This window comes from Physella acuta, unplaced genomic scaffold, assembly GCF_028476545.2.
Source record: "Physella acuta isolate Inbredline_101_S28 unplaced genomic scaffold, ASM2847654v3 ptg001299l, whole genome shotgun sequence".
In the NCBI taxonomy this organism is placed as follows: domain Eukaryota; kingdom Metazoa; phylum Mollusca; class Gastropoda; family Physidae; genus Physella; species Physella acuta.
Genome location: NW_026732814.1, coordinates 116,276 through 232,899, shown reverse-complemented (window position 1 = coordinate 232,899; position 116,624 = coordinate 116,276). Strand labels below are relative to the sequence as shown.

The following is a 116,624-nucleotide window of genomic DNA, read 5'->3' as shown; positions in this document are numbered from 1 at the left end:
AAAATGTAGCTTTGGGTGTAAATACCAGCAGAGGCGTAGCGACCCTTCCCGGCGCCCGGGGACAAACTTTTCGATTTGCACCCCTCCCCCCCCCTCGAGATTTCGATTTGCACCCCCCTCAAACTTTCGATTTGCACCCCCCCCCCTCGAGATTTCGATTTGCACCCCCCCCCCCTCAAACTTTCGATTTGCACCCCCCTCAACCTTTCAATTTATTTTTCCAACCCATTTTGGCGCCCCCTAAGGTCGGCGCCCGGGGACGTATGTCCCCCCCCCCCCCCGCCCCCCCCCCCTCGCTACGCTACTGAATACCATTGCCCGCCGTGTTGCAGACATTGGTGAAAACATCGTGACTCAAATAGCGAAATATGCCATTTTTCATTTGCAATGAATGAGTCGCTTGACAGTTTCACCTCATCTTCTTGTGTTCATTAGAGTGGGTATAGAAATTGGCCTCTGCTGCAGACATAACTAGTCATTTAAATTTTCTGAACCTAAAACGGCAAAAGAGGGAAATCTAGTTTCTTATCTATACACCCACCTAAAGGCCTTCAGATTCAAACTTGTCATGTTTTTGGAACAAGTACAGGCCAACAACTTTCAGCAGTGCAAGTTCTTTACGGCTGAAGCAACCAATGAATTTCCCACGTCATTTACATATGATCACCAAAAACTTCCATCTGCAGTTTCAGTAGGTTCTCCGATTTGGATTCAAAGGCAGATGAAGTGAGACTGCTTCAAAGCCCATTTGAAGCAAATGTGGCCAGTTGCAAAGATGAACTGCAGTTGGAGGTCATTGAATTGCAAGAAAATGACTTCCTTAGAGAACGTTCAAAGAAGGGCAGATTAATTTTCATAAGTTTTTGCACAAGGAAGACTTTCCTAATATTAAAAGTTCTGCATCAAAGTACCTTTCAAATTTCAAAACAACATACCTTTGTGAACAAACATTTTCAAGAATGAATTACGTGAAGAACAATTTGAGAGCAAACTTGGACCTCGAGTGTGTTATCGACCCCCGAAAGCGTTTCTTCCAGACTTTTTTCTCCGTGGGGGTGGGGTGGGGGGTGGACACTTGAAATTTGTAAATATTTCTATATAAATTATATTTCGTGTGGGGGGGGGGGGGGGGGCGGTAGACGTTCTTCTGGTGGGGGGGGGGGGGCGCCTTAAGGAAGCTCTGGCCCCCGAACTGATATTTCATAGTTAATGCGGCCCTCGGACTGAAAAGTTTGGAGACCCCTGATATAGGGGATATATATATATATATATATATATAAATATCATACATATAGGGGATATATATATATATATATATATATATATATATATATATATATATATATATATATATATATATATATATATATATATATATATACAATTATATAAATACATATATATATATATGCATATATATACACAATTATATAAATACATATATATAAATATATATAAATATATATAAATACATATATATATATATGCATATATATACACAATTATATACGTGTATATATATATATATATATATATATATATATATATATATATATATATATATATATATATATATATATATATATATATATATATATATATATATATAGTTGTATGTATCTGTATATAGTATATAGCTATCTTTTAACCACCTCTATATTAGAGTATTGTAAACCTTTGTTCCAGCGTAACTGAACAGAATAGTGTCTGGAAGACATACAAGAAAGGTAAACAGAGAAAAAAAAACATTTAGCTTTCTACTCTATCTCGACAAGAGAAAAAAAAGAAGAAAGCCCTTTGAGCAGTAAAGTGGCTGAGTGCCCCCTCTTGTAGAGTTAAGAGAGGGGCTGAGATAAAGGGACGTTAATCCGTCGTTGATAGGAGTTTGAGAGGTGTTCTAAGTGGGAGGAAGGCATACGTCGGCTCGTTTACAGGATGTGTAATTTAGTTATCGGATGTTTTCTTTAAACAAGAAACAAAAAACCGGCTTTTTTCTGATTAGTTTTATGCGAGACGCATGAAACTTAAATTTTACTTGCTTGTTTTTGGTTTTTAAATTGGTTGTTGTCGGTTTGGAATATTTTGAGTTATTTCCCTGTATTAAAACAATCCTCTATTCAATAGTTTTGATAACCATGATAATAATTATTTTTAAACAAAACGTACAGATTCATCCACCGAGGAAGGGCGGAAGGTGTAAGACATTTGGTGAACGTAAAAAAGTCACAGAAAAAAAACAACAGAAAAAAGTCACAGAAAAAAATGCAAAACTGAATTACAATTAAAACTTACAAACTTTATACTAAAAATCTTTAATTACACGAATATATTTCTAAGATGTTTACATTACATTTAATTAATCGTAAGTCGATTTCCATAATACATAAAAGTATTAACAAAGTCCATGCACATACACATTTTTGACTTATTTTCCTGTGACTTTTTTCCCTGTGACTATTTTTCATGTGACTTTTTTTTTGTTTTTTTTTCCTGTGACTTTTTTTTCCTACGATAAAGACATTTTACATTTTCTGTGCAATGTAAGGAAACTTCTGTTAAAATTAGTTGATTGACCTCCATGTATTTGTTTATTCCATTCATGTAGGTGTACTGTCCCTAATAACATGTATTACACTGTATTTGTATATTTCCATTATGTACTGACCAAAACTCCATTGTATTGGTATAATTCCATAACGTAGGGACCATAATCCAACTGTTTTTGCATATTTCCCTAATACACATGTTCTGACCATAATTCCACTGAATTGGTATAATTCCATTGTGTACTGTCCATAATTCCACTTTTTTGTATATTTCCGTCACGTATTGCGCATAATTCCACTTTTATGATCACGTATTGAGCATAAATTCCACTTGACTTATCCGCTGCACTGTCCGCTTATCTCCCTACAACCTGTACGCCCCCCCCCCCCCCAATCTTTCCTTTCCCCCCCCCCCCATGTTGTAAGCACGACGCCATGACGCTATCGTGTATGAAAGATGGTACTCAGGGCTAAATTAATCTTACACGGCCCGGGGACAGAACCGCGTCACTTACGTCACGTGGTACACATGCTTGCCACACGTCACCGGGTTGGCTAGCAACGCGTGACAGCTTGACGACGTCATGGCGCCTAGCAGCGCCGTGACCTGTCACTGCCAACTGTCCAACGTAGGAAACAAATGGGATATTTACTGCCACATGCGGTTGCCATTTTTAGAGTCATTAAATTAACTTTTTTTTTTAATTATTGAGGCAGATGTTTTATTTCAACACGGCACGGTGTTGATTAAATTATGATAATTTAGTCGATGAGTGCTATATCACGTAAGGTTATAGCCTAAATGTACTCACGAGTCTTGTAAGAAGACAGACAAAAAAAGTCTGCTTGCATTTAATACGCTAAGAAAATTGATTTTAGAGTTAATAAGCACAAATGTGAAAGAGAAATAGTTATTTCAGTAGATACATTTTTGAAAAAAAAAAGATTATTTTAAAAGTTCATTGAAAATACAAGTCCTGTTTTACAATGACAGGCCAAATATAAATCAAAATATTACACCTATTTCTTGCCCGATATTGTAACGTTGGACGGGAGTTCCTCAACACAATTCAGCGCCGTATAGGCCGTATAGGCTGTTGACTCTGATTTCAACCTTTGTCCATCCAAGACCAAACTACCAGGCAGAAGTTGTAGCTAATTACATCACAAAGTTTGTAGCTAATTACATCACAAAGTTTGTAGCTAATGACATCACAAAGTTTGTAGCTACTTACATCACAAAGTTTGTAGCTAATTACATCACAAAGTTTGTAGCTAATTTCATTACAAACTTTGTAGCTAATTACATCACAAACTTTGTAGCTAATTACATCACGAAGTTTTTAGCTAATTACATCACAAAGTTTGTAGCTAATTACAGCACAACGTTTGTAGCTTATTACATCACAAAGTTTGTAGCTAATTACATCACAAAGTTTGTAGCTACTTACATCACAAAGTTTGTAGCTAATTACATCACAAAGTTTGTAGCTACTTACACCACAAAGTTTGTAGCTAATTACATCACAAAGTTTGTAGCTACTTACACCACAACGTTTGTAGCTAATTACATCACAACGTTTGTAGCTAATTACATCACAAAGTTTGTAGCTAATTACATCACAACGTTTTTAGCTAATTGCATCACAAAGTTTGTATCTAATTTCATTACAAACTTTGTAGCTAATTACATCACAAAGTTTGTAGCTAATTACACCACAAACTTTGTAGCTAATTACATCACAAAGTTTGTAGCTAATTACATCACAAAGTTTGTAGCTAATTACATCACAAAGTTTGTAGCTAATTACATCACAACGTTTGTAGCTAATTACATCACAACGTTTTTAGCTAATTGCATCACAAACTTTGTAGCTAATTACATCACGAAGTTTTTAGCTAATTACATCACAACGTTTGTAGCTAATTACATCACAAAGTTTGTAGCTAATTACATCACAACGTTTTTATCTAATTGCATCACAAAGTTTGTAGCTAATTTCATTACAAACTTTGTAGCTAATTACATCACAACGTTTATAGCTTATTACATCACAAAGTTTGTAGCTAATTACATCACAAAGTTTGTAGCTAATTACATCACAACGTTTTTAGCTAATTGCATCACAAAGTTTGTAGCTAATTTCATTACAAACTTTGTAGCTAATTACATCACAACGTTTGTAGCTAATTACATCACAAAGTTTGCAGCTAATTACATCACAAAGTTTGTAGCTAATTACATCACAAAGTTTGTAGCTAATTTCATTACAAACTTTGTAGCTAATTACATCACAAAGTTTGTAGCTAATTACATCACGACGTTTTTAGCTAATTGCATCACAAACTTTGTAGCTAATTACATCACAAACTTTGTAGCTAATTACATCACAAAGGTTGTAGCTAATTACATCACAAAGTTTGTAGATAATTACATCACAAAGTTTGTAGCTAATTTCATTACAAACTTTGTAGCTAATTACATCACAAAGTTCGTAGCTAATTACATCACAACGTTTTTAGCTAATTGCATCACAAAGTTTGTAGCTAATTACATCACAAACTTTGTAGCTAATTACATCACAAAGGTTGTAGCTAATTACATCACAAAGTTTGTAGCTAATTACATCACAAAGTTTGTAGCTAATTACATCACACCGTTTGTAGCTAATTACATCACAACGTTTGTAGCTAATTACATCACAAAGTTTGTAGCTAATTTCATTACAAACTTTGTAGCTAATTACATCACAACGTTTGTAGCTAATTACATCACAACGTTTGTAGCTAATTACATCACAAAGTTTGTAGCTAATTACATCAAGGAGCGTGTAAGCTTGACAACAAGTCCATTCTTTACAAAGGCTGGTATCGACGCTACTAAATGTTAGCAATTCCAAATGTTTTGTGAATGTTCAGAATGTGAACGTTCATCTTGTGAATGTTTAAGATGTGAATGTTAAAGATGTGAATATCCATCATTTGTATATTCACAATGTGAATATTAAGGATGCGATTGTTAAATTGTGAACGTTCGTGTTGTGCATTTTCAGGATGTGATAATTCACGTTCATGTTTGAAATGTGAATATTAAGGATACAAATGTTCAAGTTGTGAATATTTGGGTGTGAATAATTGAAGTGTGAATGTTCAGGATGTGAATGTTTAGAATATGAATATAAAGGATGTGAATGTTAAGGAAGTAAACGTTCATGTTGTGAATGTTCAGGATATGAATTTTAAGGATGTAAATTTTAGGCATGTGAATATATAGTATGTAAGCATTCATGTTGTGAATGTTCAGTATTAGAATGTTCAGAATGTGTATTTTAAGGATGTGAATATTTAGGATGTGAATGTTCAGAATGTGTATTTTAAGGATGTGAATATCTAGGATGGGAATGTTCAGAATGTGTTTTTTAAGGATGTGAATATCTAGGATGGGTATGTTCAGTATATGTATTTTAAGGATTTGAATATCTAGGATGGGAATTTCCCATGGGTTTATCCCGCTGTACGACACATAAACCCCATAATTGATTGACAAGGACTCATCAAGATAATTAGCAATTTAATCCTCGCATCACTTAATTATTCCCATTCGACTCCCGTTCAACAATGCCAAATTTAGACGAAACAGCTTGGCTCCCATTGCGGCATTACGAACCTGGCTATTACCTTAAAAATAAAATAATGACTTGGAATTCCAGAATTTTCTAAATGACATGGCTCGGGTTGTAATCACCGTGGCTGGGGTATGTTGACAGCAAACCCAGCATTACCACTGGCTGCTGACGACAACAACGCTGTTTCCTGTGACGTAGACGGCAGATGTTTACATTAATGACAAGGGTTGATACGGCGACACAGCGAGGCCCATGTAATTAGAACAACAAAGTTAGCTGTACAGCACGAATTGTATGGTGTGTTCGCCCTCTCTTCTCATTGGCTATTATCCCTCCCCCTTCCTTCCACAGGCATAAACATAACATTAGGCAAATAATAAATGTAAGAAGAAGCGTCTTACAAAACAAATAATGTGTATAAGAAGTAGCAACTGACAAAATAAAAAATTAATGTATGATGTAGCGTCTGACAAAGTAAATAAAGAAGTAGCGAGTGGCAGTATGCTACCGCCTTGTCTGATCCACACGACGCGGTAAGTCGGCGTCTGATGAAGACGTGGGGCTATGACCGTCTGATGAAGACGTGGGGCTATGACCGTCTGATGAAGACGTGGGGCTATGACCGTCTGATGAAGACGTGGGGCTATGACCGTCTGATGAAGACGTGGGGCTATGACCGTCTGATGAAGACGTGGGGCTATGACATCAGCGTCTGATGAAGACGTGGGGCTATGACCGTCTGATGAAGACGTGGGGCTATGACATCGGCGTCTGATGAAGAAGTGGGGCTATGACCGTCTGATGAAGACGTGGGGCTATGACCGTCTGATGAAGACGTGGGGCTATGACATCGGCGTCTGATGAAGACGTGGGGCTATGACATCGGCGTCTGATGAAGACGTGGGGCTATGACCGTATGATGAAGACGTGGGGCTATGACCGTCTGATGAAGACGTGGGGCTAGGACCGTCTGATGAAGACGTGGGGCTGTGACCGTCTGATGAAGACGTGGGGCTATGACCGTCTGATGAAGACGTGGGGCTAGGACCGTCTGATGAAGACGTAGGGCTATGACCGTCTGATGAAGACGTGGGGCTATGACCGTCTGATGAAGACGTGGGGCTATGACCGTCTGATGAAGACGTGGGGCTATGACCGTCTGATGAAGACGTGGGGCTATGACCGTCTGATGAAGACGTGGGGCTATGACCGTCTGATGAAGACGTGGGGCTATGACCGTCTGATGAAGACGTGGGGCTATGACCGTCTGATGAAGACGTGGGGCTATGACCGTCTGATGAAGACGTAGGGCTAGGACCGTCTGATGAAGACGTGGGGCTATGACCGTCTGATGAAGACGTAGGGCTATGACCGTCTGATGAAGACGTGGGGCTATGACCGTCTGATGAAGACGTGGGGCTATGACCGTCTGATGAAGACGTGGGGCTATGACATCGGCGTTTGATGAAGACGTGGGGCTATGACATCGGCGTCTGATGAAGACGTGGGACTATGACCGTCTGATGAAGACGTGGGGCTATGACCGTCTGATGAAGACGTGGGACTATGACATCGACGTCTGATGAAGACGTGGGACTATGACCGTCTGATGAAGACGTGGGGCTATGACCGTCTGATGAAGACGTGGGGCTATGACCGTCTGATGAAGACGTGGGGCTATGACCGTCTGATGAAGACGTGGGGCTATGACCGTCTGATGAAGACGTGGGGCTATGACCGTCTGATGAAGACGTGGGGCTATGACATCCGCGTCTGATGAAGACGTGGGGCTATGACCGTCTGATGAAGACGTGGGGCTATGACATCCGCGTCTGATGAAGACGTGGGGCTATGACCGTCTGATGAAGACGTGGGGCTATGACCGTCTGATGAAGACGTGGGGCTATGACCGTCTGATGAAGACGTGGGGCTATGACCGTCTGATGAAGACGTGGGGCTATGACCGTCTAATGAAGACGTGGGGCTATGACCGTCTGATGAAGACGTGGGGCTATGACATCCGCGTCTGATGAAGACGTGGGGCTATGACCGTCTGATGAAGACGTGGGGCTATGACACAGACAGTAAGAGAACGATACTTGTAGTAGTCGACTATCATAACGGATTACACATAGAAATACTTACCTTCACCGGTGTAATCGATTACATAAACTGAGGCTTACATGATTGACAATTAATATCCCTAATTACAGAAAAGAATAATTTGTGTAAATCGACAAGACAGTGAATAAAACTCAGATATACACGTCGGTGAATAAAACTCAGATATACACGTCGGTGATACATTGGAATTTCGTAACTTAAATTGATATCATTTCCTTCAGTAATGTACATTGATTTACAGAAGACTATGTTCCCCCAAATATTTGTGACAATCAAATTTTACTCTGGTTGCAGGAGAAAGTGTCTTGCATTTTATAATTATCGTCTACAGGTCTAACCTTATAATATTCCCTTCACTCAGTTGATGAAATTGTGAAGTAATTCTCAATACCAATCAAACCATTAGTTTTTCCAAAAGTTTTTCTAAGCAGACGTCATCTAGACAAACACGCCATAGGCCGAGTGTTTGGTTGAAATGGGATCACAGGCAGTTCTGGTGGGAGATGAAGTTATACTGAATTGTCTTTGTAAATCATCTATTTGTCTGCAGAGGCGTAGCGAGAGGGTGGGGGCGGGGTGCGGACCGCACCGGGTGACACCATTTAGGGGGGGGGGGTGACACCAAGGCAAAAAATAGCAATATATAGTGAGAAAAATTTGAGGGGGGGGGGTGCAAATCGAAAATTGAAAGTTTGTCCCCGGGAAGGGTCGCTACGCCTCTGGAGGGGGATGACACCATTAAGTGCCGCACCGGGTGACACCCGACCTCGCTACGTTTGTGTGTGTCAGGTTTGTATGTCTCTCTCTAGGATTGGTATCAACAAGGATGCTGATTCATGCCCTATATATATAGTACCACATCATCATGATGACAAAAATATAAGCATTCTAATAGTAGACTCTATATCAATAATTAGAGTGCTTCTATGAGATTGAATAAAGGGCATCAAATTTTAGTAAACACGAAATAAACGGAAACTTTATCCTGTAGAGTTTCCTTAAATAATCAACCATCTCACTCTAGTTTTCCTTTGTTGTTGCTGTTGCTTTATGTTTAGTGATGTGTACTTTTAAAAATACGTATATATACACACACACACAAACATGTATAAGCCTATATAGTCTATTTATAGCAGCATCCATTACTAGCCGGGGGTAACAGGCTATGAACACTTCGTTACTCATCCTTGTGGCTGTCTGTTCGTGCGTGGACAATTTAGCAAGCCGAGGATTATCCTAATCCGTGTTTATAGCCCGCGAATCTCCGAGTGGCTGGCGTGTCTAGATGGTAGACAAAACTGATTCGCGAGCGGCTTTCAGCGGGGCCGTCCGTCGCCATCTTGAGCCGGTATCATAACTCAGGCCATGTCACAGCGGCCCTCAGGCGGCCGGGCTTTGAATGCTAAGTAATGACTGGCAGCCTGGGGAATTAGACGGTCTATGGGGGCTGATTTATATATATATATATATATATATATATATATATATATATATATATATATATATATATATATATATATATTCTATGCACTAAGAATGTATGTGTTATGGTTTCGGATACCACTTGTTACACTTAGGGTACCACTTTAAGTACAACTTCGGGTACTGCATCTTGACAATTAGGTACAATTTATTCAAGTTTAGCCACCGCTTGTTAATGTTTGGGTACCACTGTAACCGTTACTCATGCAGGATGGATTTCCTAAACAGCCTTTTTTTTTTAAAAAAATAACTTTTTGAATGCGCCTTTATGTCTTGTTTAAGAAATTATATTTTTATTCAATGCTTTTGTAAACAAACAAAAAAAATTATCTGTAGGTTCAAACATTTATTCTAGCGTTTGTTCTGACATTTATTCTAACGCTTGTTCTGACATTTATTCTAACGTTTGTTCTGACATTGAAAATTGACATCTACAATCATCTCTTCCAACGGCTGTCAGTTCAATTGGCAGTCATGTCAGAATGGCGTCCTGTGTAGCAATCAAAACGTCCATACATATGTGCATCAAGCTGCTCCAAGATAAACATCCACCCTCTTCAATTCACGCTCATTAATATATATATATATATATATATATATATATATATATATATATATATATATATATATATATATATATATATATATATATATATATATATATATATATATATATATATATACAGCGAATCAATGAAATCAAGACGTGCTTTCTCTCAAGCATTAAATAGCTGTATCAAACTCCGTGGGTTTACATCAAGCTTCAAACTTCGTAAGATTTATCACATAATGGGATATTGTTGAGTGTATGAATGTTGATATTCATAAAGTCGATAGATATCTGTGAGTAACATTGCTAGCTTGTTAATCCCAAATTATATGTTGATTAAATAAGGTCTTGTAAATAAACTGACTAGATTAAAAAAAAAACATTTAAGTTAAAAAAAATATTTTTTAGCGGAGAGAAGTTACAGTCGAGGGTAGAAAGAACTGGACGTTGGCGGGTGGGTCTACGCTAATCCCGGGCTTTGAACATCAAAGAGAAAAACCTTTTAGATCAATGTGACAAAGCTGGTCAATGAGAATTATCTTCAATCACAGAGGGAAAAAAATCTTTCACCCTCCCCCTCCCCATCACCCCCCTCCCACCACCCCACGCACACCACCCCAACGTCTCCGACTCCCTAATCTGATTGGATCCCGATTTGATCCGTTCATTAACAATCTTTTGTGTGTGTGGCTGTGTGGCTGATTGTATGTGTGTGTGTGAATGTGTTCGCATGAAGTGGGGCAGGTGAAGTAGAGTTCACTGCCAGATATTTCACTCATAATATACAACCTGCAGTAAGTTGTAATACATTTAGTTGTCTTACACAGGAGGTGGTGGTGGTGTCTAACACAGATGGTGGTGTCTGACACAGAAGGTGGTGTCTGAGACAGATGGTGGTGGTGTCTGACACAGATGGTGGTGTCTGACACAGGAGGTGGTGGTGGTGTCTGACACAGGAGGTGGTGGTGGTGTCTGACACAGATGGTGGTGGTGTCTGACACAGATGGTGGTGGTGGTGTCTGACACAGATGGTGGTGGTGTCTGACACAGATGGTGGTGTCTGACACAGGAGGTGGTGGTGGTGTCTGACACAGATGGTGGTGGTGTCTGACACAGATGGTGGTGGTGGTGTCTGACACAGATGGTGGTGGTGTCTGACACAGAGGGTGGTGTCTGACACAGGAAGAGGTGTCTGACACAGATGGTGGTGGTGTCTGACACAGGAAGTGGTGTCTGACACAGGAGGTGGTGTCTGACACAGATGGTGGTGTCTGACATAGATGGTGGTGTCTGACACAGGAAGTGGTGTCTGACACAGGAGGTGGTGTCTGACACAGGAAGTGGTGTCTGACACAGGAGGTGGTGTCTGACACAGGAGGTGGTGTCTGACACACATGGTGGTGGTGTCTGACACAGACGGTGGTGTCTGACACAGATGGTGGTGGTGGTGGTGTCTGACACAGATGGTGGTGTCTGACACAGATGGTGGTGTCTGACACAGGTGGTGGTGTCTGACACAGGAGGTGGTGGTGTCTGACATCTCAGTTGTAATTAACGCTGATGAAGGCTCGTGTTGCTATTTATCTTCATTAAGATTTTTACCTGTCCTCAACAACCGTTCCCAAAATGTTCTGAGTGACCCTCGGCTTACACGGAGAAAGGTCAAATGTGACATCTCGCCTACTTCACCCCCCCCCCCCTCCATAAACCCCCATACTTCACTTAAAATTTAACAAGTTATTTTGTAATCAATAGCCATTTAATTTATTTTAATGCTATTTAAATTAATAGTTTATATTGTATTTAAGTTCAATATAGTATTCGTAAAGAAATAACTTATTTATACAAATATTTCATACAAATTTTACTATCAAATTAGAACGATGGGTTATCGTAGGTGTAACTTTCATTCAAACTTAGCGATATATATATATATATATATATATATATATATATATATATATATATATATATATATATATATATCTGTCTATCATATCCAACCATCAATCCACCTGAATCTACCAAACAGACAACGTTTCAAAAAGTTAAAGGCCAGTTTATTAGTTGAAGCCCCACTGCCCTACCATCGTGTACACTTGTGTTACATATACACTATATACACAACTTGTGTTACATATACACTATATACACAACTTGTGTTACATATACACTATATACACAACTTGTGTTACATATACACTATATACACAACTTGTATTACATATACACTATATACACAATTTGCGTTACATATACACTATATACACAACTTGTGTGACATATACACTATATACACAACTTGTGTTACATATACACTATATACACAACTTGTGTTACATATACACAACATCCAGGAAACGGCGGACGTGTGTTCCCCAGGGAAAGACTTTGCCGTGATTACAGTACACTGTTGTAATGAGCGGGGGCGGCTGATTGTAATGGTGGTTTGATGTAGGGGAGGGAATTTGGGGATCTGTGCATGGCGCTGCTGGTGAGGGCGTAGTCAAATGTGAAAAGGAAGGGGGCGGGATGGGGTTGGGGGGCGTAAGGCCAGTGAAGATAGGTTCAACCAACTCCAACAAAAGAAAGATGAATCACCCCCCCCTCCCCTCCTCCCCCCATAGCAGGTGAGGCGGCCGCCAGTGTAATGCTAGCCCGCAGTGAATACTTTAATAAGCGCCGGCGAGCGGCGGAGATTCGAACCCTCGCGTCGGAGGCTTCCCCTAGCAGTATAATTATCTCTCGCGGGACCGGAACTCGCCTTCCTTTGTGAGCTCTCGTGATGAAACGTGGTGACACGAGATTGATGGATGCCCTGGTGACGGGATCACCAGCTGACAACTATGGGGGGCGTGGCCTGGCGTCGGCTCTTTGTTTCCAACGAGAACGACAACGGATACAGTTACGACCGTCACAGATGTTGCAAGTCTCATACATAATTCCGCTCGCTGTAACAATATTGTTTATTCTAATCAGGCAGAAGTAGATTTATATCCCAAATTAATGCATTGTTCTAATCAGGCAGATGTAGATTTGTATCCCAAATTAATGCATTGTCTCCCGTAGTAGAGACTTTTATGACGATTGGATTGATTGAAAGATCCCCAAATATACGTACACGTTACATATGTATGCAACTTGTATCAGTTATCATTCGCAACATGAATGGTTTGTTCGTGGTAAATTGTAGCCGATTGTTTATCTCTGAAAACTTTATCCTATCGGTTTTCACTAAAACTTACATCTTTTTCTGTGAAGTTTATAATATCGTATATCCCTAAAACTTACATTTTTTTCCCTTTCAAATTTAACATATCGTGTATACCCAAAACTTAATTTTTGTCCAGATTTAACATATCGTTTATCCCTAAAAATTATAATTTTTTTCTTTCAAATTTAACATATCTTTTATTCTTTAAACATACAATTGTACCAGTAAGCGTGCACCCTTCTGAAATCAAATTTTGTGGTATCTTAACTTAATTTGGTTTTCTTTTTGAGGAAAATACTTAATTTATACAAAAAAATCAGCATCCAAACTTTTGGTGCACGATTAGAATTCAATCTAGAATATTCAGTCTACAAACTTTAGTATGACCCGACCTAAACCATTCCCGCTACAGCATAAAAAAGTTGAACCTTGTGTCTATACTAGCTAGGTTAAGGTCACGACTGAAGAAAGATTATCTCTATCCCAATGCTACTATACATAGATTTATCTACGTTTGTATTTCAAAGAAGTAATTAAAGTGAACTCTTTGACCTTTCACCTCTACTTAATTGACCAGATGTGATTGATAAGTAACTGCCCCTCCCTGCCCCTCCCTGCACCCGTCGTTTGATCAGCCGCCGCCCCGTCTACTGGGGTCAGCCACGACCAAGCAGCCCGTCCATTTCTTTTCATTAAGCTCGGAGCCAGCGGCCCATAGAGATTGGCCCGCCCTGGCTGAGCTGCCCAAAGAGATTTGCTTAAAGGTCTATTCGATTTCACTCAGAGAAAACCCTCCCGCTAGGAGACAATAGATTGGGATTTATTCGGCGGTTCTGTCGGCGTACATGTTGCCATTTGCCCGAGTACACTTCATGTACATTGCCAGGAAAGTGTACACTGGAGATGGTGGATGACAGAAATGTGTAGCTTACAGTTAAACTTGTAGCTGCAAAAAATGCGTACATTAATGTTGAGCATTGCGAGAAATGTGTACACTAAAGCTGCGAGAAATGCGTACATTAATGTTGAAGGATTGCGAGAAATGCGTACATTAATGTTGAAGGATTGCGAGAAATGCGTACATTAATGTCGAGGAATGCGAGAAATGATTACACTAAAGCTGCGAGAAATGCGTACATTAATGTTGGAGGATTGCGAGAAATATGTACACTAAAGTTGCGAGAAATGCGTACATTAATGTTGAGGATTGCGAGAAATGTGTACACTAAAGCTGCGAGAAATGCGTACATTAATGTTGAGTATAGCGAGAAATATGTACACCAAAAGTCCGTGGCTGACTAAAATGTGTACGTCTAAATTGATTTTACAGTTCTAGAAATAGAAATAATGATCTACCCGATATGTCGTTTAAAAGTTCTGACTGCTTTCAATGGCGATATAATGACTTGTAACAGAGAGACTAATATCATCTCACACAATATGTCCATGTACTCACCATACATTGTACATGCTTATTATACAGTGAGCTTGTATATGAAAAACTATACTGTACACATAATATTTATATTCATCTACATTTTTCATAATTGTTTTTAAATATGAATTAGTGAGTATCATTTCTTTGCGTCGTGGAGAGTGGGACTAGAAAGCAAATATTGCATGTAGTTTTCAAAAAAGTTCTGATCGCGTCTTGCTCAACAATGGCTAGGATAGAACCACATAACGTTAGCACCACAATGGCTGGGATAGAACAACATCAGCACCACAATGGCTGGGATAGAACCACATAACGTTAGCACCACAATGGCTGGGATAGAACCACATAACGTTAGCACCACAATGACTAGAATAGAACCACATAATTTAGCACCACAATGACTAGAATAGAACCACATAACGTTAGCACCATATTGACTGGGATAGAACCACATAACGTCAGCACCACAATGACTGGGATAGAACCACATAACGTTAGCACCACAATGGCTGGGATAGAACCACATAACGTCAGCACCACAATGGATGGGATAGAACCACATAACGTTAGCACCACAATGACTGGGATAGAACAACGTCAGCACCACAATGACTGGGATAGAACAACGTCAACACCACAATGGCTGGGATAGAACCACATAACGTCAGCACCACAATGACTGGGATAGAACAACGTCAACACCACAATGACTGGGATAGAACAACGTCAGCACCACAATGACTGGGATAGAACAACATAACGTCATCACCACAATGGCTGGGATAGAACAACGTCATCACCACAATGGCTGGGGTAGAACAACGTCAACACCACAATGACTGGGATAGAACAACGTCAACACCACAATGACTGGGATAGAACCACATAACGTCAGCACCACAATGACTGGGATAGAACAACGTCAGCACCACAATGACTGGGATAGAACAACGTCAACACCACAATGGCTGGGATAGAACCACATAACGTCAGCACCACAATGACTGGGATAGAACAACGTCAACACCACAATGACTGGGATAGAACAACGTCAACACCACAATGACTGGGATAGAACAACGTCAGCACCACAATGACTGGGATAGAACCACATAACGTCATCACCACAATGACTGGGATAGAACAACATAACGTCATCACCACAATGGCTGGGATAGAACAACGTTAGCACCACAATGACTGGGATAGAACAACTTCAGCACCACAATGACTGTGTACTATTATCTTTCATTAACTCATTCCATTCAAGCCACACAATGTATGTTTCCCCTTTACAACTCCAATTAATCAATTAACTAACTAGCCATCTCGTCACCCGATCATTATCAACCGATTCCATCTGATAACCCCCTACCCCCACCCCCTACCCCCACCCCCATTCTGCCCTAGCATGTGGCGATCGGATGAAATAAAATTAGCGGGAATCACGTGTGGGGTGGACCCAGTCACATACCCCGGCCCACAATAGCCGGTTAATTAGACCCTCGGGGAACCCTTCCATCAAAGGTGGGGTCCGCCGCTGGACATAAAGGGACCCCCAATCTCCGGCTTAACCTCGCCGATGCCATCTATGATAACGGACGGACCAATGGCGGCGCAGCGGTGGCTTCAAAAGCTTCCGACATAGTTTCATTCCATGCGCGTCAACGGCCATTTACTCAACAATGATTGGATTTTTTTTTCTCATTCTGTGATTGAGGCAGGTACGCTACATGTTGGGACTTAGTGACAGATTTCACGATACGAGGCAGTGGCAGATTTCACGATTAGGTATCTGTGATGCAAGAATATAAGTACAAGACACACCCAATGCAAGAATACAGGGATGATTCAAACACAAGAATCTAAGTGCAAGACAACCAATGCAAGAATACAGGGATGGTTAAAACACAATAATGTAAGTGGAAGACACCCACATGCAAGAAAACAGGGATGATTAAAACACAATAATGTAAGTGATAGAAACCCACATGCAAGAATACAGGGATGATTCAAACACAAGAATCTAAGTGCAAGACAACCAATGCAAGAATACAGGGATGATTCAAACTCTTGCCATTAATGAACACACAGGACCTGATATTAAACCTCTTGCTTTTCATGGTTTTATCGCTGTAGTTTGATCATAAAGGATATGTAGGCAACCAAATAATATGCAATCATTGTATGACAAGAGCAAAATACTATGTCATTGTGTGTTGTTTTGTGTATTTTGTTTCATGTTTTTAAGGTTCACAAGTGCTACTGATGACCTGGAACAGTTGTGACAATACTCACCAGACAAGATGTGACAATAGCCACCAGACAAGATGTGACAATAGTCGCCAGACAAGATGTGACAATAGCCACCAGACAAGATGTGACAATAGCCACCAGACAAGATGTGACAATAGTCGCCAGACAAGATGTGACAATAGTCGCCAGACAAGATGTGACAATACTCGCCAGACAAGATGTGACAATAGCCACCAGACAAGATGTGACAATAGCCACCAGAAAAGATGTGACAATAGTCGCCAGACAAGATGTGACAATAGTCACCAGACAGATGACTGGTCAAAACGACCACATCTACCCACCGTGCCACATTAGTGACATATGTTTTTCATACATTTTTAAATCTGTTGAAGATTTTTTTAAAATAAAAAAATATATTTTTCACATTTTAAAAATTTCTATAAGATTTTCTAAAAATTACGAATTACCAAATATAATAAACTTAGTAATTATGACAATTTTTTATGTTTTAAAATTAATCTATTTTAAAACTGTAAGTGTGTACTTCTAACCAGCATTTTGTTTTGCTTGTGCGGACCTTTTCATAACACAGCCGGGCTGAATGAATCCTGGTTTGGTCGTCAGTCGGGTTTTACAACAAGAATATAAGACAGGCAAAGAAGATGTACCAGCTTAAAATACAGCAGTCTTAAATGAATTTTTTTTGGTAGACAAAATTCGCCTTTTAAATATAAGCAACAGTTAAGAAGGGCCTGTGAGTTTATTTTCTACTTAAAAAACACATCTCCTCGTCAGAGAAACAGGGGCGTTAACTCTAAAAAAGACGTCAGCTTCAGCTTTAATATAATCACTCTTCTGTGGTAAAGGGGAGCAAATCTTTATGAGTTGATGTTTAGACAAAGAGTTACTTACCCTGGCGCCCGCAGGCGGAATCGTAATGGCAGCAAGATGTCAATAGCTATGATAATTCTGCTTTATCTGAGACCTCAGGAGACGGCGTGTCCATTTACTCTGGCATTGGGCTGGAGCCAGACTGCGGGCGAGCTGTTGGATTTGATTACTTCACTTTGTGTTGCTTCTCAGCTTGGTTATTTCCCCTGGTCGTTTTTTTTTTCTTTTTCTGGTGATTGGTCAGTGAGTCATTGTGGTGGGTTGGGCAGGGGCGTCACTCGGCGGATGTGATTAGAAGTATAGATTTAACATTCCCGGCTAGAGGTTGTTACGTTTTTAGAGAGGTCAATGGCGGCTTTACCCGGGGGAAGATTTATGTGGTAGGGGGGGGGGGGTCAATGATATTGTGATGTTAGGATGATTTTGTAAGATTAATGGCACCATGTGGGAGATGTTTAAGTATATTTTTTATTTTTATTTAAATGAGATTTTAACGGAGGTCAAATATTTGAGAGAGATAAGAAAAGCGTTGGGAGACTGTAGGCGTAACCTCACACCCAGTTGGGAATTGTAGGTGTACCCTCACATCCAGTGGGAAATTGTAGGCGTACCCTCACATCCAGTGGGAGACTGTAGGCGTACCCTCACATCCAGTGGGAAATTGTAGGCGTACCCTCACACCCATTGGAAGACTGTAGGCGTAACCTCACATCCAGTGGGAATTGTAGGCGTACCCTCACATCCAGTGGGAGACTGTGGGCGTACCCTCTCATTCATTGGGAGACTGTAGGCGTACCCTCACATCCAGTGGGAGACTGTGGGCGTACCCTCTCATTCATTGGGAGACTGTAGGCGTACCCTCACATCAGACTGTAGGCGTACCCTCACATCCAGTGGGAAATTGTAGGCGTACCCTCACATCCAGTGGGAGACTGTGGGCGTACCCTCTCATTCATTGGGAGACTGTAGGCGTACCCTCACATCCAGTGGGAGACTGTGGGCGTACCCTCTCATTCATTGGGAGACTGTAGGCGTACCCTCACATCAGACTGTAGGCGTACCCTCACATCCAGTGGGAAATTGTAGGCATACCCTCACATCCATTTAGACTGAAGGCGTACCCTCACATCTGTTTCATCGGGGCTGATTGACGTCACTGTAGCTGACAGCTAGTCTAGTAGTTCTGCTCACAGATCGTGTTTTAAATGCTGGTAGATCACGTGACCAAAACTGTTGGGGTCTTTAATTAGAAGTGTTGCTGGTTAAACTTTTTAAATAACAGGTAGCTAATTAACTTCTTTTTAAAATATTACCAAATACCACGAAAGTTAGAACTCTTATGGTTATTTTCTTATTATAGAGTATTTGTTTGATCACAAAAGAACAGTAGTCCTATATTTATTTATTCCTGGCTAACCGTTTTTGTGTTTACAACTTGGGACTAGAAAATAATTTTACCATATATGCCTGCCTTAAACCAAAAAGAATTTGCATTAAAAAAAAAACCTTTAAAAAAAATCACAGTCTTTCATATATCAGGTCTTTTAAATCAACACATTTGAATCAACACCTTTTGTATCAACAGATAAGTGTAGTTCATGTGGAAGATCAACTGTATCACCAATTGAGTTGTTTCATTAAACTGTATCACCAATTGAGTTGTTTCATTAAACTGTATCACCAATTGAGTTGTTTCATTAAACTGTATCACCAATTGAGTTGTTTCATTAAACTGTATCACCAATTGAGTTGTTTCATTAAACTGTATCACCAATTGAGCTGTTTCATTAAACTGTATCACCAATTGAGCTGTTTCATTAAACGGTGTCTCGGCCCAGCTGTTTCGCCTGTACTCACCTGCAGAGTTGAGCGAACGTAAAAACAATGAATGGACAACCACCCCCCCCCTCCCCCCCCCCCCCCCAAAAAAAAAAACTTGCATGAACAACTATCACCCTTGTAATGTATTGCCCTGTGGTGGGGTGGTGGGGGGGGGGAGGGTGGATGATGGAGCCAGCGTTAACAGAAGAGGGGGGGGGGGGTGTGATGTAGGAAAAAAATACTCCTAGAGACGGCGCGTGCAGCTAGGAAGAAAAAAAACCTCAGAAGAATTGAACTACGTTTACCTTCGTTTTATTTCGCTGTTGTAGTTTTAATACCGCCATTAATAATAAATGTGGGGGTTAGAAAAAAGGCGAGGGGGGGGGGGGGGGGGGTAGAAAAATTTCTAGTAGTAAACTTGTAGGAGTGGGATTGGCGGAGGGGGGGGGGGTGGTGGTAGCAAAATTTCTAGTTGTAGGAGTGGGATTGGTGTGGGTGTGGATTGATGTAAACTTGGATGAAGCGAATGGTTACGAGAAAAGATTAGGCTGTAACCTAAACTTCTCAAAGCTCACATATGTATGTACAGATAAACATTATGACATCATTGGGCTGTATCCTAAACTTCTCAAAGCTCACATATGTATGTACAGATAAACATTATGACATCAGAACAACTCGTCCAACTACTTCATCATCGTGTAATGTTGTTTTTCCGTGTCTGAATGAAAAATAAAATACCAACCAAGAACGCCAGACAAAAAAAAAAAAAAAAAAAAAAAAACACTCCCCCCCCCCCCCCCCCCCCCGAAAACCAGCTCATTACACAGCGTGAGTAGATAATCCAGAGACAAGACGATTGGAGATGATAAAGGCAATAATTACGTCAGCTTCCATAACTCTAATAATGGCGACATCTGTGAATCGCTGCGCCGTCTGAGAGAGGAAATTGAAGAGTTCTGATATTGTACCTGACAATGGGGAAGATGGGATGGAAATAGCTACAACCAGCACAAGATGAGCTGGCCGAGAACTTTAAAAAAAAATAATTTACACAAACGGTTCTTTTGTTGTAGTAAAAAACATGGGAGTGAGGTTGGGTGCGTGACGCAGGACTTGGCGTCAGTCTGTCGTGCACGATGGTACAAAGTTTGCTGGATGTAAAAGGCAGGTCTGTCCTGCTAGATGATAAAAATGTGTAGGATGTAAAGGCAGGTCTGTCGTGCACGATGGTACAAAGTTTGCTGGATGTAAAGGCAGGTCTGTCCTGCTAGATGATAAAAATTTGTAGGATGTAAAAGCAGGTCTGTCCTGCTAGTTGATAAAAATGTGTAGGGTGTAAATGCAGGTCTATCAAGCACGATGATACAAAGTTCGCTAAATACAAATGACAAACTTGTCCTGTTATAGTCCAGGGGTCTCCAAACTTTTCTGCCCGAGGGCCGCATTAACTATCAAATTTCAGTTCGGGGGCCAGTTAGTTCCAGGCATGTCCTTGATTTTTCTGGGCAAACTTCCTCAGCCATCAGCAACAAACTATTTTTTCCGTGGACAAAAAGATCTCCGCGGGCCGGATGAGAGGACCTCGAGGGCCCCGCGGGCCGTAGTTTGGAGACCCCTGTGTTAATGTGTTATACTATAAGGTTTAAAAGCAGGAGGTATGAAAAATTGTCCAGAAATATATTTTGTGATAAATAGTTTAAAAATCAAGAAATTAAAGTAAGTAATTGACCATAATATAACATTAATTTAAAGATTTTTCACTCTATTTTAGAAATCATTTTACTTACATGTTTAAATAGATGCAGTTATTAATTTTTTTAAAATTTTTACTTTTAAAAGTTCATCTCACAGATAAGTGCATTCAATAAGAAATGTATGAAACAACTTTTCTGGGACGTTTTAAAAACAAACTAGAAAACAATGCAGCAATACTACATGTTGCTATTACAATTAGGTTTTTCAATTCATTGTCCACGCTTTTTCTAGAAACTAGAGTTGAATTATTATACTAATTATAATATTAATGATATAAATTACTCTAATACTGTCTGATGTTACTTAAAAACATCATTAGACCCAGTGGAATGTAAGTCAAGTGGAACAGGTCAAGTGTGACATAAGTCAAGTAGAAGTCAAGTACTGCAGATTTCAAGTGTACAATAGTATTGGCAGTATTGTAAGATGGAGATATTCCAGACCCCAGTTTTATACGGACAAAGAAAATACTCGACAGTTAATTCCCAAACATTTTTAGATATTCTCTGGGGGTTTTTTTCTTCGATTAAAATAGACTCAATGTGAGACATACCGGGGTGTACGCCCCTGCTCTATGTTTAGCAAATCTCAACAGCCTTATCATAGTGATTCATTTTTATAGAAGGAAAAACTAGAATCTTGTACAGGGGCAAATGTATTTTTCTCGGAGGGAGTTTATCGCGACGGTAATGCCATTACCTGTGGTGCCGCCCCTGTTGTGTGGGGAGATGGGCTGAGGTGGGGCGGAACACATGAGGGGGACGGAGATAACGGGCTATGAAAAATTGATTCTTTCAGCCCTTCCCTCCCCCTCGCCAGGCGATAACACGCGAGGGTGGTTGGAGGGTTGTCATGTGATGTTTTTCTACCCAGCATGCCAGATTCATCATGGCGACGCCACGGTTTCCTGTCAAAGAAGTGTTTGGTTGCTGTATGTTTTTTAATGGAAAACTTTTAACAGAAATGGATGAACTGTTTAAAACCATTTAATTTTGACTTAATAATTAATTACTAGATCGAAGATATTACACCCCCCCCCCCCCCAACACTTCATCAAAATTCCTCAACAAAAAATACTTTTAGCGCAATGATTAATTACATTAGATTAGGTAAACTCTTAGTAAATAAGCAATTTATCCCTAACTAATTCTGAAGCTTAACTAATAAAAATTACTTACTATCGATTTTGTCACCTCAGTATTACATTGTTGAGACAGCGGAATCCGGTTACATCGCTCCTGTTTTTAAACCAATTTTATTGTATTCATCATCTTTTCCCGATCGTGCCCGAGGCATATGGGGGTCTTGGCATATGTGGGGATTGTGATGTCGGCACTATGCCCAGCCGCCTTTATTGTGGACTCAGGTACATTCTACTGACAACCCGGATTTGAGCTCGAGACTACTGGGATAGTGGTCTAGCTCTCTACCGCTAGGCCACTCCGTTCCTTTTATGAGCAATGTTTTCTCTAAGGGAAAAAAGTTTGTGTGCCACGTGTATTTGTGTGCGCGGTGTTCTGAAAGTCTTATACAAGGATATAAGTATTTTACAAAATCACTGCGCGGTAGCTCAAAACTACTGCGCGGCAGCGCAACCGCGCAGCTTAGAAGTAACTCTGTCTATGAGGCGACAAAATATATTTTAAAGTTTAGTTTTTCTATGCATTTCATTTTCTCACCCTAAGATCATGGTGTTTCCATATTTTTCCCCATTCAAGTCTCACCACTGTTCTAGCTTATCAGTGACATGACTAAACTGAAAATGTGGTTTTGATTTTGTTCCGTTGTCTTTCTAAATGTCAGGCTAATCAAAGCTGTTGTGTTATGCAAGCCACTGTAAACGTTTTTCAAGCTCAGCTAGTGCGTGATCATGTTACAATGTACGTCACAGCTTCATGAGACCACGTCACAGCTGCTCACGTGACCTCAGCACAGCTGGTCCACTGATAATATCACATCTCCCCCGTTACCATGTCTATGTTAGGCCTAGCAGTGGTTGGATTTTAGATGGTTCACATTGACCGTCATCCACTGGGATGAATAAGAATGTTCGCTGATCTACCAATCCTGTGCCTGTAAAACACAACTGTAGGATTCATAAGACGGCCACATTTGTTTGTAGAGACGGGGAGATACGGGTTTAAAGGACATACAGTAGTCCACACCATCCTCCTACATACCACAGTCTACACCATCCTCCTACATACCACAGTCTACACCATCCTCCTACATACCACAGTCTACACCATCCTCCTACATACCACAGTCTACACCATCATCCTACATACCAGTCTACACCATCCTCCTACAAACCACAGTCTACACCATCCTCCTACATACCACAGTCTACACCATCCTCCTACATACCACAGTCTACACCATCCTCCTACATACCACAGTCTACACCATCCTCCTACATACCACAGTCTACACCATCCTCCTACATACCAGTCTACACCATCCTCCTACATACCAGTCTACACCATCCTCCTACATACCACAGTCTACACCATCCTCCTACATACCACAGTCTACACCATCCTCCTACATACCAGTCTACACCATCCTCCTACATACCAGTCTACACCATCCTCCTACATACCACAGTCTACACCATCCTCCTACATACCACAGTAGTCTACACCATCCTCCTACATACCACAGTCTACACCATCCTCCTACATACCAGTCTACACCATCCTCCTACATACCACAGTCTACACCATCCTCCTACATACCACAGTAGTCTACACCATCCTCCTACATACCACAGTAGTCTACAACATCTTCCTACATACCACAGTCTACACCATCCTCCTACATACCAGTCTACACCATCCTCCTACATACCACAGCAGTCTACACCATCCTCCTACATACCACAGTAGTCTACACCATCCTCCTACATACCACAGTCTACACCATCCTCCTACATACTTCAGTAGTCAACACCATCCTCCTACATACCACAGCAGTCTACACCATCCTCCTACATACCACAGTAGTCTACACCATCCTCTTACATACCACAGTAGTCTACACCATCCTCCTACATACCACAGTAGTCTACACCATCCTCCTACATACAACAGTAGTCTACACCATCCTCCTACATACCACAGTCTACACCATCCTCCTACATACCAGTCTACACCATCCTCCTACATACCAGTCTACACCATCCTCCTACATACCACAGTCTACACCATCCTCCTACATACCACAGTAGTCTACACCATCCTCCTACATACCACAGTAGTCTACAACATCTTCCTACATACCACAGTCTACACCATCCTCCTACATACCAGTCTACACCATCCTCCTACATACCACAGCAGTCTACACCATCCTCCTACATACCACAGTAGTCTACACCATCCTCCTACATACCACAGTCTACACCATCCTCCTACATACTTCAGTAGTCAACACCATCCTCCTACATACCACAGCAGTCTACACCATCCTCCTACATACCACAGTAGTCTACACCATCCTCTTACATACCACAGTAGTCTACACCATCCTCCTACATACCACAGTAGTCTACACCATCCTCCTACATACAACAGTAGTCTACACCATCCTCCTACATACCACAGTAGTCTACACCATCCTCCTACATACCAGTCTACACCATCCTCCTACATACCACAGTCTACACCATCCTCCTACAAACCACAGTAGTCTACACCATCCTCTTACATACCACAGTAGTCTACACCATCCTCCCACATACGTCATAAATCACCGCCATCTTGCTACATACAACTGAAGTAAGGATCTCATACTACCGTGGCGTGGTCAAGCAGTTCCAAATCTGTTTTTTTTATACCACCAGTCATTTTTAAAAACTTTTTTTTTTAAGTGAATTAAATTCCACTGTTGTATCACATTTTACGTGAATGAAAACATACATTCCCTACAACATGTAATTACATACACACATGTAAACAATCCCCTGGCTAAGTGATTCGCCTTTTTAAAAAAATTATGTTTTGGCAACAACCTTACAACGAAAAATAAAACAAAATTCAACAATTTTTTAAATTATTAAAATGTGTTTATTTTTTTAGATAGTTTTTGAAAGCTTTGATATTTGAATTACTCTCCATGTTGAATTCGTCAATAAATTAATAACATGTACAATAACAAATTCGAAGATAACAAGGAAGTGAACAATAATGATGATATAACATTATCAAAACAACATTGCCTTTCAGCCCTGGAGGTCGGGGGGGGGGGGGGGGGGTGATACTGTATTTTTTAAAAGTATATGAGTTCTGAATAAAATGCAATGATAACCTCAGCCAAATATAGTCTAACAGTTTTAGTAATGTGTATTAAAATGGCATTTGTAATATTACAGTAGTATAACTCATGTCATTTGTAATATTACAGTGGTGTGTGTCCATTGTAATATTACAGTGACATTATCCATGCCATTTGTAACATTACTCATAATATAATGTCATTTATAGTGTTACTTTTAATAAAATTAGCCTATTTCATAAAGTAAAATCAAATGTCACGTGTGATCTAACCTGTTAAGTCAGATATGATGTCATTATGCTGTCATTTGTCATGTAACAGAGATGGTTTGCTGTAGGATCTAGAAAAATCTAATGGGGTAGGGAACGCTGAAAGGTTGGGGGGGAGGGGAGGAAAGGGAGGTGAAAATGGACCGGCAGTATTTTGCAAGTCATTTCTGGTTGTAAAAACAAAACAAAAAAGCGACCAAATCTCTAGCAGAAAATTAATAATTCGACACTAATGAAAAAGAACTAGGCGAAACATAAAAATGTGGAGAAATCGATTATTTTCAACAACCCGGTGTTTAAAAACGAATTAATTTTAAATCCAGAAACAAGACCCTGTTTCAATTAATAATTTGCTCTTTGTTTCGTTAATAAACCTGTCAACGTTATGTTGTTTTTTTTTATTTTTATACTACGCACAAATGTCTATTAAGCTCTTGAATTTAACTCTTACAGTTAATCAAACCAGAGGTTTGTAAGTATTTTTAATCTCTAAAAGTATCCTAACGACACCCGAAATGGGTAAACTTATTTTTTTAAAAGTTAAGCGAAGTCACCTCATTTGATAAAAGTAAAGAAACAATCACTAAATATTTTCTTAAAGAAGCCTTAGCAAGACTACATCTCTAAACTAATCGGTCATAAAATGATATGCAGAGATCAACTCAAAACAAATAAACGGTAAAAATTCATCACGATTAAAAAAAAAGTATTTCTATTTACAATCACAAGTTGATAAGGATATAATTACATACAATTAATTATAATTAGACGATAGTTTGTAAAACTTCATTAGCCCATTTGTTTTTGGCATTTAGAGAAGGCGTGAAGGCTGTGCTCACTCATTAAGATCTCATTAATAAATAAAACCTATCAACGGTCGCTTATATTATGTGTACTAAATTTGCTATGATTTGTTTTTAAAAAGTGTATATGTATTTTTTAAACAAGGCATCGAATATCTGAGTTCTCTGAGCCGTTAGATTCCTAGCCGTCAATGGCAGCAGACTGGAAGAGTAGCTCCCCCTTCTCTCTCGCCATCTTAAGTGCCCTCTTCAGCGCCGAGAAAAAAGAAAACTTCCATTTTCGTTAGCACTTGTCTCCTTTTGATGAGAGTTAGATCTAACAGCTGACAACATGCGGCCGTTTGTCGATTCTTACAAGTTAAAAAATTTAATGAAAGTGTCTGAAATTATGGGAATTCGAACAAAGTTTTTTTTTTCCTGTTGTGGTTTAATGTCAGCTGTGTGTTATTATTCTGAGCTTTTCTTTGTGGTTTCTTTCAGACACAGATTTATTTTTGAAAACACGTGCGTTCGTGTTTTGTCATTAAGACGTGGTTGTCTAACTGTTCTAACTGGACAGCGCTCGAACTTTGACTCATAAACTTACAATTAGATATTTGTGATATAAATAAAATTATAAATACCAAACTGAATAGAAAGCGAAAAGACTTATTTAAAAAATTAACCCATGCCATATAGTCATTAGTTCGGTGAAATTACTTGTCTAGCTTTGTATTTCAATGAATTCAGTCGTTCAGCTTTGTATTTTTATGAAGTCAGGAGTTCAGCTTTGTATTTTTATGAAGTCAGGCGTTCAGCTTTGTATTTCAAAGAATTCAGTTTTGTATTTCAATCTATAATCCGGCTCACAGAGCCAATAGGGAGGTGCTATCAAGCGAACACAAGCAACTGGTACTGTACCGTTATGTAGAGTTGCTTGTATCAAGCTAACACAAGCAACTGGTATTGTACCGTTATGTAGAGTTGGTTGTATCAAGCTAACACAAGCAACTGGTACTGTACCGTTATGTGGAGTTGCTTGTATCAAGCGAACACAAGCAACTGGTATTGTACCGTTATGTGGAGTTGCTTGTATCAAGCTAACACAAGCAACTGGTACTGTACCGTTATGTGGAGTTGCTTGTATCAAGCGAACACAAGCAACTGGTATTGTACCGTTATGTAGAGTTGCTTGTATCACGTGTTGCATGTGGACTGTCTGTTCGGCTGGCCCCTGGGTTAGTGTCTTGTGGCTTAGACTAGCGATTACCCCTGGGGTTAGATCCATGCTTAAGTTTGCTGACCGTTCAAATCTTGCTGGTCAGTGTATCACACAACGGATGCCGGCCCCTGCTCACACACTTTATTCCACGTCACCACCGACGAGTGGGCGTGTCCAGGGTTGGACACCGGACTGGAAATTTCCGATTTGGTGAACCGTGGCACCATATGAGGGAACCTGTCTATTTTAACGGTCACGTCCCGCCTCAAGCAGGGGGCTTTAGACACGGGGTCAGTCAGTGAATAGAAAGAACACGGTTTGATGGTGCTGTGACTAAGTTGACAGTGCACACAGTTCTCCGCCTTGGTTGAGCAAGAATGGCTGGACGCGTCACTGTAGCAACCGGAAGAGCTGCACGGCAACGAGCTGTTGCTATGGTGACAGATGGCGCTGCTGCCGGCTCGGTCGACACCGTGAAGGGCGGCGGAAGAGTCCGTGGGCACGTCGCTGCCCTCGCCGTGCACGGCGTAGCTGCAGTGGTTGCTGTAGATGTCGCCGTAGCGCAGCGTCGGACACACGTTGCCGCAGCGGCTGTCCGGCCCGGCGATGTCGGCGTAGAAGGTCGGGCAGTGTTTGCTCGGCTTCTCCGTGAACAGCGAGCACGGCTGCTTGCCGGTCTTGCCGACGAAGTGCTCGGCAATGTACATGTGTGCCTTGGTCAGGCTCCGCTCTCGACGGTTGAACCGCCGTTGGTACCGTGAGTCCGTCCTGAGCATGCGCACTGCCAGCAACACCAGGAGCACGAGGATGAATCCCCCGGCGATTGGCACAGCGATGACCGCGGCCTTGAACCAGAGGTCACGGTCGTCGTCCCGATTCCCGTGGTTGTTTTTGGAATACGTTGGGTTATCTTCCCCTGTTGGTGCCGTACCTGAAAAAAAGTAAAGAATAAAATCATTATAAAATGGAAACACGGCAACATAAGAACTTTTAGTTAAATAAATCTAGTTTCAGCAGTTTAAAACTTAACATGATTTAGTTTATACAACCACGATTCTAAATATAAGAACATATACTGAGAGGCGTTTTTAAAAAAAACAGGGCTGATAGCATATTTTCGATTCGGCCCTAGTACGATTTGCTAGCAAAACACATAACTTTTGTGGACAAATCACATAACTTTCATGTATCAAAAACACATAACAATTTTGTGGACAAATCACATAACTTTCATGTAGCAAAAACACATAACTTTTGCTGGCATAACACATTCGACACGATCTGCTTCTTGCAGCAGTATAAAAGGTTTTTGAGAGTTGTGGATGACAATTGTAAGGTGATGTTTATCCTTCAATACCTCCTCCCCCCCCTCCACACATCACCTCTCTCCACCATTTGTCCCAAGTAACATGTATCAACGCTGCAGAATTGAACAAGGGGCGACTACAAGTGGGGTAATGAGGCGTGGCGAGAGTTATCCGCAACTTTTGTTGTACGCGGCTATTGACTTGTCGTGCTGAAGGCGCCCAGGTGGTCTTTTAGGCTGGGCAGCGGACTCAGCACGTCTTGCGTACCCAGCATAAGTCAAGGAGAGGCTCGCCGGATTAACCTCCAGATACAACGGGCATCAGCAGAAGGGGGGTCTTTGTATCAGGGGTCGATGGACGGCGGGGGTTCTTTGTATCAGGGGTCGATGGACGGCGGGGGTCTTTGTATCAGGGGTCGATGGACGGCGGGGGTTCTTTGTATCAGGGGTCGATGGACGGCGGGGGTTCTTTGTATCAGGGGTCGGGGACGACGGGGGTTCTTTGTATCAGGGGTCGGGGGACAACGGGGGTTCTTTGTATCAGGGATCGGGGATGACGGGGGTTCTTTGTATCAGGGGTCGGGGGACGACGGGGGTTCTTTGTTTCAGGGGTCGGGGACGACGGGGGTTCGTGAGGCCAGCCGTTTTTATCTCTGGCCTTTCCACGAGACACATCGGATAAAACACTTGAGGAATCAAGGACATTTTAGAGAGCATTTATACAATCACAGACATATTAGAGAACACAGTTATACACATGTATACAATCACAGACATATTAGAGAACACATTCATACACATTTATACAATCACAGACATATTAGAGAACACAGTTATACACATGTATACAATCACAGACATATTAGAGAACACATTTATACAATCACAGACATATTAGAGAACACAGTTATATACATTTATACAATTACAGAAATATGAGAGAAAACAACTATAAAAAAATTATAAAAATCAAGGAAATTTTTAAAAAAGAAAGTATTTGACAAGTAACCCATTGTTTTAGAGTATGTTGAAGACACGAAAAACAAATGTACACATTTGGACGAAGCGAGCAACTGAACGAGGTCATAACACAGCTAGACTAGAACACACACAAAGGACAGGAAAACATATTTTTGTTTGTTCTAATTTAGAGGATTATTCTAATTAAACGAGCCTTAAGTAATTATTCCTTACTAATGAGACTTGTAAGTATTCATAATTAATGAGAATGTAGACCCACACTGACTAGAGACATGGCCATTATAACATTGTGAGGTGCGTGCGGGTGGGGCGGGGAGGGGAATAAACGGAGCATTAAAATACGGGTAAACCCAGAGTTATTTTTAGCTCTCGTTGTGGAAAACCTGGTTCAGCAGGAAAACAGTCGGCTCTGATTTATGGTCCACGGTTACTGTCACGGTAAGGTCTAGTGACTCTACTTTAAAGCTAAGCATCAGCAAATATTCCATTTTTAAAGTTATGCATCAACATATCTCAAATATTCCATCTTTAAAGTTTAGCACCAGCACATCTTAAACAAAGCTAGGCACAAGTTGACAACTGGTGTAGGCTAGTAAAAAAATGAGTATTGAGATCTTATATTTGACAGACGTACTAGCTCAGGTATTTCACTATTAGATGTTGATTACCAGATTAAAAACGTGATTATCAGATTAAAAACGAGATTATCAGGGAGAGATAGAAACCCGAAGACCGTACCCAACGTGTGCAAAATAAAATCCAGTTACTTTTTATTAACAAAATTACAACATATCAAATTAAATTATTTCAATTAAAAAAGAATAATTCAATGCTACTTTATAGCGATTACGCCATACCTATCTGATTATTCGCCTGCAAAACATGAGTAATGCCAACATGCATGTTACAACATGTAACATAAGGATTAGCATTTATTTATTTCTCCTCTACCTGAAAGCGTTTGATTTAGTTAATCAGAACAGACATCAGGGCGTCACCCGTCACATAGAGTTTTTACATACAGACCATAGTCCTTTTATGTAACACATCACATAGATTTTTTTACATACAGACCATAGTCCTTTCATGTAACACATCACATAGAGTTTTTACATACAGACCATAGTACTTTCATGTAACACATCACATAGAGTTTTTACATACAGACCATAGTCCTTTCATGCGTCACTGGCAAACGACGCCAGACCTGACCAGTGGTGCCAGGCTACGTAACCAGTGCCGCCTTGACCTGTCCATCATATTAAAATGCCGACCACGTGACTTTATCTTGGCTCTTAACCCCGCGAGGTCGCTAATCTCAACCGTGTCTGACCCTGTATGTGGGTGAGCAGTAAACATGCACGCTCGTGGTGCTCGGCGCCTGGTACAGGCAGACCCCCCGCTACTGCTGGAATAGACAACCCGACTCGTATGGCACTTATCGGTGGAGTGGAAACGGTCAGATGAGAGAAGGGTGGTGTGGGGGGGGGGGGAGAGAAGAGGAAGGGGGGGGATTTATAATCAAGGTCTTTGTGGTGTAGGAAAATAAAATATCTCCTTATAGAATATAACGGCTGCCTGGATAATCCTCTAGCCAAATACTAATCCGCTGGACTGTGGAAGTACAGACTTACCAATACATCGCTAGCCGGCACTCAAGTAAAACTAAATGCCTTCTCACACCGTGTAGTCTCCGGCTAGTCTGTTTGGCCGTGGCTAGCCGGCACTCAAGTAAAACTAAACGCCTTCTCACACCGTGTAGTTTCTGGCTAGTCTGTTTGGCCGTGGCACCAACCGTATTGATAGTTCCCCAACTAGAGCCTTTCATCCCCTGCTGCGGCCCCCCACCCGCCACCAGACGTCTGACGTCATCACGGGGCGCCACTTGGTCAAACGAACGTAATGGGCCCGTTAATCTAGAACCCGCGGTCCCGCGCAGTTCCAGATAGACGTCGTGTTTAGTCTCCTCCCTCGGGGGGATTAAGATTAGCCGCGGAGTCCTAAACCTCCCCAGCGGGGCGCTGTTGCAGATGGGCAACAGAGCCGGGCGGTCATTAACCAGCGCTTACAGGGAACCTTTTGTTGGGAGCCGGCCGGGCTGTGGAGACAATGTGCCGAGCGATGCCCAACATTTACAACAGACATCTTGCTTTATACCCCCATGTTATCGATGGCATTTAAGATAAGGAAAATTAGACCTGGGGAGCTGGGATCCGTGCCATCAAAACACTATCTTTTGATTAGTAAAAGAGCCGCCATGTTTTCAGCTCTGTTCCTTACTCAGACAAGGCCAACACTTTATTATAGAAAAAAGAAAGAATCCGTTATTGAAGTTTTCCTATTATTTTTAATGGATCAGCCCTATAAAACGCGAAGTCGGTTCTGCATGTTATACATATATATATATATATATATATATATATATATATATATATATATATATATATATATATATATATATATATATATATATATATATATGAGAGAGATTAAAATTATTTCTTTATGTCATGAACCCCATTTTTATACCGAGTGAGAACGCTTGCAGATTACAGCTAGGCGCCGATCTCTACAAGGACTGAATTAACCCTTACGTAAAACAGCTGATAAGGTAACAATGCTAGACCACTTAGAGCCGCGCTTAAAGCAATCAGCACTGATAACGCCAAGAAGAGATGCGCTATAATCATGCGATGGAAAACGCATGACAATAGAACCATTTGGTCATCAGTGGTAGTGACATATTTTTGTCTCCTAGAGCGCACCATTCTCACGAGTAGTAAAGTAAAGTAACCCTTAAAGACCTAAAGATCCATAGTTTCTTGACCAAGGTATATGAAGGAATAGCGAGGTCAGCTTTATTTACCCGCCTTTACTTTCTCTAACGTGAGTCAGGTACCCAAGCAGCTGGTTGGACTAGGGAGGAGTCCGGACCGAGATTTGAACTCGAGACCTTCGGGCAAGCAGTCGAGCGCTTCACCACTCAACCACGCGTAGAGCCAACACATATTTTTCGACTCTTAGAGCACACTGCTTTAACATCTCTATCTACGGACCCAACATACTTTTCTACTTAAAACACACTCGCACATCTTACACACAACTTTCATTTCCTCGACCCAGCCCCTCACACATCTTCCCACACATCCCTCCCCCACATCCTCCCCCACACGCTACTACTAATCCCCCTCCGCCAGTTCCCAGGTCGAGCTAATGTGCCAGCAGTACTGGTGTCGTGACCAGCGATAAGACGCTAATTTAAACACCCACCAACTCGGGGACGACTCTGGCACTCGCTGAACCTCGTTACCCCAATCACTCGTGTTGGTGCCATCACGTGGGCCCGGCCGGGTTGAACCAGATCATCTCTTAATTCACGGGAGAAAAAAAAATCGGCCTCTTAATTTATTTTAGCAAACTAATTTGATTTGAAATGCTATTCGCTGGGCAGATCAGCATTGAAGAGCTGATATAATATTGAAATTTTCCTTGGCTCGGGGGTGGTTGAGTGAGTGGATTCCCTCCGTTGCAGGGTGTGCATCTAGTTTCAATACGTTATTCTAGTTTCTGTTTAATCATTGTATTCTGATGTGGATATAGTAGAATACGATGTTTACACAATAACATCAGACGCATAAACAATAACAAGACATGCATCTAAGATCAGCATCAACACAAGTACCAGATCAATCAATGTAGTAACATAAACATCAGATGAACATCAAAATTGTATGTGCTACTAATAACATGAGATCTATGTACTATCTACATCTTCCAACTCTCGCTATAAAGCATCAGAATACATTCCCCCATCCCTCCCTCCTAATAAAGTACTGGCTGCATTAGTCCTTCTCTAAGTACCACAATTCGCCCTCCCACCTCATAAAGTACTGGCTGCATTAGTCCTTCTCTAAGTACCACATTTCCCCAGCCCGCCTTGTATCAACCCTCTAGCCCCCCCCCCCCTCCCCACTTGACCAACATTAACGACTAATCCCTCCGACCCGAGCAGCGAGACCCCCCAAAACCCGGAGATTATTTGGAATGATGAAACTCATCGTCTGCTGTCTTGTCGGGCCATCAAATCAGCTGACAGCTTCGATTCCTCTCACAGAATAATGGGCGCCAGGGGCGGCACCGTCGATATTATTTTTTGATGTGGCACCATCTCACATTTTTTGATGTGGCACCATCTCACATTTTTTGATGTGGCACCATCTCACATTTTTTGATGTGGCACCATCTCACATTTTTTGATGTGGCACCATCTCACATTTTTTTATGCGGCACCACCTCATTTTTTTATGTGGCACTACCTCACATATTGTGGATGTGGCACCGCCTCACTTTTTTATGCGTTACCACCACACATTTTGTGATGCAGCATCACCAAAACGGAATGCAATTCATTTGATCGGACCGGTGCTCATGATATACTCATATACAATACGCGTGTTACAGAAATTGGCTTGTGTGTGTATTGGTATCGGGGGGGGGGGGGCGGATTAAGATTATTAATAAATATCATAAAACACCTGCTGAAGAAATAACAGGAAATATAAAGAACATATGGTGTTTAGACTAATCAAAAATAGTTTGAAACATCATTTAACGACACTGTTGAAACATCGTATATTCTCCCTACTCATTTTAAAACACCATTTAATGAATAACTCTAAAAACCAAATCCTGCTCTTGCATTCTACATTGAATCTCACAAGACTTATGGTTTTATGCACATTTTCTACTCTATACATCTTCTATTTTACTCATTGATCACAAAAAGTATTTGTCCATATTTAACTACATCACATGTCTTTATTTCGATAACAGTTCAGCAAACTCTACAATATTTGCCCCGCCCCGCTCCCACTTTCTGATCAACCTCTCAGAACACTCACGCCACTGAACTTCCGCTTTCCTCCCCCGTCCACCTTCGTCGGTGGCACCCTGTCTGGAACTAACGGCCAGACTTAAATATGAGAGACGCGCCAAGCTTGACGGAGGCACCCCCGGGATGGGGCGGCTCTGGGCTGAGATAATCAAAGTCATAAATCAGATCTCCGTTCTATGATCGCCAGTCAATGTTTATCAGGGTCTGTGGTCGGGAGATGGAGATTTGATGCATCAATTCGTTCCCATCGCGGTCTCAGGGGCCAGGGATTTTTTGGTTTTATGTTTTGGGCGGCTTTAAGTGACTGGATACTTCAGGTCCCTTTACGTAGTGGTGTATGTGGTCTTATTGTTGGTCCCTTTACGTAGTGGTGTATGTGGTCCCATTGTTGGTCCCTTTACGTAGTCGGTGTATGTGGTCCCTTTGTTGGTCACTTTACGCAGTCGGTGTATGTGGTCCCATTGTTGGTCCCTCTACGCAATCGGTACATGTGGCCCCTTTGTGGGTCCCTTTACGTAGTGGTGTATGTGGTCCCATTGTTGGTCCCTTTACGTAGTGGTGTATGTGGTCCCATTGTTGGTCCCTTTACGTAGTGGTGTATGTGGTCCCATTGTTAGTCCCTTTACGCAGTCGGTACATGTTGTCCCTTTGTGGGTCCCTTTACACGTTGTGGGTCCCTTTACGTTGTTTGTATTTGTAGTCCAATAGTTGGCTTGGTACCATGTTAAAGAATAAGGAAATGTTTGCTGATTCCATGGCCACGACAAAAAGTGATGTTAAGCTATGGATGGCTAGCGGATTCTTTATTATAAATGAATTAAGAAAACTATCTTTTATATTTAAGAATGAATTATATTAGATTATTAGACTTGAGGCGATACATTTCAAACTCCCTAACATTCACCCCCCCCCCCCAGCCCCACCCTAAGGTGAGCCAATTTTACCCGCGAGTGAGTCAGGACTTAAGAAGTCTCGGGTGGCTGTCGCGGGTCGATGGAATGGTGTCGTTGTCCTGGTCGGCGCCAGAGTGCCGGCATCTCACAGACAGTTCCATCTTTTAGTGTGGTCGTCTGCGTGGCTCCTGCCGACTAGTGGCCTCATTAAGACAGAGGTATCGATTTCTACCAGACTTGCCGAGTATCGATTTCTAATAAAAGCCGGGGGGGGGGGGAGGGGAGGCGAGTACTGAGTAAATTAAGGAAGGTGAACCAAACGGAATTACCAGACAAGGCAAAGTTATGTAGTTAAGGTATAAGGTATAATACAGCGCTAGGCATCGACAATACAGGATTTAATCAGACTAAACGCTAAGCCTGACATCCAGTATAGACCAGTAAAGTGAAGCGAGTGATATACAAACTGGCAAATACCTTCGCACATATTCTCGGATTATCACGGGTTAATTATTTTCTTTTCTAGTTCACTGTACACATTTTCACACAACCGAAGATGGGAAATAACTAGGGTAGGCTAAATCACAATCATTACAACTCAACAACTGAATATGTGAAATAACTAGGGTAGGCTAAATCACAATCATCACGACAACTCAACGACTGAAGATGGGAAATAAGTGGGACAATCATGACGACAACTCCAACAAATAAAGACAAAGGGAAAACATATAAAATGAATTAGGCTCCTCTGATTGCCAGCGTAAAATGAATTAGGCTCCTCTGATTGCTAGTGTTGCCTGTTAACTGTTGATAATAGCGGCACGAGACAAAGCTTCAGGGGCTTACCAGCAAGCACAGGCGCCCATCAAATAACAAAGACCGGCTAGCAGAAATTATTATGCTAGCTTTAACCGTGGCGTATTTTCTCCGTGTTTCTTTCTGTAGTGTATGGGGTAAAAAACACGACGAGAGATGGCGCTGTGTTAAGTCAACAATATCGAGGCTGTGTCTTAGACTTGTGGATTACCATGACAACGCGGAAGTGTTTCATGTGGGGCGTCCAAGACCGATCGTTGCCATGGCGACAAGGGCACAGAGATGACAACCACTTCAGCCAGTCGACTGAGGCCACGGGAGGGTGATGTTTGGTGTGGACGGGCAAAGAATTAATTAGGGTCTGCACGCTGGTATAGTTCCAGCCAGAGGCGGACTTCTACAGAGGCGTATCGATTGGTTGCATCTGTTGTACACACACCCTCATTTTCTTCTAACACGGCCAAGTCATTCACCTTAAAGACTAGAACTTCAGGGGCGAGTGCCGTTCATAAATGGCATCACTTTTGATCAATAAATTTTTCCCCCTTCCGGTTAAAATGACGTCAAAATGTTCCACCAGCACGTATGATAACAATAAATGGAACCAGAGTTATCGTCATTTTCATCATTTCAATTTTCTCCCCAATTCTGTCAAACGTTTAATTTAAATTCAATTCCCATGACAACACAAGTATAAATATAGATACGGTATAAAGCAAACGTTTTTCAAACCATGAAGTATTTAAAACAACATCTGTAAACGCTATGCTCCCAATGATAGATAGGGCTACATAATTTCTCCTTTAAAATAGTAGGCCTATACAGTTTACAAATTTAAAAAAAAAAATTTACCCTCCTAATAGTTGATTATTTACTTTTCCCTGATAAGCTTCGTTATATAAAAATTTTCGTTGCATTCGTAAAGCTAAAAAATTCAATCATTGAATTTTTAAAAAAAAATGAAGTGTTTTGTTGTTGTTGTTTTTTTTTTTTTTTTTTTGTGTGGTGGAATTCAATTTAGATACATGCACACAGAACATAGCGAGATTGTTTGTTGGGAAAAAAATGAAAATATACATGTATGTGTGTATTTGAAAAGAGTATACGTACGTGTAGAAAACATAGGTGTCGTGTATACAGTTAAAAAGTTTTTAAAAAATTCTATTTTGAAACTAAAATGTTACGTGAAAACAAGGGGAAAGGGGGGAGGGGGAGGCATTTCAATTCCAAGCAAAAGAAACAAGCAATAAAAACCGTGTTGAGGAAAAAATGTGAATTTATTTTATCCGACTTCATCTCGTTGGTTATCGGGCAGGGGAATCAGTTTTCTCCCCTCCCCTCTCCCCCCTCATGTCACACCCAGGTCTGGCTCCTATAGACCCAGGCAGGGTGTTATCTACTGATTGCGCCCCGACGCCCCCCTATGTAGGCGTGAATGAGAAGCAGGGGCTAGAACTCGTGTGCTACCGTCAGGGACTGATTTGAAAAAAAAAATGTGAACAAAAGAATAGTAGCTATTGTTGGATGGGAAACAAGCAACATTGAAGTTATGTCCCCTGGGGGGGGGGGGATGGGTGAGGGGAGGGGGCGGAACTGAGAGGCACCGCTGGAAGACGTGACCTTGTCATCCAGCCGTCACCAGCAGCTCCTCCTAGGGTCACGTGATTACCAGTTGAGACAAAGCATGTCAGCTTCCGGCACTAGAGGGGAGGTCAAAGAGCAGACACACACGTCAAAGGATTGACTCGTTTGGGGGCGGTTTATTTGCTCGATTACACCGGAAGTAAAGAACCGTTTCAGAAATTGTTTTTAGAGATTAGCGTTTTGCGTAGCCGATCTACTTTAAACAAAATCATTTTCCATTTTCTCTTTAAATTTATTATTTTGAATTGATATCGTGAGCAAATATAGATTAGTTTGAACTCTAATTTATATATGCCTGTCGTTTCATCGTGTCATTATTTTTTACCATTTTTTTCAAACGTATCGAAGATAATTTAAGGCACGGAGCATCAGCATAGATAGTTAAACCATAAATTGAGTTACGGATAAATACATGACACGAGACATAGAACTATTTTGTGAGATGCGACATCAAATATTCCTCTCGGCATCAGATCTTCATCTAAATACAAGGAAGAATAGTCATTAGAACACTAGGACAGCTTAAAGTTGCGTGTTGTCGCTAAATATGAAGGCAGCTTCAAGCAGTGTTTCTACGGGGGGGGGGGGGGCGGTAGACTTTCCTCGGGTGGGCGGACACTGTTAAAAGTATATATTTTCTATATATATTATATTAATTTCATTTCGTTCGGGGGGGGGGGGGGGGCGGTAGAATTTTTTTCGAAGAGATACCTGGAAGAAACTCTGGCTTCAAGTCACCCTTAAAATGAGGACAGCTGTAAGTCACCCAAAAAATGAAGATAGCATACGGTCACCAAAACACTATAACAACTTTAAGTCATCCCAAAAATGAGAACAACTTTAAGTCAACTCAACATTGATGACAACTTTAAGTCACCCCAACATTGAGGACAACTTTAAGTCACCCCAACATTTAGGACAACTTTAAGTCACCCCAAAACACTAGGACAACTTTAAGTCACCCCATAACACCAGGACAACTTTAAGTCACCCCAAAACACCAGGACAACTTTAAGTCACCCCAACATTTAGGACAACTTTAAGTCACCCCAACATTTAGGACAACTTTAAGTCACCCCAACATTTAGGACAACTTTAAGTCACACCAAAACACTAGGACAACTTTAAGTCACCCCAACATTTAGGACAACTTTAAGTCACCCCAAAACACTAGGACAACTTTAAGTCACCCCAACATTGAGGACAACTTTAAGTCACCCCACCATTGAGGACAACTTTAAGTCACCCCAACATTTAGGACAACTTTAAGTCACCACAAAAAATGAGGACAACTTTAAGTCACCCCAACATTTAGGACAACTTTAAGTCACCCCAACATTTAGGACAACTTTAAGTCACCCCAAAATGAGGACAACTTTAAGTCACCCCAAAATGAGGACAACTTTAAGTCACCCCAACATTGAGGACAACTTTAAGTCACCCCAAAATGAGGACAACTTTAAGTCACCCCAAAATGAGGACAACTTTAAGTCACCCCAAAATGAGGACAACTTTAAGTCACCCCAACATTGAGGACAACTTTAAGTCACCCCAACATTGAGGACAACTTTAAGTCACCCCAACATTGAGGACAACTTTAAGTCACCCCAAAATGAGGACAACTTTAAGTCACCCCAACATTGAGGACAACTTTAAGTCACCCCAACATTGAGGACAATGTCACACAAAAAATCTTGAGCTGACCTCCACCTGTAGAAACCACAGACACGACAGAGCTACCATTACAATATGCCATCAATAGAGGGGCGGTCGGGCGGGCGGTGGGGGTCTACCCAGGGACCCGCCACATCCACCAAACCCACAAATCTTCCCTTCCTCCACCCTCAACACTGTGTTTAAAAGCTTTGCCGCTGCTCGGGTTAAAATAAGCCCACCTAGGCATGATGACTATCATCACGTTTATGCTTATATATTCACGGCAATAATCCAGTGGATTAACTCCCCGGGTTCATTTACATTCCATCCAGCGGAGATCAGAGAGTCGGAGTCAGTGCGTCACAAATCGTGAACATTAGACGGTTAGTGTGGGCTATTTGTGTTGTTTTTTGTCGTCTTTTTTGTCATTGACACACGGAGCATGGGGGACCCGTAAATGGGTTTAAGGAATGGGTTATCTGCCCTTGTGTTAACATGGGTTATGTGCCCTGGTGTTATCATGGGTTATCTGCCCTTGTGTTAACATGGGTTATTTGCCCTTGTGTTAACATTGGTTATGTGCCCTGGTGTTAACATGGGTTATCTGCCCTCGTGTTAACATGGGTTATCTGCCTTTGTGTTAACATGGGTTATGTGCCCTGGTGTTAACATGGGTTATGTGCCCTGGTGTTAACATGGGTTGTCTGCCCTGGTGTTATCATGGGTTATGTGCCCTTTTGCTAACATGGGTTATGTGCCCTTGTGTTAACGTGGGTTATGTGCCCTGGTGTTAACATAAGTTATGTGCCCTGGTGTTAACATGGGTTATGTGCCCTTGTGTTAGCATGGGTTATGTGCCGTAATGTTGACATGGGTTATGTGCCATTGGTGTTAACATCGATTGTGTCTTATGTTTACATGGGTGTGTCCTAATATTTACATGGGCGTGTCCAGAAGTTAAGATTCCAATGACACAAGCGGAAAGAGATGTCATGCTCACGTCAAGGGTTAGAAGACATGTCATTTCAATGACACTAGCAAATGAGTCCGGCAGATGTCAGGCTTTTGTTGGGCGAAATGTCATCCCCGTGACACAAGCAAGACGTCACGCAGATTGAGAAAACAGCATGACTAAGGACGGAAGCGTTGGGAAGAATGGGGACAAAACTCAGCAGGGCTGGGGTAGGGACCGGGAGGGGGGTAGGGACGAGGAGGGGGGGTAGGGACCGGGAGGGGGTAGGGACGAGGGTGGGTAGGGGAGAACGTAGTGAGAAAGACACGGAAGATTGAGTATCAAGTCCCAGTGTAGAGTGTTAACTACCTGTGCGCATCTGACGGTAAAACTTTTTGATCTAAATTACTTCTGACAGGAGAACGATCCCTCCCTCCTAAGGGAAGCTACTCTAAGTTAAAGCTAGCACAGCGTTAGACATTTGGTAGAGGGAGACAGAAATACGTTTTATTTACATACAGTTTTACAGCGAAATCAAATAATACCATTTTTTAAAATACAATTACCATAAACGTTAATATAAAGATAGACTAGCTAATGTAAATTAGTCATAACTAGTAATTAATTTTATCTTTATATTCTATTTATGGGTTTTCAGCCTCAGTTATATAGCAGCTATTTAATATGAAGAACTGGGTGGACATATGCATGAGGCACGAAGTATGGACTAGGCCGAAAGTATGATGTACGCTTCAGAAAGTTTCCTTAGACTAACACGCTCGAAGAAAAAGTTCCAGACTTTAGCGAGGATTGCAGTTTACGTGCTGGTCATAAATCGCGTAGTACAAAATTATTGTGACGTGGAAATGTACGACTACCGAAGGAAAAAAAATCCGCTCTAAGAATTGTTTACCGCTATGGTCGGACTAGTCAGGTCGGACATTTTATTTCTACCACGGACAAAAAAAATGTTTTATTTGTTTCAAGAAAAAAACAAAATCTCGTTGTCTGCTTTTCCAATTAACGTTGTAAAACTCAAAACTTTTGAAACTGTAGCAAGTCGGTTGTAAACGGATAGGTGTGTAGACTTGCACCAGTGCGCAATGTAACGCGCACGGTAAGTTATGTGGTGCGCGCCACTAGAAAAACGAGCCCCTATATTCTAGCGAGGGCTCAGCGCCGATGACACTCTGTATTAAAGAGGGATCTCCGGACCAGCTAGAAGTAAAAAAAATAAAGTATTAAAATGTCAGGGACTTGAAAACGAATGGAGTTAAATTGCAAGGCAAGTCTAAAGCTGACGTATAATTTACACGCCAAGACTGGTGGGGGAGGGGGGGGGGATGTCGCGCACAAGGAATATTACGTTGGCTGGCGTGTGTGTCGGTGTGTAAATGTGTGTGTGTGTCTGTATACACGTATGTGTGTGTCTATATACACGTAAGTGTGCACGACTGTGTGTATGTGTGCGTACCGTTGAGCAACACATCACATAATTTATGTACGGGTGTGCGTTAAGTTCTAACAAAGACTTAAGGCTACTAGTCGCGTATAGTGCTTCAGGTGTGCATGTTGTTTATCTTTAAAGTAACGGGAAGTGACGTGTGCCTTACCTCTGTGGAATGTGCCGTTGTACTTTGGCGTCAGGATGATGCTGACGTCGAAGTCGTCCCGGATGTAGTTGCACATGTGGTCGGTGCAGCAGAGCAGCAGCGGCAGGGTGACCGGCCCTTTCCCCGAGGCGCTGATGACGTCAACGCTCTCCCGGCACGAGGCCTGCTGCTCCTCGGGGAGGTGGTCCAGGCACCCGTGGGTCTGGTGGGTCACCTCGCCCCGGACCTCGACCGCCGTGTAGCACTGGCCGGCGCTGGACTTGCACATGTAGGAGGTGGACACGCAGCCCGACTCATTACAGTAGCAGCGAAGCTCACCTGCAAGAGATGACAACAAAAGGTCACGTGGGAGATGGCGAACAGTTTGTAGACAGTTACATATAACGTATGGCATGCACGATATGCTAGACAATGGGAATGGGAAAAAAAATGATGGGGTATATCTCTAGTTCTACATCTCACTACACGGTACGTGACAGTATGTTAATATCACGTGATATTTATCTACTCAACAATAACCTTGCCAGAGTCGTGTGGCCAAGTTCCATATACAACAGTTCAATGCCAATATGGCAATCTAGGTCAGAGATTCACATACATACAGACATACATACATACATACACGCGTGCTAAACAAATACATTGAGACGTCAGATATTATATGTTCATTTCCTTCACTTGAGTTTTGTTTTTTTAAATAACTGACATCTGCCAGACGTATTAACATGCGTCATTGAAGTGACGTCTTCTAGCTTCTAGCACCTGCATGACGTCTCTTTCGCATTGCGCCACCTGCAACTGTTGCTCAACAAAGCCACAACCGCACTCTACACACACACACAAATCGATATAACTCTCCCTTACCAAAAAAAAATCAATTACTTCCCAAACAAAGCGATTACTTCCCCTACAACAAATCGAAAATTGTTTCTCCTGCAAATATGTCAAGACCAGTGAGTAAGGCATGAAAATAACGTCACAAAAAAAAAAAATAATAAAAATTTTTTTTTTTTTAAAAATTAAAAAAAAAAAAAAAAAAAAAAAAAAAAAAAAAAAAAAAACTGAGTACTCGATGTCTCTCATAGAAAATCTCCCTTCAACCATGTAGTACAGTAAAGAGTGCCTAACATGGAAACAAAACGTGGTCGTCTTTATCCCCCCACCCCATTTCTCTCTCCCCCCCCCCCCCCCCCCACCTCAATCTTCTTGTCGCCATCCCCGGTGTCGATCTGTCTAGTGCATGCACAGTGTGAGGACATCACGCATTCAAGCCTAGACTCCACATTAGATTAATTAGGTGCAGACCCAGAATTTTTTGTTATTTAATTTATTAATGCCATTTGGTGAGAGAGCTAGAAATTGGATGGGGAGAAAAAAAGAAATCTCATTTCATTGTGAGAAAATTGGGGGCAGGTTATGTAAAAACACTTTGTGAATAGCAACACGCTGTGTAAATAGCAACAGGTCGCGCAAATAGCAACACGCTGTGTAAATAGCAACAGGTCGCGTAAATAGCAACACGCTGTGTAAATAGCAATAGGTCGCGTAAATAGCAATAAGCTTTGTACATAGCAAAATTCTGTATGAAAAGCAGTACGTCGTGTAAATAGCAACATGCTGTGTGAATAGCAACATGTGGTGTGAATAGCAACATTATATGCGCTTAGCAAAAAGCTGGGATATTAGCAACATGATGTGTTAATAGCAATATGACGGTCATTGCCTCTCAAAGCTCGGTAATTAGCAATGCCTGCAATTCTTTCCTTTAGACTAATCTTCTTGTCATCCCACTTATCAATGGCCGCTATTCTGATTGAAGATACGTTTTACTGGGAAGTCCAACAGTATCCTCAGCCTTTTACACCACTCAAACCAAACGTTAACGGCTCTATTGTAGTAACAGTGTACGATCCACGACTCAGGAGGGATGTTTTCCAACCCAATCATGGCCAGAGAACATCACACTGACTAGAAAACATCACACTGGCTAGAGAACATCACAATAGCCAGAGAACATCAGCATGTGACATAGAACATCAGCATGCGACAGAGAACATCAGGATGTGATAGAGAACATCACCATATGACAGAAAACATCAGCATTGACAGAGAACATCAGTATGGCCACAGAACATCACAATGGCCCAAAAATATCACCATTGACAGAAACCATGAGAAGACCAGACGCTCATGTGTACTTGTGTTGAGCATGTCAATGCTATGTTTTGACTTCTCTATTCCCATATCCCACGTGTGTATTAACTCTACACCGGCAGCACAGATTTTGGTGTCTCCCTATAAAAAACGCACCGAGCGCATTAGAATGCTAAGCCCCGCACCAGCCAGCCAAGCTCTTCTCTACCTGTAGCTTTGATTTTATTTATTATCACCCTACGTGCCCATGTCACCAGTCGCTCAGAGCTTTTAAAACTATTTAATGCTTGCGCTACAAATAATTTGCCAGAGACAGGAGAAGGGGGGGGGGAGCTAAAAAATGCAGACATAGACTCTAGGTGTCTTAGAGGACCCGACACACTTAGAGCTCCACCAAACTTCTCGCCGCTCGCCAGACTTCCTAATGGCGGCGCTTCATTGTCAACAATCACGTGATGAAGTCTCGCGAGATAATAGAACACGTGATGAGGCCTCGCGAGAGAATAGAGCAGTAATAAATGCACTCGTTTGGTTTGGGCCTCGGCGCCGTCGTAAAGATAACTCCAGGGTCACTGGGTGCGATTTGACGAGCATTGTTTTTTTTTTCTGTTGTGTAAATCTGTCTGTCTGTTGTTTAGATCTGTTTTTATTGTGTGGGTTCTGTCTGTCTTGTGTTTAAATGATTCATCTCTATAATCACTTTCTTCTCTCTCTCTCTCTCTCTCTCTCTCTCTCTCTCTCTCTCTCTCTCTCTCTGCATATATATATATATATATATATATATATATATATATATATATATATATATATATATATATATATATATATATATATATATATATATATATATATATATATATATATATATACGCAGTGTGTTTGAGAAAAAAAAACAGAGTGATTTGATTAAATTGTATTCTCACAACGTTTGATAGCCTGAATTAAAAAATATCGGAGTCCTTGAAAACTAGAAACAAACATTTTATTATCCTAAATGTTGGATTGAACTCAATTATCTTAATAAATTTTATGCTAGTGAGTCCACAAAATCCCAGTCTGAACATCAAAAGGCTGTGTGTAGACTCTCACAACCAAATTGAACGAACAGAGAGCACAACCTGAAAGCCCAAACAGCCCAGAAAACCAACAGCTCAGACACCCAACAGCTCAGACACCCAACAGCCCAGACACCCAACATCCCAGACACCCAACAACCCAACAGCCCAGACACCCAACAACCCAACAGCCCAGACACCCGACAGCCCAGACACCCAACAGCCCAGACACCCAACAACCCAGACACCCAACAGCCCAGACACCCAACATCCCAGACACCCAACAACCCAGACACCCAACAACCCAGACACCCAACATCCCAGACACCCAACAACCCAACAGCCCAGACACCCAACAGCCCAGACACCCAACAACCCAACAACCCAACAACCCAGACACCCAACAACCCAACAGCCCAGACACCCAACAACCCAGACACCCAACAGTCAAGACACCCAACAGCCCAGACACCCAACAACCCAGACACCCAACAACCCAACAACCCAGACACCCAACAGTCCAGACACCCAACAGTCCAGACACCCAACAACCCAGACACCCAACAACCCAACAGCCCAGACACCAAACAACCCAGGCACCCAACAACCCAGACACCCAACAGCCCAGACACCCAACAACCCAGACACCCAACAACCCAACAACCCAGACACCCAACAACCCAACAACCCAGACACCCAACAACCCAACAACCCAGACACCCAACAACCCAGACACCCAACAACCCAGACACCCAACAGCCCAGACACCCTACAACCCAGACACCCAACAACCCAACAACCCAGACACCCAACAACCCAGACACCCAACAACCCAACAACCCAGACACCCAACAACCCAGACACCCAACAACCCAACAATCCAGACACCCATCCCCTGCTGAACGAACGTCCGTCCCTTCATCTATTTAAATCTAGCTGGAGCCGCTCTTAAGAGGCTGAAGCATTTGAAAACCAAACACATTAATGGCGGACAGTTAGGCTTCATAAACATCAAAAGCTTGAGTGGCGGGCACCGGAAGTGACGTCCTAGGTCAAATTTACATAACACAAGTGGTTATTTTCTACATAAATCACAAACCCACTAGACAGGTATATTCACAGGAAACGAAAATTGAAAGTAAACACAGAAGTTTAGGCCTGAAAAAATAAGAAGAAAAGTTTTGAGGGTGACTTCAATTGTCCAGGGACTAGTCAATGCACATTGACCCATCAAAGCAGGGCACAACGCTAAAACAGTTTGTGTATTGTTAACGCTAAAACAGTTTGTGTATTGTCAACGCTAAAACAGTTTGTGGATTGCCAAGACCACTGGGCTGCTAATCGTAATGGGTTGTTTTTTTTCTGACACGTAACTTTCGAGTTGAGTATCGAAGAAAAAAAAACTTAACACGGCGAAGTTGCGCGACGAGGTGGCAGGCTGCAGTCACAGAGAGGATTATCGTTTAATTATTGCCACTGACCACTGCACGTGAAAATATAAGATTAAAGATCAGGTACACTTTAAACCATCAACACAATGGGCAAGTTTAAACAGACATGAGACTTCTACTGGGAGTCAAGACTATGTGCATCTGACCAGGTTTGTGTGTGTGTGTGTTGTGTTGTGTCTGTATAATCTATATTTGAGTGGAACTGATGAATAATGTATTTTACATGTATACGCTGTGTACAAATAAATGTATGTCTTACTCTGAGTAAAGATTGTCTTGGTAAGTTGTTATAAGGCTATCCTGTTCTTGGACACATCATATATATGTGCGTATGAGAGTGTGTGCGCGTTGGTGTGTGAGAGTGTGTGCGTGTGTGTGTTTATGTGTGTATATGTGCGTGTGCGTGTATGTGTGTAAAAACGTTTATTGCAATGAAACAGTACTTGTCGTATTTATCACATTTTACGTGAAAAATAAAAAAATAACGGACTGTTTCCTAAACTCTGTTGCTTATATTTACACGTGAAAATTTTAAAATGTACGCATTTTTAGCCCATCTCTGCATAAAGTAAAAAAAAAATTCTCTTTAGAGAGTCCCATAAAACATTTCTAAGAAACAACTAGACAAGTTTATTGCCGGCAAGATGGGAATTGTTTCAAAAGTTTACGGCAATAGAAATTGCCGCTACCTTTGTAGACGATAGTAAAGGTGATTTTTTTTATTCCTGCTCAATTTTTAAAACTTTTTTTTAAAGAGTGAAAACCTTATGAGTTCACAATTGTGAAGGGAACTGACAGATAAAGGGAGTCTATTATTATCTTCAATTTCCTCCGGGTTTTCTGAAGCACGCCACAGTCTAAATTATTTAGGTGTTAAGATTTTTTGAAAGAACGTTAATAAGAAATAGCTGGGGCGTATTTTTAGTTTGATGCTTGCATTTATCATGGACATAGAGCGCGAGTTGTCCGGTCTAGCAGCCACATTGAATGAAAGAGATAAGATAGGAGTTCTCTTTTCCTGGATGTGTTGTTCTGTAGGGGTTGGTTTTAATGATTTTTACAACACGTATAGATGCGGGTTGAGACGGAGTGGTCTGGACTACTAACCCGTAAATCTTGAGTTCGAATCCGAGTTCAAGTCAGTAGACCGTCCCTGAGTCAACCCAACTCTGATGGGTAACTTACTCACGTTAGGGAAAGTAAAGGCGGCTGGGCATAGTGCTGACCACACTACCTCTTCATATGCCGAGGTCACAGAAACAAGTGAACTCTACTTCACTTGCCCCATAGACCGTTAGGTTTGAAAGGGAATTTTTTCTTTTACTTTACTTTATAGATGCGGGTATTGTTGGTGTATTGGGACCAACCTGTCTGGTAAGGTTTTGGGGTTACTCGTAGAGCTGGGTTAACGGTTGGAATATAATTAGAGAAGGGTTCACGAAATTCGAATCTAGACGTGTTGAATTGAGTCGAGAGCTGTTGACTTGAAAACATCATTCTTCTACCATCCTCACCCCCCTTCTCATCCTCACCTCACATCCTCACCCCCCACCCCCTCCCACGACCGTTAAATGTGGATTCAGATAGTTGAAAACATAAAATACCGGCATGTAAAAACACCCGATTAAAATGTGGATTTTTTTTAAGCTCACGAGATAAATTTGTAGCATGTACAGTTTTATTTATTGTTCTAATATGTAGGGTAACCAAAACATACAGGATGAAGGGGGGGGGGTAATCTAGTGTGTGTGTGGGGATAAACATCCCTTTATGGGGCGAACTTATGACATCCCTGAAACTAAGTTTGGTAAACATCCGACAGCCATTAAATAAAATTTGGTACACATTCAGCAAAATAGCGCTCCTGTTCGCAAGAAGGCCGATATTTTTAAAAACAAATTAGTTGAATGGGCTAAGTGTTCCCCCTAATTGTGTTGACAATATGAAACATCAGCAAAATATAACTGTAACAGACTGTACTTCACAATAACACCGTATTGTCTCATCAACAAATACGCGTTGTTACAATAACAAATACAACAGAACAGAATAAAACTGTTGTAGAGTTGTGTATAGAACTTGTATTTTTTGGGCACAAGAAATCAGATTTATAGACAGGTGGGTTAACAGCGTATCACGTGTATCTATGAAATATATACTCCCATCTCCGTCTGTGTGTGTGTCTTGGGGGAGGGGGGGGAGTACTGTAAGTCACGAAACATTTGCATAACGTGCGTTCGTGTACGTACGTTTCTCTCAGTTAATCCGAGCTTAAACTTTGAACCCGCCGGCTACAAGTTAATCCGGGAAGATAGGTCTCAGCGGCAGGACTGATTAATGACTCGCGTTGGGAGTGGGAGGCAGTGTTGGGGGGGGGGGGGGGGGGGGTGAGGGGAGGGGGTCTTTGAGAGCGGAGGGGGTCTTTAAGAGGGGTGGGCTACGGAGTAGACTAATAATAAAAGAAAGCGCATCCAAGAAACGGTACAACGTAGTGGAGTGTTTGTTTTAAAATGCAGTAGGTAATTTCAACAAGGGTTGGAGTGGGCGCCATGTTTAATGGGGTGTGTCAGTTAGTGGATCTCACAACATTGTCGGATCTCCCGTACAACTGGTTTTAACAAGCATGAATAGGATAAAAATAATATTAAACTTTTTTTGTAATATAATTTTTTTTTAAATTATTATCTTTGAACTGGAGGTTTCAATATTTATCTGGCAACCAAAAGCAAGTAAGACAGTCATTTAGCCTATTAAAATTACAGTTGTTGTTTACATGAGCGTAAAACATTGGGAGTTTTCGTGGAAATGGGCGAACCTCAGCCACGATAGAAAGGTAATGACAATCTTACACACATAAAGAATCCCACTAACCCGATGATAAATTCCCACTAACCCGCTGCTTCGATAGAATCCCACTAACCGGATGCCTAGGTAGAATCCCACTAACCCGATGATAGAATCCCACTAACCGGATGCCGTGATAGAACCCCACTAACCCGATGATATAATCCCACTAACCCGATGATAGAATCCCACTAACCCGATGATAGAATCCCACTAACCCGATGATAGAATCCCACTAACCCGATGAGAGAATCCCACTAACCCGACGATAGAATCCCACTAACCCGATGATAGAATCCCACTAACCGGATGATAGAATCCCACTAACCCGATGATAGAATCCCACTAGCCCGATGATAGAATCCCACTAACCGGATGATAGAATCCCACTAACCGGAATATAGAATCCCACTAACCGGATGATAGAATCCCACTAACCCGATGATAGAATCCCACTAACCCGATGATAGAATCCCACTAACCCGATGATAGAATCCCACTAACCCGATGATAGAATCCCACTAACCCGATGATAGAATCCCACTAACCGGATGCCGTGATAGAATCCCACAAAACCCGCTGCCGAGTAAAACCCCACCATAACTACTAAAGCCCGCGGTAATCCTCTCTTATCAACCATCTTAGTTTATTCTACTTGAGCTCTTAGCCTCCCCCTTTTTCTTTCTGTCTCTGATGAAAAAGAAAAACTAACCTACCAGCACAGAGGGGAATGTCTGTCTTCCACTCTGTGATTCCTATCTTCAAGCAATGTCTCCTGTCTGTCTTTTGAAATAAAACTCGCGAGTTCAAGTTAATCTAGAGCAACGTTTCTTTTTATAGAGACGTGTAAACAAGGTGCGTACTGTGTACTCACTGTTTACACACAGCGTACTGTGTACTCACTGTTTACACACAGCGTACTGTGTACACTCACTGTTTACACACAACGTACTGTGTACACTCATTGTTTACACACATCGTACTGTGTACACTCACTGTTTACACACAGTTGTGTACTCACTGTTTACACACAGCGTACTGTGTACACTCATTGTTTACACACAGCGTACTGTGTACTCACTGTTTACACACATCGTACTGTGTACTCACTGTTTATACACAGCGTACTGTGTACGCACTGTTTATACACAGCGTACTGTGTACACTCACCATTTACACACAGTGAACTGTGTGCACACACTGTTTACACACAGCGTACTGTGTACTCACTGTTTACACAAGGCGTACTGTGTACTCACTGTTTACACAAGGCGTACTGTGTACTCACTGTTGACACACAGCGTACTGTGTACTCACTGTTTACACACAGCGTACTGTGTGTACTCACTGCTTACACACAGCGTACTGTGTACTCACTGTTTACACACAGCGTACTGTGTACACTCACTGTTTACACACAGCGAACTGTGTACTCACTGTTTACACACAGCGTACTGTGTACACTCACTGTTTACACACAGCGAACTGTGTACTCACTGTTTACACACTGCCTAACGTGTACACTCACTGTTTACACACAGCGTACTGTGTACTCACTGTTTACACACAGCGTACTGTGTACACTCACTGTTAACACACAGCATACTGTGTACACTCACTGTTTACACACAGCGTACTGTGTACTCACTGTTTACACACAGCGTACCGTGTACTCACTGTTTACACACAGCGTACTCTCTGTACTCGTTTCTACTCATTGTGTACCCATTGTAATGTAATTGTGTACTCGCAATGTACACCTCGTTTATGTTTAGCCTAAGTTTGAAGACATCCAGTTACAGGACTGCTTAGCACAATCATGTTTTTATACATGTTTTAATACATGTTTTAATACATGTTTTATCCAAGACAAGATTTTCATATTCCTAGCGAGAATGAAAGTTAGGAATTATAGGGGGAGAAGGACTGCAAGGTCAGACTTTTGTGACGAGGGTGGGGAATATTATGGGCACTCTTGTTAACAGTTAACATACGACAGTTATAGGTTAACATAGGGCCGTTATACAGTTAATTTAGAGACGTTATACAGTTAACTATGGAGCTGTTATACAGTTAACATACGGCTGTTTAGGTCAACTTAGGGTCGTTATGCAGTTAGTATAGAGCCATTATACAGTTAACATATAGCCGTATACAGTTCATATTTCCTTTGTACAGTTAATATATAGCCGTTATACAGTTAATATTGCCGTTATACAGTTAATATATAGAAGTCATACATTTAATATTGCCGTTATACAGTTAATATATTGCCGTTATACAGTTAATATTGCCGTTATACAGTAAATATTGCCGTTATACAGTTAATATATAGCCGTTATACAGTTAATATTGCCGTTATACAGCTAATATATTGCCGTTATACAGTTAATATTTCTTTTATACAGTTAATATATGGCCGTTATACAGTTAATGTTGCCGTTATACAGTTAATTTTGCCGTTATATAGTTAAAATTGCCGCTAAACAGTTAATATATAGCCGTTATGCAGTTAATATTGCCGTCATACAGTTAACATAGCCAACTTAGATCAGTGAACACACCAACAGTTATTGCAACGCTTCATTAAACCTCCACTTAATTACCCCGTGGATCCGTCTCACATGGATTAGTCCCCCCGACTCCCTACACAGCTCCACATGACGTGTAATTAGAAAACATCGACCTGAACGTGTTTCTAGATTTGCACCTTTGTGTGTTTATATACTCCAAATAATGGGCCAGCCGGCAACACAAAGGAAGGCATTCTTGTATAAACCTACAGATACGGCAGTGATTACAATCTCCAGTTTAAGGTTACAATAAATAACAGGGCAAGCCATTTTAAAAGAACAATGTAAGACGGGAGAGGGAAGGCATGGTAATATCATGTACACGGTTTTTTTTTCTATTGCTGTGGGGGTTAGAACTATTATACATGCAACAACTATTAGCATTAGGGGTACCACAGTTCTTTATTCAAATCCTTGTTTGAAAGTTATCATTGGATGAACTATTCTTAACTGTGACAGTAGCAATGAACGATACAACAACACAAGTGTTTTTATTACAACGTGGCTGATATAGAGGGGGAGTCAGGCGGTAGAGTGTTTGACTGATGCCCCGAAGGTCTCGAGTTCGGATCTCGGTTTGAACTCTTGACTGAGTCCAGCCAGCTCTGATGGGTACCTGGCTCATGTTAGGGAAGCAAAGGTGACTGGTCATAGTGTTGACCAGACTATCTTTCATATGCTGAGGTCTTTGAAACAGATGGACTCTACCTCATCTGCCCATTGTGTCTTGGGCAAGAATGGGAAATGATATTGATGATAGAGGAAATATATACTTTAATAAAAATCATCCTAGTTATATTTGTTTTAAGTGCTTAACATATATGGCTAAATTTTTAAAAATAATTTAATACTATAATGAGCTTTAGAAAATACCAAAAATAAATTTCTCTAATTTTACGAAGGAAGTAAAATGCAATACAACAGAGGTTACAATAGCACACGGAATTGTGATTTGATAACAGAGGCCAGGGACTGACGACACTCTAATGCAACTATGTAATACAACCCCCCCCCTCCACACAGAGACACACACACACACACCAGCGACTGACGACACTCTAATGCAACTATGTAATACAACCCCCTCCACACATACACACACACAGACACACACAACCGGCTACCACTCAACTTTGCAATATAGAAAGTTTGAAGTATTGATAGCCTTATAAGGCTTTCAGCGCCGTTACTGGCATAGCAGGGCTGTCAAGGAAAGACAACTGTCTAATGCGTCTGTCTGGTTAGCCAAGAGTTACGGTTAGTTTGTCTGGGTGAATGGGAAAGTGATGGGAAATACATATCTGAGGATCTACTGATGGTAGACTGATGGTAGACATCAAACGATTGCCAGATGACCAGTGATGGTACATAGTCATCAGGAAACAGTGATGGTATATAACCATCAGGAAACAGTGATGGTACATAGCCATCAGGAAACAGCGATGGTACATAGCCATCGGGAAACAGTGATGGTATATAGCCATCGGGAAACAGTGATGGTACATAGCCATCAGGAAACAGTGATGGTACATAGCCATCGGGAAACAGTGATGGTATATAACCATCAGGAAACAGTGATGGTACATAGCCATCAGGAAACAGTGATGGTACATAGCCATCAGGAAACAGTGATGGTACATAGCCATCAGTAAACAGTGATGGTACATAGCCTTAAGGAAGATTATGGTTTATAGCCACAGTATCGCTTTAAAACACATATTTTGACAAATGAAATAGTTCAATAGTTGAGAAGAGATTGAAACAACAACAGATAATAGTGTCGCAACACATTGTAGGTGTTGTTACCTGTGCTGGGAAGGAGGATAAATGAATATAGAACATAAATAATCTTTGTGTTTAAATCATTCAATGAATTGTTTGCACTGGTGTACATCACGTGGCTTAGCAACAGCAACAAAGCTATAGTCACGTGAACTGACGACAGCAATAAAGCTATAGTCACGTGAACTGACGACAGCAACAAAGATATAGTCACGTGAACTGACTACAGAAACAAAGATATAGTCACGTGAACTGACTACAGCAACAAAGCTGAAGTCACGTGAACTGACGACAGCAACAAAGCTATAGTCACGTGAACTGACGACAGCAACAAAGCTGAAGTCACGTGAACTGACTACAGCAACAAAGCTCAAGTCACGTGAACTGACGACAGCAACAAAGCTGAAGTCACGTGAACTGACAACAGCAACAAAGCTCAAGTCACGTGAACTGACTACAGCAACAAAGCTAAAGTCACGTGAACTGACAACAGCAACAAAGCTCAAGTCACGTGAACTGACGACAGCAACAAAGCTATAGTCACGTGAACTGACTACAGCAACAAAGCTGAAGTCACGTGAACTGACAACAGCAACAAAGCTCAAGTCACGTGAACTGACGACAGCAACAAAGCTCAAGTCACGTGAACTGACGACAGCAACAAAGCTATAGTCACGTGAACTGACTACAGCAACAAAGCTAAAGTCACGTGAACTGATTACAGCAAAACACCTAAAGTCACGTGAACTGACTACAGCAACAAAGCTAACGTCACGTGAACTGACTACAGCAACAAAGCTCAAGTCACGTGAACTGACGACAGCAACAAAGCTCAAGTCACGTGAACTGACGACAGCAACAAAGCTATAGTCACGTGAACTGACGACAGCAACAAAGCTCGAGTCACGGTACGCCGTTACCGCCCCCTCAAACGATGACCAAGTTACTCAGCAGCCGGAAGTCAGTGGCGCAAACAGAAACAAGTCGTCCACTTCCTGATATGGAAAGAAATGTCAACACATTGACCGGCGCGGTGTAGTCGCGACGTCGCCACCACACAAACGGTGGCGCCAGGTTAATGATATAATCAATAATCAATACAAACATGCTCAGACGTCAACTGAACAAAATTTAACAAAAACCCACGCCATTCTTTTTTTTCCAGTCAGGTTTTTTATTTTTATTTCGATTAACTAACAGATGCAGCGGTGCGGTAAACGTAGTTTATAAAGAGGCGAGGAGTATTGTGTAGGTATAACGGTGGTGCACAGAGCGTTTAAAGCAATAACAAACAATAAAAACGCTATAAGAATAATCTTTATCATCAAACAACAAAAAAACTATAAAAATAATCTTTGTCATCAAACAACAAAAAACGCAATGAGAATCATCTTTATCTAAAAACAAGTTAATTAAAAAGTCTAGTGACATTTAAGCGCAATTTCCTTATGTTATCTAAAAATAGCTCTGTCGTAGCGTAAATCAAGAGCAGGGTTAGTAAAACCATTGGTTAGTTATTAAAACGTTTTTTATTAATTTTTTTTCAGTATTTTACATGTTTTATTTACAATAGAGTTGCATGACTAAAAACCATTGCGCGCCTACTGAACGTGATGACGCAGCCATTGAACGTGATGGCGCAGCTATTGAACGTGATGACGCGTGTGGTGTGGTTGGATAAATATGCTTACTAATTCGGTCCAAATTTTAATTAATTCAAAAAAAACTTTGTGACCAAACGAAAGGATATTTTTGAAAACTTTCTTCAGCAATATTGTTGTAAATTATGGCAGGAATCGATTGGTACATGTTTCAAGTCGCTAAGTGGTCTGGTTGCCGAGATATGGGCAAAAAACTGCTTTTTTCGAGGTTTTTTGGCTTTTCCGGGAAATCCATGAAAGAAACCCGTAATTTTTATGGCCTATGCTCATCCTCGTAACTTGCTTAACATAATTGCTTTTGGAACTAGTCATCGATATTGCTTCGTTGAGGAGGAGATACGACTTAAAGCTGCGGACACACATCCATCCATTCATTCATACATTCATACATCCAGAAATGACGGGTTAATAAACGCAATTCTCCAGAATGGAAATTGCGCTAAAAACGCAATGCGAATCATCTTTATCATCTAACAAAAAAAAACGCAATGCGAATCATCTTTATCATCTAACAAAAAAAAACGCAATGCGAATCATCTTTATCACCAAGCAAGGACCAGACGGAAGTATCTGTTAAGTAAATGTCTGTCAACTGTAGCGGGCGAGGTATCAAACAAATGCCGGCACTCGACCAACTGTGTAGTGTCCTCAACGGACACTTACACGAGCTGTGTCAATACGGGGAGGGTCCCGGCGACACATCTAAGATGGGGGGAGGGGATGACAGTGGTGTGTCGAGTGCTGTTGATGTACATCTGTGAGGGACTGACCCTGGCCGTGGGACACTTGAGTGGGGTTACTGTTGATGTGAGGGACACTTGAGTGGGGTTACTGATACACGCGAGGGCGGTGTATCCATACAACATACCAACTCAACAAGACAAATAGACGTGATATTTATTGCCGTGAGAAACAACATTGTGGGCTGCACATATTTAGCAGAGTGGTATGAAAGAAAACGATAGAATGTTAAGAACTCTTGTAAGGGATAAGTTTGATTTCCATTCGTTCATTGGTTTTAAACTAAAACTTGATCGAGCGTATTTTTAATTTGTATGAATTATAATTTGCGGATGGGCATAATACTGACCACATAATAACTTCAAATGCTGAGGTCACAGAAATAGGTGAACTCTGTTTCACCTGCCCCGTAGGCCACCAGGTCCGAAAAGGAACTTAAGTTATGAATTATTTAATACAATCTTAACCTTTATCAGTGTATCAGGAGCACGGTATAAGAAGATCTAAAGTCAAATTTAAATTCTAATTTCTACATTATTTCCTGGGTAAAAAGCGACGCCATTCTGATTTTCAGGTCAAGGTATGATAAATCTGACGGCACGACGCTCGCATAAATAACATTCATAAAAAACTAATGTTCGTCTACAAAATATGACATTCAAGCCGTAGCACGGTCCCGCTATCGTGTTCCTCCGCGCAAAGATATCATTCAAACAATTTGAAAACCCTGTCTACGCCGCCTGTTGACCGAGCCGTAAACATGCATTGTGGGGGGAAAGTTATCCCTGAATGGTGTATATAGACACTAGAAAAACTTGGTTATCATCCCGACCTCATGAGGGTACACATTAGGGCAAGGCTTCTATTCTATAGCAACGGAGAAGTACACAATCGCCGAGGGAAGTTTGAGGGAATGTATGACCAAAGACGCGGGTGTAGCTAGCAGGTTTTAGGGATGATAATAATTACAAGGGAAAACTTGATGGATCAAACCTTTGATAAACATTGAACGGGCTCGAACATCATCTGATAGACAAACGGGGGTGGGGGCGGGGAGGGGGGGGGGGGTGTGTGGGCGGAGGGGAGGTGGTTCAATGTTTGTATGGTTACAGACAGCGTACAAGCAAGAAATGGATAAACATGATAGACTGGCCATTGGCAGAGAATAAACAGAGACCTGATCGCGAATGTTGACAAACTGTGCAAACTGTGGTGTTTATTTGTATTTTAAAATGTTCTTTATCTTTTGGTTCCGACTTTCGCAGGTACAACAGGTCCTGTTTGGGAGCTTTGGTCTGCAACACCGACTATATGTGCTGACTTAGTCAGGATATGTGCTGAAGACAGTCAGGATATGCCCAAATATGTTTATAAGTAAACCATGTAATGGCGAGTTTCTACAAATATCCAATCAATGATGCCACGAGATCTAATCTTTATGCAGGAAACTATTCCAGAGTTTAAATGCTACACAAATAAACATCAATGTTCTGAAGTTGTTTGGGCAGTTTAAAATGTATTTACATACGTGAACCAATAAGTTTACTTGACCAGAGTTAGTCGCCTATGAGCCCACTCGGCTGTATTGAAGCCCAACATATTTTTCTTGATATTCTACTCACTTTAAGCTCATAAAAAACTGATTTAAACCTGTGCGCGTCAACTAAATCTTAGATGTACAAATACATATTTTAAATTATAAATCCTGTCCAACTTTTTTATTTCCCATCCACCCCCAGCCCTCATCACGTAGGGGCGGGGCGTGTTAGCCAACAAAACGCCCCCCGACTAGGTAGACCGATAACTTACAGTATCATGATAAGTAGCCACGGCTTCGGTAGCGAGGAACCCACAAGACCGTCCCTGTGTCAATATTGAACCAGGTAAACAGTCGAGCAGGCCACAAATACAAGAATTTCCCGACTATCAGGAGGGGGATAATTTTAGGGGCGTATGTCAGCTCGTAGACACACTGGAACTTATTTTAAAGACTCGTGGACACACTGGTACAGGAGGTTTTAAAGACTCGCAGACACTTGGAACAGGAGGTTTGAAAGACACAAGATCTCGTGGACACACTAGTACGAAAGATTTAAAAACTATCGTAGACGCCCATGAATTGGAGATTCTATAAAATACAACGACTCGTAGACACATATGAATAGACGAATATAAAGATCCAGACACAGTCAATCGAGTTTCCAAAGTCTCTGATAGGTGATGCTAAATATTAGAACATCAACTTGAGTATACAACATCTCTTTAGTAGAACTATGGGAAGGAGGGGGGGGGGTGCAAGGTTGTATTTAAAATGTGATTTCTACAACGTATTTTATTTCATCGATAAGATAGTGAGAGCATTGCGCAGATCATTGACCTACACATTGACTGAGCACATCAAACAACACGGATCATTGACCTATACATTTACATATTGATTGAACATTATTTTTGCTATTGAATAGCAAGTAATAAAAACTACCTCAGTTGTCCTACGAATACAACAAATAAAAGCTTATAGCAACAAAAAAAAACTTTGTTATAGAGAATGCGACATTTCTGGACGAAGGTCGTCGATCAAACAGCAATACAGCGAAGGTAACATTGCTGTGACGTCACCGTGGCGGATGGGCGACACTATGCAAACGAGGTCACAAAACGATTTTTGTCAAGGTGCCGATTTGGTTCGACATGGAGGCGGCCAGTCGCCAGAGCTTAGATTGGGAAACTTGACATTTCAGAGCTTAGATTGGGAAACTTGACATTTGACACGCAATAGAAAACTTTTACCTCAAATAGTTTTTTTTTTAATTGTTGAAATGCACCACAGCCACTAGAGCGCAGTAATCTCTCAAAACAAACGGGAGACAACTTTCAATTCTGACAAAGCCACCTAGTAGCGGTAGACCCGAACAGAAGGGGGGAGAACTTTCAATATTTTAAAGTTTGGAGACTTAAATCAACAAAACAAAATACTCTAATGCACTACCCGGGCTACAGTCGAAAGCCTCGATTTGAAACCTATGGCAGCTGACAGCCATGAATTGTTCACTCGTTCGTTTCATTCTCGCTAGCCTTCCTATCTGTAGGAAATTGTTCAGGGCGATTTCCGTTCTGGTAACGCCTCAGTAGCGTGACACACACACAAGTGTACACCCACATCACGACACCCACACTTATACACCCACCACCCCACAACACCCACACCCCTACACCTACCACCCCACACCCCTACACCCACCCTCCTACACACCCACCAAACCTCACAACACCCACACACCTACACCAACCAAACCTCACAACACCCACACCTCTATACCCACCACCTCATAACACCCACACCCCTACACCCACCACCTCACAACACCCACCACCTCACAACACCCACACCTCTATACCCACCACCTCATAACACCCACACCCCTACACCCACCACCTCACAACACCCACACCCCTACACCCACCACCCCACAACACCCACACACCTACACCCACCACCTCACAAAACCCACACACCTACACCCACCACCTCACAAAACCCACACACCTACACCCACCACCTCACAAAACCCACACACCTACACCCACCACCTCACAACACCCACACACCTACACCCACCACCTCACAACACCCACCACCTCACAACACCCACACCCCTACACCCACCACCCCACAACACCCACACCCCTACACCCACCACCCCACAACACCCACACCTCTATACCCACCACCTCACAACACCCACACCCCTACACCCACCACCTCACAACACCCACACCCCTACACCCACCACCTCACAACACCCACACCCCTACACCCACCACTCCACAACAACCACACCCCTACACCCACCACCCCACAACACCCACACCTCTATACCCACCACCTCATAACACCCACACCGCTACACCCACCACCTCACAACACCCACACCCCCATACCCACCAACCTCTCTGAACTGCTCCAGATTACGAACGCCCCGATCTTCAAACACTAGCAAAGACATGCGTGGCCACGCCCAGTGTTATTACATATCTTTATTTCTAATTAGCAAAGTTGGGGGAAATGCGAATCGGCACAACGGGACAAAAAACGTCATGTCAGTTGTTAATGTCAGGCATTGGTTGCTATGGAATGAGTGACGTGTTTGTTTCATCTGCATCAATCTGTGATGTTTATTTTGTGGGTTCCATTCATGCAAACTCATCGGGATAAGTACACAGACTTTAGAAGGATAAGTACAGATGAGAATATGGGATAAGTACACAGACTTTAGAAGGATAAGTACAGATGAGAATATGGGATAAGTACACAGACTTTAGAAGGATAAGTACAGATGAGAATATGGGATAAGTACACAGGCTTTAGAAGGATAAGTACAGATGAGAATATGGGATAAGTGCAAACACGTCAGTAGGATAAGTCATGAATCTGTTTGTGGGATAAGTACACACCTAAGTGGGATAAGTACACACATCAGTGGGATAAGTACACACCTCAGTGGGATAAGTACACACATCAGTGGGATAAGTACACACCTCAGTGGGATAAGTACACACATCAGTTGGATAAGTACACACATCAGTGGGATAAGTACACACCTCAGTGGGATAAGTACACACCTCGTTAGGATAAGTACACACATCAGTGGGATAAGTGCACACCTCAGTGGGATAAGTACACACCTCAGTGGGATAAGTACACACATCAGTGGGATAAGTACACACCTTAGTGGGATAAGTACACACCTCAGTGGGATAAGTACACACCTCAGTGGGATAAGTACACACCTCAGTGGGATAAGTACAAACCTCAGTGGGATAAGTACACACCTCAGTGGGATAAGTACACACCTCAGTGGGATAAGTACAAACCTCAGTGGGATAAGTACGCACACGTTTATGGGATATGTAAGCATCTATCAGAGGGATAACTACACGAGTCAGAAGTTTATGGAATCTCTTCGTACAACTTGTGGGAAAGTTACCGAGAAGGTCGTATATGTGCTTTTGTTCCTGCAGTAGTTCTCTCTGACTGAGGCGAATAGGTGAACACAGGGACAGAACATCATGGAGGCAGTGGGAATGGCAGTAGGTGAACACAGGGGCAGAACATCATGGAGGCAGTGGGAATGGCAGTAGGTGAACACAGGGGCAGAACATCATGGAGGCAGTGGGAATGGCAGTAGGTGAACACAGGGGCAGAACATCATGGAGGCAGTGGGAATGGCAGTAGGTGAACACAGGGGCAGAACATCATGGAGCCAGTGGGAATGGCAGTAGGTGAACACATGGGCAGAACATCATGGAGGCAGTGGGAATGGCAGTAGGTGAACACAGGGGCAGAACATCATGGAGGCAGTAGGTGAACACAGGGGCAGAACATCATGGAGGCAGTGGGAATGGCAGTAGGTGAACACAGGGGCAGAACATCATGGAGGCAGTGGGAATGGCAGTAGGTGAACACAGGGGCAGAACATCATGGAGGCAGTGGGAATGGCAGTAGGTGAACACAGGGGCAGAACATCATGGAGGCAGTGGGAATGGCAGTAGGTGAACACATGGGCAGAACATCATGGAGGCAGAGGGAATGGCAGTAGGTGAACACAGGGGCAGAACATCATGGAGGCAGTGGGGGTGGCAGTAGGTGAACATAGGGACAGAACATCATGGAGGCAGTGGGAATGGCAGTAGGTGAACACAGGGGCAGAACATCATGGAGGCAGTAGGTGAACACAGGGGCAGAACATCATGGAAGCAGTAGGTGAACACAGGGGCAGAACATCATGGAAGCAGTAGGTGAACACAGGGGCAGAACATCATGGAGCCAGTGGGAATGCCAGAGACAGTTAAAGGAACCTCCACATTTGTAACAATAAGGGCCCGGAACTAGCGCCGAGTTTATCCTGCAAGGATTAGAAAGCCGGAAGGGAAAGAAAACAAGGGCCGACCACCCACGATTTTGTGCCGCGAAAAAAAAAAGCCGATTTAAGAGTGAGTGCTGTCCCCGTCTTCTGTGGGGGGAGGGAGGGGGGGGGGAGGGGGGAGACAGTCGGTTTACGAGACAGTAATTTTATATTCGGCTCCAAGTAATCCACTGGCTCACAGAAGATGAGTTCGTCAAATGTGCACGTGAATGCTAAAAAGGGAGGAGGAGGGGGGATGAGAATGATGCATTCGCAGGTCAACAGTGCACGACCTTGACCTCTGTGGTTGACGAGCAAATAGAATAAATTGAAGATCGTTGAGCTAGAGTAATGTGGTTGGGGGGGGGGGTTGGATGTAATAAGATTGTGGCAAGAAAAAAATCGAATTTACTCTGATGCTGAATACAGTATGCAAGTGGGTGAGTGGGGACTGTATTAGGCGGGTGACTTCACTGTATGAAGGCTACACAACCAACGGGTAGGTACATTGCTATAAATATAAACAACGTCTGTTAGAAGTATGGCCCGCCTTAAGTACAGGTAATGCCCATCATCTAATTGGACATAGACGTCAGTGCTCACGAATTGACAAATTCTGTTGGCAGTAGTGACAGTTGACACTGACGATATTCTGCTGACCGCCGAGAGCTGACATTGACAAAAATTCAGTTGAGCATACGGAAATTGAGCGAGCAGTCTGAGGAATCAAACTGTTCGTGAACCGGGTGGACGAAAGTTTTGACATTGATCTGGGTGGGTATACAATATTGGTGATGTAGAGATTTAGCTGGGTAGGTATACAATACTGGTAATGTAGAGATTTAGTTGGGTGGGTATACAATATTGGTGATGTAGAGATTTAGTTGGGTGGGTATACAATATTGGTGATGTAGAGATTTAGTTGGGTGGGTATACAATATTGGTGATGTAGAGATTTAGTTGGGTGGGTATACAATATTGGTGATGTAGAGATTCAGTTGGGTGGGTATACAATATTGGTGATGTAGAGATTTAGTTGGGTGGGTATACAATATTGGTGATGTAGAGATTTAGTTGGGTGGGTATACATTATAGTATACAATACTGGTGATGTAGAGATTTAGTTGGGTGGGTATACAATATTGGTGACGTAGATATTTCGTATTGGAGAAATTGGTTTCCTACAACACAATGAAAGGAGAAATTGATGGAATGAAACAGAAAGAGAGAGAGAGAAAGAGAGAAAGAGAGAGAGAGACAGAGAAAAGATGGGATGATGGCGAGAGAACGCGCTAGGGTGAATGTGCGATGAAAGACGGAGGGGCGATCGGATAGCGTGATAAGATATAAATACTGACAGTGATGGGGGGGGGGAGTGGAGAGAAAACGCTGGACCATAGGGGTACAGGTAAAATGTAGTGGGGGTGTAAGAATGTTGCTCTTTTTATAAAGAGCTATTGATTATAAGATGGATTTGAGTGATGATATACGGAAAGGAAAAGAAATAGTGTGAGAGAGGGAGGGAGAGGGAGGGAGGGAGAGAGGAGATAGATGGGGGGGGGGTGAAGCGCAGAGAACTAAATGGGAATGTATCGAGGAGTATCGGCCATTACCGAGCTGTGTTTGGTCCTGTTGTACAGCCATTAAGGAATGTACCTGACCAGGGGCGAATGAAACAGATACGGGAGGGGAGGGGGTGGCGAGAGGTATGTTGGGAGGGGGGGTATGGTAGATTAGATCAGCTGAGAGTGTGTAGTTTCTATGATCTGTGATCTGTATGGTAATGTAGAAGGTAGCCTGTGGTGGTGTATGGCCTGGTGTGATTCACGTAGTTGTGTGTGTGTGTGTGTTTCTTAGTGGTGTGTGGAGTGTATGTGTGTCATGTTGTGTGTCGGTGGATCAGGTGTGTGTATGTTGTTTATCCAGCTTGGTGCTGTGTGTGTGCAAGAAACGTGTGATGTAACATGTGTTTTAACGTGTGATGTCGCATCACCCCAAACCCTTGCTTACAGACATAACAAGGAGAGGATCGCCTAGAAAAATAAAAACAGATACGTTAATTTAAAAAAAAATACCAGTTAGTCAAAACAGAAGTTAGCCTGGAACAGTAAAGACACAGGAAATAAAGCAATTTATTTTAAAAATCTCATCGATTTTCAACGGTCCGATTTTTTTTAGTGACAATTGCCAAATGTAGCATGTTAGTAGTCTACATGTTGTTGTGGTGTTTTAATTAATGTATTTTGATCTGACTTCTATTTTCCCAATAAATTACACATTTATTTAAAGAGCAACCTCATATTTTGTTGAATATTTATTTAAATATCAAAATTATTTGTTTGAACTTAGCAAAAGAATTAACACAAATAAATTTCTTTTCTAAAATTATATTTTCCATGTTCTATTTCCGTGGACCTTTCAGAGGTCGGTATGTCAGTCTTACACTACATAGTGTATTGTTGATGTTTTATATGAATGTCAGCCTTTAGCAGATTTTGTTGTAGACATCTCTTGGGGCGGGGGGTTACTTTTTGCCTTTTTGTGTTTTGTTCCAGACTTCTATATTCCTATATCCCGATTGCACTGGAGGTGCCACCCTCTCCCCTTAATTGCTATATAAAAATAAACGGGAAAGTTTAGGGGGAGATCATTCCAGCTTTATTTTTCGTGTGACCTATTTCTGTGACTTTTATTCCTGTACATTTTTACAGTGACTGTTTTTATGCGACTTATTTTCCTAAAACCACGAACACACTATTTTCTGTCGGCCTCGATGTCTTTTGGGCTCTCTCATTTCCCGCGACACACCTCAACAACACAGACTGACAGACGACGAAAACGGCCGTTTTGTTTTTTCCTCCCCTGAATAAAACCGCCCATTGTGTAATCATCGTGTTTTCGCCAAGGCGCCATGATGATTTTTTGTTCTCTCTCTCCTGTGAGTCAACATCACCACCACGGGACAGGAGACAACATCTTGCAGTGGGCTGTCACATCACTAAGTAGCCCCAGCCGTCGGCGGAGATTACAAAACCACAGCGGGCGACCGTTCAACAGGCAGTCTGGCAATTAACAGCAAGGCTGGATGTTTTTTTTAAAAGAAAACTGGCTTTAAGCTTCCACAGACCTCATACGGAGAGGAATCAAAAGCCAACAGGCAAAGACTCGAGTGGGTCATCTCCCATGTAGATGTGGGGGAGAGTTCTTTGTCTTCGTCTCTGTCGAGAGCTAACGATGTGCCTGATGGTGATTGTCTGACTAAGTGACTCGTCCCTGTGTAGAGCTAACGATGTGCCTGATGGTGATTGTCTGACTAAGTGACAGAGCTGACCTCTGACGGACATGCTGCAAGGGTGCCATCACTCTACGAAACCACAAGACTTCTACAGTGTTCAATCATTCAAACCCCAAGTCTTCAAATGTTCAATCCTTCAAACCCCAAGTCTTCAAGTGTTCAATCATTCAAACCCCAAGTCTTCTAGTGTTCAATCATTCAAACCCCTTGCCATCTAGTGTTCAATAATTCAAACCCCTTGTCTTCTAGTGTTCAATAATTCATACCCCAAGCCTTCTGCAGTGTTCAATCATTCAAACCCCTCGTCTTCTACAGTGTTCAATCATTCAAACCCCTTGTCTTCTACAGTGTTCAATCATTCAAACCCCTCGTCTTCTACAGTGTTCAATCATTCAAACCCCTCGTCTTCTACAGTGTTCAATAATTCAAACCCCTCGTCTTTTACAGTGTTCAATCATTCAAACCCCCAAGCCTTCTACAGTGTTCAATCATTCATGCCCCAAGTCTTCTGCGGGATTTCATCACAAAACAAAACAACATATAGCCTTACAGCATAAAGGGTATATCACCCAAATGAACCCTAAGCCTTTCTATAGGTTGCCATCCCTTAGCCAAACCCTATAACAGACATCTCTGGCCCACACACTAGATATGAAAATTACATATGAAACTATTTTCTACAATCATTGTGGTCTAACCGCAGTTTGATTTGAACACCGTCACAAAAAAAAAATGTAAAACTTCAAAAATGTGAAATCAAACACTATGACAGTGTAAACTACCCCCCCCCCCCCCAACCTCTACCTACCCCCTCCCTCCTTAATAGCCCTCCCCTGGAGCGGTTTCCCTTACCAGAGCGGCTGAAATACATCCACGCTCAAATGAACACACAAATAAGCGACGTCTTCTATGTTGTTTTCCCGTCATTTGATCTACACCTCCCCGCCCTCCCCGCCCCGTAAGCCTCCCCCCTAGCCCGACATTACGGATTTATCATGCCGATAAACTGGTAATAGGGGCGCGGGGAATTGCCAGTCGGGAGCGTTAGATTCGGGGAATTGGATGTTAAAACGAACCAGATTCTTTTTTAAGCTCGTCAAGTTAAACTCATTTCCACGGGTGTTGGGGGGTGGGTACGACAGGAGGGGGGTGGGGAGGAGGCTGTTTCCAGGGTAGTTCACTAAGGGAAATAAAAACGTAAAATCTTTTTTTCTCAATATAATCGTCAATGTAATACTGTAGAGTTCTGTGCGCATTTGTATATCTTTTAGCACACAATAATACTCGTGGTTGCATTTTTTTTTAAAAAAAAAACAGCGTACACGAATTCGCCATGTTCTCCGTTTTTCCCCCCTCCCCAGTCTACGTTAAGAAGAGCTCCCACTCCGCCCTGTGTTTACCTTCATAAGAGTTATGCCCCGTGTTCGCAACAATTTCTACTTACCGCCCATGAAGCAAGCGTTTAAAATAATGCCTCCGTTTGTAGTGCTCAGGAAATAGGTCGATCTAGAGGTTAGAATTTTTCTGGCAACTTTATCACCTCAAACAGGTTCAAAACCTTGTCCGGTTTATTTTTGCATGCTTTAATTATCCGCATTGAACATGCCCGTAAACTTATTCCATCGATTGAACGGTACTCAAGGATGCTAAAACTAAATGTATGATATACACAAAAACACACTTCCACACCTTAACACTTCGAGTATATATATATATATATATATATATATATATATATATATATATATATATATATATATATATATATATATATATATATATATATATATATATATATATATATATATATATATATATATGTATATATACATATATATAGGACATAAATATAGGACATATATATAGGACATATATATATATATATATATATATATATATAGGATATATATATATATATATATATATATATATATATATATATATATAATATAATATATATATATATATACATATATATATAACGCTAATATGCATTCTATTTATTCTGGTAAGGTATCGTAAGCCGTCTGCCAGGAAAAAAATTAATGATAAAGTGAAACAGGATACCCAGTCTGCTGCCGATGGAGATACAAGCCGCTGATATCAGCCTTACACGTCAGGGGTATCTGAGCCCCACGTCACCAAAATATGATGTCCCGAAGACTAGTGGATAAAGTAACGCCAGCCCGCCCCGCCCCGTGAATAGAGTTTCGTCTCCCGTTACCTGACGCTAGAATCGCGTTACACAGGGCTGACCATCTAGGCAATGCTGGGTTTGTTCTGTCTTGCCGTCCATATAATGTAATTTGTTCCAGCCGTCCAAAGTTAAGTTATTGGTTTATAACTAGGTAGAAATGTTAAAGATTCGGCAAGTTAACACACGTTTTGTATTATAAGGTAAAGAACAATGCATTTCCGACTAGCACTTGTGAGAGTTTGTATTCTCCTACTATTCACCTTCCCGTTATCCCACCTATTAGGTCATGTATACTGTCTTATATCCACCATCCACACATCTATCCTATAACTACCATCCCTACACCCGCCCCGTTATCCCCAAGGATCCATTTTTTAACGATCGTATCCTTGCAACTCTCGCACATTTTATTTCACCTTTTATTGATGTCGCCATTGGTGAGAAATTGCTAAGGTATATGAACCCGGTGTCGTCACCTTGTTGCGAGTTGACTGAACCCTGTGTCGTCAATTTGTGATGAGTTGACTGAACCCGGTGTCGTCACCTTGTGGCGAGTTGACTGAACCCGGTGACGTCACCTTGTGTCGAGTTGACTGAACCCGGTGTCGTCACCTTGTGGCGAGTTGACTGAACCCTGTGTCGTCACCTTGTTGCGAGTTGACTGAACCCGGTGTCGTCACCTTATGGCGAGTTGACTGAACCCGTGCGTCACCTTATGGCGAGTTGACTGACGTTTTAGTTCCTGCCCTTTGACCCCTAGAGTTCACCGGTTACGTTGAGACCTGGGTTTGCGCTCATGTCCGATATAAATCACAGAATATAAGAACTCATTATGGCGTCATTAACATCACGTGATACTTTCCAAGTGAGGTGTGGGGACATCCATTGTATGACACCAAATGTAGCAACGATGGAGATGTGTATCACATTTTTGACAATCGCCTTGTGACAGTATGGAAGCAAGTGTTGACCGAGGAAGAAGTAGAGGCGAGAATGAGAAGACATTAACAAAATCATCGGTATATGACTACATCATTTCTCTAGTACCCACAAGCTTGGAGAACAAAGTACGTGGATTTTTTTTTACCATAATATGGAACTGTGTGGTGTGGATGAGAGGGGAGGGGTGGTAAGGTCATATCTACTGTCGAACGAAATTGATCTGTTCGCCCCCACCCCTGGAGCCTTCTTGGGTTTCCGTCTGCTTGTCTAGCTCCACTCAGGGCCCAGCCAACCCTTCTCGCCATGACGGTCGGGGAGCTTTTGTTACGGCCAGGAGGTTACGACAGTTTGCCGGGGGGGGGGGGGGGGGGGCGCTAGGCAGGGGTGGGAAAAAATTAGCGTGTGCGTGCAAGCGAGTGTATGTGTGTTTTACAAACCGAAAAAAGTTTAATCTTCCGCCTTTATGTTTTTACAACTAAAAGTTAGGAGCATGAATATCTACGTGTATCAGTGGGCATTGGTATGGAACTTTACGGTCATGTTGTACTGGGGGACGCGCGGACAGGGAGGGGGGGGGGCATGGCGTCAAGGGTTAAACCTACGCTAAAAGCGTTGACTTCATTCTGACTCGACGTATTACGGGATCTTTTAATGGTGTCACTAACGGAGCATGGCGCTAAAATTGTACACCCGAGGCGAGCGGTCCATTCATCTGTTGTAACGAGGCAGTAGAGTTTACCTGTGTCAGGTGGTGCCGCGACTGTCCAGGTACTGTGGTCATAGATGTTTTCTGTTGCAGACCGACAGACTCGCCTCCGTCTTGGATGGGTTCAGAATCAAAGCAATCAATTGTCCAAATTATATCGTGATAGATCTTATTTAAAAGATTGTCTTCGATGATTGAGGTAGATCTTATTTAGTAGATGGTTTCAAATGATCTGATAAAGTGAGGAAATGGTCCCAATGATCGAGATAGATCTATTATTTTTTCTAACACCTCTGACGTTATCGATGAAAAAATCGCGACACCGGACGAAATTGGAACAGATGTTATCATCTGGCATAATTTAAAAAAAACTACCGGCTTTTTAAAGTAGGCAAACAAGTGTATCTATTTTGTAAAATATGTGTCCGTTGTTGTTATACACTATCTGAGTGGCTGACATCATAACGGGATGTTCCTGATGTTACATGATGGGCTGTGTCTGATGTTACATGATGGGATGTTCCTGATGTTACATGATGGGATGTGTCTGATGTTATATGATGGGATGTGTCTGATGTTACATGATGGGATGTGTCTGATGTTATATGATGGGATGTGTCTGATGTTACATGATGGGATGTGTCTGATGTTACATGATGGGATGTGTCTGATGTTACATGATGGGATGTGTCTGATGTTACATGATGGGATGTGTCTGATGTTACATGATGGGATGTGTCTGATGTTACATGATGGGATGTGTCTGATGTTACATGATGGGATGTTCCTGATGTTACATGATGGGATGTGTCTGATGTTACATGATGGGATGTTCCTGATGTTACATGATGGGATGTGTCTGATGTTACATGATGGGATGTGTCTGATGTTACATGATGGGATGTTCCTGATGTTACATGATGGGATGTGTCTGATGTTATATGATGGGATGTTCCTGATGTTACATGATGGGATGTGTCTGATGTTACATGATGGGATGTGTCTGATGTTACATGATGGGATGTGTCTGATGTTACATGATGGGATGTTCCTGATGTTACATGATGGGATGTTCCTGATGTTACATGATGGGATGTGTCTGATGTTACATGATGGGATGTGTCTGATGTTACATGATGGGATGTTCCTGATGTTACATGATGGGATGTGTCTGATGTTACATGATGGGATGTGTCTGATGTTACATGATGGGATGTGTCTGATGTTACATGATGGGATGTGTCTGATGTTACATGATGGGATGTTCCTGATGTTACATGATGGGATGTGTCTGATGTTACATGATGGGATGTGTCTGATGTTACATGATGGGATGTTCCTGATGTTACATGATGGGATGTTCCTGATGTTACATGATGGGATGTTCCTGATGTTACATGATGGGATGTGTCTGATGTTATATGATGGGATGTTCCTGATGTTACATGATGGGATGTGTCTGATGTTACATGATGGGATGTGTCTGATGTTACATGATGGGATGTGTCTGATGTTACATGATGGGATGTTCCTGATGTTACATGATGGGATGTGTCTGATGTTACATGATGGGATGTTCCTGATGTTACATGATGGGATGTTCCTGATGTTACATGATGGGATGTGTCTGATGTTACATGATGGAATGTGTCTGATGTTACATGATGGGATGTGTCTGATGTTACACGATGGGATGTTCCTGATGTTACATGATGGGATGTTCCTGATGTTACATGATGGGATGTGTCTGATGTTACATGATGGGATGTGTCTGATGTTATATGATGGGATGTTCCTGATGTTACATGATGGGATGTGTCTGATGTTACATGATGGGATGTTCCTGATGTTACATGATGGGATGTTCCTGATGTTACATGATGGGATGTGTCTGATGTTACATGATGGGATGTTCCTGATGTTACATGATGGGATGTTCCTGATGTTACATGATGGGATGTGTCTGATGTTATATGATGGGATGTGTCTGATGTTACATGATGGGATGTGTCTGATGTTACATGATGGGATGTGTCTGATGTTACATGATGGGATGTTCCTGATGTTACATGATGGGATGTTCCTGATGTTACATGATGGGATGTTCCTGATGTTACATGATGGGATGTTCCTGATGTTACATGATGGGATGTTCCTGATGTTACATGATGGGATGTGTCTGATGTTACATGATGGGATGTGTCTGATGTTACATGATGGGATGTTCCTGATGTTACATGATGGGATGTTCCTGATGTTACATGATGGGATGTTCCTGATGTTACATGATGGGATGTGTCTGATGTTACATGATGGGATGTGTCTGATGTTACATGATGGGATGTGTCTGATGTTACATGATGGGATGTTCCTGATGTTACATGATGGGATGTGTCTGATGTTACATGATGGGATGTTCCTGATGTTACATGATGGGATGTTCCTGATGTTACATGATGGGATGTGTCTGATGTTACATGATGGGATGTTCCTGATGTTACATGATGGGATGTTCCTGATGTTACATGATGGGATGTGTCTGATGTTATATGATGGGATGTTCCTGATGTTACATGATGGGATGTGTCTGATGTTACATGATGGGATGTTCCTGATGTTACATGATGGGATGTTCCTGATGTTACATGATGGGATGTGTCTGATGTTACATGATGGGATGTTCCTGATGTTACATGATGGGATGTTCCTGATGTTACATGGTGGGATGTGTCTGATGTTACATGATGGGATGTTCCTGATGTTACATGATGGGATGTGTCTGATGTTACATGATGGGATGTGTCTGATGTTACATGATGGGATGTTCCTGATGTTACATGATGGGATGTGTCTGATGTTACATGATGGGATGTGTCTGATGTTACATGATGGGATGTGTCTGATGTTACATGATGGGATGTGTCTGATGTTACATGATGGGATGTTCCTGATGTTACATGATGGGATGTGTCTGATGTTACATGATGGGATGTTCCTGATGTTACATGATGGGATGTGTCTGATGTTACATGGTGGGATGTGTCTGATGTTACATGATGGGATGTTCCTGATGTTACATGATGGGATGTGTCTGATGTTACATGGTGGGATGTGTCTGATGTTACATGATGGGATGTGTCTGATGTTACATGATGGGATGTGTCTGATGTTACATGATGGGATGTTCCTGATGTTACATGATGGGATGTTCCTGATGTTACATGATGGGATGTGTCTGATGTTACATGATGGAATGTGTCTGATGTTACATGATGGGATGTGTCTGATGTTACATGATGGGATGTTCCTGATGTTACATGATGGGATGTTCCTGATGTTACATGATGGGATGTGTCTGATGTTACATGATGGGATGTGTCTGATGTTATATGATGGGATGTTCCTGATGTTACATGATGGGATGTGTCTGATGTTACATGATGGGATGTTCCTGATGTTACATGATGGGATGTTCCTGATGTTACATGATGGGATGTGTCTGATGTTACATGATGGGATGTTCCTGATGTTACATGATGGGATGTTCCTGATGTTACATGATGGGATGTGTCTGATGTTACATGATGGGATGTGTCTGATGTTACATGATGGGATGTGTCTGATGTTACATGATGGGATGTGTCTGATGTTACATGATGGGATGTTCCTGATGTTACATGATGGGATGTTCCTGATGTTACATGATGGGATGTTCCTGATGTTACATGATGGGATGTTCCTGATGTTACATGATGGGATGTTCCTGATGTTACATGATGGGATGTGTCTGATGTTACATGATGGGATGTGTCTGATGTTACATGATGGGATGTTCCTGATGTTACATGATGGGATGTTCCTGATGTTACATGATGGGATGTGTCTGATGTTACATGATGGGATGTGTCTGATGTTACATGATGGGATGTGTCTGATGTTACATGATGGGATGTGTCTGATGTTACATGATGGGATGTTCCTGATGTTACATGATGGGATGTGTCTGATGTTACATGATGGGATGTTCCTGATGTTACATGATGGGATGTTCCTGATGTTACATGATGGGATGTGTCTGATGTTACATGATGGGATGTTCCTGATGTTACATGATGGGATGTTCCTGATGTTACATGATGGGATGTTCCTGATGTTACATGATGGGATGTGTCTGATGTTACATGATGGGATGTGTCTGATGTTACATGATGGGATGTTCCTGATGTTACATGATGGGATGTGTCTGATGTTACATGATGGGATGTGTCTGATGTTACATGATGGGATGTGTCTGATGTTACATGATGGGATGTGTCTGATGTTACATGATGGAATGTGTCTGATGTTACATGATGGGATGTTCCTGATGTTACATGATGGAATGTGTCTGATGTTACATGATGGGATGTTCCTGATGTTACATGATGGGATGTTCCTGATGTTACATGATGGGATGTGTCTGATGTTACATGATGGGATGTGTCTGATGTTACATGATGGACTGTGTCTGATGTTACATGATGGGATGTGTCTGATGTTACATGATGGGATGTTCCTGATGTTACATGATGGGATGTTCCTGATGTTACATGATGGGATGTGTCTGATGTTACATGATGGGATGTGTCTGATGTTATATGATGGGATGTTCCTGATGTTACATGATGGGATGTGTCTGATGCTACATGATGGGATGTGTCTGATGTTACATGATGGGATGTTCCTGATGTTACATGATGGGATGTGTCTGATGTTACATGATGGGATGTTCCTGATGTTACATGATGGGATGTTCCTGATGTTACATGATGGGATGTGTCTGATGTTACATGATGGGATGTTCCTGATGTTACATGATGGGATGTTCCTGATGTTACATGATGGGATGTGTCTGATGTTACATGATGGGATGTGTCTGATGTTACATGATGGGATGTGTCTGATGTTACATGATGGGATGTGTCTGATGTTACATGATGGGATGTGTCTGATGTTACATGATGGGATGTGTCTGATGTTACATGATGGAATGTGTCTGATGTTACATGATGGGATGTGTCTGATGTTACATGATGGGATGTTCCTGATGTTACATGATGGGATGTTCCTGATGTTACATGATGGGATGTGTCTGATGTTACATGATGGGATGTGTCTGATGTTACATGATGGGATGTTCCTGATGTTACATGATGGGATGTGTCTGATGTTACATGATGGGATGTGTCTGATGCTACATGATGGGATGTGTCTGATGTTACATGATGGGATGTTCCTGATGTTACATGATGGGATGTGTCTGATGTTACATGATGGGATGTTCCTGATGTTACATGATGGGATGTTCCTGATGTTACATGATGGGATGTGTCTGATGTTACATGATGGGATGTTCCTGATGTTACATGATGGGATGTGTCTGATGTTACATGATGGGATGTGTCTGATGTTACATGGTGGGATGTGTCTGATGTTACATGATGGGATGTTCCTGATGTTACATGATGGGATGTTCCTGATGTTACATGATGGGATGTGTCTGATGTTACATGATGGGATGTTCCTGATGTTACATGGTGGGATGTGTCTGATGTTACATGATGGGATGTTCCTGATGTTACATGATGGGATGTTCCTGATGTTACATGATGGGATGTGTCTGATGTTACATGATGGGATGTTCCTGATGTTACATGATGGGATGTGTCTGATGTTACATGATGGGATGTTCCTGATGTTACATGATGGGATGTGTCTGATGTTACATGATGGGATGTTCCTGATGTTACATGATGGGATGTGTCTGATGTTACATGGTGGGATGTGTCTGATGTTACATGATGGGATGTGTCTGATGTTACATGATGGGATGTGTCTGATGTTACATGATGGGATGTGTCTGATGTTACATGATGGGATGTGTCTGATGTTACATGGTGGGATGTGTCTGATGTTACATGATGGGATGTTCCTGATGTTACATGATGGGATGTTCCTGATGTTACATGATGGGATGTGTCTGATGTTACATGATGGGATGTTCCTGATGTTACATGATGGGATGTTCCTGATGTTACATGATGGGATGTGTCTGATGTTACATGATGGGATGTTCCTGATGTTACATGATGGGATGTGTCTGATGTTACATGATGGGATGTGTCTGATGTTACATGGTGGGATGTGTCTGATGTTACATGATGGGATGTTCCTGATGTTACATGATGGGATGTTCCTGATGTTACATGATGGGATGTGTCTGATGTTACATGATGGGATGTTCCTGATGTTACATGGTGGGATGTGTCTGATGTTACATGATGGGATGTTCCTGATGTTACATGATGGGATGTTCCTGATGTTACATGATGGGATGTGTCTGATGTTACATGATGGGATGTTCCTGATGTTACATGATGGGATGTGTCTGATGTTACATGATGGGATGTTCCTGATGTTACATGATGGAATGTGTCTGATGTTACATGATGGGATGTGTCTGATGTTACATGATGGGATGTTCATGATGTTACATGATGGGATGTTCCTGATTTAAAAACATGAGACGATGTTCCCATTGAAGGAACATAGAGCGACGTTCCTCATGATATCAGATAAAACAACCCCCTACAAACAAGCCTAACTTCAACTAATGAGAAGAAAAGATGTGTTTTTAAAAGACGGACAAATCTTGTCTTTACAACGGCCGCTACGGAATGGGAAGAAAAAAACAAAATGCGTTTTTTTTTTTCTTTTACTTCCATACCCTCCATTCTACTAGTTCAATTTGACAAAATTAGACTTCAAACACTGACGTTATCAACAAAGAACACGCCCTGCCCCCCCCCCCCCCCTCCCCCAAACACGCTGTTAGGACATACCATATCGCCGTGAAAGGCTTTTAAGTAACGGAGGAAACGTACACCAGGCCCAGTGTTTGCACGAGTTCACGACCCGGTGACGTCAGGGCTAAACGTCGAGCCCGAGCATTTGTGATCTTGATCATAATTCCTATAAAACCCTATACTAAATATATAGGCTAGACCTCAAGTGGGGGCCGTCAAAGGGGAGGTGGGAAACCCGGGCCCTTAGAAGCCGGTAACGGACCTGCACTTAATGGTTCAAACATCGGTACTTGCACTCATTCTATGACATCTATACATGCATATATATATATGTATATATATATATATATATATATATATATATATATATATATATATATATATATATATATATATATATATATATATATATATATATATATATGTATGTACGATTCTAAGTAGCGTCCCCACTAGTAAGTCTGTACCACAAAAACCTAAGGGTCCCTCCTCCCCCCCCCCCCTGCCCCTCCTAACTGTGGAGCCGATCAAGTCTTTTCGAGGATGTTGGCTAACAGGAGGAGGGGGGATGTTTGATTAACAAAAACATGAGAAAACACCCAGGGCCAACCTTTACAAGGCCCCGTGTTTGCCGAATACTTAAAATCGCAAAGTGTCCATTTCAGCCGTGGAAGACAAGAACCGATTATTTCCCTTGCGTGTAAACATAGAGAAAAACTGCTATTTTCTCAGCAGTTTTTCTCTCTCGTGGCGTACTAGATGAAGCGGCGAATGGAGGATTAGTGCACACCAGCAATATGAAGTGAGGGAGTCAAGTCGAATTTTTAAAAGTTTGTGTTATGGACATGAAGGTATTCCTGTGTTATTGTCAGAATCTGAACTTTTTTTTTAATTAAGGAAAAATTAGAAAAACAGTTTTGAATTTTCTAAATTCTGTAACAACCGATTAAATCAAACATGTTAGGATTAAAAATAAAAGAATTATGTAATTAAAATAAAATCAACGCAATAAAACAACGACTCCCGTTAGTGATGAGTTGAATACATCAGTATGTCTGTAGCCACTAAATGGTGTGTGGTGAGAAGGGTGGGGAGGGGCACGTCAACCAATGGTTGGGCTTTTTACTGGTGGCCGTAGACTGGTCCATTGGAACTATGTAGCCATTGGTGGCCCTAGAATGGTCAACTGGAAGTTGGCATAGTTACCTCAGGTAAAAATTACATTCAATTACGTATAATTAAATTGTTTGTGTTCGATTTTTACCGGCACAAATAAATATTGATCGTCGTGATTTCTGGCATTTCTAGTGACCTAGGCAACCAGTGCCATGACCTTTGACCCAGACAGGCATTGCTACATCAACTTGTTGGTCTCTAGAACATAATGTCAATTACAACAGTGGTAACGATGGAGACCAGTGGTAACGACTTGTAATTAAACAGTGGTAACGACTTGTAATTAAACAGTGGTAACGACTGGTAACTCAACAGTGGTAACGACTGGTAATTCAACAGTGGTAACGACTGGTAATTCAACAGTAGTAACGACTGGTAATTCAACAGTGGTAACGACTGGTAATTCAACAGTGGTAACGACTGGTAATTCAACAGTGGTAACGACTGGTAATTCAACAGTGGTAACGACGGAGACCAGTGGTAACGACTGGTAACTCACCAGTGGTAACGACTGGTAATTCAACAGTGGTAATTCACCAGTGGTAACGACGGCCCGTGATGACGCCGTGTGTTTGCGAGATCTGCGACTGACTGGCGTCTCCCACAGGTCTGGTTATGTTTACACGTAACACAGAATACGTGCGCAGTGGGGGGGGGGGAATGGCCCGTGTCCCTAGTATTTACTCACTAGCATGGGGGGGGAGTGGAGAGTTAAGGGATGGAGGGGTCTTGGTCCTTGTACCTAATGTTAACTCACTGCTGGCGAGTTAAGATGGGGGGGGGGGGAGGGACCGTGTCCCTAGTATTTACTCACTAGCATGGGGGGGGGGAGTGGAGAGTTAAGGGATGGAGGGGTCTTGGTCCTTGTACCTAATGTTAACTCACTGCTGGCGAGTTAAGAGATGGGTGGGGGGGGGGGGGGGTTGGTCGTTATACGTAGTAGTAGTATGGACAGCCATGCTAAGATCCGGGGGAAAATATCAACAAAACTTAAATCATTTTGTGTTGCTGAGGCAGTTTGGTGTGTCAAATGGTGGATTGTGAGGTAAAATTGTGGGTAAAATTGTGGTATAATGTGAGGTAAAAGTGTGAGGGGAAGTGTCGTATAATGTGAGGTAAAGTTGTGAGGGTAATAAGGAATGAACGTGGATGTTGTATGGGGATGTAAATTAAACTATGATGCAAACGGTTCTATTATTAGAATATCTATTATTAGAATGTCTATAATTAGAATATCTATTATTAGAATGTCTATTATTAGAATGTCTATTTCCGATGGTTTAAAGACAGCCACTAAAACTAGTTGTACAGATTTGAACCAACAGTGAACGGGAAGTCAAATTGTATGAGTCTAGAACTCTATTTCTTTGGCTAATATTGTCCCAGTAACGTAATGTATTGATGGATGAATTGGTGCGCATGACAAACATTGGATATAAAAATGACTAGCAATGGTTTAAAATGTTGTGTTAATAAACTAATTACTATCAACTGTTACTAATTATTTTTAAACTTTGAACCAACTACTATCAACAGTCAGTAACTAGAGTCTATGTCTAGGTTAATGTTACACATAAACAACGTTTCCTCTATGGAAAAATGTAGTGAGCAACGTGTATTTTGTGTGAGCGATGTTCTAAAAGTCTTAAATAAGGATATGTGTATTTTTAAAATCAATGCACGGCATGTTAAAATCTACTGCGCGGCTGCGCAACCTGAAAAAATTAGAGGGGACTTAGCTCATTACCCAACAGTAACCGAATCAACAAGATCAAGTCCCTAACGATGGGACACATGGGAGTTTAATTCTAATGTTCAAGTCTGCCGTTTGTTTAGTGCAATCTATCTCTCGACTAATGATATCATAGAGAGAATGGCTAACTTAAACTCTGTCTTAACACAGTGATATCAAGCTGTCTGAACACAGTGATAACAAGCTGTCTTAACACAGTGATATCAAGCTGTCTGAACACAGTGATAACAAGCTGTCTTAACACAGTGATAACAAACTGTCTTAACACAGTGATAACTAACTGTCTTAACACAGTGATATCAAACTGTCTTAACACAGTGATATCAAACTGTCTTAACACAGTGATAACAAACTGTCTTAACACAGTGATATCAAACTGTCTTAACACAGTGATAACAAACTGTCTTAACACAGTGATAACAAACTGTCTTAACACAGTGATATCAAAATGTCTTAACACAGTGATATCAAACTGTCTTAACACAGTGATAACAAACTGTCTTAACACAGTGATAACAAACTGTCTTAACACAGTGATAACAAACTGTCTTAACACATTGATAACAAACTGTCTTAACACAGTGATAACAAACTGTCTTAACACAGTGATAACAAACTGTCTTAACACAGTGATAACAAACTGTCTTAACACATTGATAACAAACTGTCTTAACACAGTGATAACAAACTGTCTTAACACAGTGATAACAAACTGTCTTAACACATTGATAACAAACTGTCTTAACACAGTGATATCAAACTGTCTTAACACAGTGATAACAAACTGTCTTAACATAGCTCGATGTCGCTGAGCTGTGGAGGGTAGGTGCATGACATATAATGTCACAGGGTAGGTGCATGACATATAATGTCACAAGTATAAATGTCATTACCGATGATCGTTTACATTTCGCCCTCACCAGTTGGTCACGCGTAAATCGGGAACCCGACAATATTGTAACTTGCGCCATTGTTGGGCGCCCCTTCAAATGATAAAACCCCTTCACCTCCCAGCCTCCGCCCATTCACGCAACGGCCTTTAATCCAGCGTTTATCCTACATCGCCGCTTCCGTATGTGGATTCGTTTGACAGCCACGGCGGAATCTCACAGTCGTCAGTTTTCAAGTGCCGGCCATCTTGATTTTTGTGAATCTCGTCTTTTGTCACCCAGCCCTCAGCGACGTGTAGTCAATGGCACTACATTTCTGAAGGCACAATGGCCTCCGCCGGGCCGCGGACTAATCTGTCGGCCGGGATTTGTCGTGTTTCCAGTACACCGAGAAGTCAGCGTCCGGAATTTTGGTTTCTTCAACAGTTGGACCAGAAATTGTTTCAAGATTTCGTGTGTTGTTTTTTTTTAAAGTAAATTATTGTAAAAGTTGAAAGATAAACGATGAAGCTTTATAAAATATACAAGTTATTCAATTCTAAATGTTAATCGTAAAAATAAATCATATTCTTTTTTCAACTCAGACGGACACGCGAATCAATCAACAATGTATTGAATTACTTACACACCTTTATAAACCTATTTACCTCGTTATAACCCCATGAACAATTAATATGTAAATCATACAGATTTCACAGCACACCCATTAGACAATTTCATGGTCAAATATCCCATAACCCTCGTTCCCCATCCATCCCATTTCACAAATCACAAGCGTGATTAACCCGCTATTTCATCCCCCCATTTACCATTATAGACTTAGCGTCAAGTCCTCCCCATTATACCCCCGTGCCCCGCTCTGAGGCCGGGTCCCCCCCCCCCCCCGTGTCTCTGTCAACCCGGCAGCCCATCTGTTTCCGCTTGACTGACGGCTCTGAGGACCGGCCCTAGCGGAGATGAATGGCCTGCCCCAGCGGCCCGACTGTTCTTTTAGCTCCTCACATTCGGGCTGATGGTTGCTACACGCTGCAGGGTGGACCCCGTGTGTGTATGTGTGTGTGTCTGTCTGTCTGTGTGTATGTGTCTGTGTGTATGTCTGTCTCTGCCTGTGTATGTGTCTGTGTGTATGTCTGTCTGTCTGTGTGTATGTGTGTGTCTGTGTGTAGGTCTGTCTGTGTGTATGTCTGTCTGTGTGTGCTATAATAGGCCGGTTTTAATCTGGCCTATTAAAAACATTTTTATATACGCTTTGAGAATAAGGAGAAAGATAGATCAAGTTTTGGGAATACGGAAAAACTTAGATAAAGTTTTGGAATACGGAAAAATTTAGATCAAGTTTTGGGATTACGGAAAAATTTAGATCAAGTTTGTAAATTCAAAATCAGCGGTGTTTAACTGGCATGATCTGCATAGAACAAAGGCATTAGCGCCACTAGGTGTAACACACCACTGACCAACCGTCCAGTGAAGTAACACAACAGTGACTAACCGTCCAGTCATGTAACACAACAGTGACCACCCGTCCAGTCATGTAACACAACAGTGACCACCCGTCCAGTCATGTAACACAACAGTGACTAACCGTCCAGTCATGTAACACAACAGTGACCACCCGTCCAGTCATGTAACACAACAGTGACTAACCGTCCAGTCATGTAACACAACAGTGACTAACCGTCCAGTCATGTAACACAACAGTGACCACCCGTCCAGTCATGTAACACAACAGTGACTAACCGTCCAGTCATGTAACACAACAGTGACTAACCGTCCAGTCATGTAACACAACAGTGACCACCCGTCCAGTCATGTAACACAACAGTGACTAACCGTCCAGTCATGTAACACAACAGTGACTAACCGTCCAGTCATGTAACACAACAGTGACCACCCGTCCAGTCATGTAACACAACAGTGACTAACCGTCCAGTCATGTAACACAACAGTGACCACCCGTCCAGTCATGTAACACAACAGTGACCACCCGTCCAGTCATGTAACACAACAGTGACCACCCGTCCAGTCATGTAACACAACAGTGACTAACCGTCCAGTCATGTAACACAACAGTGACCACCCGTCCAGTCATGTGACACAACAGTGACCAACCGTCCAGTCACTTAACACAACAGTGACCAACCGTCCAGTCATGTGACACAACAGTGACCCGAAATCCTAACTTAACACCCCAAATAAAACCAGAAAAGTATTTCTTCTATCTCTTCACCCCACCGCCCCCCTGCATATGTCATAGATACAAACAAAAACGCGTCTTCCATTCAGAGAACAACAAAGCATTAAAACATTTCGGCTTGTCTTTGATGTGCACCCAGCCTGGTCTCCCCTGATATGAATAATGCCGAGCATGTGGCGGCCGTCTTGTTACTACAACCGTACAACATCCACCCTCCCCCACCCCCAGGCTTTAACCCCGGGTTCCCAGCTCGCTCTAGAACAATCGCTACTCGCTGAATTGTATCAATTAAACAAGCGGATCGGTCAAAGAGCAGGACAGGCAGAAGCAAAGAGTGAGCAGTAAATTATACAACCTGCCTCTGACCCTGGGACCCCAGAGCTTGCATATTTATAGCGCCGGACGCAGCCCCGGGGTAGGGAGGTGAGAATAAGGGGAAGGGGTGGGTGATGTAGCGGGGTGGGGGGAGGGATGAATGAAATGTCAGAGGCAGAAAAAAAAAGGTTGCAATAGTTCGTGATGTGATAATGACATTTGAAAATAATGTTTTTATACGCCAGCCTTAAAAAAAAAGTACCGTCTTGAAAATAATGAGAAAAATAACCTTGGACTGGATACTGTCGCAAGTTTAGAACAATATTGTCTTTTGTGAATATAAAAAAAACCCTGATTGCTATTTTAAACAGCCTACTGATGTTTTTAAAAATCAAACCCCAGCTCCCCATCTATAACCTTGGACTGGATACTGTCGCAAGTTTAGAACAATGTTGTCTTTTGTGAATATAAATAAACCCTGATTACTGTTTTAAATAACCTACTGATGTTTTTAAACAATCATACCCCCACCCCCATCTATAACATTGGACCTGACACTGTCGCAAGCTTAGAACAATATTGTCTAATCGGAATATGTAAAAAAAAAAAGAAAAAAAAAGAAAAACACTGACTGCTGTTTTTAACCCGCGGCAAATGACAATGAAAAGACATGGGACCAATGACAATGAAATGAAATGACCTGAGACCAATGACAATGAAAAGACCTGAGACCTATGACAATGAAAAGACCTGAGACCAATGACAATGAAAAGACCTGAGACCAATGACAATGAAAAGACCTGAGACATATGACAATGAAAAGACCTGAAATCAATGACAATGAAAAGACCTGAGACCAATGACAATGAAAAGACCTGAGACCAATGACAATGAAAAGACCTGAGACCTATGACAATGAAAAGACCTGAGACCAATGACAATGAAAAGACCTGAGACCAATGACAATGAAAAGACCTGAGACCAATGACAATGAAAAGACCTGAGACCAATGACAATGAAAAGACCTGAGACCAATGACAATGAAAAGACCTGAGACCAATGACAATGAAAAGACCTGACGCCAATGACAATAAAAAGACCTGAGACCAATGACAATGAAAAGACCTGAGACCAATGTTTTGACCTAAGCTTGACCCCGACTGACAATGTGGCGCGCGTCTCTGTTGTCAGTCCAAATATTTTCTCTCATTCCCAGGGTTCGTAATACACGATGACGGCCCGGTGGAGGGGAGGGGGGGGCGGAGGTTGAATCTTGATCTCTCATCACCAGGAAGCGGCAATGAAAGGAGGAAGTGGGTAGGGGGGAGGGGTATTTCTGACAGTGAAGTGTTGATTTTATTAATGAGTTATCTAATACTTCGATTAGTTTATTGGGAAAATAATTGTACCTAATGCATAATAATTACTGGCATGCTTTAAATAGCTAATCCTCATTTTTATTATTAAAATATTATTATTATTATTGAACTAAATAAGAAAATTTAGCAAAATAAGGAAAGTCGGCGTGTTCAAATATTGTAGTTATAATAATTCTTTTAGTTTCACTTGCCAAAAATACCATCTTGTATTTTTTTTATCTAGGCGTCATTTCAACAAAATATTTTACATACTATTTTTTAAAAATTTGTTTTACCAAATGGTTGTTAGAATAGACGGGTCAATATTGAACACACAATACAGCCGGCAGTTTGAACACACAATACAGCCGGCAGTTGTGATACGGCGTGGGAACGTGTTTGTGTACGGCCGGCAGTCAGCCGGATGGCAGGTCAATATTACCAGAGGCTGTGGGTCACTCATTATAGGAGAGTGAGGGGGTGGGTCAGTCATAATAGGAGAGTGAGGGGTGGGTCAGTCATAATAGGAGAGTGAGGGGTGGGTCACTTACTATAGAAGAGTCGAGAGAGGTTTGGTGAGGTCATATATTGCTACACGATAAATCTAAACATAACATTAAACCACTCTCTAAAACCCTAACCCCCTCTATAAAGCCCTAACCCTAAACCCCTCTCTAAAGCCCTAACCCTAAACCCCTATATAAAGCCCTAAACCCCTCTCTAAAGCCCTAACCCTAAACCCCTCTCTAAAGCCTTACCTCTTAACCCTAAACCCCTCTCTAAAGCCCTAGCCCTAAACCCCTTTCTAAAGCCGTAACCCTAAACCCCTCTCTAAAGCCCTAACCCTAAACCCCTCTCTAAAGCTGGTTCTGTAAGCAATGATACAACAAGACGACACCAATATACACGAGTCTGACTGGTAATAGTTTGGTGTTATTTTAACAGACCTTAAATGTTGTATTTTAAAATGACATCTATTCACGTATCATAAGTAGGCCTATAGCCCACCCCTTCAAAAACCCACTGTAGCAACATGCACACGTTAAATAAGGAATAAAGTGCCGAAACATAAATATATTCGACATGGATAAATACTATCTCCATGTTCCTTGTCAATTGTGTGGATGGTGTATGTGGCACGTGTACTACTATACTGATGACAAACTAGAGAGTCAGTATATCACTAACTAGAACTGGTATTATTGTCTATCACTAGCTAGTAGTTTTAATGTTATTGTCTATCACTAGCTTTTAGTTCTAGCGTTATAGTTTATCACTAGCTAGTAGTTCTAGTGTTATTGTCTATCACTAGCTAGTAGTTCTAGTGTTATTGTCTATCACTAGCTAGTAGTTCTAATGTTATTGTCAGCCAATGTGAAGCTAGTGCATGTGTTGTCAGTCTATCACTAGCTAGTAGTTCTAGTGTTATTGTCTATTACTAGCTAGTAGTTCTAGTGTTATTGTCTATCACTAGCTAGTAGTTCTAATGTTATGATCAGCCAATGTGAAGCTAGTGCATGTGTTGTCAGTCTATCACTAGCTAGTAGTTCTAGTGTTATTGTCTATTACTAGCTAGTAGTTCTAATAGTATTGTCAGCCAATGTGAAGCTAGTGCATGTGTTGTCAGTCTATCACCAGCAAGTACTGGCATTATTGTAATATCGTGAAGATGCCATTAATCTCGTCTCTCCACGGGTCACCTATTATTACACAACAACCAACGATCTGCCAGTGGTAGTTTGACTACCATCAGACAAATGTCACTGACATTGATGCCAGCATACACTGCCTGTCTGACGTCACCTTTCTGGTTCTCGTCACATTGTCTGTCACACAAGGAAGCGTATCATCTAACACGTCTGTGTTTCTATGTGTACTTTACACACTGGTTATTACAACCTTTAGCAGAAATTAATCAAATAGTGTGTAAACGAAATGGTGTGTAAACTAACGAAATGGTGTGTAAACCAACGAAATGGTGTGTAAACCAACGAAATGGTGTGTAAACTAACCATATAGCGTGTACAACATATTCTCCCGTTCATATAGACCCAGCGGATAACGAAGCACCATTGATAATGAAAATTACCGCTTTGATGCGTGAAAGAAAGAATGTCCATTTGATGTCGGTCGTAGAGTGATGTCTCAAGTAGTTCATTCTAGGGTTGGCAATAGATCGTTTCTGTTGCCCATATAGTTTCTGTTGCCCATATAGTTTCTGTTGCCCATAACGTTTCTATTGCCCGTATAGTTTCTGCTGCCCATATAGTTTCTGTTGCCCATAGCGATAGCTTCAAGCACTGATTTCTAGTTACCGCACTGGTCTAATACTAATACACATCGTCACATTTGTTTTGATTCCCATTCTGGCTATTCATCTAACTATTGATCTACTTGCACAAATTGTTGCAGTCACATATAATACATATAAAAAAAATGACTGTGCAATACTAGTCCTAATCCTAACAAAAGCTAACCCTGTGGTATCCGCACGGATTTGCCGACTAACGGCATCACATGAGCTGTAGATCTAGTGTCGGGTTAATCACGGTAATACGTTAGGGTTAGAATGGGAGGTTAAAAACTTGGTGTTCTACAAGGTAGTGTGATACAACGGACGTGGTCAAGTAGGGGGGGGGGAATGGTGATATAGGCGACAACAATAACATAAGGGATGATCGATGCTAAACTACTGATGGTGACTTGATTTTAATCTCAAGTTAGAGAGAGAAAGGTATAAAGAGCTAAAGAAATGATACGCAGATTAAAGATGTAATGTATAGAAAGATAGTCACGTGACTTGAGAGCCTGGAACTATTGGATGTCCTACCTTCTATAACAGCGAGACAATAGCCAAGCAGGAACACAAGAAGAAACGGTGATGACTCGTGCACATTAATCCCAGGCATGCTTGAATAACTCCTGAGGACATTGAACGCTACCCAGCGTCCCGGGACGTCCAGTCTGGCACTCAGAATTCCAGTGGCAGCCCTTGGGGCAGTGCCAGCATTGTCGCAGAAATAAACAACAACAGTGGTAAACCAGCTCGGTCACACTGGCTTCTTTCCCTTGAAACAAAGATCGTAGCCTCGCGTACTCTCAGACTCAACTAGTAAACAGCGAGTGGTCGGACTTGGTTTTGTTGTGCTGGTTGGGACTACGGCAACACACGGTGACGTGCGGACGGCGAGGGCTAGACGTGCGTCTGGCCGGTCGGTGATGCGGGCTCGGGCCTAGTGGGTTTTTTTTTCCCAACCGTCACCGTTTGCGCTAAGGTGGGAATGGTCTAGGTGGGTGAGAATTTCAAGTGTAACAGAACAGGTAGGCCTAGACCTAAATAATGGTCAGAACGCGAACGCTAAAAAAAAAATCGGATTTATTTTTAAGTTATTATTTACAAGGTTAATTTGTTAGAAAAAAAACCTAATCTACTTTAGTGCTTTATGATACTGCAATACAACGTAGACCCGGATTCACCTTGATGTACCCGCATCATTAGAACAACACTGCGCGGCACTCTCCCATCTACTTAACGTCGCTTGACTTAAGGAACCAATTGAAGGGGCGGCGCTTGGGGCGGAGCAATACACCTCTCTCTGCTTACTTCTCCTAGTGCTTAAACACGGCGCCGCTCCGGCGGGTCTGTGCGGCTCGGCAGAAAGCGACGTCAGGCTAAATGCCCCGCTGATTCCCCCGTGCTGTTGATAGCCTCGATCTCAGGGCGATTAAGAGGGTGCGCGCGTGTTTCAATGGAAGGAATAACCGTTAGATGTTTTTTCTCTTAGGTTGTGGCCCTTGAGTTTCAGGGGACAGCATGTTCGGTGTATTCTCAGTGTACAGAAGGGCGATGATACAGGCCTGCTTTTATACTTGCCATGCTTGCCTCATATAAGCCTACTTTTATACTTTCCATGCTTGTCTCATATAAGCCTACAATTATACTTTCCATGCTTGTCTCATATAAGCCTACTTTTATACTTTCCATGCTTGTCTCATATAAGCCTACAATTATACTTTCCATGCTTGCCTCATATAAGCTTACTTTTATACTTTCCATGCTTGCCTCATATAGGCCTACTTTTATACTTTCCATGCTTGCCTCATATAGCTCTACTTATATACTTTCCATGCTTGCCTCATATAAGCCTACTTTTATACTTGCCATGCTTGCCTAATATAAGCCTACTTTTATATTTTCCATGCTTGCCTCACATAAGCCTACTTTTATACTTTCCACGCTTGCCTCATATAAATAAGCCTACTTTTATACTTTCCATGCTTGCCTCATATACCCTCACATACATCCATGCTTATACCAGCAGGGAAAGATTACTATGGTAAACTTATCACGTTCGTGCTCAAGACACATGTGGCAGATGAAGTAGAGTTCATCTGTTTCAATAACCTCGGCCTATGAAAGCATATGTGGTCAGCACAACCGCCATTGTTTTCCCTAACGTGAGTCAGGTACCCATCAGAGCTGGGTGGACTCAGGGATGTCATACAGTCACGTTACTTTATACAGATGAATGGTCGACTCAAATGGTATATTTTCGATAGCAGTGTTTCCTCCAGACTTTTTTATCCGGGGGGGGGGGGGGCACTCGAAATTATCGAGGGGTGGACTAAAAAAAATTTTTTTGGGGGGGGGGGGGGGAGTGGGCGGACACTGTTAAAAGTATATATTTTCTACAAAAATTCCATTTCGTTCGGGGGGGGGGGGGGGTGAAGGCGCCCCCCCCCCTCCCCGGAGAGATGCCTGGAAGAAACTCTGGTCGATAGCTGTCCACATCACGTGGTACTCAGATGGATGACAAGGCCCATCACATAATGTAGACAACAAGGCCCATCACATAATGTAGACAGACCACAAGGCCCACCAAATAATGTAGACCACAAGGCCCACCAAAGAATATAGACCCCTAGGCCCACAAGGCCCACCACATAATGTAGACCACAAGGCCCACCACGTAATGTAGACCACAAGGCCCACCACATAATTTAGACCACAAGGCCCACCACATAATGTAGACCACAAGGCCCACCACATAATGTAGACCACAAGGCCCACCAAAGAATATAGACCCCTAGGCCCACAAGGCCCACCACATAATGTAGACCACAAGGCCCACCACGTAATGTAGACCACAAGGCCCACCACATAATTTAGACCACAAGGCCCACAACATAATGTAGACCCCTAGGCCCACAAGGCCCACCACATAATGTAGACCACAAGTTTATTTAAATACAGTTGTATGCGGATATATTAGAAATACAAAGAAGACATAAATCTATTTACTTATATGTCAGATATTAAATTCTCAGCATGTAAACTCAATATTTACTTTAAAATATTTGTAATTTTGTTCTGCGTTAAAAAAAATATTTTCTAAGACATTTTTTCCTAGAAAAAAAAACTTAGTTTTCAAAAATAGTATTTTCCCCGATGACTTAGCTTTTTATCCCGAGATATTCAAGTCCTTCCTTGTCTACTGACGTAGTCGTCATTCACATTACTTTGTGTATGTTCAATGAACGTGGTTGAACTTGTCTCTAAAAATAATCGATTTGATGCAAAAACTTCAACTTTCGATTTTGTTTTAGTCTTGCGTCTTGCATTATCGAACCTAATCTTCGACTTTTTTTTTTCAATTTTTTTTCAACCAACGTTTTAACTGAAGCCACAGAGTCGGAGATTTTAACCGGTTAAATTAGCCGTTTCAACATATAATAGCAGCACACAGACGGGCTGATAAAAGTGTAAATAAAGCTGAATGGAAGCAAATTTGTTTTTTAAAGTGACGTCAAGTAAGTTGTTCATAAGACGTGGGTTTTTAGGGGCTCCTTAATGGTAGGTGCTGTTTAGTGGTGGGTGCTGTTTAGTGGTAGGTGCTGTTTAGTGGTAGGTGCTGTTTAGTGGTGGGTGCTGTTTAGTGGTGGGTGCTGTTTAGTGGTGGGTGCTGTCTAGCGGTAGGTGCTGTTTAGTGGTAGGTGCTGTTTAGTGGTGGGTGCTGTTTAGTGGTGGGTGCTGTTTAGTGGTAGGTGCTGTTTAGTGGTAGGTGCTGTTTAGTGGTAGGTGCTGTTTAGTGGTGGGTGCTGTTTAGTGGTAGGTGCTGTTTAGTGGTAGGTGCTGTTTAGTGGTGGGTGCTGTTTAGTGGTGGGTGCTGTTTAGTGGTAGGTGCTGTTTAGTGGTAGGTGCTGTTTAGTGGTAGGTGCTGTTTAGTGGTGGGTGCTGTTTAGTGGTAGGTGCTGTTTAGTGGTAGGTGCTGTTTAGTGGTAGGTGCTGTTTAGTGGTGGGTGCTGTTTAGTGGCTTGTATGATAGGAACTGGTGTAAGACGTGGACAGGACAACACTTGAAATGGCCAATCACATTATGCCATGTCAACAACACCGTTCATTTCCTCGCCCCCCCCCTTCTATTACACCAAGATCAATGACCCAATGTCGATTGTCCCTCTGGTAGTTACACCCTCCCCACCCCCACCCCACTCTAAAAATAACCGAGACACATGTTACTGTCCAAGTAAGGAACCAATCAGTCTATAGATTTCCTGAGATGGACCGACAAAGTAAGCAAATAAAATCTGATTACCTACTTTGGCAAGGTATTCTATAAAATATCAAACACAGGTACAGGTTTATTGTATAATAAGTTCAAACCGACCCTAAACATAATCAGGCCCTATATCTAGCCCTAGCCATAGCCCCACTCTACCCCTAGCCCTCCCGCTATACCTAACCTTATAGCTCATTCTAGCCTAACCCTAACCCTAAAGCTAACTCTAACCCAAAACAATGCACCTTACGATTGGGGTTAGGTTTAATTTTAGGATTAGGTTTTGAGTTTACCTATAATCCCCCCGGAGATGGAGGGGTAGGGTGGGGGTGGGGTGGGGTGGGACGTAATGTCCTGATCTAAAATAAAGAGGTTTTTTTTTTTTCTATCGCCCATGGAGATGTTTGTTTTTACCTGAAAGATTAGTTCCATCAAAACAGGAGCCCTCGGTTACAGCCCGGCACTAGAGAAATAGATTTGTACCCTGGGCCCGTCTAGGTACCACGAGATGGACAGACAGACAAACTGACCTACGCTCCCACCCCCCGCACCGGAGCCAGTCTAATATTCACAATTGCCTGTTGCTATGGCAACCAGATGTCCCTGACGAAGCGAGAGTCTTGGTAATTAATTAACCGCTGGGCTAACCCAAACACAAACCTGTGCTCGGGGATTCAATCTGTTGGTGTCATGTACATATGTACATATGTACATATGTACATATCACCCCCACCCCCCCACTTTCATACTTGCCTATTGCACAGAGTGTACTTGATTTATGTTTTGTATGATATACATAATGATACGGATATAATTTGTTTAGATAAGCGTCTATTAATAATAAACATAAGACACATGATATACAAGATAAGTATTATATACATAGTATACATGATATACATAGTATATATATATATATATATAACGTACATAAGATTTATGAAACACTTGATAAACATAACATACGTGCTATGAATTTATATACATCCTATGGATGTTATAAATGATAAGCCATATAAACACGTGATTCTAGACGAAATCGAATATGTGTAATATATATCCAAAAAATAATATACGTGATTATACGTGATTAAAATAACAGGTTGCCTCCCTTCCTTCATAGATCACGTTCCAGTCTTAATCTTATTCACTTTTCAAAGATTTAATTCTGGTTAATCTAGACATAAATCTTATTTTCTTTCTTGGTCCACATGTACATAAATCTCATGTTCTATTCTGGCCCATGCCACATAAATCTCATGTTTTATTCTGGCCCATCCCACATAAATCTCATGTTCTATTCTGTCCATCCCACATAAATCTCATGTTCTATTCTGGTCCATCTTACATAAATCTCATGTTCTATTCTGGTCCATCTTATATAAATCTCATGTTCTATTCTGTCCATCCCACATAAATCTCATGTTCTATTCTGGTCCATCCCACATAAATATCAGGTTCTATTCTGGTCCATCCCACATAAATCTCATGTTCTATTCTGGTCCATCCCACATAAATCTCATGTTCTATTATGGTCCATCCCACATAAATCTCATGTTCTATTCTGGTCCATCCCACATAAATCTCATGTTCTATTCTGGTCCATTTCACATTAATCTCATGTTCTATTCTGGACCATCCCACATAAATCTCATGTTCTATTCTGGTCCATCCCACATAAATCTCATGTTCTATTCTGGTCCATCCCACATAAATCTCATGTTCTATTCTGGTCTATCCCACATAAATCTCATGTTCTAATATTCTATTCTGGTCCATCCCACATAAATCTCATGTTCTATTCTAGTCCATCCCATAATAATCTCATGTTCTAATATTCTATTCTGGTCCATCCCACATAAATCTCATGTTCTGTTCTGGTCCATCCCACATAAATCTCATGTTCTATTCTGGTCCATCCCATAATAATCTCATGTTCTATTCTGGTCCATCCCACATAAATCTCATGTTCTATTCTGGACCATCCCACATAAATCTCATGTTCTATTCTGGTCCATCCCACATAAATCTCATGTTCTATTCTTGTCCATCCCACATAAATCTCATGTTCTATTCTGGTCCATCCCACATAAATCTCATGTTCTATTCTGGTCCATCCCACATAAATCTCATGTTCTATTCTGGTCCATCTCACATAAATCTCATGTTCTATTCTGGACCATCCCACATAAATCTCATGTTCTATTCTGGTCCATCCCACATAAATCTCATGTTCTATTCTGGTCCATCCCACATAAATCTCATGTTCTATTCTGGTCTATCCCACATAAATCTCATGTTCTAATATTCTATTCTGGTCCATCCCACATAAATCTCATGTTCTATTCTAGTCCATCCCATAATAATCTCATGTTCTAATATTCTATTCTGGTCCATCCCACATAAATCTCATGTTCTGTTCTGGTCCATCCCACATAAATCTCATGTTCTATTCTGGTCCATCCCATAATAATCTCATGTTCTATTCTGGTCCATCCCACATAAATCTCATGTTCTATTCTGGACCATCCCACATAAATCTCATGTTCTATTCTGGTCCATCCCACATAAATCTCATGTTCTATTCTTGTCCATCCCACATAAATCTCATGTTCTATTCTGGTCCATCCCACATAAATCTCATGTTCTATTCTGGTCCATCCCACATAAATCTCATGTTCTATTCTGGTCCATCCCACATAAATCTCATGTTCTATTCTGGTCCATCCCACATAAATCTCATGTTCTATTCTGGTCCATCCCACATAAATCTCATGTTCTATTCTGGTCCATCCCACATAAATCTCATGTTCTATTCTGGTCCATCCCACATAAATCTCATGTTCTATTCTGGTCAATCCCACATAAATCTCATGTTCTATTCTGGTCCATCCCACATAAATCTCATGTTCTATTCTGGTCCATCCCACATAAATCTCATGTTCTATTCTGGTCCATCCCACATAAATCTCATGTTCTATTCTGGTCCATCCCACATAAATCTCATGTTCTATTCTGGTCCATCCCACATAAATCTCATGTTCTATTCTGGTCCATCCCACATAAATCTCATGTTCTATTCTGGTCCATCCCACATAAATCTCATGTTCTATTCTGGTCCATCCCACATAAATCTCATGTTCTATTCGGGTCCATCCCACATAAATCTCATGTTCTATTCGGGTCCATGCCACATAAATCTCATGTTCTATTCTGGTCCATCCCACATAAATCTCATGTTCTATTCTGGTCCATCCCACATAAATCTCATGTTCTATTCTGGTCCATCCCACATAAATCTCATGTTCTATTCTGGTCCATCCCACATAAATCTCATGTTCTATTCTGGTCCATCCCACATAAATCTCATGTTCTATTCTGGTCCATCCCACATAAATCTCATGTTCTATTCTGGTCCATCCCACATAAATCTCATGTTCTATTCGGGTCCATCCCACATAAATCTCATGTTCTATTCTGGTCCATCCCACATAAATCTCATGTTCTATTCGGGTCCATCCCACATAAATCTCATGTTCTATTCTGGTCCATCCCACATAAATCTCATGTTCTATTCGGGTCCATCCCACATAAATCTCATGTTCTATTCGGGTCCATCCCACATAAATCTCATGTTCTATTCTGGTCCATCCCACATAAATCTCATGTTCTATTCTGGTCCATCCCACATAAATCTCATGTTCTATTCTGGTCCATCCCACATAAATCTCATGTTCTATTCTGGTCCATCCCACATAAATCTCATGTTCTATTCTGTCCATCCCACATAAATCTCATGTTCTATTCTGGTCCATCCCACATAAATCTCATGTTCTATTCTGGTCCATCCCACATAAATCTCATGTTCTATTCTGGTCCATCCCACATAAATCTCATGTTCTATTCTGGTCCATCCCATATAAATCTCATGTTCTATTCGGGTCCATCCCACATAAATCTCATGTTCTATTCTGGTCCATCCCATATAAATCTCATGTTCTATTCTGGTCCATCCCACATAAATCTCATGTTCTATTCTGGTCCATCCCACATAAATCTCATGTTCTATTCTGGTCCATCCCACATAAATCTCATGTTCTATTCTGGTCCATCCCACATAAATCTCATGTTCTATTCTGGTCCATCCCACATAAATCTCATGTTCTATTCTGGTCCATCCCATATAAATCTCATGTTCTATTCGGGTCCATCCCACATAAATCTCATGTTCTATTCTGGTCCATCCCATATAAATCTCATGTTCTATTCTGGTCCATCCCACATAAATCTCATGTTCTATTCTGGTCCATCCCACATAAATCTCATGTTCTATTCTGGTCCATCCCATATAAATCTCATGTTCTATTCTGGTCCATCCCATATAAATCTCATGTTCTATTCTGGTCCATCCCATATAAATCTCATGTTCTATTCTGATTAAACTGGTTTCCCTTGTGCCGCCGCTGGCTCGTGTCCTGTTAAAGATTTGACCAACCGGAAGTCGTGGTCATTCTGGCACCAGCCAGGTCTTACAGCAGGTCTGGAGCTGTGGGGTGCCGGTTTGAGTTGAGTCGGGTGGGGGCGCCCTGTCACGTGATACACCCGATGACTAGCGGGGATATAGGTAACATGCAATGATTGATCACAGCGCTAATGGAAACACACAGGATATATTTTAAAGTAAACTAGGTAAGGGGGACACCATACCATCATATGATGAGGTCAAGAAACATATGAACTCTACTTCATCTGCCAAACAGATTGCTAGATATAAAGAGGAATCTTTACTTTGTGTAACAAATAAATTTTTAGCTGTTAATACATGTGGCGCTAAAAATAGTACTAATTCTAAAAATTTCCACCATCTTAGATCTAGGTTGACGACAGCTTTATATAAAAAATAGATATATATCAGTATGATTCCAACTCCCCTACGTCTCACTAAACAGCTAAAATTCAGTTTGTAACATTATAATTTTTTTAAAATGCGAAAGTGAAAGGTCACACTATTTGACCCCACCCTTCGCCCTATGCATGCAAGCAGCTCATCTGAGCTTAAGGTTCTGAGCTTGAGTTAAATCTCGACTTATCTGAGCTTAAATCCAAAACCAAACAACTGATCTGAGCTTATTTCAAAACACATTCAAATTATCTTTTTTTAAAAATTTGAATTCGTGTGTTTTGAACTGAGCCAAAGGTATGAAACAATTTTTGATAGGGAGACACTGAGTTCGTGAGAACAGGGAGGGAACAGGATAGGGAACATGACAGGGAAGGAATGGAACACTGGTACTCGGGGAACTCCGGCCTTTAGCCCGCGAGTTCCCCAGCCAAAGACCAGCTTTATCCTAGATCCCAGAAGAGCAGCAGCGAGTGCAGACTTCACAGGCGCATGCGCATTAGAGATTCTCTGACCTTAGGCAGGAAAAGACATCCGGTCACCTGAGACTTGAGGAAAAATAGATTTTTTTTTAAAAGTCTCGTTTGTGTAGAAACTACGTGTGTGTGTGTGGTGGTGTGGGTGTGGTTGTGTGGATGTGTTGGTGTCTGGTTTTGAAAGGTGACGAGGGCGTTAATGTAGGTGGGAGTGGGTGGACGTATCCACCGGCTGTAAAATAGCTCGTATGTTTTCTTGTATGTAGGGCCTACCCAAGTTTGTTTATCAGTCAAAATTGTTGCGTCATAACGCCCATGGAAAGTCATTTGGTACAACATATTTGTTGTGAATGTACTCTAGTGTATTGAATGAGTTTGAGAGTATGTGTGTGGTTGAATGGGGTTTAATAAAGATGTTGATGGTTTGAGAGTATGTGTGTGGTTGAATGGGTTTAATAAAGATGTTGATGGTTTGAGAGTATGTGTAGTGTGATTAATAAAAGATTCTGAATGCGGGACAACGTAAATAAAGATGTCTTAGGGAGAAGTCAGTCTTAGGCTTGTTGTCGTCGCGTTAGGATCCTTAAGTCTTCGTCCTGTGTCTGTCGTCGATTTAGTTGTGTAAAGTTTCTGTTATAAAATATAATAATGAAGAACGCCGTCCTGTTTTATTTAAATTGGATCGTCGTCCTACATTGTTCGTCGGTGTCCAGCATCGACCTTGTCCCAAGTACTCACATCGTAACAATATTTGCTTCGGAAATTCAGAAAATTATGACAACACAGCGATTGATTTTTTAAAAATACCTAAATATAGAGTACAAATAAGTTTTGTATTAGAAAGTGTAGTGATAATAAAGGTATGTGGGATTTAAACAAACTGAGCTTTGGTGACACGGCTTGATAATGTGTGGTAGCTGTGAGTGAGACGCTGTGTGGGGGAAGGTGTGGGGGGAAATGGTGTTTGGAAGTGTGTGTGGATGTGTTAGCAACACGATAAAAGACCGCATAATAGAGCAGAACCACAGACATGTCATCTATAGCAAACACGTCATCTATAGCAGACACGTCATCTATAGCAGAACCACAGACATGTCATCTATAGCAGAACCACAGACATGTCATCTATAGCAGACACGTCATCTATAGCAGAACCACAGACATGTCATCTATAGCAGACACGTCATCTATAGCAGAACCACAGACATGTCATCTATAGCAAACACGTCATCTATAGCAGACACGTCATCTATAGCAGAACCACAGACATGTCATCTATAGCAGACACGTCATCTATAGCAGACACGTCATCTATAGCAGAACCACAGACATGTCATCTATAGCAGACACGTCATCTATAGCAGAACCACAGACATGTCATCTACAGCAAACACGTCATCTATAGCAGAACCACAGACATGTCATCTATAGCAAACACGTCATCTATAGCAGAACCACAGACATGTCATCTATAGCAAACACGTCATCTATAGCAGACACGTCATCTATAGCAGAACCACAGACATGTCATCTATAGCAAACACGTCATCTATAGCAGACACGTTATCTATAGCAGAACCACAGACATGTCATCTATAGCAGACACGTCATCTATAGCAGAACCACAGACATGTCATCTATAGCAAACACGTCATCTATAGCAGACACGTCATCTATAGCAGAACCACAGACATGTCATCTATAGCAGACATGTCATCTATAGCAGAACCACAGACATGTCATCTATAGCAGACACGTCATCTATAGCAGAACCACAGACATGTCATCTATAGCAGACATGTCATCTATAGCAGACACGTCATCTATAGCAGAACCACAGACATGTCATCTATAGCAGACATGTCATCTATAGCAGACACGTCATCTATAGCAGAACCACAGACATGTCATCTATAGCAGACATGTCATCTATAACAGACATGTCATCTGTAGCAGACATGTCATCTATAGCAGACTTGTCATCTATAGCAGACATGTCATCTATAACAGACATGTCATCTGTAGCAGACATGTCATCTATAGCAGACATGTTATCTATAGCAGACATGTCATCTATAACAGACATGTCATCTGTAGCAGACTTGTCATCTATAACAGACATGTCATCTGTAGCAGACATGTCATCTATAGCAGACATGTCATCTATAGCAGACTTGTCATCTATAACAGACATGTCATCTGTAGCAGACATGTCATCTATAGCAGACTTGTCATCTATTGCAGACATGTCATCTATAACAGACATGTCATCTGTAGCAGACATGTCATCTATAGCAGTCATGTTATCTATAGCAGAACCACAGACATGTCATCTATAGCAAACACGTCATCTATAGCATTTAAGTTCAGTGCCAGAATATCTTTAGTTATATCATTCAGCCTTGAGCCTATTTACACTCCACTCCACTCTCTAACGTGGATTCCGTTTCCCCACGCTAACTTTCTTGTATCAGCCCTTGTTCTGATATTCTAATGACTGACTCCCCTTGAGCCGTGTTGCGTCACAGACTCTGGAGTCAGTGGGATACCACCAGCTGGGGCATCTCTTTGACTCCGCCCGGCCACATTTGCGTTGATTTCTGCCCGCTCTGTGCGCGCGCTGGCCTCACGTGGTGCGATAATGAGAGATAGTTTTGGTTTGGGTAATTGGAGGGAAATGAGTTCAGGTAAGTGATCGTGTAAGGGGGAGGGGCGGGGGAGTAGGCGGGAGTGGGGGGGGGGGGGGGAGGAAGGGGGGTGCAGGGGAAATGGGGGGGGGTGTGAGATTTGCATTCTACATGTATTTCAAGATTAGATCTGACGATGGTGAGATTGTGCTTGTGATGAATTTGATGGTGAGATTGTGCTTGTGATGAATTTGATGGTGAGATTGTGCTTGTGATGAATTTGATGGTGAGATTGTGCTTGCGATGAATTTGATGGTGAGATTGTGCTTGTGATGAATTTGATGGTGAGATTGTGCTTGTTATGAATTTGATGGTGAGATTGTGCTTGTGATGAATTTGATGGTGAGATTGTGCTTGTGATGAATTTGATGGTGAGATTGTGCTTGTGATGAATTTGATGGTCAGGATCTTCTTCTCTTCTTCTACGTTATTAATAGAAGAATCCAGAACGTTGGACGGGATTCCCACTAACACTTATGCGCAATAGAGGCCGTTGACTCAGATTTCAGGCTGTTGATCTTTTTGGATTTGCTTCCATAGGTGATCCAAGAACAATCTACAAGGCAACAGTTGTTTGATTTTGGAGTTGTCTCTCCTAGATGGGTTGCTGTACCCAACTATTGACCCTCATCTACCCGGGGTTTTGAATTCGGGACTTTTCGGTTTAGCGACGGGCCAGGATCTAAATGTGAAGAATGTGAAGGTCAAGATCTAAATGTGAAGAATGTGAAGGTCAAGATCTAAATGTGAAGAATGTGAAGGTCAAGATCTAAATGTGAAGAATGTGAAGTTCAGGATCTAAATGTGAAGAATGTGAAGGTCAAGATCTAAATGTGAAGAATGTGAAGGTCAAGATCTAAATGTGAAGAATGTGAAGGTCAGGATCTAAATGTGAAGAATGTGAAGGTCAAGATCTAAATGTAAAGAATGTGAAGGTCAAGATCTAAATGTGAAGAATGTGAAGGTCAGGATCTAAATATGAAGAATGTGAAGGTCAAGATCTAAATGTGAAGGTCAGGATCTAAATGTGAAGAATGTGAAGGTCAAGATCTAAATGTGAAGAATGTGAAGGTCAGGATCTAAATGTGAAGAATGTGAAGGTCAAGATCTAAATGTGAAGAATGTGAAGGTCAAGATCTAAATGTGAAGGTCAAGATCTAAATGTGAAGAATGTGAAGGTCAGGATCTAAATGTGAAGAATGTGAAGGTCAAGATCTAAATGTGAAGAATGTGAAGGTCAAGATCTAAATGTGAAGAATGTGAAGGTCAAGATCTAAATGTGAAGAATGTGAAGGTCAAGATCTAAATGTGAAGGTCAGGATCTAAATGTGAAGAATGTGAAGGTCAAGATCTAAATGTGAAGGTCAGGATCTAAATGTGAAGAATGTGAAGTTCAGGATCTAAATGTGAAGAATGTGAAGGTCAAGATCTAAATGTGAAGGTCAAGATCTAAATGTGAAGAATGTGAAGGTCAAGATCTAAATGTGAAGGTCAGGATCTAAATGTGAAGAATGTGAAGTTCAGGATCTAAATGTGAAGAATGTGAAGGTCAGGATCTAAATGTGAAGAATGTGAAGGTCATTATCTAAGGTGAAGAATGTGAAGGTCAGGATCTAAATGTAAAGAATGTGAAGGTCAGGATCTAAATGTGAAGAATGTGAAGGTCATTATCTAAGGTGAAGAATGTGAAGGTCAGGATCTAAATGTGAAGAATGTGAAGGTCAGGATTAAACGCATCTGATGAATGTGATCGTCACACACGAATACATTGATACACTAGAGACGTCAGTTAACATTTGACCTTTAAGTAACAAAATGACAAAAAAGAATTCTATTCTATTTAGTTTTGATATTAATCCCCAAATCAACGAATATCTTCACAACAAGCCCGACTCCATTTGTTGCTTGATGCTAACAGATCGCCCTAATGTAGGGGGAGGTGGTGGCGGAGGTGGGATGGGGGAGTAGAAATGACCCCTCGGTTGAAGTGGGTGTACATGAATATGAACTAGTGTAAGACTCGCCCCTTATTTTCGATCCGTTAAGTTAGTCATTACTTTATAAATGCATTTCGCGCGAACAGTTCGTCTAGCTAATGTTGCCTGTCCGGTATTTAACGATATACGGTCTTGTTCGCTGGTCAGAATCTCATTGTTATACCGTGGCCAGCGCTAGCCCACTTGTGCACACAGAATGGTATGTATAATATAGTAGACTCGGTACTCAAAAGTAAGTTGTTATTAGAAATGACTTTGTTAATGCTAAACACATGAAACCATTCTACTTTACTATACAAATGATAGAGATAAACAGTGATCGATATTTATAAAGCATCAGATGAACGAGACAGAAATTTGTCTTAGGTCTTTAACGTGTGAGTTAGAGCGTTACAGAGGTGTGTTATTCATGACGTCACCATTTTACAGGGCAGCAATCACGTTAGGGAAGATAAAGGCGATTGAGCATAAAGCTGACGTCACTATGCCGAGGTCACAGAAACACGTTATCACCTGAAGACACCAACCTGCCGAAGGTCTCCACATCATCCCATGAAGACACCAACCTGCCGTAGGTCTCCACATCATCCCATGAAGACACCAACATGCCGTAGGTCTCCACATCATCCCATGAAGACACCAACCTGCCGTAGGTCTCCACATCATCCCATGAAGACACCAACATGCCGTAGGTCTGTCTCCACATCATCACCTGAAGACACCAACCTGCCGTAGGTCTCCACAACATCACCTGAAGACACCAACCTGCCGTAGGTCTCCACATCATCATCTGTAGACACCAACCTGCCGTAGGTCTGTCTCCACATCATCACCTGAAGACATCAACCTGCCGTAGGTCTCCACATCATCACCTCAAGACACCAACCTGCCGTAGGTCTCCACATCATCACCTCCAGACACCAACCTGCCGTGTGTCTCCACAACATCACATCAAGACACCAACCTGCCGTAGGTCTGTCTCCACATCATCACCTGAAGACACCAACCTGCCGTAGGTCTGTCTCCACAACATCACCTGAAGACACCAACCTGCCGTAGGTCTGTCTCCACATCATCACATGAAGACACCAACCTGCCGTAGGTCTGTCTCTACATCATCACCTGTAGACACCAACCTGCCGTAGGTCTGTCTCTACACCATCACCTGAAGACACCAACCTGCCGTAGGTCTGTCTCCACATCATCACATGAAGACACCAACCTGCCGTAGGTCTGTCTCTACATCATCACCTGTAGACACCAACCTGCCGTAGGTCTGTCTCCACATCATCACCTGAAGACACCAACCTGCCGTAGGTCTGTCTCCACATCATCACCTGAAGACACCAACCTGCCGTAGATCTGTCTCTACATCATCATCTGTAGACACCTACCTGTCTTAGGTCTGTCTCCACATCATCACCTGAAGACACCAACCTGCCGTAGGTCTGTCTCCACATCATCACCTGAAGACACCAACCTGCCGTAGGTCTGTCTCCACATCATCACCTGAAGACACCAACCTGCCGTAGATCTGTCTCTACATCATCATCTGTAGACACCTACCTGTCTTAGGTCTGTCTCCACATCATCACCTGAAGACACCAACCTGCCGTAGGTCTGTCTCCACATCATCACCTGAAGACACCAACCTGCCGTAGATCTGTCTCTACATCATCATCTGTAGACACCTACCTGTCTTAGGTCTGTCTCAACATCATCACCTGAAGACCCGTTCTAGACGAGACATTGTTGAGAATTTTGTGAAAATAAAACGTTACGACAAGCTGGTAACTCACCCCACTGCAAGGGAAATAACAACTGTATTTAGGAACAACCATGTATTCCTAGAGTCTATGACGTATCGCATGTACTGGAAGCTGAGTCATCAAACAAGAGACGGTCCTAAGATTACATTGACAGTGATGAATGCAAGAAAGGGTGAAGCATTTCACAGTTAGCCCCCTCGACCCCCCCCCACACACACACACCAACCGTTCTTTATCTACCCACAACCTTACCCTCTGGTGAATGAGCTTGTAGTCAATGATGTTGTAGGTGTTGTGGAGGTTGTAGTGAATGTGATGGTGATGAATTATTTGTGATGAATGGTTTATTCGGAATGTTGTTGTTGAAATACCCTGGATTACATATTTTCTGATTGTGAAAAGATGTATTTTTATTGTAAACTCTAGATAATAATTGAATACAGTGTATTGTCTAAAACCGCAACACAAAAATCAAGAAGTCAAAATTAAGTTTTAAACGAAAAAATATTTTCATTAGAGTTTTTTTAGAGAAAAAAATCTTTATTCATGGTCAATGGGAAACAACTAAGGAATTGGTTAAAATTTAGTCTTGCTGCAGTTGCTTCCCTTTAATAATAAATAAAGTGTGGATTGCCAAAGGGCAACAACCAAATAAATGCTAAAAATTTAGTCACGCTGTAGTTGCTTTTCTTTAATAATAATTGAAGAGTAGCACGTCACAAGGGAAGCAACCAAATAAATGTTGAAATATTAGTCATCTTGTAGCTGCCTCCCCTTAAATGTAATTTGGTAGGTAACGTGATACTAATGATTATTATGCTTTCTGTTTTTATATTTCTATGGACATTTATATTGAATTGAAGAACCGTTTTTTACACATTTCTAGCTTAATTTTGAAATGATCTTTTAAACTACTTATACAATGTTAAAAACGAAGCTGAAAACGAATCGATAAATCAAAAGAAAAGTAAAATACGACAATAAAAATAGTGCAACATCAAAAGCGGGCCCGAAAATTTGGAACCGAAAAATTGGCTCACGGCATATTGGCTCCCAAAAATGGGATCTCAACATATTGGCTCATGACAAAATAACTCCTGACATAACCGCTCCGGACAACCCACTAACCACACGCTCTTCCAAGCTTCACTTAAATAGCTAAATAAAAAACTTCCTGAACCACAAGAGATTTAAAGATATACGAGCAAAATTTGAGATACGCGGAACAAAAAGAGCGTGTTTCACAATATGTGGAAAAACCCGCAAAAGTGTTTGATGACTTGCACCATTTCAGAAACATGCTGAACGGAAGGAAGAAACATGCGTCCTTTGACTGTTGAAGGTGGGGAAAGTGAGTTGAGTGTGGTCAAAGACCAGCGACGAAAAGTAAGCGATTTTTTTTCAATTGCACAATATATTGTTCCCTTATGTTGGGTGAAGTTTTACTGAGTTCCTCTAAGTTTGGGGATAAAGATTAAATATTTGGCATTTGGATTTATTTAATTTTTTTTTTTTTTTGAGAAACGACGTTCCTAGATCTGGATTAGAAGGGACACTTAACTTCTGGGCGGGGGAGGGGGGGATATTTAAAATAGGTATAAATATATATTTTCCATTTAAACTGTAAATATAATGTTTTCTATTTCAGCAGGGGATGGGGGGGGGGTGTGTTTGTGATCTAAAGGTGGGGTGGGGGGGGGGGGTGGGTTGTCTACAAGAAACATTGTCCTAGTTCCGTTTATAGATATATTCAAGCTCATACGCATGCTTACACAAACGCAAACGCACAAAATCCTCCCAACTGTAACATCGGCAATTATTAAAATTTTAGTCAACAGGGAAGTAATTAGCGAACTGTTTTTTATGGAGTCCTAGTTATATCCCTTTTAGATAAATTATATTTTTTATTATTTCTTATTTGGAAAGCGACTGCGCCCATAGAGCTTGTGGACTTACATTAACATCATTTTTCCACTGGAATGTACACATCAATACATGTACCAGCATTGACCAATAATTGTAGCAGGGAACTAGCTATACAAAACAGGAACAACGGTTGTAGCATGGAACTAGCTTTACCAAACAGGAACAACGGTTGTAGCATGGAACTAGCTATACAAAACAGGAACAACGGGTGTAGCAGGGAACTAGCTTTACCAGACAAGAACAACGGTTTTGGAAGGGAACTAGCTATACCAGACAAGAACAACGGTTTTGGAAGGGAACTAGCTATACCAGACAAGAACAACGGTTTTGGCAGGGAACTAGCTATACCAGACAAGAACAACGGTTTTGGCAGGGAACTAGCTATACCAGACAAGAACAACGGTTTTGGCAGGGAATTAGCTCTGCCAGAAATAAACAATGGTTGGCCCAACTTACTAGCTGGTCCAGAAATGGCCAATGGTTGGCCCAACTCACTAGCTGGTTCAGAAATGGCCAAAGGTTGGCCCAACTTACTAGCTGGTCCAGAAATGGCCAATGGTTGGCCCAACTTACTAGCTGGTCCAGAAATGGCCAATGGTTGGCCCAACTTACTAGCTGGTCCAGAAATGGCCAACGGTTGGCCCAACTTACTAGCTGGTCCAGAAATGGCCAATGGTTGGCCCAACTTACTAGCTGGTCCAGAAATGGCCAACGGTTGGCCCAACTTACTAGGTGGTCCAGAAATGACCAAAAGTTGGCCCAACTCAAGGCCATGTCAAGAAATGGCCAAAGGTTGGCCCAACTCACTACCATGTCAAGAAATGGCCAAAGGTTGGCCCAACTCACTACCATGTCAAGAAATGGCCAAAGGTTGGCCCAACTCACTACCATGTCAAGAAATGACCAAAGGTTGGCCCAACTCACTGCCATGTCAAGAAATGGCCAAAGGTTGGCCCAACTCACTGCCATGTCAAGAAATGACCAAAGGTTGGCCCAACTCACTACCATGTCAAGAAATGGCCAAAGGTTGGCCCAACTCACTACCATGTCAAGAAATGACCAAAGGTTGGCCCAACTCACTAGCTGGTCCAGAAATGACCAATGGATGGCCAAACTCACTACCTGGGCCAGGAGTTACCAATGGATGGCCCAACTCTACTTCTACGACAGCCGGGACCCATGGTATGTTCAAGTTGTTTCGTCAGTACTGAATGTTGGCCACATGTCCATTCCGGCATTTGTCGTAGATCCCTTTCTTTTACACTTCACACAATACAATGTTGCCATTATACCAACACCTACTTCACATAACACAATGTTACCTTTATACCAACCTCTACTTCACATAACACAATGCTACCTTTATAATAAAACCTACTTCGCATGACAAAATGTTACCTTTATACCACCCTCTACTTCACATAACAAAATGTTACCTTTATACCACCCTCTACTTCACATAACACAATGTTACCTTTATACCACCCTCTACTTCACATAACACAATGTTACCTTTATACCACCCTCTACTTCACATAACACAATGTTACCTTTATACCACCCTCTACTTCACATAACACAATGTTACCTTTATACCACCCTCTACTTCACATAACACAATGTTACCTTTATACCACCCTCTACTTCACATAACACAATGTTACCTTTATACCACCCTCTACTTCACATAATGCACTGTTACCTGTATACCACCACCTACTTCACATAACACAATGTTACCTTTATACCACTACCTACTTTATACCACAGATCAGTAGCGTACGCAGGGGGGGAGCAGGGGGAGCGGCCGCTCCCCCTCTGGCCATTTTCAGCAAAGTTGCGCCTTTTTGGAAACTTTTTAAACTCAAAGTTTTAAACAATGATATTTGTTAAAAAAATATGTTTGGTTGGCACATCTATGTAAATCACAAGATTTCTTTTCATGCAGCAATTAAAGCATTATTGTACTAGTCTAGTAGTGTCTACGTTTAAAACACGTTTTAACAGCTGCATTAGTTTGCCCTTCTAAAAAAAACCTCTACGGGTAGTACCACTTGGCAAGAGGTGTTTTAAGTTTAAGGCAACTGTATAATGTATTTGCTTACGAATAATTGAATTAGAAAATGTTATACATAAAACTTCACACATAATTACTTTATATATACAGTTTGAATCGTGTGATTAAAAAAAATGCAATACAGAAACAAGTATAACTGATGTGGCACCTCTATTTAAATTTACTTATGAGCAAACTGCGTAGTGGTGGGGAAATTTTGACAAGGGCAACAACGTCATCACGATGAAGTAGTAGTATTCTTACAGTTTGGGCGATAGTGATTACGATTACAAATTATATGAAACAGTTACAGCCCCCCTCCCCCATGGACCCCTCTGTAAAAAAATATTGTCATAATACCACTGCTACTTGTTTAAATCTATTTCTGTAATATATATTTGTGTAATATATATTTGTGTAATATATATGTATGTTTAGAACAGTCATCTAAAAACTGACGCTATGTTCGCTCTGAGTTGGTTATCTCTCCCCCCACCCCACACCTCACCACCACAATTGTGTAGAGCGACATTAACGTCACACCTAGGTATACACTAGGTTGGATAATTGACCTAAAGTAACCGGACAGTAAAAAGGTGTGTGAGCAATACAGAGATCTAACCCATACCTATCACTATGTTAAAAATGATCTTTTATGAACACAAAAAAAAAACATATGATCTGAACTAAATGACCAATATTTAGTTAAATGTAGGCTGTTATACAGGATGCTTATATCGAAAAGCTTGGTTTTATACCAACTCTGATTTTAAAAACTTTAATTATGCTATAATACTTTAGCATTTATGATGACGATATATTAAATTCTGATTATAGACAAAAAAAACATTTTGTAAACACGAATAGTGTTTAACAATTTCATTATATTCTAAAGTAATTATTTATTTGTTTTGACATTTATAATTAAATGTGTAGATATGTACATATTTATATTAAGAGAGTGATTATTTCCCCTATTTCACTTGTCTTAAATAATTTCCCAGGAATTATTATATAAGAAATTTTTTTTACAAGAATTACAAAACAGATTGTGTTACATTCGTTGTTTTTGGTTGTAGTGTGTGTATATTTTTTTTTTGGTCTAGATTGATACAATTTTTGTTTTGTTGGCCTACATTGTGTGTTTTTTTCCTATTTCTTCAGAGTGCTACTTTCAATTTATTTTACATCATAGCGAAGTAATGACATACAGCTAGTAATGACATACTAGTAATTATATATATATATATATATATATATATATATATATATATATATATATATATATATATATATATATATATATATATATATATAATACACGTATATAGAACGTGTTAAAAGTTCGGCGCCTTTTTTGCTTTTTCGCTCCCCCTACAACGAAAACCTGGATACGCCTCTGCCACAGATACATTAAATATCATGACACAGATACATTAAATATCATGACACAGATACATTAAATATCATGATACAGATACATTAAATATCATGATACAGATACATTAAATATCATGACACAGATACATTAAATATCATGACACAGATACATTAAATATCATGATACAGATACATTTAATATCATGATACAGATACATTAAATATCATGATACAGATATATTAAATAAACTAATAAATTGATGTGTTTAAATAAGCTATTGCAGACCAACATCATACTGAGAGAGAGACACCGTTCCCCAAAAAAACGTAAGCCAACACTAGATTTTTGTTTTTACTTACTTTTTCCAATTTTTCTGGTGATTCTTTTAGACAAAATAGGACTACTCCTGTTTTGGGAGTCTATATATGTACTTTCACAGTGTCCGTCCATTCTCGCCCCCCCCCCCCAACCTCTCCCCACGAAAGTTTCAAGAGCTGCCCCACCCTCCTGGAGAAATGTGTCTGAAAGAAGCAATACATTTTGTATTTTAGCTTGCTTTGAATAGATCCTAAAACTGTGTAACCACGTGACTGTTAAGATAATACAGGCGAGGTGTATATTTACATTCTCGTATACAGAGTACCTATAGAGGATAGAGGAAGTATTGTAATCATGCACAAAAATCACATGAAATTTTGACTGTTTTCACCGTTTTATTTCTCAGCACTTCATCATATACGAAGGGGGCTTATTTTAATCGGGCAAAAAATCTAAATCCAGATTTACCAAAATTTCGGCGTTATAGGCGTAATCGAGTCTGAAAAACTGGGCTTTGCTATTCTGCCCGTGTGTGTGTGTGTGTGTGTGTGTATATGTTGACCCACTTCTAATGCAGCGATTTCGTTTAAACTTTCCTGATACGTTCAACTTCGATGACAATAAAAGGCTATCTATTTTTTATTTAATTAGATGTTTAATTAGTCATTAAAAATTAATAGAGATCTCAATCAACGGGTCGGGTTTTAACGCAAATATTTTTGGTAGTTCATTTAGAACGAATTACTAAAAAGTGGAAAATAAAACGAATATAAAAACCTTTATAATAACAAGCTTTTAAATGCACTGGAAATAATAAACTAAAGGAACACATTTATTTCAATAAAGCCTTTGGTCGCGCATGAGAATTTTACAATGTTTTTAGCGACCAAAGCTTTTATGAGATTTATGTTTTTTTTTTTTTTCTCTTTTTCAGTACATTTAAAAGGTTGTTTCTTTTAGAGAAACTATTAAATGCAATGTATTGTTAACTCATTTAATTTTTATAGTGATACTTTAAGAAAAAGTTTTTCCCATATAGTGTTATTAGCTTCAGTGGCGTCGCTAGGTAGGGTGTCACACGATGCGACACCTCATGGTGTCACCCCCCCCCCCCACCACCACCAAAGGATAAAAGTATAGGATATATATATATATATATATATATATATATATATATATATATATATATATATATATATATATATATATATATATTCCTACATATGACTATAAATAGTTGTAATTGGTGTTACGTCCCCACCCCCCTACCATTTTTACCACATGGCGAGATTTTTCGCACTCATTATTTTAATCCAACTTTAAAAAAGCAACGTTTTAATAGTAAATTATTAGATGTGGTGTCACATAATTGTGACAATTAACTGTGATTAATCATTCATTGAACTGGCAAAAAGCAAGTTTCTTCTATATTTGCAATTGTTTGTCTTGGTGTCACCCCCCCCCCCCCCCCTACACGATGTCACCCGTTTGACCAGCACTAAACACTGTCAGCCTTTTTCCTGCTGTATGGTTGCTAAATAATATCTGGTAACTTGACATGCTAGATGAATGGTGCCAAACCGAAAATTCTCGAGTTAGAACTCTCGGGCAGATGAGGCTCGTTAGCTGGGGACAGCCATTCTTCTATGAGAGACAACTCTAAAATCAAACAACTGCTGCCTTGTAGTTTGTTCTTGGTTGGACAAAAGCTATGGAAGCAAATCCAAAAGGAAAGCAGGCTGAAATCGGAGCCAATGGCGCATAACCAGTTGACTTGTATACTTAATTGTGTTGGAGGGGATCCCTTCCGACACTAAATTAAGAACCAAGTAGAAGAAGCTGAATGGTGGTTTTAAAAATGGTGGTAAATTTTAATTTTAATCTTTCTTTTAGCGAGATAACTGATGACATTACCGATGAGACCGAATTGTCCAACGCCATAGGTCAACTTAAGCACCTGTACGGCACTCAACCGACTTTTGAAACATCGTGTGAAGGACCGCCCCACAACAGACTCTACATTTGCCGTGTCACACTCCACGGCAGGACGACAGAAGGTATGTGACGTCATGAGCAGGTTTCAAATAGGGAAAGATGCAGACGTTATGAGAGTAGTTTCTATAAATATAAAATGTATTCTTCAGGAACAGCCAGGACCAGTAAATTGGCCAGCAGAATAGCAGCGGCAAAAATGTTGAAAGTAATGTCACCAGCTAAGGTAGGACTTATTGTCTGAAGTCTCTCGACTATATAGCGTGAATTTTTAAACACATTATTTTAAATTAGGTGTCATCCCGCCCCGGTAGTTGATTCTTCTTTCTACTTCTTCATTCTTAATTTTAGTGTTGGAGATGATTCCCTCCAACACCATTAAGTATACATGTCAACTGGTTATGCGCCATTTAGGCCTTTGACTTCGATTTCTTTTTGGGATTGCTTCCATAGCCTTTGTCCCACCAAGAACAAACTACAAGGCAGCAATGATAAGATTCCCCGACTCGACCACATTGACCCCCTGGTCCTTGATTGACTTATCAGTTTTTGAAAATATTCAACTACACATTCATTTATCTCTGTAAATTTCTGCCGTTGGTGTCACCCCCTACATATAGAAAAAATATACTTCTGAAAGAAACACTTCTTGTCGAGATCGTCAATTTGAACTCTGTGTAATAATATTTAATGTTTCTGTGTAATGATATTTAATGTATCTGTGCCATTCACTGAGCTGGCAATATTTGATCTATATAGTTTTCAATCCATGTTTTTGTATTAGTGTCACTCCCACAGTGTTTCTTCCAGGCATCTCCCCCCCCCCCCCCCCCACCCGGAGTAAGTCTAACCGGACCCCCTATACGAAATGGGAATTTATATAGAGAATATAGAAAATACATACTTTTACCAGTGTCCGCCCCCCCCCCTTCGGAAAATAAGTTCGCCTCCCCCCCCCCCAAAAAAATTTAAAGTTCCACCCCCCCCCCCCCCCAATCGAAGAAAAAAGTCTGGAAGAAACACTGTCCCTTCCCCTTTCCCACCTCACCCCACCCCGCTCTTGATCTAAGCCAAGAAAGATTTATAAGAGAGGGGTAGGGTTAGAGACTAGAGAGATAGGGAGAGAGGAAGAGAGAGAGGGAGAGAGACTAGAGAGAGAGGGAGAGAGGGAGAGATAGTGAGATAGGAAGAGTTGTTCTATTCCTTGTATTGTTTCAGGTCCCTGTCCACACGGGCAGTAAAAGTGGAGCCTACAAGATCAGCTGTGAGCGGACTATAGTGCATGAAAAGTTTACAGTCACTGTGGACACTAGAGAAGAACAAATGGGTAGGGCAACCTTTAGAGCAACCTACGGTAGCTCTCGTGTTGATTATACCCAGCACAACGGGCGAATAAATGTATATATATATATATATATATATATATATATATATATATATATATATATATATATATATATATATATATATATATATATATATATATATGAGATGGACGATATGAGACTTTGGTAGCTACGCCTCTGATAGATGTTACTTACAGAAAGACTTAGACTTAAGAGATAACTTACAGACAGCGTTAGATTTAGTGATATACTTATGGATAACCTTGAGACTTAGAGCCTGACTTATTTAGATTTAGATACTTAGATTTCTATTTACATTAGAAATATAAATGCCCGACACAGATGTTATTAATTTTGAAAATTAATTTCTTCCTTAGAATGCGAATGAGGAGACAGAACAACAAGTACATCTGAATAAAAAAAATGACAAATTAAATTTGTTTTTTCTTGTCAATGTCCCCGAGGTGTGTTGCACGTTCTGTCTCTCCCTCCCACACCCCACATCTTAACCTCCCACACCCCACACCCTACCCTCCCACACCCCACACCTTACCCTCCCACACCCCACACCTTACCCTCCCACACCCCACACCCCACACTTTACCCTCCCACACCCCACACCTTACCCTCCCACACCCCACACCCCACACCATACCCTCCCACACCCCACACCTTACCCTCCCACACCCCACACCTTACCCTCCCACACCCCACACCCCACACCTTACCCTCCCACACCCCACACCCCACACCTTACCCTCCCACACCCCACACCTTACCCTCCCACACCCCACACCATACCCTCCCACACCCCACACCTTACCCTCCCACACCCCACACCTTACCCTCCCACACCCCACACCCCACACCTTACCCTCCCACACCCCACACCTTACCCTCCCACACCCCACACCTTACCCTCCCACACCCCACACCCCACACCTTACCCTCCCACACCCCACACCTTACCCTCCCACACCCCACACCCCACACCATACCCTCCCACACCCCACACCTTACCCTCCCACACCCCACACCTTACCCTCCCACACCCCACACCCCACACCTTACCCTCCCACACCCCACACCCCACACCTTACCCTCCCACACCCCACACCTTACCCTCCCACACCTTACCGTCCCACACCCCACACCTTACCCTCCCACACCCAACACCCCACACCATACCCTCCCACACCCCACACCTTACCCTGCCACACCCCACACCCCACACCTTACCCTCCCACACCTTACCCTCCCACACCCCACACCTTACCCTCCAACACCTTACCCTCCCACACCCCACACCCCACACCTTACCCTCCCACACCCCACACCCCACACCTTACCCTCCCACACCCCACACCCCACACCTTACCCTCCCACACCTTATCCTCCCACACCTTACCCTCCCACACCCCACACCTTACCCTCCCACACCCCACACCGTACCCTCCCACACCCCACACCCCACACCTTACCCTCCCACACCTTATCCTCCCACACCTTACCCTCCCACACCCCACACCTTACCCTCCCACACCCCACACCTTATTCTCCCACACCTTACCCTGCCACACCCCACACCCCACACCTTACCCTCCCACACCCCACACCTTATTCTCCCACACCTTACCCTGCCACACCCCACACCTTACCCTCCCACACCCCACACCTTACCCTCCAACACCTTACCCTCCCACACCCCACACCCCACACCTTACCCTCCCACACCCCACACCCCACACCTTACCCTCCCACACCCCACACCTTACCCTCCCACACCCCACACCCCACACCTTACCCTCCCACACCCCACACCCCACACCTTACCCTCCCACACCCCACACCCCACACCTTACCCTCCCACACCCCACACCTTACCCTCCCACACCCCACACCCCACACCTTACCCTCCCACACCCCACACCTTACCCTCCCACACCCCACACCGTACCCTCCCACACCCCACACCCCACACCTTACCCTCCCACACCCCACACCGTACCCTCCCACACCCCACACCCCACACCTTACCCTCCCACACCTTATCCTCCCACACCGTACCCTCCCACACCCCACACCGTACCCTCCCACACCCCACACCTACCCTCCCACACCCCGCACCGTACCCTCCCACACCCCACACCGTACCCTCCCACACCCCACACCGTACCCTCCCACACCCCACACCGTACCCTCCCACACCCCACACCTACCCTCCCACACCCCGCACCGTACCCTCCCACACCCCACACCGTACCCTCCCACACCCCACACCGTACCCTCCCACACCCCACACCTACCCTCCCACACCCCACACCGTACCCTCCCACACCCCACACCGTACCCTCCCACACCCCACACCGTACCCTCCCACACCCCACACCGTACCCTCCCACACCCCACACCGTACCCTCCCACACCCCACACCTTACCCTCCCACACCCCGCACCGTACCCTCAAATACCTCACAGAAATTACCCCGCCCTCATTCACACCTCGTCATCTCTGACAATAAACCAAAACACGTTCTTTGAAACACAGTCCTACCACATCAGATTTAGTTTAACATTAACACAGTTGACCTTAGCTGACCACAGGCTTTGTCCAAGTGAGTTGTTGTATGTAAGAACACGATGACACATTGTAACAACTTTGGGCCACTTTAACCTATCGTAGCTTAAATGACCAGGATTTGACCCCAGTTTACCACAGTTTTGACCCCGGTGAGTTGTTTTAATACATGACATGAAACCAACAACAACAATCACGGACCACGGTGACCTGTCTCGACTTAAATGAATATGATTTGACCCAAGTTCACCACAGTCTTGACCCAGATGAGTAGTTTTGAGTACATGACATGAACCAACAACAACAATTTCGGAACAAGGTGACCTGCCTTGCATTACATGACCTTAAGCAGATGAAGGCATAATTGAAACGGGATATAATGAAAACAACTATGGATAGCAGTGTTAAGATACATATTACTCGTATAGAGGCCTACTATTATATACATTACTGTCTGGGTTTTGTCATATTTAAACACAAGTTCAGACTATTAATTGGACAAAGATGCAGATTGTTAGTGTTAATTAAATATGAGTACACGCCGTTTATTAAATACGAAAACATAAAAATAGACCATTAAAGGGACAAAAAATATCAATAATAAGACGTGAACAGAATGCAATTAGTACTATTTGTTATTACATAACTGCTAATTAGATACAAGCACAGATCGCTAATTAAACAATAACATAGACGTCTAATTAGAAATAAGCACAAACAAATATTTTACTGAGAAACAAGTGCAGATTAATAATTAGGTAGATAGTCATTACTAGTAACCGTTTAGTGGACACAATGAAACCCCGCTAAATAGATACAGGAATTAAACACAACCGTTCATAAAATCAAACGCTTGTAAATAGGTTTATGATTATCACACAATGTTCTAGTTCAAAGGTCGACTGTGTGACATCTACCCCTCCACCCGCTCACTCAATCCTCTAGCACCTTTTTACACCCACCTCCCCCATTCACATTATTCGCCCTCATACATCCACTACTCCCCAATCCAAAACCTCGTCCTACCGAACGCCTTACCTTCCGACACAAAAACACCTCACGTAACTCACCGCACCCCCACACATTCACACACCTCACGTAACTCACCGCACTCTCACACATTCACACACCTCACGTAACTCACCGCACCCTCACACATTCACACACCTCACGTAACTTACCGCACCCCACACATTCACACACCTCACGTAACTCACCGCACCCCCACACATTCACACACCTCACGTAACTCACCGCACCCCACACATTCACACACCTCACGTAACTCACCGCACCCTCACACATTCACACAACTCACGTAACTCACCGCACCCCCACACATTCACACACCTCACGTAACTCACCCCACACAACTCACCCTCACACACCCCTCATCATGTCTGACAATAAATCAAACTGCTACTTTAAAAAAACATCCCTACCCAGTCAGATTTGGATTCATGTCAACAAAGTTGACCCTAGCTGACCACAGACCAAGTGAGTTGTATTGTGTGAGGACACGATGACAACCTTGGACCACGGTGACCTGCCTTGACTTCAATGACCCAAGATTTGATGTGACCCATGTTCTCCACTCTATTGACCCCAAAAATTGTTTTCATCGATGACATGTAACCAACAACAACCATCTTTAATCACGTGACCTAGCTTGTATTACTTGACTTTTTCTAAGTGGAGTGTTATAGATCTATAAATAGTATATACATTTGAAAACGAAATAAACATACCTATTAGTCATGTGTACACCACTGATTTTATTCAGATT

At 41.7% G+C, this 116,624-nt stretch overlaps 2 protein-coding genes across 2 annotated transcripts; one reads left to right on the top strand and one right to left on the bottom strand.

The window, feature by feature from the left end:
- Positions 1–26,321: 26,321 nt before the first annotated feature.
- Positions 26,322–87,980, bottom strand: LOC131958201 (BMP and activin membrane-bound inhibitor homolog). Its single transcript, XM_059323081.1, has 3 exons — positions 87,684–87,980; positions 43,016–43,333; positions 26,322–29,188 (listed from the first exon to the last, which is right to left on the bottom strand). The coding sequence occupies exons 1-3, from the start codon at positions 87,760–87,762 to the stop codon at positions 28,365–28,367; spliced, it is 1,221 nt and encodes a 406-aa protein (XP_059179064.1). The 5' UTR covers positions 87,763–87,980; the 3' UTR covers positions 26,322–28,364.
- Positions 87,981–104,537: 16,557 nt separating this feature from the next.
- On the top strand, positions 104,538–112,689 carry LOC131958197 (uncharacterized). The gene is made up of 7 exons (XM_059323076.1): positions 104,538–104,628; positions 105,169–106,350; positions 108,880–108,931; positions 110,817–110,980; positions 111,068–111,141; positions 112,134–112,242; positions 112,639–112,689. Exons 2-7 carry the CDS (start codon positions 105,222–105,224, stop codon positions 112,647–112,649), a joined length of 1,539 nt encoding a protein of 512 aa, XP_059179059.1. The 5' UTR covers positions 104,538–104,628; positions 105,169–105,221; the 3' UTR covers positions 112,650–112,689.
- The last annotated feature ends 3,935 nt before the right edge of the window (positions 112,690–116,624 follow it).

Excerpts from the sequence above, each read along its gene's own strand:
- LOC131958201 (XM_059323081.1), bottom strand. The coding sequence starts at position 87,762 with ATGCCTGGGATTAATGTGCACGAGTCATCACCGTTTCTTCTTGTGTTC. Across the intron at positions 43,334-87,683 it reads TTGTCTCGCTGTTATAGAAG|GTGAGCTTCGCTGCTACTGT; the intron begins GTAGGACATCCA and ends CATCTCTTGCAG. Across the intron at positions 29,189-43,015 it reads CAACGGCACATTCCACAGAG|GTACGGCACCAACAGGGGAA; the intron begins GTAAGGCACACG and ends ACTTTTTTTCAG.
- LOC131958197 (XM_059323076.1), top strand. The coding sequence starts at position 105,222 with ATGTACACATCAATACATGTACCAGCATTGACCAATAATTGTAGCAGG. Across the intron at positions 106,351-108,879 it reads TACGACAGCCGGGACCCATG|CTATTGCAGACCAACATCAT; the intron begins GTATGTTCAAGT and ends TGTTTAAATAAG. Across the intron at positions 111,142-112,133 it reads AAGTAATGTCACCAGCTAAG|GTCCCTGTCCACACGGGCAG; the intron begins GTAGGACTTATT and ends GTATTGTTTCAG.